We start from the raw sequence: 144179 nt of genomic DNA, 5'->3' as shown, positions 1-144179 counted from the left end.
GACTGTTAAAAAAAAAACTGTTTATTGACAACGCATGTCTCTCTATTTCTCTGCAACTCTGTAGAAACGAAGCATGCACAATTGACTGAGTGAAATTCTTATCTATTGTTTCTGCGACTCTAGAGATACATTTCTTATTATTGGGAAACAAAGTTTTCAAGTTTATGCAGTTGTCAGAAACTAATCCCTTCTTGTGAATTCGGGAAAGTTTCTGGTGACCTCTGAGCTAGCTGGCACTCACTATTAAGTTTAATATATTCGATAGAGACCTAGTCGACCTCAGTCATACGTCTAGGATATATTATTCCAATGCGCAGAGCCTATTGGGAATATAGAAACTACACTACAAAACTTCCCTCACATCTGATACTGATCCACGCAAAAGAGCACTGTTCAACTCATTTAACATTAGTGCTGGACTTTTTGCATAATACAATCTTTCGACTAACTTCCGCATTTGAGTATGATGTACTGCTAACATCCTGAAATGATGAAAAATAGTTTGACATACTTTCCTAGAAAGACAAGCCGGAGAATGACCTTGCAAACCAGTATTTTTTATCATTCTGCAAGGGTCTAGTCCTTGCAATATCTTAATCTTTTGTTTTACAGATTTTTTACTATATGCTCGTAAGAAATCGCGTAATTTTTCAATAGATTCTTGTCGTATACTACACATACTATTGCAATCCCAAGTGTACACTGGGGCTTTAGGACGTCTTCCTAGAACTTTATCAGCTGTCACTTCTTCTGCATTTCTGGGAACCATTTTCTCTTTCTAATTGGACAACCATTTCTAACATCATAAGCTCGACCACTGGTATCAATTGCATGCAACAAATCATTGGTCTGAAAATAACTCTCTTCATTAAAGAAAGGCTCAGAACTTGAACTGTGTTTCCATTCAACCAAAAAAAATCACAAACATTAGTTCTGTTAACTACTCTTTTACTCTTACTTTTAACCTTCATTAAATGGATTGGTTTATCCAGTGATCGAATTCTGTTTAAAACTAAAATAAATAGATTCCTTTTTACTTCAAAAGCCTTTTCAACAATAGCTTCAATATGCTTGTTCTCTTTATAAAATTGCGCTCTTCTTCTTTCAACAAATTAAGAACCACTCTATTGTAAAAAGATTGTGTACATATTTCTTTGTACTGATTTTGCCTTCTTTAACCATACTTCGAATCTTTTGCATGTAAATTTTATTTTTTTATTTTCCTGTTATGGATTTCCTTTTTTCTAGTCAACTCATTGTCATTACTTTGCACATTCTGCACACTAATTGTAGGCTTTGAACGTTTTTTAATGAATTCCTTGGTTGTCTTATCGGAAGATTTTAGCCACATGATGTTAGTCATCCAAAACTGTTTGTTGAGTTTTCTTCAGATAATTGTTGCTCAATGGTTAGAGTGGCAGACCCTGATGCAGAGGTCTAGCCCGGGACCAGGGTTCAATTCCCCGCCTCGCCGGGTCTTGGGCTCAAAAATTCCACGGACCTGATAATTCTCGGCTCGGTGCCTATTCCAATCATGGAGTCCCACTCTGCAACTCTGGGCAATAGCTTGCTTAATCTCCACAATGGCCCCCACAACGCTAAGGATGCCTGGCCTCCACCTTGAGGGTGCCCAGGAGAAAGCCAGGATGGGTTCCACAGCGGTATTCGTACAAGCGCCTTGAGACGCTTGCGGGTGAGTAGTGCGCTATACAAGTATCAATTTTACATTTATATTTTTCTTGATTTTTCAGGCACGATAACTTTAATTTAATGATGATAATCAATATCTGTAAAAAATAAACATAAACAAACATATTTTAATAAATTTATATATTACTATGAAAACACAGTCTATATAAAAACCATTAAACCACGTTCTTTTGTAATCACTAATTGAAATTGTAATTCAAGCTGTAAAGATAATTGTATAGGTGATTACACGTCTGCGTGTGTAATGGACAAGGGTTTGTACCAGTGGGAATGATTAGTACATGGTGCTCAAAGGGTTACTATGGGATTGCAAGAGTAGTGACAGGGTGTTTGCTGGAGTGTACGGATACTGACTGGGGAATTGTAAGCCTGAAAGATAAGTGTAAAGGTGGTTAGAACACTACATGCTTAGTGCATAGGACTTTAAAGCAGTCCATGTGCTAAGGCCTGGCTCTCTGCATGAGTACATGGATACTGGCTGAATGATTAGAGTAGTATAAGGAGAGACACTGGGTGAATTTATGATTGATTGAGTTTTACTGCAGTGAAAAGATTAATACATGGTGCACAAAGGGTCACTAGAGGAGTGCAAGGTCACTAACAGGGTATTTGAAATAGTGTATGTAAACTGACTGGGGTATTGTACGCCTGAAACACAAGTGTGTAAGTGGTTAGAGGAGTACATGCATTGTGCATAGGAGTTTGTACAAGCCCAAGTGGTAAGGCCCTGCATCACTGCATGAGTACTTACATACTGATTCAAATATTACAGTACTACAAGGAGAGACATTGGGTGAATTTATAATTGGTTCAGTTTTACTTTAGTGAATGGATTAGTACATGCTGCTGAAAGGGTCACTACAGGAGCACAAGGGCAGTAACAGGGTGTTTACAGCAGTGTATGGATACTGACTGGGGAATTGTAGGCCTGAAACAGAAATGCAAAGGTGGTTAGAGCACATGCTTAGTGCATAGGACTTTAAGGTCATCCATGTCCTAAGGCCTACCTCACTGCATGAGTACATGGATACTGACTGAATGATTAGAGTAATACAAGGAGACACTGGGTTATTTTATAATTGGTTCAGTTTTACTTCAATGAATGAATTAGTACATGGTGTGAAAGGGAAACTATGGGATTGCAAGAGCAGTGACAGGGTGTTTTCTGGAGTGTATGGATACTGACTGGGGAATTGTAGGCCTGAAATACAAGTGAAAAGATGGTTAGACGACTAAATGCATAGTGCATAGGAGTTTGAAGCAGTCCATGTCCTAAGGACTGGCTCGCATGAACTACCGAAATGATTCTGTCTCAATGGTTCCTAAATGCACACAGACTCACAGTGTGATTCTAGACAACAAACACTATCCCTTGGATTTTACCAAAACGCATTTACTAGTCTAGAAGAGGTAATGTGACTGCACACATTCCACAAAATGTACTACTGCACATTAGTGTAGAATGCTTCTCTCAGAATGATTCCTAAATGCACACAGACTCACAGTGTGATTCTAGACAACAAACACTATCCCTTGGATTTTACCAAAACACATTTAGTAGTCTGGAAGGGGTACTGCATTTTACTGTAGAAGCCTGACTCATTTTGCAAATACATAAGCAATGACTAGTTTCTAATTCTACCAGAATGTGAGAACAGGATAGGTTTTTAAGCAGTTATGTGTCTGCAAACACATGAAATACCAAACTGCTTCTCTCAGAATGATTCCTAAATGCACACAGACTCACAGTGTGATTCTAGACAGCAAACACTATCCCTTGGATTTTACCAAAACACATTTAGTAGTCTGGAAGGGGTACTGCATTTTAGTTTAGAAGTCTGACTCATTTTGAAAATACATAGCAATGACTGGTTTCTAATTCTACCAAAACATGAGAACAGCATAGGTTTTTAAGCAGTGATCTGTCTACAAACACATGAAATACACAAATGCTTATCTCAGAATGGTTCCTAAATGCAAACACACTCACAATAAGATTCTAGACCAAAAAACTACTACACGCATTTTAGCAGGAGAAACATGTTACTCTTATTAAAAACAAAATGCACCACATACATCCCCTCGCAAATTATTTATTATTTATTTAAAGCATTTGTAGAGCGCAGCTGTCACCATTGCAGGCATCCTGGCGCTAAATAGATCAAAGGAGTCGGAAGAGGTCACGGGGAGTGTGAGTTTTCAGGCGATAACCACGGGAAATAACCAGGTTTTAATCCTTTTTCATAATGGGAGGAGTTCAAAGATGTGCCTAATGTCCATGGGGAGAGTGTTCCAGAGTTTGGCAGCAGCCACCTCAAAGGTTCTGCCGCCGGATCTAACTTTCATGAATCTGGGTACAACAACCAGCTTGGCCTCAGATGATCGAAGCTGTCTGGTGGGAGTGTACCAGGCAAATTTCGATTGTAAAGGGGTCGGGCCAGTTCCATGGAGAGCCCTAAAGACTATGCAGAGGGCCTTGAATTGAATCCTCTGTCTTACCGGCAGCCAGTGCAATTTACCCACCGCGGACGGCCCATGAGATCTTCTCGGAAGTCCCAAGGCCAGCTTAGCGGCTGCGGATTGGACCCTTTGGAGCCTATCCAAAAGGAACCCAGGGGATCCTAGCAGGAGGGCATTGCAATAGTCCAACCTGCTAAGGATGGTACATCTTACCACTTGGGCACGGGCCTGAGATGGTAGGAGAGGCAGGACTTTTCTTAGAGAGCGAAGGATTGCAAAGCAGCAGGCAGACGTCTTTTGCACATGTGTCACCAAACTGAGCCTTTGATCCAGCATGACCCCAAGATTACGGACTGATTCCACCGGACAAACTGTGGTCCCTGTTTCCGGGGGCCAAATATTCTTTGGAAAAGGTCGGGGAATTTTAGTTCCGGCACTAAAGAGCACCTCCGTTTTTCCTGCATTGAACTGGAGGGAATTGTCCTTTGACCATCGAGACGTATCACGTAGACAGTTGTGGAGGACTTCCAAAGAAGTGGAGTCCTCACCTTCCAAGGAGAGGATCAACTGCGTGTCGTCAGCATAGTTGACAATCCTGATGTTAAAGCTTTGAATGAGCGAAACCAGGGGTCTAAGATAAAGATTGAAGAGGATAGGGCTGATTGCGGAGCCCTGAGGAACCCCATGAGATATCGAGGAGAAACCTGACTGAAAAGGTGGAAGGGACACTGCCTGCTGCCTGTCCTGCAAGAAAGATTGGAGCCACTGCAACGCTGTACCTCTCACACCTGCCTCAAACAGCCGCCTCAACAGAATCTTGTGATTCACCGTATCAAAGGCGGCAGACATATCAAGCAGGATCAAGAACACTGCCTGCCTTCTGTCTGCACGCCTTTGAAGCTCGTCCATAGCGGTGATTAGAGCTGTTTCTGTTCCATGGGCAGGCGGGAAGCCGAATTGAGCCCCATCCAATAGATGATGACGTTCCAGATGGTTGGAGAGAGTATTACTAACTAAGCGCTCCACAATCTTGGCAGGGAAAGGCAAAGGGAGATGGGCCTATAGTTTTTAGAGCAATCAGGGTCTAGGGAAGGTTTCTTTACCAGAGCCGATACCAGCGCCCGCTTCCATTGAGCTGGAACAGTGCCAGTCACTAGTGATTGGTTACATATTAGGTGGAGTGGGGGGAATAATTCATCCCCAAATTCCTTCCAAATTTTTGGCGGCACAGGGTCTAGAGGAGAACCAGAGGAGATCCCTTTGGCTAGCTTAGAAAAGGCCTCGTACGTAAGTGGTGGAAACTCAAGAAGCATTTCTTTCATAGCCAAGGCTGGGCCCGCCATCTGGCCCACAGCAGACCCAGGTCTCAGGTCAGAAGGAGGGACGAAATCCAAAGGATTTTCCAAGTCCCTAAGGATGAGTTCAATTTTTTCTTTGAAAAAAACAGCAAGGTTATCGCACAGGTCTTGGGAAGGGACGATAGCGTTCCTGGAACACTCAGGGTTGGAGACACTATTAAGGATGTTAAAAATGCTACTAGAGTTGTTGGTGGAATTACAAATCAAGGAGGAATAATATTCTGCCTTAGATTTTTTAACCAGGATCTTATAAACACGGACCTTATTTTTCCACTCCTCTCTAAAGGAGTCCCAGTAGTCACGTCTCCACCTTCTCTCGGCCTGTTTGCATCCCTGTTTAAGGTTTTTTAGATTGTCGTTGAACCAAATTAATTAATAACTCACCTTTCAAATTGTTTTGTAGATTAAGAAGTATGTCAGTAGAGGCAGAGCCAGACCGGTGACCAAGATGGTCGCCCGGGCTCCCGGCTCCGTCGACCTTCTTCCCCTGCCGCCGGATCCCGCAATCCTTCCTGCGCTGCTGCTAGGCTCCCGAACGTCGGAGAGTGCGCTGCCCCTCCGTGTGAGACTCCGGCTGATCTCCGAGCCCTGAGGACGAAGATATGCCCTCCCGTGCATTGCGGCCTGCATGAGTCCCGGAGCCGCGACCCTGCGTGATGCGGCTGCCGGCCGCGAATAGAACAACAGCGGCCACACAGACCCGGAAGGTGCCGGTCAACTGCTATGGAGGCCCACCCACCTCTGACTACACACCCAACACTCGTTCTGTCGAGCCTGGTGTATCTCCGCATTATGCCATCAATCTATGCCTGTTGTGCCCCCCCCCCCCTCCGATTGCTGCTTTGTGGAACAGGACGGCACGCCGCAGCTCTTTGTCTCCCTAACATGGCTTTGTGTGACCCGCGTGCAACTGATTGTATCCCGCACTCCAGGTGATCGGAGCCGGTTGATCCACAACAGTTTTGATGGCGCCTTTGAGATCCAGGGGGCGAGTATGTAACCTTTTGCGGGGAAATGGAGTTGAACGCCCACACGGTGTGCAGCATGGTGGCGTTGGTACTCAGCCCCCTTTTTTTGAGTCTCGGGATGGTTGCTCTGGTGTGCACCCCCGCGGCACTTATGCTGGGGGTCCCGGTTTGTGCGGTCGCCTTCACTGAGCCGTGCCTGTCCGTGGCGATGGTGGCACATGCTGAAGATTGGAGAGTGGGGATCGGATGCCCCCCGATGTGCTGGTGGTACATAATCTGGATTCGATAGCCACTGTGCTCAAACCCTGGTACGTCTGGAATGAAGGGAAAGTCCGTTGCCGGTATAATCTTTGGAGACTTTGTTTGTGTGATCCCCTCTGCAGGTATTGGTGGGGACACTGCTGTGGAGAGTTGCTGCGACTTTAATTGTGGCTAAGTAGCAGGAGTTCGTATTTGGGGGTCTCCATGCTTGTTCCAAGACGGATCGTCACATTGACACCTGGTTCCATGGGTACATGGAGTATCGGAGACTTCATCGGGTGTGCTTGTCTCGGAGTCTTACACCATGTTCTTTCTCCGGTGGCTGCTATCGTCATGCACTCCTGACTCAGCGAAATGACTAATCTTTTTGGACCGGACTCTGTTCTCCTGATTTGGAACCGCCGAGTGGGCTGTGGATGGCTTTCGAGTGTGTCGTGTCCTGGTGTACTGCAAGATTCCCTGCCTTCCTCCGGACTTACCTGCTTGCATTACTTTTGGTGTTTTGATTGTTTGACCCTCCACTAAACGGACTGAGATCTGTCTATATTATGGCTGGGTGGGTCTGGGTTGAATGATGGAGATCTGTTTCTTTCGGTTGCTGCTCGGGGGGGCTTTTGTTTTAGTTATGTAACTTGTGGAGCTGGAGTGGTGACTACTATCCTGTTTTAAATTGTTGCCTTTGACATTTTGGTAGCAGCGCTGGGGTATTTGAAATGCTGCGCGGCGGTGGGAGGAGGGGGGGGCGGGGGCCTGTACTGGGGACCCCTCAATGTTTTTCTTCTCTTTATATTTCTCCTCTCTTTTCTATTTCTTCTCTCTTCTATATTTTGGGTTTAGATACTGGGCGACAGGCACGCTGCTAGGGGGGGTAGGCCGTAGCCATCTACAGGTGTGCGGGGTGGGGGGTTGGGGGAGGGGTTTTATTGTTTTTCCTATTTTGTTTCTATGGCCCTTTTTTCTTCGCTCTTTTGGTTTTCCTTTCACTTTCTTCTTTTTCTGGGTTTGGGATCAGTCTGTTGGGTTATTCCCTGAGTTTTTATTGATTTGTCGTAATCTGTGCCTTAGCTGTTGCTGCATTATTGGTGTAAATGGGCGGGCGCCTAATTGGTGCTCGTAGTAATTGTAGGCATGTATATCCTGAATCTCTGATGCGGTGCCCATGTCTTATTTGTGATCGTCTTCATTATGCAGGACTTATTGTTTGGCTCGCCCATTGTATGACTATATCTTCCAAAGCCAAAGGTATGCAGAAAATCGAGGCATTGACAAAGACCTAGATTTGCCAAATGTAGACATTAAATGGATTGGACAGAGAGGGTTAAAATGGCACCAATTGATGCCATTGGTAAAATCCTTTTTGCATCTCCAACACCCTGACCTCATAATTGTGCACTGTGGTGGCAAAGAACTAGGCACTTTGACTGGGGTAGGTCTGGAAATACTTATGAAGGACACCTTTGGAAAATTTATGTCACTTTTCCCCCCAAACTGCCTTTGCCTATTCTACCATATGCCAAAGGCAGTAATGGTACTGGTCCAATCCAAGGCACCTGATACCCACATTTCTTTATGTTATATTGGAGCTTTTTACGTTCTTGATGTCATCCTGATTTAAAAGTAAAATTAAACCTCACCTATCCGGAAATATGATCGATGTGTGCCGTGATACTATGTCTTTAATGTGCTGCCGTGCCCCCGGGATGTTCGGCTAAATAGCGGTGTACACTTTTACGTAAATAAAGGTTTTCAAAAAAGGAAAAAAAAAGAAGTATGTCAGTCACACACCAGATTTTCTTATACAGAATATATCTATTGTACTCCTTTCAGGAAAACCAAAGAATGGCAAACTTTCCCTCTCATTCTGCACCCTTATACATGTAAATATCAAATCACATTGCTTCCCACATTAATTCAAAAGCAAACACACATTTCTATTGGTTACACATTTCAACCGTTTCCAATTGACATACCTTTGAACCCTACCCCCAATCTGCCTTCTGCCTGTTACCATAGAAACAGTTCATGGAACACTCAACTGAGCACACAGGTCTTAAGTTCAGCACACAATGTTGCTAATCAAAACAGCAAGGGTGCTTGACTTTTCAACATATCAGCTTATCCTATGTAATGTTCCTTTCAAACAGTTTTTGTTAAGCAATAAGAATCATGCTTTTAAAAAACAGAAACATGCACCATAGTTTTGAGTCTAGAATGTTGTCAAACAACCAATCATTTCTTTTCTTTTTTCAAAACTGCATCTTATCCATCATTTTAGAAAAATCTTACTTTTCAAACTGCCATTTCATTTAGAGAGACCATCTGAGTGCATTCAGACCTCCCTTCAAGATGCTTAGAGAGTGGATTGTGGGACACAGCTATATTTTCTGGAGCCAAAGGTATGCAGAAAATCGAGGCATTGACAAAGACCTAGATTTGCCAAATGTAGACATTAAATGGATTGGACAGAGAGGGTTAAGATGGCACCAATTGATGCCATTGGTAAAATCCTTTTTGCATCTCCAAACCCTGACTTCATAATTGTGCACTGTGGTGGCAAAGAACTAGGCACTTTGACTGGGGTAGGTCTGGAAATACTTATGAAGGACACCTTTGGAAAATTTATGTCACTTTTCCCCCCAAACTGCCTTTGCCTATTCTACCATATGCCAAAGGCAGTAATGGTACTGGTCCAATCAATTCTGTCCACACATTGAGAAAGCTAGAAAACATGTCAATAAATCTGTTTCTGCTTTTTTCCAAGATTATAGAATGGAGTCCATTTACCACAACAATCTGCGTTTCAAAATGGATGGCATCTATAGGAGAGATGGTGCACATTTCACAGATGAGGGTAACAGAGTCTTCCTCATGAACTTTAGACTCTGCATCTGTACTTACTTGTAGGTACCAAAATCTGTCAATAAGCACAACAGCTCTTTTTAGAGCTACCCAAGATCTAAACACATAAGCTTGATGTATATCTTAAAACATTTTTGGGGGTTTTTGCTTGGAGGTGCACTCCCAATGCATTAGGAGTCGCACACCCAACGCGAGAAATAGTGCAGCCAACGTGCTGGAGTCTCGCACCAAACACATTAGGAGTTGTGCACCCAAAGCGTGCACACCAGGGGATGCGCTGAGCGCCAAACTGGCTGCGCTACTCCTAATTTTACCGTAAAAAACAAAATAGCACCTATCACTAATTTGTATTCTCCCCGGGGACCCTGTCCCCCGGGGCTCATATATAACGTTGGGGACCGTGGGGGGAGACCCAATGCCCCCATGGTCCCAGCTGGTTCCCTGCGTCCTTCGAGAGCCGGCATTGCTTTTCCACACTGGGAGCTGCTAACATGCAGCTCCCCATGTGGAAAAGCAAAAAGGTTTGCATTTTGAAAGAGAGAGCAGGTTTCCCGATAAAATTTAAAACTTTTTCCCCGGGGATTTGCCCCCCCGGGGCTAATTATTAAAGCCCACTGTTCATTTTTTTTTACAACAGGATCTGCGCACCCTGCGTGCTTTTCGCCATTTAAAAAGAAATAAATAATTACAGCAGGGACCCGCTAAGCAGGTCTAGAGGGTCAGGGTATTTCTACCCTTCCCACTTTATAAGCTGTATGCACTAGTTCCACTGATTTCCTCAGTCTCGCTTCTACCAAGGCACTAAATGCCTGCCAACACTTCCTGGTATGGAGTGTTGACAGACAGTTGACAGCCAATTAGAATGCAGCTCGTGATCGGGAGGGTGCGCTCAGGATGCGCGGATCCAGCGCGGCCATAAATATATATGTGATTTTGATTTTGATTTTCTCAGGAACTACTGAACATATTTACACCATTTAAGCAAAAGGCACGACTCTGAAACAAGGTCTACCTTTCTGCTAAATTTGGTGTAATTCCGTTCAGCAGATCGGGCTGTAGCTATGACTAAAGGTCCCTATGAAAAATTGCATGGGGAAAACATGTTTTGGGAATCCCTTTTTTCTTGTCCCACACTTGACTAATCACCCCGAGACTTTCAGGATAGGAGCGGACCGGAGCGGGCCACGAGTTTTGAAAATTTTGCAAAGATGTGTCAACGGGCGCCAAAGTTATCCCAAATAGAATATTGTGGAATTCCTATGGATAATAGGTCCTAACTATAACTACCTACTGGCGACTGCCAGTAGGATATATTTATATATATATATGTTATTTGTTTTAAACTCTAAGGTTTTATTTCTTTAAGAGTTTTAGCATGAACCAATGCGTAATATTGCACAACAGTGGACTGATTTTTAAGCATTTATGCTGCTATATTTAAATTCTAGAATGTGATCAATTTTAGAGTTTTTTAAATATTGTAAAATGTTATGAAATTGTATTGCACATATTTATTATTTATTTAATATTTATGGCATGATTTTTGCACATTTATAAAATGATGCATGTCTAAACAGTGACTACCAAAAAATGGAACCGTTGAGACTATATATCGCCCTGGAGCTCGCCCTGACAAGGTAGCATTGCGCTACGCTGCTGTGCGCTTGGCGCTTTTTATCGCTGACTAGATAGCGTATTTTAAAACTTGCTGTTATTTCTTGTGTATTTTAGCTGGGATATCCTCCCCTTTTGTGTGCCCCCTTACCTGCACTATTATAGTTAAAGCACCGCCGCTTGTGCGGGTCCGGTTCTGGGGTGGGGTCCGTTTTAGGATTGGCCGCCATCTTTGAGTGGTGTGGGAGTGGAGTGGTCAGGGACTACTTCCGGCGAGCGCTCTAGTGCGCAGGAGCGACGGAGGGACAGTTACTTAAGGCGAGTCGCCCTGGAGCTCGCCCTGACAAGGTAGCATTGCGCTACGCTGCTGTGCGCTTGGCGCTTTTTATCGCTGACTAGATAGCGTATTTTAAAACTTGCTGTTATTTCTTGTGTATTTTAGCTGGGATATCCTCCCCTTTTGTGTGCCCCCTTACCTGCACTATTATAGTTAAAGCACCGCCGCTTGTGCGGGTCCGGTTCTGGGGTGGGGTCCGTTTTAGGATTGGCCGCCATCTTTGAGTGGTGTGGGAGTGGAGTGGTCAGGGACTACTTCCGGCGAGCGCTCTAGTGCGCAGGAGCGACGGAGGGACAGTTACTTAATGCTCCCCGCCTAGCGCAGTGGTAACGTGCAGCGGGCGCGTCCTCGCGTGGCCGGAGTCGTGCCAGAGTCCTGCCCGTCTGCGCCCGTCCGCGACAGGACGCGCTGGACGTGGCTGGGCTCTGACTCTGCTCTTGGCTGTCCATCATCATGCTCTGCTATTCTAGAGATGATCTTTTCGCCATCAATCAGTCACAGGGGGTCTGTGGCACGTCTCGGATTGATCCCTTATGCGGTCCTTTTTCGTGTGGGTGCGGAGGTTTCACACTCTCCGCCCCCTTACGTAGGGGCGGTAGGGATGACATCGCTGTGGCAGTCAGTCCTCAGCCTCCCATCAGCATTTGGAATTTAAATGTCAGGTCACTTGTCAAGCATCATCTAGACATTTCTGACCTGCTAGGCAATGATTCCCTAGACCTTTTTTGCCTGACCGAGACTTGGCTGCAGGACGCCGATACGGCTGTTGTCAACTTGGCCTTTCCGCCGGGATATTCGGTATTTACCCTTAACCGAGCTTCCAAAGGCGGAGGGATAGCTCTTGCAGTTAAGTCATGTTATACTTGCATCTGGCAGGCTCAAAGAATTTCTGGTTGCGAAGTGCAATGTTTAAAGTAGCCATCACGCCTAATTTTACCTTGTCGGGGCTACTGATTTATCGGCCCCCAGGGAGCGAAGTGGCTTTTAGAGCGGCGCTACCAGACGCCATTAGTGCACTGGCGGCAGGGTGCTCTAATTTCTCCATTATTGGGGACTTAAACATGCACTTCGATAATCTTGCTAGCACGACGGTGTCCAGTTTTTTGGCAGATCTTGAGGCGCTCCAGCTGACTCAGCTGGTGTCACAGCCTACCCATTCAGGGGGCCACATCCTCGATCCGCTTTTCACTAACCTTTCGGAAACCTGTATCTCCAGCTATACACCACTGGCATGGACGGATCATTATTTGATACAGATCCATTGCCCTACACCGGCTATACAACCTAAGTCGGTGACGTGTTCCATCCCGAGACGACGATGGAACAAGTTAAAGCTGGATGAGTTTTTTTATCTTTTATCAACTGACCCATTTGACATCACTGGGTCAGTTGATCAGGTCTATGATAGGTTCTGTAACTGGGTCACTAGGGCTTTAGATACCCTTATTCCAATTGTATGCTGTAAAGTGGGGGCGGGCAAGTCCAGCCCTTGGTATGATGACTCGCGGTGGGTATTGAAGGTCTCCTGTAGGCGTGCAGAGCGGGCCTGGCGCAAATCCTACAACAGCGGGAAGAAAATCTTGTACCTGTCTACGGTGAAATTGTACCACCGGGCAGTGAGCAGAACCCGTGCCGCCTTCTATGCCGCACAATTCAGGATGAGTTCTAACCCGTCTAAGGCTATCTTCAAGGTGCTGAAAGATCTTACGGCCAAAAGGGTAACGACGAACCACCAGAGCTCTGTCGAGCACTGTGAAAAACTAGCCGTTTTTTTCTTGGAAAAGGTTAATGCCATCTATCGGGCTTTTCCGTTGGCGACTCCCCTGGACATTTCACCTCCTAAGCCATTAACATCTGAGGAGTTGCACTCTTTTCCTATTTTAACATCAGAAAGTCTCGACACATTGGCCCACCAAGTGAAGTCGGGGTCCCCTGCGGATCCGCTTTGCTCAGCGGTGTTCAAAGACTTAGCGGTACATGACATCTCACCGCTATGTTCTTTGATTAATACATCGCTTACTTCTGGTGTAGTTCCACTTAAGTGGAAACAAGCAGTGGTTCGTCCTATCCTAAAAAAAACTAATTTGGATGGCAGTAAGCCTGAGAGTTACCGGCCAATCTCACTTTTACCATGGCTTGCCAAGGTGACTGAGGCGCATGTCAACGCGATCCTCTCGGAACATCTACGTCGTGCGGACATCCTCGACGTGACGCAGAATGGTTTTAGAGCCGGTCATAGCACGGAGACGGCTCTGCTGTATATGGTGGAACATCTTCGCTCCGTGCTTGATGCGGGTAAAACGGCGGCGCTGGTGCTATTAGATCTCAGCGCCGCCTTTGACACCGTATCGCACCCGATCCTTCTGCGTCGCTTAGAGGAAGTCGGTGTCACCGGCAGCGCACTCCAGTGGTTCCGGTCGTTTTTAGCCAATCGGGCCTTTAGCGTGACCGTCCCGCCGCACCAGTCCAAATACCATTCTTTGGATCTGGGGGTTCCTCAAGGCTGCTCGCTGAGCCCTACGTTCTTTAATATCTACGTAAGGCCGCTAGCTGAGGTTGTCAGGCAATGGGGGATGACAATGGTGTCATATGCCGATGACACCCAGCTTGCGGTCACGATCAGCGGGGATGCCGACGTTGATGCCCCCAGATTCCAACAAGGACTGCGGGCGGTCGCTGGCTGGATGACGTCCAACTGTCTCCAGTTGAACGCTAGTAAGACCGAGGTCATGATTTTTGGCAAACAACCGGAACGCTGGGGAGAGAGATGGTAGCCAGGGGATCTGGGTCCGATTCCCATCCCAGTTGCCGAGCTTAAAAACCTCGGGGTCTGGCTGGACCCGTCCCTTTCGTTCGCTTGTCATACCAAGCGCACGGCGGCCTGCTGCTTTGGTATCCTGCGCGGGCTTCGTCCAGTGCTCAAGTTTTTTGATGCCCCCACCAGGCAGCTCATGATCCAAGCTACTGTCATCTCCAGGCTGGATTATGCGAGCTCCCTGTTGGTAGGTCTGAACCAGGCTGAGATTGGACGCCTGCAACGGATCCAGAATGCCGCAGCAAGATCGGTGGTAGGACTACCTAGATCTTGCTCTACTTCCAGTACCCTGCGTTCATTGCTTGGCTCCCCGTGGCCCAGCGGATACAGTTTAAGGTCCTCTGTGTCGCCTATAAGATTCTGAAGGGGTCTCCGGCTGTAATTCTGTCAACTCTTCTGGCCCACTACATTCCAACCCGTGCTTTGAGATCTGCTGATTTAGAACTGGCAGTTGTCCCGCGTTTTAAGCGGAGCAGAGCGGGCGGGCGCTCCTTTAAAGTTCGGGCAGCGGTGCTCTGGAACTCCCTCCCCCCGGAGATTCGTGCCCTTGGGGACTTTTTTTTTTTTTTTTTTTTTAAAACCTTTATTGAAAGACACGTATAAGTACAAGCGCTGGCCTACAACCACAGGGGCCGGCCGCAAAGTCAGGAGAATCAAAAAAACAAAGCAATGTATACGATAGGGTGAATACAGGATGGATGCAAATAAAGTCCTTACATCGCCAGCGCCAGGATAAAAAAGGTTTCATTTTACATTATATAAAGGAGGCAGCAACCATATCTACCAGCGCGTCATGCAACATATACAGAAAAGAAGGGGGGGGGGGCGGGAGGGAAATAGCCCCCCACGCAAGCAGACAACCACAGTAGGGCAAAGCCCAACGACCTCACACGCCCATACCAGGTGCAAAATAGAGGAAGAATACCAGCAAACAAATAAAGTGGACGCCACACGTACAGCCCACCCGCCCCGAAAAAGGAGAAAGTGCAGACGCTTACGAAACAGAGGAGTAAACACCAAGGGACATAGCCCACCCCCTGGAAAAAGGCAAAAAAGGGACCATAGAATAAAACAAACTAAAATAACAAACACCCCCCCCACCCTACATCACTGTAATGGCTACGGCCTACCCCACTAAACAGCGTGCCTGTCGCCCAGAGTCACCCGAAATATAGAAAAAGAGAAAGGGAATTATAACGAAGAAAGAGAGGGGAATAAGAAAAGGGAGGAGAGGAAAAGGAAGAAAGAGAGAGGAGAGGAGCCAGCGACCGAGACATAAAATACTACCCCCCCGCAACAATAATTCACTAATCGAGGTCGAAAAGGAGAGTCAAGAAAAGCCTACACCGGGATGTAAACAGGAACCATCCAGAATAACGAGGCCCGGAGATGCCATGTAAAAAGGGTCCCACAGGCATCCGGGCACGATCACCCCTGTCCACTTTTATGAAGAGTCGAGCTTCCCAACCCCGCCACAGCCAAAAAACAGCAGAACACAGTGGGTCCATACCAGTCAGGAAAAGCCGGTGGGATCTCCGCAAAACACCGTCCCGGCCAACTAGAAGCAACCAGGAGAACTCGGCAACAGTCAGAATGCAAAAGTTCCTCAAAGATCCACGTGGCCAAGCACAGTATCTGGGCCGTCCAGCACGAAGCAAAGAAAACAGGATGTAGAAAACACTGCAGCATAGGCACCGGGTCCGCTAGATCCAATAGAATCGAGCACCCAGCCGGAGATCCCAGCACAGCCGCCGGCGAAGTTTCAGGCAGTACAATTCGGGGAGACGACACTTCGTCACAAAATGGCGGAGCCACCATGGCAGCAATCCGCAACTCCAAGACTCGACATTTCAAGGACAGGTCGATCCGCAGAGCAGACAGGGCAAACCAGATAGCACTCCGAGTAGGGGCCGCCCAAACCAAACGAGGGCTGGAGAAAGCAAATGCGGCAACTTCCCTGTCTCCAGGAGAAAGACACCCCGAGGGGCCATCCGCCATCTTAGGCACAGCACCCTCCGCCATCGCCGCAGGTTCTTCCAAGTCCATCAGGAGCACCGGCGGCCCCAGGGCTCACCGCCAAACCGCGGTGGAAGGCACTCGGCGGAGAAAGGAGAGTCACCAGAAGAACGGGCGTGCTCCCCACAGCACTCGGGGGGAGCCCAGCACCGGATCCCGGGCGGGACTAACAACAGGAGTGGGTGTCTCACTCGAGGGGTGCCGGACAGCGCGGCTTCTCTTCTTCGGGCCGGTAGGCAAACGGACATGCGGGGTGGCCCACCAGCGGGGGCGGGTCCGCCCCGGGGGTCCCGGCCCGCGGCTCTCAGGCTCCCACCATCGGGTCTCTCCACCGGTTCCGGACCGCCGGCACTCCGAACATCTCCGGGCAGGCACAGCACTCGAGGCCCCGGCGTCAGGGCCGGGAAGGCCAACAAGGTGACCAGGGCAGAACGCCGGAATCACTGCACGCCAGAGCCCCGGAAAAGGATGGTAAGTGACGGCTCTTCCTCAGTGACCAAATTCGGAACACCCCGAACAGGATGAAATACAGGATAGGTGGCGGGGAGGAAGAGATCACGGAGCGAGGCGGTTATGCGACCGTTCCGATCGCCATCTTGGCTCCTCCCCCTGCCCTTGGGGACTTGCTTGCCTTTCGCCGTGCGGTGAAAACCTTTTTATTCCCTTAGTTCATTTGGTCTGATTATTGTTTCGTTGTGTTGTGCAGCTACCTTGTCAGGCGCCAGGACGCTCCTTGGCTGGAGCATCTGTGCGCCTAATAAAAACGCATAACATAACATAACATAACATAACATATAAATAATGTGAATGTTATACGGCATACATAAGGAGAAAAGTGCATTGTCTTAAGTAGTATGTCTTCACTTTTCAGCACCACGTGGTGAGAATGGTTGAAAAAATAAGTATTTAATGTGGAAGGTTACTGCATGGTCGCCATGTGATCAAGGTTACTTGTTAACCGAAACGCGTCATGCCAGAGAAGAACCGTGGCAAGAGAGAATAAATCTTCCTGAAATATTTACCTGCTGCGTGGTGGTCCGTTATTCTGTGGTACGAAGTACGCTGAATGCAGAGTCTACAATTATATATATATATCCGGGAACGGAATGGATCCTTAATCTATTGGAATGATCAAAGCACTAGCACTTTTGCCGACTTGAGACAGCATTAACACACATAACATCATATGCAGGATCTAACATGGATCATTAGTGAGGCTGCTTTATTCAGCATTATGGAATACGCATTCTTGCAAGAAAACCATTCATGGTATTAATTAAGAGCGGTATTTGTACATTTAACCTGGCATGAATTTTGCACATGTAATATAATATTCATTTTATGACTTTTTACATGAGGTTGTATTTACAGAATTTTAGCTTATTTATATGTTATTTATTTAGTGCATATAACATGCTATTTAAAAATGATTCGTTCTGAGACAGCGAATCCATTATCACACAACTTCACGCATTTAAGCGGAAATAATGTATAGATGTTGCAAAATATAAACAATAATATGTTTATCATGTTTGTTACTAAGCTGGCGTGCTAGATACCCAGTTAACTTTCAGCACTTAACATTCATAGTATGTTTTCACTGTCCATCACTAGGTCACGTGGTGAAATCACAAATGAAAAAAGAGTGTGTGCATTATTTAAAGTGTCCACTACTGCATGTCCGCTATGTGATCAAGGGCAGTTCCTGCCCGAAACGCGTCGTGCCTATCCTGACCTGAGATGGATAATAAAATTCCTCTGTAAACACTCGATGAGCTGCGTGGTGGTCTGTGACTTTTCTGTGGTCAGAACCGTTTTCAGCAGAAATTGACCCATATATATATATATATATACATATATATATATATTCACTGAAAAAACCATAGGTTATAGACCATATATAGTTAGGAATTAGCATTTAAAAAACCTTATTTTACTCACACAAAACCATTGAAATTCCATATATAGTTAGTTGCACTAACTATATATTGCGCACCCGCAATCCACTGCTGATGATGTCACATATTACATCATTCATGACATGGTCAGTGACATCACTGATGACATCACTGATGACATCTCAAATGACATCACTGATGACATCACTGATGACAACATCCAGTGACTATGTTTCTGTAAAGTTAAAATATGTCTTACATATTGAAGAATGAGTGGATGTATAAGTGTCTGGACGAAGGATTTAGTAGGTGCATGACTGAATGTATGAGTGAGTGATTAAATGTGTCTCACTGAGTGCATGGGTTAGTGACTAAACTGTCTTAATTTGTGCATCATTATGTCTGTTGTTCTGTAAACTGCTGCATGTGTTGATCAGTAGCTATATGAGTAACTATATGGGTTATTGATTGATTGCCCAAGTATTTGCATGGGAGACTGAGTGTGTGTGTGGCTGGATGGGAGGTGTGTGACTCTGTACAGATCAATGTGTACTTGTATCAATGATTGTATAAGAGAGTAAGTATGTGTTAGTATATGGTTGAAAACGTAAGGTGCTCTATGTTTAACTGTATAGAGTAGAAAATGGAAGTGTGATTGATTCTTTACAGGACTGACTAGGTGTGTGAGTAACTCCATGGATGAGTGGCAGAGTGTGAGTGTCTGTATAGGTGTATGAGTGCATATGATTGTGTTGTAAACATGAGTGATTGTATGTATGAATGATTGTATGGGTGAATGAGTGAATGTGTGTGTAGACGTAGGAATCAGTGAGTACGTATGTAGTAACTAGTATTGGTGTGTCAATGGTTTCAAAAATTATACTCTGTTTTTAACACTGGGTGAAACAGAGGTTATATTAAAATGTGAGGAGATGCATTGTATTGTCACATGAATGATATCATCAGTGATGTGGTCATTGATGTCAAATGAGATGTCATCAGTGATGTCATCAGTGATGTCATTTGAGATGTCATCAGTGATGTCATCAGTGATGTCACTGACCATGTCATGAATGATGTAATATGTGACATCATCAGCAGTGGATTGCGGGTGCGCAATATATAGTTAGTGCAACTAACTATATATGGAATTTCAATGGTTTTGTGTGAGTAAAATAAGGTTTTTTAAATGCTAATTCCTAACTATATATGGTCTATAACCTATGGTTTTTTCAGTGAATTTTCAAGGTTTTGTAAATGCTAATTCCTAACTATATATGGTCTATAACCTATGGTTTTTTCAGTGAATTTCAATGGTTTTTTAATAGCAAATATCATAAGCTGTCGAATGTCAAGTACGTGGTAAGAATTTTTTTTTTCGTGTTTATGCACACTGATCTGCTTTGATTGCTGCCCCCCACCCCTCATTTCTATTAGGAGTACTCTCTCTTTGCAGATAGTGAAGGGTAGTTAACGCAGCCCTTTCCCCCTTTGTAATCCGTCGTGCCTGCTTCTCTCTCCATTTGATTGATTGTTCTCTTTGGTTCATTCTCTATTTACAAACAAGCACAGAGTCGCAATACTCTGTTTAGTCTTTGCAGATAGCGAAAAATCGTGTAAAAAAACAAAAGGAATCGAGCAAAATCAGTAGGCCACTAATGGGATCTCTTTTGACCTCGCTAAAATAGAAACATTAGGAACAACCTGTTGAAAATAGCAATGCGTATGTATATAAGCGGCGTTCATTTGTGTTCACAGTACCCCTTGTTGATTGTTTCAATCGAGCATTGAATTGTTCGAAGTTAATTCTCTTAACGATCTTCTCTACCTGCAAACGAGGAAGAATAGGAATATTCTATCTCCCTTTGCAGATAGTGAAGGGTAGGTAACGCAAGCCTTTAACACATCGTACCTATTTCATTCCTCATTGATTGATTGATTGTCCGAACATTGACTGTTTGGGAATTAGTTCTTTTTGGAGGTATTCCCTGTTTGCAAATAAACGTAGGAAAATCTTTGCAAGTAGTGAAAGGGTACGTAATGCGGACCGTTCTCCCCCGTTGTAATCTGTCATGCCTATCTACTCCCCACTGATTGATGCACCTTTTTCACCCGGACCATTTACTAGAGATACGTCATCTGGCCCGACCAGAGAGCACCCCTAGTGAAAAGGACATATGCAATAATAACGAAGTGATCACTGTATCCTGTTAACAGAAACTTTACCATGAAACAACCTGGAAAGAAAAAAATAGGAAAACGAAAATCAGTAGGCCACTGATGAACATGAACTTTTATTAAACAACGAACAAAGAAACGATAACATAACGTAATGATAAAACCTATTAATGTCCTAGAAACAAGAAAACGTTAAAATATGCCAGTGGTGAGAGACCAGAAAAACAGTAAGAGAAACCAAATCACCCCTCGCTGTCCCACCGCCTGCCACGCCAAAAAAATCGATAGACTAGAGAAAATGCAAGTCAGTAGAACATCCACCCCCACTCTGGAAACTTCCAAGGTGGGGCAGGGTTCCGGCTACGCCCAGCCGGGAGCAGCCCATATAAGGCAGGTTCTGCTGCCACGCCTCGGCCAGGAGATCCTAACGTAGGGTGTAGCCGGAGGAGAGGCCGAGACCAGCGGGACCCGGCCAGGGGATTGCCTTTACAACGCTGAACAGTTGCAGGGGGGGGAATGTCTCCTCGACCCTCCCCTCTCTCTCCCAGTCCGGCCGCGGTGGCCCTTGAGAGTTGCAGGTAGTCCCGCCACATGCTCTTCCGGTCCGACCATCAACGGTCGGGGGGCCGAGGCCGACGGGATCCGGCTGCAGCCGATAAACCAAGAAACCCGTTCATGGGGCCAGAGCCAGGGGCGTCCGGCCGACATCCACCGGAAGCCCGGCCCGAAGACGGACGGGACACTTCTTTCTTTTATAATGGCTGCGACAACACTGGAGGGGGATGTCTTGCACATGCCTCCGACCCCCCCCTCGTCCTCATCGCCTGGTCCGGCCATAACAAATCTCAAGCGAGACGCCGTGGGGTGCACTGGGAGGGAGAGACGGTGCAAACAGGCCTCTCCCGCCTCCCCAGGTGGAGGCTTCCCAGCTGCACCCTCAGCGCTCCAGGCGGTGGCATCCTAACAACTACAGTGCTGCACAGTTTCGGAACGACCTAGATAACGGTTCTTCCACTGTGGCCATGCTGCAACGTCTCGCCCGGCAGGGTGGAGCCCGTCCGCTCATGTGACCCCGCGATCGCCGGTAGCTGCCGAACTCTCAAAATGGCGGTCGACCTGGCAAGAGCGGGCCCAACATAAAGAAATGGCCCGGTCACTGGTTGACTCCACCACCGTAGTCCTCCACGACCTTGAAGATTCTAGAGGAGCCGCGGGAGTCTCCGACCCCCGATGGGGAATGACTGCCATGATCGCCCGTGGAGTGACGAAACTGTATCCGCGGGACGTCGGCGCTCCCATGCTGGCCCTTTTAACGGAACTTTGGACTGCCTCCCCCTCTTTTACATTTTCTAGAGAAAACAAAACATTAACCACTACATTAGCATAGCAGTTGACACCAGAACTGTTTTCAAATTGAAAACCAACAACATCTTCAACATCTTCAACAGAATCCTTTTTGTTTCTGCTGTGACCCTGCTACAGCACAGGCATTGTCCCCAGCAGTAATTCTGCAATGCCGGTAAGAATAGCTGTGGTGCCTACTGGACTCACTCACCCCCGCGGCGCCCCACGCCGTTTTTTGCTGGGCGGCAACTTACTAGACATCACTTTCGTGCCATCTAGATTTCAGCGCGTTCTGCTGCCTTGGAACTATTCGCACAACAGACCGCTACTGACAAGAATATTTCATTATTGGTGCTGTCAATTTCAATAAATCTATTGGATAATTAAAAAGAAATTGCCACGGTCTCTTCGTTGTTTAAATGTTTTTACTGTTTTTGTTTTGTTGTATATATTTATATGTTATTAAAGTTTTATATTCCTACTACTTTGTTGGAGTGCTATATATTTTTAATGTGACACATAATTGTAAAAACTTTGATGTACAAAGAGTCATTCCTGGAATCTTCCGCTTCAGGCTCGGTCCCCTCCCCAATCACAATACAGGATGGTTTTCAGATAGTAGGAACGCGTGTGCTGTGACGGATCACATCGGGTGTGGGCCTTGATCTACTATAACTCCTTTGAAGAGGGGTGATTCTTTACAGCTGGGGCCATAAACTACATCTGCAGGGCTAGCTGATAGCCTAGGACCGGCCTGGACATTCGGACACAGAGGAAGAGGAGTGTCAGAGGGTGCGGTAGTGAATAGGGCAAAAGGGAGGTGTCGGGCGGGCACAGAGTGTGATTCTCAGGGAAGAGCAGCGCAGATGGGGGAAGGTTTATTGCCCATGCATAAGACAGAGAGCGGTGGTGACCAGTGCCTGGGGGAGATGCTTACGAGGGTGAGGAGCCATGCTACGAATCGACAGCGTGCAGAGAGTGGGTCTGGTCAAGACATCTAAAATGGCTGCCGTGCACGACAAAAGTGTGGCATTTCAAAAAAGGCAAGATGGCGCAGACAATGTTTTTCAACACTTCCTCATTTCCTTCGAATCGAACGTTAACAGACGTTGGGGCATATTACCAAAGTTAAGCGATATTTATCGCTAACGATGCTTACCAACCAATTTTTTACCACTAAGCATCGTCAGAAATTATCGAAGATAAACCTTACTATTATCAAGGTTTATCGCAAATGCGATAATAAACGGCCGCAATGCATGAATATCGCTAAAAACTCAGCGATATTCATGCATTACCGAGCTAATACTCTTAGCCATGTTATCCACCTCCCATTGGATAACATGGCTAAGAACTGCTCAGGGCAGGTGTTACTTTTTGGAGATATTCGCGCTTAGCGCGAATATCTCCAAAAGTTGGTAATAGGAGATAGATATCTTGCATGTTGTAATGCAAGTTATTGTGGTATATGGAACTCATACCATAATCTCTCAGGAAAGCAGAAACTGATCCTTTTGGGACCGCCTAAAAAGGCCTAGGGGGTGAGGAGTACTCTACTTTGCCCCCTTTTCACGTTCCGAACTATTTTATTTTACTCTCTTCTGTAATTACACAAAATACCAGCGATAAGATGCATCGGAGACACACAGTGAGAGAAAGGAGGCCGGAGATGAAGAAGACATGTCAAATACACATTGGAGATAATATAGTGGCAGAAGGGAAGTAAATATGAGTAAACTTACCATGTAACATAAAAATGTTGCACTCTATACTATAAGTCTCATTTTATACTACAATCACTTCGCTACAACCTCATAAATTAAAAATAAAAATAAATAATGTCTCAAACAATTTTTGATTTCTAAATATAAATGTATTCTTCAGAATTTTCTAAATTTGAAACAACTAGTAACATGTCCTCATCAGTAATTTCCTCTTCAATCATCTCATCTGGAATCTCCTCATTAAAAGTCTGCAATGATGATTCTTGTAACTCTATGGTCTCCAAACACTCGATAAATTCGCCATCAAGAGATTGATCAAAAAAATCATTCAAGTCATCTCCTCCTTCTGACAATATTTCATTATTGGTGCTGTCAATTTCAATCAATGTAGTGGAATCATTCAAGTCATCTCCTCGTGACAATATTTCATTATTGGTGCTCTCAATTTCAATCAATGTAGTGGAATCATTCAAGTCATCTCCTCCTTGTGACAATATTTCATTATTGGTGCTGTCCATTTCAATCAATCTAATGGAATCATACAAGCCATCTCCTCCTTGTGACAATATTTCATTATTGGTGCTCTCAATTTCAATCAATGTAGTGGAATCATTCAAGTCATCTCCTTGTGACAATATTTCATTCTTGGTGCTGTCCATTTCAATCAATCTAATGGAATCATACAAGTCATGTCCTCCTTGTGACAATATTTCATTATTGGTGCTCTCAATTTCAATCAATGTAGTGGACAATTCAAAAGAAATTGCCACGGTCTCTTCATTGTGAGCCATTTTATTTTGAAATTGCTTGCTGTAAATTGCAGAAAAAAATAATCACTTTCATTTATCGTTTTTAGTAATACATAATATAAAACTAACTTCATCAAGTATTTAGTATAACAGAAGGACTGCAAATAAATAACAGAAAACATTTTTCAAATTATCTTCAAGTGTACAACATAGTTCCCCTTACAAATTAACAACTCACCTTTTTAAAAGTAGCAGAAGTGTTAGTACTGTGTAAATCAAACACCAGAAATTCACCACCAAAAATTCCTCACAAATGTACCTCAGACAGTAGTATCACAAAATGGCTGTGGTTTCCTCTCATTTGACATATATACATAACCAATTAACTTTCATCACACACAAATACAAAACCAAAGTAACATTTTAATTGGTTCTAAATTTCAACACTTTCAAATGTGTTTTCCCCATGCAATTTTCCATAGGACATTTACATACGTCTACAGCCTGAATGGCTGAACGGAATTACACCAAACTTGGCAAAATGGTACATCAAACCTAAGAGGTCAGGAAGGATCTACTATGCCCCCTTATGGTCATTTCCCCCTTCGCTTTGGCCTCCTCTTGTCTCTCAATCCTACCGAGGGACAAGATGGCGGCCGCTACGGACTGTTTGGAATGTTGACAGACGCCGGAGAACCAATCAGCTTCGCAAAGCTCCGTAACGCGAAAAGTACGCGAAGCGGAGCGCTGTTACAGATATATATCTTTTTTTCAACGTTAATTTCTCAAAATCCACTGGAGCACATATATTGAGACCTAGCAAAGGCACATCGGGCTACCAGTCCCTAATATTTTGCCAAGTTTCGTGCAAATCCATTCAGCCGTTCGATTATTATTATTTTGTTTTTTTTTTGCCCCGCGGGGCCCTTTTAAAACCTCCACATCAAACCTAGGGGGTCAGCGAGGATCTACTATGCCCCCTTATAGTTATTTCCCCCTTTGTTTTGACCTCCTCTTGTCTCTCGATCCTACCGAGAGACAAGATGGCGGCCGCTACGGACTGTTTGGAATGTTGACAGACGCCGGAGAACCAATCAGCTTCGCTTCACAAAGCTCCGTTGCGCGAAAAGTCCGCGAACCAGAGCGCTAACCGGTCCGCTGTTACAGATATATATCTTTTTTTAAACGTTAATTTCTCAAAATCCACTGGAGCACATATATTGAGACCTACAAAAGGCACATCGGGCTACCAGTCCCTACAATTTTGCCAAGTTTCGTGCAAATCCATTCAGCCGTTCGGGCTAAAAGTGAGGCCAACCGCCCTATGGAAAACTCAATGTTAAAAACACGTTTTGGGACCCCCCTTTTTTCTCGGCCCCCACTGGACGAACCCCCCCCAAATTTTCAAGGGCTGCTCAGAAACAAAATGTGCCATTTTCCTGAAAATTTCAGCCGATTCCGTCCACAAACGCCAAAGTTATTAGACATAGAATTTTCAAAAAACCCATAGAGAAAAAATCCTAACTATATATACCTACTGGCGACCGCCAGTAGGTAATATATATATATATTTCAAAAAATACTGGTTCTGCACCTCCAACTCTGGCGAACAGAAAACCACGGCGAGTCCCAAAGATTCAGGCAAAGATGTTTTTTATTTTATCACAGCACAATGGTCTGACGCGTTTCGGGCGGATGCCCTTGCTCACAGATATATATATATATTACCTACTGGCGGTCGCCAGTAGGTAGTTATAGTTAGGATTGTTTTCCATAGGAAATCCGCAACATTCTATTGAGAATAACTTTGGCGCCGAATGAGGGATATGCCTGTAATTTTCCTTAACTTTGCCTCGCTCCTTCCCTGAAAGTTTTGGGGGGATCCGTCAAGCGGGGGCCGAGATAAAAGGGGGGTCCCAAAACGTGTATTCCCCATGTTCATTTCCATAGGGCGGTTGGACTCACTTTTAGCCCGAACGGCTGAATGGATTTCCACCAAACTTGGCAAAATTTTAGGGACTGGTAGCCCGATGTGCCTTTGCTATGTCTCAAGATATATGCTCCAGTGGTTTTTACGAAAATTAACTTTGAAAAAATATATATTGGGCTACATTGGGCTATATATATGTTAGAGCCCAAATGTAGCCCAATGTAGCCCAATGTAGCCCAAAGATGGCCACCAGAGACAAAAAAAACAAATGTAGCCCAAATATCAGCCAGATGTAGCCCAACTATAGCCCGATGACAGAATGTCCCAGAGTGTTCTAAAGAACAACTAGAGCGCCAACAGTCTTACTTATAACAAAAGTATGGCACACCTGAAGTCATCTTGATTGGAATAAAGTGTTAACACTTAAAACATTTAATTTGCAAAGGAACAAAATAAGGGGGTTTATTTTGCCATAGAAATTATGATTAGTGCTGAAGAAAGAAAAATGAGGGCACATTTTGAGTGACTTCTCAAATCCTCTTATATTTCAACTAACTAGTACAACTAACTATATAGGAGCAATTTCAATGGTTTTGTATGAGTAAAATGTCCAGCTAACTACTTTACTCATACAAAACCATTGAAATTGCTCCTATATAGTTAGTTGTACTAACTATATTTCGCGCACCCGCAATCCACTGCAGATGATGTCACTTATTAGATCATTCATGACATGGTCAGTGACATCACTGATGACATCTCAAATGACATCACTGATGACATCACTGATGACATCATCCACGTGACAATCACATACACCTTTTTATACACTATTACAATTTTTCATCACTCTTTGTAAAATACAGAGTATCATATTTAAATCCATTGTCACAGCAATACAAGTATCTAAAAATCCACTCAGTGATTCATAGATGTATACACACATCTAATCATTTACCTATGGATTCACTCATACATGCTGTCAATGAACAATAGAACACTATCAAAAATACTTATACATCTATATCGACATTAAACAACAGGACGCATCCTATTCACATATGAAGTCATCCTACTCACTCATGCAAACAATAGATCATACTTACATATTTACTTAGCAAAACACTTATACAAACAGCACTTCTTCTATTCATTTAGATAGTAAGTCATACTTAGTGAATTATAAAATCATTATTACAAGTATACAGTTATCCATACAGTCACTCACACAATCATTGTGTCTTATGTATACTTATTTATATCCAACAACTGACACATACACTGCCTTTTATTTTTCTAGTTTGTTGGACCTGTACCATTGAGAAATATATTTGCTCATCACCACACCCATGAAGATATTCACTCACCCAAACAACTGTTAGAACATGTAGTTTTAACTTCATATATTTACTGAATCAACTATTCACACATCTTTGGACAGTCACACACCCCCCACCGAACCACACGCACTTTCACACTCCCATACAAATACTCAGTTAACTAATCAATAACTAATATAGACTTTCACATAGCTAGTAACCAACTGTAGAATCAGTTTACACAACAACTGACAAAGTGATACAGATATTCACACAGTTTAGTCACTATCCACTATATTTAGTGAGACATTATAAATTGGTCAAGTAAACAGTCAATTACACTGCTACTAAATCCTCCATCCAAATATTTATTTATATATATCCACTTATTCTTCAATGCAAATTGCTATATATATATAATGCATATTTAAATAACGAAGCAAACCAAATTCACTGGATGATGTCATCAGTGATGTCATCAGTGATGTCATTTGAGATGTCATCAGTGATGTCACTGACCATGTCATGAATGATCTAATATGTGACATCATCTGCAGTGGATTGCGGGTGCGCGAAATATAGTTAGTACAACTAACTATATAGGAGCAATTTCAATGGTTTTGTATGAGTAAAATGTCCAGCTAACTATAACACCACTAAAACTTATAGTTTTTTGAGTGAATTTCAAAGGTTTTTTAAAAGCTAATTCCTAACTATATAAGGCCTGGAACCTATGTTTTTTTCAGTGAATTTGCAAGGTTTTTTAAATGCTAATTCCTAACTATATAAGGCCTGAAACCTATGGTTTTTTCAGTGAATTTCAAAGGTTTTTTAAATGCTAATTCCTAACTATATAAGGCCTGGAACCTATGTTTTTTTCAGTGAATTTGCAAGGTTTTTTTAAATGCTAATTCCTAACTATATAAGGCCTGAAACCTATGGTTTTTTTCAGTGAATTTCAAAGGTTTTTTAAATGCTAATTCCTAACTATATAAGGCCTGAAACCTATGTTTTTTTCAGTGAATTTGCAAGGTTTTTTAAATGCTAATTCCTAACTATATAAGGCCTGAAACCTATGGTTTTTTCATTGAATTCGCAAGGTTTTTTAAATGCTAATTCCTAACTATATAAAGCCTGAAACCTATGTTTTTTTCATTGAATTCGCAAGGTTTTTTAAATGCTAATTCTATTAGCGGATAACGTTTTTATATATTAAAACGTTTTTTAAATTTCAAATGCCTGCTTTGCTAACAGAGTTTTTAAGCACAGGCTCTTTTGTCTCTGGTGGCCATCTTGGGAGACTGCATATCAGAATTTTTTTAATGAAATATAAGAGGATTTGAGAAGTCACTCAAAATATGCCCTAATTTTTCTTTCTTCAGCACTAATCATAATTTCTATGGCAAAATGAACCCCCTCATTTTGTTCCTTTGCAAATTAAATGTTTTAAGTGTTAACACTTTATTCCAATCAAGATGACTTCAGGTGTGCCATACTTTTGTCATAAGTAAGACTGTTAGCGCTCTAGTTGTTCTTTAGAACACTCTGGGACATTCTGTCATTGGGCTATAGTTGGGCTACATCTGGCTGATATTTGGGCTACATTTGTTTTTTTTTGTCTCTGGTGGCCATCTTTGGGCTACATTGGGCTACATTTGGGCTCCAACATATATATAGCCCAATGTAGCCCAATATATATTTTTTCAAAGTTAATTTTCGTAAAAACCACTGGAGCGCATATCTTGAGAGATAGCAAAGGCACATCGGGCTACCAGTCCCTACAATTTTGCCAAGTTTGGTGGAAAACCATTCAGCCGTTCGGGCTAAAAGTGAGTCCAACCGCCCTATGGAAATTAACATGGGGAAAACACGTTTTGGGACCCCCCTTTTATCTCGGCCCACGCTTGACGAATCCCCCCTGAACTTTCTGGGGAGGACAGGAGCGCCGCGAGGCAAAGTTAAGGAACATTTCAGGAAGATTCCTCAACGGGGGCTAAAGTTATTCCAAATAGAATGTTGCGATTTCCCTATGCAAAAGAATCCTAACTATATATACCTACTGGCTATCGCCAGTAGGTAATATATATATATATATGTATATATATATATATATATGTCCAGAACCCCTCACAAAAATGAAAGGCAGAGGCCGCAATAGGGGAGCAAGGTGGAGATTCTTTATTCCAAGATTCTGCAGCAGCGGGCGTATGCATTTCGGCCCAGTGGCCTCGTCAGCGCCCAGAGTGGAACAGGAAAGGGAGGTGAAATCTCATAGATGTGTCCCAGCTAAAATAGTGAAAGTTCGCTCCGCCCCTGTCGGTGATCTGTAACACCTGTAGCAGTTCCTGGAGTATCGAAATGACTGCAAGACCCAGAATGCAGTTGTGAGTCAGGATTGGGCGTCCCAGTGGTTGTGCGAGCTTCAGGATTCTATGAGACCCTCTGCCGATGTCCTGCGCTGTCTGCTGGAATATGTTATCTCCTCGGGCCCCCTGACTGCACAACCGTCTCATCCAGGGATCTGTTCGGCGGGGGCAAAAATGACAGTGCATCAAGCCCAGCGCGGAATACAATGATTCCGACACCGCTTCTTTTTCCGCCTGAATGAAGAGGTGGGTTTTGGTCTTTTCAATCTCTTGAAGTAGGAAGTATTTCTAACGAAATATCAGCGCCAGTTTAGACCAATCCTTCTTGTGTGCAGGGACCTCTGCAAACGCCGCTGGCCGGCGTTGTGTAAATGTCCAGAACCCCTCACAAAAATGAAAGGCAGAGGCCGCAATAGGGGAGCAAGGTGGAGATTCTTTATTCCAAGATTCTGCAGCAGCGGGCGTATGCATTTCGGCCCAGTGGCCTCGTCAGCGCCCAGAGTGGAACAGGAAAGGGAGGTGAAATCTCATAGATGTGTCCCAGCTAAAATAGTGAAAGTTCGCTCCGCCCCTGTCGGTGATCTGTATCACCTGTAGCAGTTCCTGGAGTATCGAAATGACTGCAAGACCCAGAATGCAGTTGTGAGTCAGGATTGGGCGTCCCAGTGGTTGTGCGAGCTTCAGGATTTCATTACAAGACCGGAGGCTACATTATGCATTATCCTTTAATAGCAACTCACAGCAGCCGCACTACATCATAAAGGATAAAGTTCTAGAGTTAACAACACTGAACAAAGGATGTATCCAGGAGATGATCTGCCTCTTTTAAAAGCGGCTCGCCAGCAGATAAGTCACTACTTCTTATTTCTCCTTACTTTTGACAATTTTGGGCTACATTTCGTGTATAATGATAATTTCTAAACGTTTTAATGCCAATATGATGCTTTACTGCGCCTTCATGCTTCTTTCTTCGTCCTTTGACGCTTTAACTCTGCCCTTTTAGCCGTTTTCTGACTACCTTTCGTTACTATTCCTGACCTGTGCCTCATTGGCTTGATTCCCTACTCGTGGGTGGCGCTGGTTTCTCGAATCCACTCCAACCCCCCTCCCATGGACTTCCAATTTTCGGTTGTCCCTCACCTTTGTAATGACCTTCCCTTTCCCCCAGCGCGATCGCGCAGCAACTTTGCCGATGTCCGCCGCGTTTCTGCCCTTGTTCCCCGCTGCTATCTCATTTTTTAACACTTTGCCCTGAAATACGCTTTGCTTTAAAGGAAAGGGCATTAGCAACACCGGCGTTGCGTGCCTCCTTTCCGAAGCGACTTTCCTCTTCTCCGGCGGCTGAGCTCGAGCACTCCTCGATATTTTGTCAGTTGCTCTGCTTCAGCCGCCGGAGACACTCTGCCCATTACGATTTCACCGATACCTTTCTAATAACAATACAAACACATTTATTACCTTCAAAATACACTATTTAACCAATAATATTAACAAGGATTTAACCAATAATATTAACAAGGATTTTTGAATAAGAATATTAGTTCCCTAATAGATACTGATAATAATACTCCAACTTCCCTTACCCATTAATGCTAATAAGAATATTATTCCCCTACCCACCCTTACCTTTAAAAAAAAAAAAGGGGTAGTTTTTAGATTGAGCTTAATTTTAAAAAAAAAGAGGAGAAAGAGAGAAGTCTTTATTACTTTACCTTTATTAATATCATTCTTTCATTTCCCTTTCAAATTTCTTAATTCCCTCTGAGATCTTACTACACCATGTCTGACATGGATTCTGATGACGCCACTGCAAGTTCACCTGCCCCTATCGGCAATTCACTTAAAAAATTCCTTCAAGAGACCCAAAAAGACTAAACATTGTGAAAGCACTACAGGCCCTAGCGCCTTTCATAGTACGGGAGGTCCTAGCTCCTCACTTTGGATGGGAGGCCACTGTGCCCCACTTGAACCTGATGTCCCTCGGGACACTCCCTTGACCGGTGCCCATGGCGGCACAAATATGTACGGTGTCCCTCGCGGCACACTTTGGAATAGTGCTAACCAAAAAAAAGAATATTGGTTTTGACTCCTCTTCCTCCTCCTTTGATGACAACTCCTCCAAAGACCCCTCAGACGAATTCGTCTTTGACCTAGATGAGGTCCAACATGACCTTAATTCTCAACCCGATCCGGAACCGACCTCAAAAAATACTATTTTGAACCCTATCGGAGAAGAGATGTTTTCTCCCCTAAACATCTCTCACCCTAATAGTTCGAAGTGGTTCCCACAGGATCATGTTTCCCAGTTTGTCACACGTTGGTTGAGAAACCTTTTAGATAGAAATACTAGAAACACAATGAGATCTGAATCCCCCAGACCTACCATTGAAGAGAGGGTCTGTCAAACTAGATCCAGACCTTATCAAATTCCTATTTAAGTTAGGGCGAGACCCTAGAAAAGGACTGGAGAGAGCTCTTAAAAGCTGCCTAGACCGTCTTTTAGATGTCTTAGGACCCCTTGTTAGAATCCTGGACATGGCCGAACAATCCCACCTCTCCTCTACCCCCTTGAATGTTGATCTCATTCGAGGATGGAGCCAAAGAGCCGTCGTTCTCCTTGGCAACGCTAATTCAAGTTTAAACGTTGAAAGGAGGAGGTCCATTCTAAACAAAATTAATCCAAAATTAGGAGACATGGCGGAGAAGGAACCCTCCCAGAACCCTAAAGGCCTTCTTTTCGGGGAGGATATAATCAAGGAGATTGGTAAATATGTCTCTACCTTCACTGCTCTTGACAGGGCTCAAAACAACCTAAGACGAGTGTTTAACACCAACCTTTTTGGTCAGGCCGGGAGAAGGGGTCGCTCTTCCGGCCGAGGCAACCAACGACCCTACTCGTCATTCAGAGGAACTGGAAGAGGCTTCTTTCCCTCTAGACAACCCTTCTTTCCCTCCCATAGTAGGGGGCAGACTAAAACAGTTCTATCATGTTTGGGATGATTCAATCACCCAGGACCCATGGGTTTTAGAAACCGTTATGGGCTTCAAGATAGACTTTTTACAGGTCCCCTTCCAAACCTTTTTTCCCCAACCCTTTATCCTTTCAGAGGATCAAGAAAAGATCGTGGAGGAAGAAGTTATTTCTATGCTCAAAAAGAAAGCTATAATAGAGGTCCCCTGGTCCGATGCAAGATTCATAAGCACACTGTTTCTTGTTCAGAAAAAGGACAAGGGGTGGAGACCCGTAATAAACCTTTGAGAAGTCAACACATTTTTGGTTTATCGTCATTTCAAAATGGAGGGTATCCACCTTCTGAGGGATCTCCTCCTCGAAGGAGATTGGATGGTCAAGTTAGACCTGAAGGACGCCTACTTCAACATCCCTATGTACAAGGATCATCAACCTTTCCTTCAATTTGCTTGGAAAGAACGTCTTTACCAGTTTCAAGCTCTTCCCTTCGGCCTCTCTTCTGCCCCTTGGTGTTTCACCAAGATCATGAAATGTATCGTTACAATTCTAAGAGAAAGGGGTATCCGCCTCATCATCTACCTGGACGATATTCTTATCATGTCCCAACCCCATTCAGACCTCCTAAGAGATCTAAAAACTTCCATGAACTTAATAGAGAGTCTAGGATTCATCATCAACAGAGAGAATTCCATTCTCTCTCCCTGCAGAATCATAGAATTCCTTGGTTTCACTCTAGACACCATGAAATGTCTTCTCCTTCTTCCTGCCAAGAACATTGCCAAGATCCGGAAGGAGATCAGGTCCGTCTTGAAACAAGAGTCCTTAACTCTCCGCGAACTAGCCAGACTCTTTGGTATGGGGATCTTGTCTGGACCCAGATGCCAAAGCAGAGCTCTTTTGGTGGCTGGAGAACTTAGACGCCTGGAACGGCAAAGCTATCTTCGGCTCATCCCTGGATTTTGTCCTGGAATCAGATGCCAGCCTTCATGGCTGGGGTGCACATTTGGAAGACCAGAATACCGGTGGAGTTTGGACCCTGTCGGAATCTTCTCAACACAAACTTTCTGGAATTGACAGCTGGTTTATACATTTCCGCTGTGGCCTATATCAATCGTCTTGGAGGAACGAGATCTGCAGATCTCTCCAATCTTGTCAGGAAACTTTGGATGTTCTGTCTGGAACACAAAATTTCCCTCCGGGCGGAATACCTTCCCGGGAAATCGAACATTTCTGCAGATTGGAATTCAAGATTCCTCTAGACTTCTCAGACTGGAAACTCGATGTGAACGTCTTCAATACCCTCTTCCACTTTTGGGGTCCCATAGACGTGGACCTATTTGCCAGCAGGCTTACCTTCCAACTTCCCAACTACTTCAGTTGGATGCCAGACCCGGGCGCTCTTGCTGTGAACGCCTTTCTCCAACCATGGTCTCTCTTCCTGGGTTATGCCTTCCCTCCTTTCGCCATGATTCAGAGGGTCCTTCAAAAAAGTCAGATCGGAGCAATGCCTTCTGATCCTAATAACTCCTTTTTGGCCATCCCAAGCTTGGTTCCCGACAGCCCTGAAACTAGCATGCGACATTCCATTTCTGATCCCAGCGTCTCTAGGCCTGGTCTCAAACGCAGACGGGGAAGATCATCAACTTATTCTCGAGGGGAATTTGAACCTTCTTGCCTGGAAAGTGTCAGGCAATCTAACGAGTTGTCTGGACTTTCGTCGACAGCTCTCTCTCTCCTCGGAGAATCTTGGGCACCCGGAACACACCTTAGGTATAACAACATTTGGAGAAAATGGTTTCATTGGTGCCTGGAAAGGAGTCTGGATCCCGTGGAGGCTCCTGTCTTCAATATCGTAAATTTTCTGGTCGAACAGTTTGACAGAGGCCTATCCTATCGTTCTATTAATTGCTTTAGATCTACAATCTCCGCGGGCCATTCCCCTATCAACGGTAAATCGGTAGGTAAAAATCCTATCATTTGTCGAGTCCTCAAGAGTATAAGACTAAGAAGACCCCCTAGACCTAAGTATCAGACCCTTTGGGATGTCAAATGTATTTTAGACCTTTTTTGTTCTTGGCCAGATAACTCTTCCCTTAATAGAAAGTTTCTCTGCTTCAAGCTCGCCACTCTCTTGTGTTTAGTCTCCTGTAGGAGAGTTTCTGACATCAGAAGCTTAGATATTTCAAATAGATGTTATGATATTTTTGGTGTCAAGTTTGAATTACTAAGAAGAACTAAAACCAGGTCAGATTTCATCTTTTATCCTCGTTTTGACGGTTTCCATAAACTTTGTGTGGTTGCTTGTATGAAAGAGTATGACGCTAGGATGTCTCTCCTACGCCCTAATGATGCAAATCAACTATTAGTTTCTTTTGTGAAACCTTTTAAACCCGTTTCATCCACCTCTATAGCTAGGTGGGTTAAGTCTACCATGAGCCTTGCCGGTATCGACCTCTCTAAGTTTCAAGCACATTCTATCAGAGGAGCTATGGCCAGTAAATCCTTCTGGTCTGGTGGTAAGTTGGATGATATCCTAAAAGCTGCTGACTGGTCAAATGCTAACACTTTATCTCGTCATTATTGCAAGCCTATCGAGCATATGTCTGATGTTGTCCTTTGGGGCTACGAACATGCATAATGTAGCCTCCGGTCTTGTAATGAAATTGCGATTCTCCTATTAACATGACCAGAGAATCTGGATTTCATTAAAGACACGGAGGCTGTCATTATCCCTCCCTCCTCCCTTTTACAACTTTGATATGTCTTTTATTAACTTATTACATCTTTTGATATGTCTTTTATGAACTTATCGATTGCTTCAATTGTTTTTAATCTATGATTTATGCCTATGCTTCTGTTATCTTCTAATTGTGATGAGATCTTTAGCTCTATAGGTTCTTGGTTCTTAATCATTTCTTTCTTTCAGGCAATTCCGTTTAACCGTCTGGCCTTTGACTTGCTGAAGTTTTCAAGCTCTACCTGGATCTCTCAGTTTATGAAGTTCTTTCCTGCTGCGATTCTTTTAAAAGAGGCAGATCATCTCCTGGATACATCCTTTGTTCAGTGTTGTTAACTCTAGAACTTTATCCTTTATGATGTAGTGCGGCTGCTGTGAGTTGCTATTAAAGGATAATGCATAATGACAGCCTCCGTGTCTTTAATGAAATCCAGATTCTCTGGTCATGTTAATAGGAGAATCGCAATTCTATGAGACCCTCTGCCGATGTCCTGCGCTGTCTGCTGGAATATGTTATCTCCTCGGGCCCCCTGACTGCACAACCGTCTCATCCAGGGATCTGTTCGGCGGGGGCAAAAATGACAGTGCATCAAGCCCAGCGCGGAATACAATGATTCCGACACCGCTTCTTTTTCCGCCTGAATGAAGAGGTGGGTTTTGGTCTTTTCAATCTCTTGAAGTAGGAAGTATTTCTAACGAAATATCAGCGCCAGTTTAGACCAATCCTTCTTGTGTGCAGGGACCTCTGCAAACGCCGCTGGCCGGCGTTGTGTAAATGTCCAGAACCCCTCACAAAAATGAAAGGCAGAGGCCGCAATAGGGGAGCAAGGTGGAGATTCTTTATTCCAAGATTCTGCAGCAGCGGGCGTATGCATTTCGGCCCAGTGGCCTCGTCAGCGCCCAGAGTGGAACAGGAAAGGGAGGTGAAATCTCATAGATGTGTCCCAGCTAAAATAGTGAAAGTTCGCTCCGCCCCTGTCGGTGATCTGTATCACCTGTAGCAGTTCCTGGAGTATCGAAATGACTGCAAGACCCAGAATGCAGTTGTGAGTCAGGATTGGGCGTCCCAGTGGTTGTGCGAGCTTCAGGATTCTATGAGACCCTCTGCCGATGTCCTGCGCTGTCTGCTGGAATATGTTATCTCCTCGGGCCCCCTGACTGCACAACCGTCTCATCCAGGGATCTGTTCGGCGGGGGCAAAAATGACAGTGCATCAAGCCCAGCGCGGAATACAATGATTCCGACACCGCTTCTTTTTCCGCCTGAATGAAGAGGTGGGTTTTGGTCTTTTCAATCTCTTGAAGTAGGAAGTATTTCTAACGAAATATCAGCGCCAGTTTAGACCAATCCTTCTTGTGTGCAGGGACCTCTGCAAACGCCGCTGGCCGGCGTTGTGTAAATGTCCAGAACCCCTCACAAAAATGAAAGGCAGAGGCCGCAATAGGGGAGCAAGGTGGAGATTCTTTATTCCAAGATTCTGCAGCAGCGGGCGTATGCATTTCGTCCCAGTGGCCTCGTCAGCGCCCAGAGAGGAACAGGAAAGGGAGGTGAAATCTCATAGATGTGTCCCAGCTAAAATAGTGAAAGTTCGCTCCGCCCCTGTCGGTGATCTGTATCACCTGTAGCAGTTCCTGGAGTATCGAAATGACTGCAAGACCCAGAATGCAGTTGTGAGTCAGGATTGGGCGTCCCAGTGGTTGTGCGAGCTTCAGGATTCTATGAGACCCTCTGCCGATGTCCTGCGCTGTCTGCTGGAATATGTTATCTCCTCGGGCCCCCTGACTGCACAACCGTCTCATCCAGGGATCTGTTCGGCGGGGGCAAAAATGACAGTGCATCAAGCCCAGCGCGGAATACAATGATTCCGACACCGCTTCTTTTTCTGCCTGAATGAAGAGGTGGGTTTTGGTCTTTTCAATCTCTTGAAGTGGGAAGTATTTCTAACGAAATATCAGCGCCAGTTTAGACCAATCCTTCTTGTGTGCAGGGACCTCTGCAAACGCCGCTGGCCGGCGTTGTGTAAATGTCCAGAACCCCTCACAAAAATGAAAGGCAGAGGCCGCAATAGGGGAGCAAGGTGGAGATTCTTTATTCCAAGATTCTGCAGCAGCGGGCGTATGCATTTCGGCCCAGTGGCCTCGTCAGCGCCCAGAGTGGAACAGGAAAGGGAGGTGAAATCTCATAGATGTGTCCCAGCTAAAATAGTGAAAGTTCGCTCCGCCCCTGTCGGTGATCTGTATCACCTGTAGCAGTTCCTGGAGTATCGAAATGACTGCAAGACCCAGAATGCAGTTGTGAGTCAGGATTGGGCGTCCCAGTGGTTGTGCGAGCTTCAGGATTCTATGAGACCCTCTGCCGATGTCCTGTGCTGTCTGCTGGAATATGTTATCTCCTCGGGCCCCCGTCAAATGAGATGTCATCAGTGATGTCATCAGTGATGTCATTTGAGATGTCATCAGTGATGTCATCAGTGATGTCACTGACCATGTCATGAATGATGTAATATGTGACATCATCAGCAGTGGATTGCGGGTGCGCGATATATAGTTAGTGCAACTAACTATATATGGAATTTCATTGGTTTTATGTCAATAAAATGTCCAGCTAACTATATATGGTCTCTAACCTATGGTTTTTGCAGTGAATTTTCAAGGTTTTGTAAATGCTAATTCCTAACTATATATGGTCTATAACCTATGGTTTTTGCAGTGAATTTTCAAGGTTTTGTAAATGCTAATTCCTAACTATATATGGTCTATAACCTATGTTTTTTTCAGTGAATTTCAATGGTTTTTTAATAGCAAATATCATAAGCTGTCGAATGTCAAGTACGTGGTAAGTAAAAACATTTTCGTGTTTATGCACACTGATCTGCTTTGAATGCTGCCCCCCACCCCTCATTTCTATTAGGAGTACTCTCTCTTTGCAGATAGTGAAGGGTAGTTAACGCAGCCCTTTGCCCCCTTTGTAATCCGTCGTGCCTGCTTCTCTCTCCATTTGATTGATTGTTCCCTTTGGTTCATTCTCTATTTACAAACAAGCACAGAGTCAAAATACTCTGTTTAGTCTTTGCAGATAGCGAAAAACCGTGTAAAAAAACAAAAGGAATCGAGCAAAATCAGTAGGCCACTAATGGGATCTCTTTTTGACCTCGCTAAAATAGAAACATTAGGAACAACCTGTTGAAAATAGCAATGCGTATGTACATAAGCGGCGTTCATTTGTGTTCACAGTACCCCTTGTTGATTGTTTGAATCGAGCATTGAATTGTTCGAAGTTGGTTCTCTTAAGGATCTTCTCTGCCTGCAAACGAGGAAGAATAGGAATATTCTCTCTCCCTTTGCAGATAGTGAAGGGTAGGTAACGCAAGCCTTTAACACGTCGTACCTATTTCATTCCTCATTGATTGATTGATTGTCCGAACATTGACTGTTTGGGAATTAGTTCTTTTTGGAGGTATTCCCTATTTGCAAATAAACGTAGGAAAATCTTTGCAAGTAGTGAAAGGGTACGTAATGCGGACCTTTCTCCCCCGTTGTAATCTGTCATGCCTATCTACTCCCCACTGATTGATGCACCTGTTTCACCCGGACCATTTACTAGACATACGTCATCTGGCCCGACCAGAGAGCACCCCTAGTGAAAAGGACATATGCAATAATAACGAAGTGATCACTGTATCCTGTTAACAGAAACTTTAGCATGAAACAACCTGGAAAGAAAAGAATAGGAAAACGAAAATCAGTAGGCCACTGATGAACATGAACTTTTATTAAACAACGAACAAAGAAACGATAACATAACGTAATGATAAAACCTATTAATGTCCTAGAAACAAGAAAACGTTAAAATATGCCAGTGGTGAGAGACCAGAAAAACAGTAAGAGAAACCAAATCACCCCTCGCTGTCCCACCGCCTGCCACGCCAAAAAAATCGATAGACTAGGGAAAATGCAAGTCAGTAGAACATCCGCCCTCACTCTGGAAACTTCCAAGGTGGGGCAGGGTTCCGGCTACGCCCAGCCGGGAGCAGCCCATATAAGGCAGGTCCTGCTGCCACGCCTCGGCCAGGAGATCCTAACGTAGGGTGTAGCCGGAGGAGAGGCCGAGACCAGCGGGACCCGGCCAGGGGATTGCCTTTACAACGCTGAACAGTTGCAGGGGGGGGAATGTCTCCTCGACCCTCCCCTCTCTCTCCCAGTCCGGCCGCGGTGGCCCTTGAGAGTTGCAGGTAGTCCCGCCACATGCTCTTCCGGTCCGGCCACCAACGGTCGGGGGGCCGAGGCCGACGGGATCCGGCTGCAGCCGATAAACCAAGAAACCCGTTCATGGGGCCAGAGCCAGGGGCGTCCGGCCGACATCTACCGGAAGCCCGGCCCGAAGACGGACGGGACACTTCTTCTTTCTTGTATAATTGCTGCAACAACCCTGGGGGGGATGTCTTGCACATGCCTTCGACCCCCCCCCCCTCGTCCTCATCGCCTGGTCCGGCCATAACAAATCTCAAGCGAGACGCCGTGGGGTGCACTGGGAGGGAGAGACGGTGCGAACAGGCCTCTCCCGCCTCCCCAGTGGAGGCTTCCCAGCTGCACCCTCAGCGCTCCAGGCGCCCGGAAAAGAGTTCTTCCACTGTGGCCATGCTGCAACGTCTCGCCCGGCAGGGTGGAGCCCGTCCGCTCATTTGACCCCGCGATCGCCAGTAGCTACCGAACTCTCAAAATGGCGGTCGACCTGGCAAGAGCGGGCCCAGCATAAAGAAATGGCCCGGTCACTGGTTGACTCCACCACCGTAGTCCTCCACGACCTTGAAGATTCTAGAGGAGCCGCGGGAGTCTCCGACCCCCGATGGGGAATGACTGCCATGATCACCCGTGGAGTGACGAAACTGTATCCGCGGGACGTCGGCGCCAGCCTCACTTTGAATTACTAGAATCCTGCAGACCTCACTTCCGGTGAAAGCACAGTGTGACCCGGTAGGAAAAATTGTTGCACCCCCTCCCCTTTTTGACTGATAGTTCAAACCACCGATCCTTTCCTTTGCCCTTTTAACGGAACTTTGGACTGCCTCCCCCTCTTTTACATTTTCTAGAGAAAACAAAACATTAACCACTACATTAGCATAGCAGTTGACACCAGAACTGTTTTCAAATTGAAAACCAACAACATCTTCAACAGAATCCTTTTTGTTTCTGCTGTGACCCTGCTACAGCACAGGCATTGTCCCTAGCAGTAATTCTGCAATGCCGGTAAGAATAGCTGTGGTGCCTACTGGACTCACTCACCCCCGCGGCGCCCCACGCCGTTATTTGCTGGGCGGCAACTTGCTAGACATCACTTTCGTGCCATCTAGATTTCAGCGCGTTCTGCTGCCTTGGAACTATTCGCACAACAGACCGCTACTGACAAGAATATTTCATTATTGGTGCTGTTAATTTCAATAAATCTATTGGATAATTCAAAAGAAATTGCCACGGTCTCTTCGTTGTTTAAATGTTTTTACTGTTTTTGTTTTGTTGTATATATTTATATGTTATTAAAGTTTTATATTCCTACTACTTTGTTGGAGTGCTATATATTTTTAATGTGACACATAATTGTAAAAACTTTGATGTACAAAGAGTCATTCCTGGAATCTTCCGCTTCAGGCTCGGTCCCCTCCCCAATCACAATACAGGATAGTTTTCAGATAGTAGGAACACGTGTGGTGTGACGGATCTCATCGGGTGTGGGCCTTGATCTACTATAACTCCTTTGAAGAGGGGTGATTCTTTACAGCTGGGGCCATAAACTACATCTGCAGGGCTAGCTGATAGCCTGGACAATCGGACACAGAGGAAGAGGAGTGTCAGAGGGTGCGGTAGTGAATAGGGCGAAAGGGAGGTGTCGGGCGGGCACAGTGTGATTCTCAGAGAAGAGCAGCGCAGATGGGGGAGGTTTATTGCCCATGCATAAGACAGAGAGCGGGGGTGACCAGTGCCTGGGGAAGATGCTTGCGAGGGTGAGGAGCCATGCTACGAATCGACAGCGTGCAGAGAGTGGGTCTGGTCAAGACATCTAAAATGGCTGCCGTGCACGACAAAAGTGTGGCATTTCAAAAAAGGCAAGATGGCGCAGACAATGTTTTTCAACACTTCCTCATTTCCTTCGAATCGAACGTTAACAGACGTTGGGGCATATTACCAAAGTTAAGCGATATTTATCGCTAACGATGCTTACCAACTAATTTTTTACCACTAAGCATCGTCAGAAATTATCGAAGATAAACCTTGCTATTATCAAGGTTTATCACAAATGCGATAATAAACGGCCGCAATGCATGAATATCGCTAAAAACTCAGCGATATTCATACATTACCGAGCTAATGCTCTTAGCCATGTTATCCACCTCCCATTGGATAACATGGCTAAGAACTGCTCAGGGCAGGTGTTACTTTTTGGAGATATTCGCGCTTAGCGCGAATATCTCCAAAAGTTGGTAATAGGAGATAGATATCTTGCATGTTGTAATGCAAGTTATTGTGGTATATGGAACTCATACCATAATCTCTCAGGAAAGCAGAAACTGATCCTTTTGGGACCGCCTAAAAAGGCCTAGGGGGTGAGGAGTACTCTACTTTGCCCCCTTTTCACGTTCCGAACTATTTTATTTTACTCTCTTCTGTAATTACACAAAATAGCAGCGATAAGATGCATCGGAGACACACAGTGAGAGAAAGGAGGCCGGAGATGAAGAAGAGATGTCAAATACACATTGGAGATAATATAGTGGCAGAAGGGAAGTAAATATGAGTAAACTTACCATGTAACATAAAAATGTTGCACTCTATACTATAAGTCTCATTTTATACTACAATCACTTCGCTACAACCTCATAAATTAAAAATAAAAATGAATAATGTCTCAAACAATTTTTGATTTCTAAATATAAATTTATTCTTCAGAATTTTCTAAATTTGAAAGAACTAGTAACATGTCCTCATCAGCAATGTCCTCATGAAAAGTCTGCAATAATGATTCTTGTAACTCTATGGTCTCCAAACACTCGATAAATTCGCCATCAAGAGATTGATCAAAAAAATCATTCAAGTCATCTCCTCCTTCTGACAATATTTCATTATTGGTGCTGTCAATTTCAATCAATGTAGTGGAATCATTCAAGTCATCTCCTCGTGACAATATTTCATTATTGGTGCTCTCAATTTCAATCAATGTAGTGGAATCATTCAAGTCATCTCCTCCTTGTGACAATATTTCATTATTGGTGCTGTCCATTTCAATCAATCTAATGGAATCATACAAGTCTTCTCCTCCTTGTGACAATATTTCATTATTGCTGCTCTCAATTTCAATCAACGTAGTGGAATCATTCAAGTCATCTCCTTGTGACAATATTTCATTCTTGGTGCTGTCCATTTCAATCAATCTAATGGAATCATACAAGTCATGTCCTCCTTGTGACAATATTTCATTATTGGTGCTCTCAATTTCAATCAATGTAGTGGACAATTCAAAAGAAATTGCCACGGTCTCTTCATTGTGAGCCATTTTATTTTGAAACTGCTTGCTGTAAATTGCAGAAAAAAATAATCACTTTCATTTATCGTTTTTAGTAATACATAATATAAAACTAACTTTATCAAGTATTTAGTATAACAGAAGGACTGCAAATAAATAACAGAAAACATTTTTCAAATTATCTTCAAGTGTACAACATAGTTCCCCTTACAAATTAACAACTCACCTTTTTAAAAGTAGGAAAAGTGTTAGTACTGTGTAAATCAAACACCAGAAATTCACCACCAAAAATTCCTCACAAATGTACCTCAGACAGTAGTATCACAAAATGGCTGTGGTTTCCTCTCATTTGACATATATACATAACCAATTAACTTTCATCACACACAAATACAAAACCAAAGTAACATTTTAATTGGTTCTAAATTTCAACACTTTCAAATGTGTTTTCCCCATGCAATTTTCCATAGGACATTTACATACGTCTACAGCCTGAATGGCTGAACGGAATTACACCAAACTTGGCAAAATGGTACATCAAACCTAAGAGGTCAGGAAGGATCTACTATGCCCCCTTATGGTCATTTCCCCCTTCGCTTTGGCCTCCTCTTGTCTCTCAATCCTACCGAGAGACAAGATGGCGGCCGCTACGGACTGTTTGGAATGTTGACAGACGCCGGAGAACCAATCAGCTTCGCAAAGCTCCGTAACGCGAAAAGTACGCGAAGCGGAGCGCTGTTACAGATATATATCTTTTTTTGAACGTTAATTTCTCAAAATCCACTGGAGCACATATATTGAGACCTAGCAAAGGCACATCGGGCTACCAGTCCCTAATATTTTACCAAGTTTCGTGCAAATCCATTCAGCCGTTCGATTATTATTATTTTTTTTTTTTTTTGCCCCGCGGGGCCCTTTTAAAACCTCCACATCAAATCTAGGGGGTCAGCGAGGATCTACTATTCCCCCTTATGGTCATTTGCCCCTTCGCTTTCGCCTCCTCTTGTCTCTCGATCCTACCGAGAGACAAGATGGCGGCCGCTACGGACTGTTTGGAATGTTGACAGACGCCGGAGAACCAATCAGCTTCGCTTCACAAATCTCCGTTGCGCGAAAAGTACGCGTCCTGGGACGCTGCCCGGTCCGCTGTTACAGATATATATCTTTTTTTAAACGTTAATTTCTCAAAATCCACTGGAGCACATATATTGAGACCTACAAAAGGCACATCGGGCTACCAGTCCCTACAATTTTGCCAAGTTTCGTGCAAATCCATTCAGCCGTTCGGGCTAAAAGTGAGGCCAACCGCCCTATGGAAAACTCAATGTTAAAAACACGTTTTGGGACCCCCCTTTTTTCTCGACCCCCCCTGGACGAAACCCCCCCAATTTTCAGGGCCTGCTCAGAAACAAAATTTGCCATTTTCCTGAAAATTTCAGCCAATTCCGTCCACAAACGCCAAAGTTATTAGACATAGAATTTTCAAAAATCCCATAGAGAAAAAATCCTAACTATATATACCTACTGGCGACCGCCAGTAGGTAATATATATATATATATATATATATATATATATATATATATATATATATATATATATTCACTGAAAAAACCATAGGTTTCACACCAGTTATAGTTAGGAATTAGCATTTAAAAAACCTATTAAATTCACTGAAAAAAACATAGGTTTCACACCAGTTATAGTTAGGTGGAAATTTTACTCGCATAACACCATTGAAATTCCCACGTTATAGTTAGTTGGACTCACTATAACTTGCGCCTGCAATGCACTGCTGATGACGTCACATATTACATCACTCATGACATGGTCAGTGACATCACTCATGACATCACTGATGGCATCTAAAATGACATCACTGATGACATCATCCAGTGAATGTGTATCTTTCTGAAAATTTTATATTTTTTATATATGTATATCTAAAGGTTGATGGAAGAATAAATGGGTAAATAAATGTCTAAATGGGTGTTTTTTTGTGTAAAATTGATTGGTTAACTGACTTATTAAATGTATCTTAGTGAATACATATATTAGCGAGTAATGTTTAAATATTTAAATATCTGTATCTGTGTCTCAGTTTGTGTATAAGTGGCTGCATGGGTTGGTGAGTAGCTACATGAGTGTGTATATGGGTTATTAGTTGTTTTTTTGAGTATCAGTATCAGTGTCTGTATGGTTCGTGGGGGATATTACTTAGAGCACAGATGCATGAATGAGTGACTCACTATTTTTATGTATTTTGAAGACAGCATTTGTGCAAGACTGTATGGGCGGATGATTGTGTGTATGGGTGGGTTAGTGAGTATGTGTTTTTATAATTGATTGTTTAAGAGAGTAAATATGTTTCCGTTTCTGTAGAAGTATGTGTAGTGGTGTGTATATAGCAGTATAATCTAGTAAATGGTTTTTTGATAGTTTATTTGCATGTGTGAATTTGTGTGTGAGTAACTATATGGATGAGTATTAGTGTGTAACAGGATGTATAGGTGTATGAGTACATATGATGAGTAAGTACATGCATGAGTGACTATACAGAACTGTTGGTGAATGAGTGGATGTGTATGTAGATGTTGGACTTACCTAATAAGTTGTTGTAATTGGTATTGGTTTCTCCTTTTTTAAGAAAATGTTAGTTTCTATTTTTGAATGTGTGTGTCAAAGGTTATTTTATGCTGATAGGAGGTCTGCCACTTTGTCACAAGGATGTTGTCATCAGTGATGTCATTTGAGATGTCATCAGTGATGTCATGAGTGATGTCACTGACCATGTCATGAGTGATGTAATATGTGACGTCATCAGCAGTGCATTGCACGCGCAAGTTATAGTGAGTCCAACTAACTATAACGTGGGAATTTCAATGGTTTTATGCGAGTAAAATTTCCACCTAACTATGACTGGTGTGAAACCTATGGTTTTTTCAGTGAACATATATATATATGTTATGTTATGTTATGTTATGTTAGGTGGGATTTGTAAAGCGCGCTGACACCATGGGTTTCCTGGCGCTGAAGGACAGAGATGAGGCTGGGGACGGGAGAAGCGGAGGATTCAGCAAGGTGGGGGAAACAGGAAGGTTTTAAGTAGTTTCCTGAAGTGAAAGAGGGAGCTGCTGGATCTGATAGTTATGGGGAGGAGGTTCCAAAGTTTAGGAGCCAGGAGAGCAAAGCGACGACCACCAAATTTGTTGGTTTTAGATTTGGGAACAGCAAGCAGATGGAGGTGAGCTGAGTGGAAGTTACGAGTGGGGCGGTATTGGTGGATGAGGGAGGTCAGGAAAGCGGGACTGGTGCAATGAAGGGTTTTGAACGTAAGGCATCCTAGCTTGAAGGCCGCCCTTTGTTCAATGGGCAACCAATGCAGCTTATGCAGTAGGGGTTTAGCCGACTGCCATTTGGGAGTTTTGTGAATGAGACGGGCTGCTTGGTTCTGCACAACCTGAAGACGGTGTAGTAGTGATTTTGGAAGTCCGTGATACAGGGAGTTGGAAAAATCCAAACGGGATAGTACCAGGGCGATGATTACCTGAATCAGGGCCGTTGGTGTGAGTAAGTGACTGATTTTGCGGATTTTCCGGTGCTGAAACGTGCAGGCTGAAATGACGGAGCCAACTTGGGGTCTGAGGGAGAGTTCGGCATCAATGGTCACACCGAGACTCTTTTCAGATTTCGCAGGGGTAGGGGGAGGGCCTAGTTTGTTAGGCCAAAACTGCGGGCCCCAGTGAGAAAGGCTAGATCAGGGAAGGAGGAGCTCGGTTTTTCCCGGATTTAGTTTTAGTTGGTTGCAGTTCATCCACTCCTGAATGTGTGTCATGGTAGAATGAAAGTTGGCCACAGCATTCAGGGAGTGGAGGGGGAAGATGATCTGCAGATCGTCAGCGTAGTTGTACACTGTGATGTCCCATTTTTGGAGTGAGTGGATCAGGGGTCGGAGATAGAGGTTGAACAGTAGGGGTGACAGGGAGGAGCCCTGAGGGACTCCACAGGTGGTAGGGGTTTTGGAAGCTGTGTAAGGACCCAGGCGGACGGCTTGCGTTCTGCCAGTCAAGAAGGATTGAATCCATTTGAGGGCAGAGCCCTGGATGCCAGCCTGCTTGACACGGTGAAGAAGGATGTTGTGATCAACCGTGTCGAACGCGGCCGACAGATCCAGGAGTACGAGGGCCTGGGGGTTCCAGTATCAGCATTCCTCCTGAGCGTATCAAAGACTGCCAGGATGACGGCCTTGGTGGAATGGGCTGGCCTGAAACCGGCCTGGTTAAGTTCCAGGTGGCAGGAGGTCTCGATAAAGTTGGACAGGCACCGGGTGACATGTGCCTCCATTACTTTAGAAAAGTAAGGTAGGAGAGAGATGGGGCGGTAGTTTGTAAGTTCCGCTGGGTCGGCGCCTGGTTTCTTCAGGAGGGGCACTAGAATGGCCTCCTTGAAGGGGTTGGGGACAATGCCCATGCTGAGGGAGCCATTCAGTAGAGGTAGGATGCAGTCGGGCAGGTTAAGGCAAATGGACCATAGGACCGATGGGGGACAGCAGTCATTTGGAGAGCCTGATTTTACCCGGTTCGCGGGTGCGACTAGTGAGTTAGGTTCAAGGGTGGGGAAGTGGGAAAAAATCGGTGAGTTAGGCAGAGGAGTGTCTAGGGAAGGTGTCTGGGGAAGATGGGGGATGGAGTCCTTGATTTTTTTGATTTTCTCGACAAAGAAGAGGTTGAGTGCATCGCAAGTCTCTTGAGAGGGGGTCTGACCTGGAAGGGTTCTATCGTCTGAGGTGAGTTCGTTCATAATTTTGAAGACCTCTTTTGATTTGTTGTCCGCGGACGAGATTCTTTTAGAGAAGTGTTCTGCTTTAGCTAGGGAGATTGCCTTTTTATATTCCCTACGAGCTGTGATGTATTGTAGTCTGTTAGATACGGAGTAATCGTGTCTCCATGTCCGTTCCAACTGGCGTACCTTCAGTTTGTGTTGCTTGAGGTCGTCCGAGAACCATCTGTGGGAGTTGGGGTGTCGGGTAGGGGGAAATTTGGTAAGGGAAGCGAATTGGTCGCTGGCGGATTTGAGCCAGATGCCGATGTCGCTTTCCAGCCTGTCGATGTTAGTTACCGGAGTGATGGTTGGTCGGGTGTCCGATAGGGTCGAAAGGAAGCCTTGGGAGTCGTAGGAGCTCCATTTACGTGAGAGGCCGCCGGCCATTAAAGGGCCAGGGGTACGGCCAGTGACAGTGATGGAGGTGTTGACTAAATGATGGTCTGACCAAACGCAGGTGAGTGACAGATGGCTGGGAAAGTGTTATATTATGGGTCCAGATATGATCCAGGATGTGGCCCTTGGTGTGAGTGGGCAAGGAGATTTGTTGAGTCATATTGAGACTGTTAAGGGCTTCAAAGAGTTCTGTGGCGTGGGGCCCGGCATTAGCATCGTTGTACCAATAGTTGAGGTCACCAAAAAGAGCTAGTCTCGGATGTGATGTAAGTAGGTCAGATAGCTGTTCAAGCAGGGTGACAGTGAAGGCTTGCATAGGGTGAGGGGGCCGGTATAGGAGAAGGAGGGTTAGAGCTCCTACATCCGTTTTCAGACTAAGAATTAAATTGTCTACCTCCGGAAGGACAAGGGAGGGGATGGAGGTAGAATTGAGGTGTTTTGATATTATGGCGGCCACCCCACCCCCAGAACGATCTCCAGGACGATCGGTGTGGAGGATATAGTAGTCTGGGGGGAGGGCCGCCAGGATGTCAGGGAGAGAATCTATGGTCAGCCAGGTTTCTGTGAGCAGCAAGATATCAGGCTTCTCGGTGGACAGGAGAGTATAGATATCGGCTTGGTGTTTTACAAGGGAGCGGGTGTTCAAATACAGCACCCGGATGATAGTATTACTTCTGGCCGGTGTGCCGGGGGGGGGGTTGTTCTGACAGGGGTGACATAGGTCAGAACGTGCAAGACCAGCTGTAGTAATACGTCTGGAGGCGGTGGGGAAGGGTAAGAGGTGAGGGATTTGTAAATCTCTGAGCAAGTCAGCTAAATATGAGATGGGACAGCCAGCGTGAATGGCCCCTGGGCCCGGTCTGGCGCGGACGGGTGCAGACGGGCTTACCTTTGGCGCGCCTTCAGCGCGATGACGGCGCGCCCGCTGCGCTCGCCCGCTGCACTCGCCCGCTGCGCGTCCAGGGAATACACATCGATATAGGATGTGAGGGGCGTGGCCTCACAAGAGTGGGTGTGGCCAATGGCTTGGCGCGAAATGGCAGCGATGGCTTCCTCAACCCGCGGCAGCGCTAAGATCCACAGCGCGGGGGATTTTTAGGAGGAATACAGAGGGAAAGTGCCCAGAAGTAAGTGGCGATACAAGTAAAATATCAAACAGATACAGTGGTTTTAAAATCAATTATTATCGATTCTCCCGGCTGTGCCTCAGGAGTGTCAGTGTCCTAAAGCGCGGCTAGTTGTCAGTGCGGCTTTATGAAGGCTGGGGCGGAGTGGGCGTGGCCTCACGAGAGTGGGCGTGGCCAATGGCTTGGCGCGAAATGGCGGTGATGGCTTCCTCAACCCGCGGCAGCGTTAAGATCCGCAGCGCGGCGGATTTTTAGGAGGAATACAGAGGGAAAGTGCCCAGAAGTAAGTGGCGATACAAGTAAAATATCAAACAGATACAGTGGTTTTAAAATCAATTACTAGCGATTCTCCCGGCTGTGCCTCAGGAGTGTCAGTGTCCTAAAGCGCGGCTAGTTGTCAGCGCGGCTTTATGAAGGCTGGGGCGGAGTGGGCGTGGCCAATGGCTTGGCGCGAAATGGCGGCGATGGCTTCCTCAACCCGTGGCAGCGCTAGGATCTGCAGCGCGGGGGATTTTTAGGAGGAATACAAAGGGAAAGTGCCCAGAAGTAAGTGGCGATACAAGTAAAATATCAAACAGATACAGTGGTTTTAAAATCAATTACTAGCGATTCTCCCGGCTGTGCCTCAGGAGTGTCAGTGTCCTAAAGCGCGGCTAGTTGTCAGCGCGGCTTTATGAAGGCTGGGGCGGAGTGGGCGTGGCCTCACGAGAGTGGGCGTGGCCAATGGCTTGGCGCGAAATGGCGGCGATGGCTTCCTCAACCCGCGGCAGCGCTAAGATCCGCAGAGCGGGGGATTTTTAGGAGGAATACAGAGGGAAAGTGCCCAGAAGTAAGTGGCGATACAAGTAAAATATCAAACAGATACAGTGGTTTTAAAATCAATTACTAGCGATTCTCTCGGCTGTGCCTCAGGAGTGTCTGTGTCCTAAAGCGCGGCTAGTTGTCAGCGCGGCTTTATTAAGGCTGGGGCGGAGTGGGCGTGGCCTCACGAGAGTGGGCGTGGCCAATGGCTTGGCGCGAAATGGCGGAGATGGCTTCCTCAACCCGCGGCAGCGCTAAGATCCGCAACGCGGGGGATTTTTCGGAGGAATACAGAGGGAAAGTGCCCAGAAGTAAGTGGCGATACAAGTAAAATATCAAACAGATACAGTGGTTTTAAAATCAATTACTAGCGATTCTCCCGGCTGTGCCTCAGGAGTGTCAGTGTCCTAAAGCGATATATTACCTACTGGCGGTCGCCAGTAGGTATATATAGTTAGGATTTTTTCTCTATGGGATTTTTGAAAATTCTATGTCTAATAACTTTGGCGTTTGTGGACGGAATTGGATGAAATTTTCTGGAAAATGGAACATTTTATTTCTGAGCAGCCCCTGAAAATTTGGGGGGTGTTCGTCCAGGGGGGGCCGAGAAAAAAGGGGGGTCCCAAAACGTGTTTTTAACATTGAGTTTTCCATAGGGCGGTTGGCCTCACTTTTAGCCCGAACGGCTGAATGGATTTGCACGAAACTTGGCAAAATTGTAGGGACTGGTAGCCCGATGTGCCTTTTGTAGGTCTTAATATATGTGCTCCAGTGGATTTTGAGAAATTAACGTTTAAAAAAAGATATATATCTGTAACAGCGGACCGGGCAGCTCCCCGGTTCGCGGACCGGGGCGCGTACCAGAACTTCGCGTAGCGAAGCTGATTGGCTCTCCGGCGTCTGTCAACATTCTAAACAGTCCGGAGCGGCCGCCATCTTGTCTCTCGGTAGGATCGAGAGACAAGAGGAGGCCAAAACAAAGGGGGAAATAACCATAAGGGGGCATAGTAGATCCTCCCTGACCCCCTAGGTTTAATGTGGAGGCTTTAAAAGGGCCCCGTGGGGCAAAAAAAAAAAAAAAACATTTTTGTTTTTTTTCGTGGGTAGCGCCCGGTCCGCGAACCGGGAAGCGTTCTGGGCAGCGTACTGCAATGAAAAATGAATGAGAGACTTTTCAAATGCAGTATGTTAATTGATTGTTGGTTTTGTTGATTATTTTTTATTTTATTTTTATTTTTTAAGCAATTATTTATTATTGTGATTGTGTTTGAAAATGTAATAACATTTCTAACATTTAACTAGTTTATGAATTACATATAAAAATGATTAAAGACTCAAACAATTTTTTAATATTACATACAATTTTATTTTTCAGATTGTTTTTCAAAATTTAATAGAACGTCTAGCATTTGACTGTCCGGTATGTCCTCTTGTTGAGTGAACATAAGTTCCCACATTTGACCGTCATCATAATGAAGTAAATGATCCACAGATTCTACACATTGAACTAATTCATGGTCCCGTGATTCATCCATGAAATCTGAGTCATCATTGTCCTCAATATCTTTTTCAGTGTTGTTCTCCAGAACAATTTCGAAGGAAACATTCTGCTCACCTTCCATTTTATTGCTGTAATTTGCATAAAAAATAAATATATCAGTAGAGATAGGGCACTGTTGGGTTTAAGTTCAGACAGGTACTTGTGAGTTTATAACAGAGAAGTAATCTATGGGCACTGTATGGTTTCAGGCGTGAAGTAGTACTATTAAAAAGTGCCTGTGAAGAAGCCTAAGTAAATTCATAATTATACCACAGAAACCTAAATCAATCCATAATTAAAATAAAGAAGCCTTTCTCAATGTCTAACTCTTACAGAGGGATAGTATATAACTATCTGAAAATGTTTTCAAATTTATAAAATAATATCTCACCTTCTAAAAACAAGTTTAAGTTGTGAGTGAAAATGATCTTGCAATGTAGTTCAGGAAGTAGTAGTCAAAATGGCTGTGTTTCTCTCTCTTCCTTTATATATATTCAGGTACATAACCAATCAAATGTCAGGTAAAAAAAGTAGAAAATGAAAGTAACATTTTCATTGGTTGTCAATTCCAACACTTCAGATGTGTTTTGTGAAGTAATTTACCTCAGGGTATTTAGAGAGGTCTACAGGCTAAATGACTAAATGGAATTCCAATCAAATTTGTGAAAATGGTAGGGATTGGTATGTAGTATGAGCTAATCTATATTTGGTGAAATTGTCTCCAGTGGCTTTTCTGTGAACTACTTTCCCACTTTTTTTGATGGTGCGCTTCCCAGGGAGCGACCCGGTACGCGAACCGTTGAGCGCCTCGGTTCGCGGACCTTAAGCGTTCCGGGAGTCCACCATTTTGTTTTTCGGTCGAATTAAGATACAAGATGGAGGGCAAATAATGTTCAGAATGGGTAGAAGGGGGCACGGTAGAGTTATCTTGACCCCCTAGGTTTTGTGAGGGTGGCTGAGGAGGCTTATATGTGCGAAAAAGAAACATTTTTTTTAAAAATTTCGTGAGGTTAGCTCCCGGTTCGCGTACCGGGTAGCGCCCCAGGGAGCGTACTTTGTTGAAAATTAGTGAAAAATGTTAGAGTAAAATAATAATTGTGAGTGCTTAGATGTAGGGTAGCTCTGAGAAGAGCTTTTGGGTTTATGGTACATTTAGGTACTTATAAGTAGGTACCAATGCACATTCTTAAATTCAGAGTGAAAATTCTGTTGCCCTCATCTGAGAAGTGAACTCCATCTCCTCTGTAGATATCTTGCATGTAGTAGTTATTGTTGTACAGGGAGCCCATTCCATGGTCTCTCATGTAAGCTGAAACAGATTTGTTTACATGCTTCCTCGACTTCTCAATTTGTGGACAAAATTGGTTTGACCACCTCCATTTCTGTCTTTGGCATATATTTGAATATACCAAGGCAGTCTGAGGAAAAAGTGCCATTAATTGCTCAAAGGTGTCCTTTAAAAGCATTTCCAGACCTACACCAGTCAAAGTGCCCAAGTCATTACCTCCACAGTGCACAATTAACAGGTCAGGTTTGGGCAAATGCATAAAGGTTTTCACCAATGGTATCAATTGGTGACATTTTAATCCTCTGTGGCCAAACCACTTAATTTCCACATCTTGTAAATTGAGGTTAGATAAATTCCTGTTTTCAACGTACCTTTGAGCCCAGTGAATATAACTATGTCCAACAATCCAGACAGAAAACATGGTGAGAGAAGGTTCTCCTGCAGTCAGATGAAGTGTGGCAATGAAATGGCAGTTGAAAAAATGAGAGTGTAAAATGAAAAAAAACTGTGGAGTTTCTGTGTTCATGAAGCAGTAACAGTGATTGGTGGATTTTGATTGCTGAAAACAGAAAGTTAGGGTGCACAGATGTGTTCTTTGAAAGATGTATTTTGAGTGGTCAATAAAAAATCATTAAATGAAAGAATGCACTGGATATGCAGGTGCACTGAGAGTTCAGAGTTCAATTGCAACATTGTTGTGTGAACTTGCAAACAACAGAGGTCTTCCAAGAGGTGGTTGCCATGCAGATAAGGCAGAAATGGCAGAGGGGGGATGGGTTTTCATTTGAAAAAAAGTGAGGGAAGACTTTTGATTGGGTGACATGAGAGATATGTGTGAAGAATTACAGCATTTCTGTGCTTTTGATAGCTGCAGACTCTGGAGTGCATACCTTTTGCTCTGCTGAAGACAAATTGGTGTGTTTCTGAGACTGTTTTCAAACTCAAAGTATTTGCTAAGGTGAGAAAATATTTCTTTAATTTAGATAGAGAATAGTGTGCTTTAAGGAGAAAATTATGAATTATGTGGCGCAAATTGCTTGTAAATATGCTCCCACCTGTGCATGGAAAATTTAGATTTTGAATGTTTGTGTTACATAGCCATGTTAAAAGTGATACAAACATGCTGCAAAGGCAATCAAAAAACGCTTTCATGTGTCTTAAGGACATTTTAAGTCATTTTCTCATGTGCAGTGTTTTGAAATTATGATTTGAAAATCGTTTTTGGGGAAAAGGAATTGTTTTTAAATTTATGACAAGGACATAATGGTGTATGCTTCTTTATAAGGCAATTGACTGTCCCTGATGTTATTTTTCCCATTTTAATGTAAGACCTTTCTCTGTGGCGCAAATTGCTTGTAAATATGCTCCCACCTGTGCATGGTAAATTTAGATTTTAAATGTTTGTGTTACATAGCCATGTTAAAAGTGACCCAACCATGCTGGAAAGGTAATCAAAAAACGCTTTCATGTGTCTTAAGGACATTTTAAGTCATTTTCCCATGTGCAGTGTTTTGAAATTATGATTTGAAAATCGTTTTTGGGGAAAATTAATTGTTTTTAAATTTATGAGAAGGACATAATGGTGTATGCTTCTTTATAAGGCAATTGACTGTCCCTGATGTTATTTTTCCCATTTTAATGTAAGACCTTTCTCTGTGGCGCAAATTGCTTGTAAATATGCTCCCACCTGTGCATGGTAAATTTAGATTTTAAATGTTTGTGTTACATAGCCATGTTAAAAGTGACCCAACCATGCTGGAAAGGTAATCAAAAAACGCTTTTATGTGTCTTAAGGACATTTTAAGTAATTTTCCCATGTGCAGTGTTTTGAAATTATGATTTGAAAATCGTTTTTGAGGTAAAGGAATGTTGTTAAAATTTATGTGCGCCATATGCCCCCAAATTTCTTTTTCAGCGGTGCAGCAGGGTGTTATTGAGACACCCCTGCACCTTTGGAAAAATTCCTATTTTGTGATGAGCTAATTGCTAATCGCAAATTGCAACCTTCATTCCTATGAGCGTCCTAGCCCATGGAAATGAATGGGTAATTTGCAATTAGCAATTTGCTCATCGCAAAATTGGAATGGTAAAGAATCGCTATTTATTCCTTAAAATTCGCTATTTTGGAAATGCAAAATAGTTATATGATACATATGGCGGTTGATGTCTAACAAGATAAGAAGCTTAGGGATACATTTATGATGACTGGCGCAATGAAGTGGACATCACTTACTTCATTGGTAGAGCTTTACATGTATTATCTCCTCTGTATTCTTCATCAAGCGTAACTTTAATCTGCAATCCTGAGTAGGCCTCACCTTAAACAAACCTCTGGATAGGCCACATCTTATTGTCATCCTGAATTAATCATTTAAAATGCTAGGGACAGATTTATGATAGGTGTATGCCTCTTTTGCGCCACTTAGAAAACACTGTCCATGGGGAAATGACTTAAAATGTCCTTAAGACACATGAATGAGTTTTTTTAAAACGTTTGCAATTTTTTTGGGTCACTTTTAACATGGCTATGTGACTCAAACAGTCAAAATCTAAATTCGCCATGCACAGGTGGGAGCATATTTACAAGGAATGTGCTCCATGGGGAAAGGTCTTATAATGTAATATGGGAAAAATGACATCAGAGACACTGAAATGCCTTATAGAGAAGCATACACCATTATGTCCTTGTCATAAATTTGCAAACCATTACTTTTCCCCAAAAACGATTTTCAAATCATAATTTGAAAACACTGCACATGTGGAAATGACTTAAAATGTCCTTAATTCAAAATTTGTTATTCCTTATTTTGCAATTGCACTGAAGGATTTGCAAATTTTGCGATTCCTTAAATGCAATGTATCAAACAAAAAATATGTAAAAAATGATATTAAGGATTTGGAAACTACCACCAACTTCTAGTTTGTGGTAATTTGCGAATTCTTTTCAAAAAGCATTTTTTTCTAAAAAACAAAAGGTCCCATATGACGCCCATACATGCCCTTAGGGCATGTATGTGTGCCATATGCCCCCAAATTTCTTTTTCAGGGGTGCAGCAGGGTGTTCTTGAGATACCCCTGCACGCTTGAAAAAATTCCTATTTTGTGATGAGCTAATTGCTAATCGCAAATTGCAACCTTCATTCCTATGAGCCTCCTAGGCCATGGAAATGAATGGGTAATTTGCAATTAGCAATTTGCTCATTGCAAATTAGGAATGGTAAAGAATTGCTATTTATTCCTTAAAATTTGCTATTTAGGAAATGAAAAATAGTTTGATGGTACATATGGTGGTTCATCTGTAACAAGATAAGAAGCTTAGGGATACATTTATGATGACTGGCGCAATAAAGTGGACATTACTTACTTCATTGGTAGGCCTTTACATGTATTATCTCCTCTGTATTCTTCATCAAGCGTAACTTTAATCTGCAATCCTGAGTAGGCCTCACCTTAAACAAACCTCTGGATAGGCCACACCTTATCGTCATCCTGGATTAATCATTTAAAATGCTAGGGACAGATTTATGATAGGTGTATGCCTCTTTTGTGCCACTGTGCGTCACTTTTATGATGCAGCGGCGGTGCAAAAGATTTGCTATGAGGCGACAAAATTACAAATTGATGCATTTAGGCAGATGTGTCATGGTGTAAAAAAAACGTACCACATGAAACCAATGCAGCAGTGATGCAAAAGATGCACCATGTCGCAAGACAGGCCTCACTTGGGGCCATATGTATCAAGCTAATTAGCATTCGCAAAGATCAAAATTCTACGAATTTCGTCCTTTGCAAATGTAAATTAGACAAATGGTATGTATCAAACAAGTTTGATGCAAAATAAGGAGTAGCAAAATTTGCTATTCCTTATTTTGCAATTGCACTGAAGGATTTGCAAATTTTGTGACTACTTAAATGCAATGTATCAAACAAAAAATATGTAAAAATAACATTAAGGATTTGGAAACTATTGTGGTAAATTGGTGGTAATTTGTGAATTCTTTTCAAAAAGCTTTTTTTAAAAAAAACAAAAGGTCCCATATGACGCCAACACATGCCCTTAGGGCATGTATGTGTGCCATATGCCCCCAAATTTCTTTTTCAGGGGTGCAGCAGGGTGTTCTTGAGACACCCCTGCACCCTTGGAAAAATTCCTAATTTGTGATGAGCAAATTTCTAATCGCAAATTAAACCTTCATTCCTATGAGCCTCCTAGCCCATGGAAATGAATGGGTAACTTGCAATTAGCAATTTGCTCATCGCAAATTAGGAATGGTAAAGAATCGCTATTTATTCCTTAAAATTCGCTATTTAGGAAATGCTAAATATTTTGAAGATCACTGTTATTGTTTTACTGTTTGGTAATAATGGTTAATAACATTTTTTAATATATTTTACCACAGATTCAACTGCAGATTATTTCAAGATTTCACCATGCCTACAATAGAAAGACAGAGAAAGGCTGCAAAACGTCAAAGACAGCAGGTGAAAAAAAATAGGCAGCAGTCCTCTAACAAAAAGATTTGTCAAGTCACGAAGAAAGCACCGGGTAAGAGCACAAAACAATTCATAAGAAATATGTGTAGTAAAAAAAATATTACTACAGAAAATGTTTCAGTCCATAAAACGAGAAGGAAATCAAATGGAAAGGAAAGACCAATGAAAAATGTTACTGCTAGAGCAAGAGATAACTCTGTGCATGATAGTAGAAGGAAACAACAGTTTAGGGAGATTCGTAAACGAATGTTCCGCAACAGGATAATTGGCAATTTGTTAAAAAATATTAAGAAACGTCAACAGAAACTGGTTTTTTATAAGAGAAAAAAAAAAGTTGAGAAAGTTATTGATCAGGCATTTGAAATTAAACGTAAGTTATTTATTTTGATAATCAATAGAATTAGGAAGCTAAACAAGGCAATTTATGATTTCAAAAGAAATAGTAGATGGAAGAGAATAGTTAATCGTAGTAATTTTTGTGAAGTTTTTTCTGGAGAATGGATGCATAGTTCAAGCTGTGAGGCATTTTTTAATGAGGAGAGTTATTTCCAGGATAATGATTTGGTGCATGCAGTTGACACCAGTGGTCGTGCTTATGAAGTGAAAGATGGTTGTCCAGTTGAAAAAGAAAAACTTGTGACAACAGAGGCAGAAGAGGTGTTAGGTAATGAGGTTTTAGGAAGACGTGCTAAGGGTCCTGTGTACACCTGGAAGTGTAGTAGTATTTGCAGTGTGCGACAGGATTCCATCAATTTGCTTTGTGATTTTGTACGGTCATTTAATAAGAAAAGTTTGAAGCAGAAAATAAGGTTGTTGCAAGAATTAGATCCTTGCAGAGTGAGAGAAGTGACAGGTTTGCATGGTCATTCACTGGCTTGTCTTTCCAGGAGAGTATGCCAAAGTGTTTTTCATCATTTCAGGATGCTAGCAGTGCATCATAATAAAGTGAGGAAATTAGTTAGAATGTTGTATTATGCTAAGAGTCCAGCAATTATGCTTAAAAAATTATGTGCTGCTCTTTTGCATGGTTCTGAAATAGATGTGAAGAATATATGTGAAGAAATTGAGTTTTGTTACTTTGGAAGTAAAGAGGAGAATGTTGAAATTGAGCAAGAAGAAGAGGGTCATGTGGAAGATAGTGTACAGGTTTCCAGTACAGATAATTTCCAGAGGGAAATTGCGACATTTGAGGTGAAATCAGGTGAGAGGCCTAATTTCACTTGTGTGTGTTGTCGACGCACTTATTATAAGAATCAGACTAAGTTAGTGGATTTATATGCAAAAAGTGAAAGGGAAAATAATAGTGAATGGAAGGATTTTGCAACATACTTGATGGTAGAAAATTGTTTTGATTTGGGATTGGATCAACGTGTGTGTACTTATTGTTGTTGCAAATTAAATCAAAACCAGATGCCTGCTAGAGCAGTTCATAATAATCTGGAATTGGTTGAGATTCCTTCTGAATTGAAGGATTTAAATACTTATGAATCTATTTTGATTCAAAGTATCCATCCCTTTCAGGCTATTGTAAGAATGGAGCCAAAGACAGGGAAATTGCCTCCATCAGATTTACAGAGAGGATTAAAGGGAAGAGTTGTTTATTTGCCTCTAGATTTGAAGAAAAACATTAACACAATTGGAGTAGAAAAAGTGGAAGAGGAACCTCTGGTTATCTTAGTTAATGGGGTTCCGACAAAGAATAAGAAAATATGGCAAGATTTAGTAGATGTTAAGAAAGTTAAAAAGGCAACATTGTATTTGAAAAAAAATAATAAATACTATAAGAATGTATATGTTGCAGAAGAGGAAGTAAGTGAGGAAGAGGATAGCGATTTGTGTGCTGGTCAAATTGAGAAAGTAGAACCCTCTACTAGTGAAGAAATATATGAACATTATAGTGTTCATCCTTTGCATTCCAAGGAAGTCATGGGGAATGCTATTGAGTTGTTTCAAATGAAACAAGCCAAAGGGAGTCCCATTAGTGTTTGGGAGGAAAGTTTGGAAGCTCGGTGTTTCCCACAGCTTTTTCCAACAGGTCAGGGAGGAAGATATGATGAGCGTCCTCATCAAATTCCTGCTTCTGAATACCGGACTTTGCGATTGTATGCAGGAGATGCTAGGTTTCGACAATGCATTCCTTATTTGTTTCATCTCCTGTTTGAAAGCGATCTGTCTGGACTGTCATATGCAGTGAACCACATCTTGAAAAGTGGTATACACATGCAAAACATCTCGGCAAGTGACTTTATGGATAAAGTCAATGTCCAAGACAGTATTTTGGATTCTCACCTAATTAATCTCATGGCGTGTCAGCGTGGTACTAATGAGTACTGGTACCGTCGTCATGGTGATTTAAAATGTATGCTGAGGAACTTAGGTACTCCCACATGGTTCCTCACTCTGAGCTGTGCCGAGTTTGGCTGGGAAGACTTACTTGAATTTCTACGAGAGGCAAATGCTAACGTAGATAACATCGAATTCAAGACACCCGGAGAACTGTGCTCTTTGGATCCAGTCAATGTATGTAGGTACTTCAATCATAGATTTGAAGCTATGATATCTTTCATCATGAATAAGAAGAATCCACCTCTTGGAGAGGTGTTGGATTTCTTCTGGAGAAAGGAGTACCAAGCAAGAGGTGCTCCTCATATACATATGTTGCTGTGGATCAAGGATGCACCTAAATTTGGAACGGATCCAGAAGACTCAGTGATGAGTTTCATCCAACAGTATTCTACGTGTGCTGTTCCAAACGCAAAGGAGAAGAAAAGCCTAAGAGAAAAAGTTCTGCGTTTCCAAAGCCATCGATGTGGAAAGTACTGCCGTCGTAAATTCCGAAACAAGGACAAGTTCTACACTAAATGTCGTTTCGGCTTTCCACGACCGGTGATTTCTAAAGGAAGAGTAAACAGTTTGATGTCTTCGCTGCGACACAATGTCATGAAGAAATCACCTAAAAACACTTACAATTTGAAGAGGAACGAAGAGTCCAAGTACATCAACGACTACAACCCGGTGATTTTGTCCATGTGGAATGCTAACATGGATATACAGTTTGTGGCTGATAACTGTATGGCTGTGGCTCGGTATGTGACGTCTTACATCACCAAAAAAGAGAAGACAGAATTGAAGGATATGTGGGAGGACATTTCCCATGAAAAGAGCCTCAGCAAGAAGTTGTACAGTTTCAGTCTGAAGATGTTGTCGCATCGAGAAATCGGAGCGTACAAATGTTCTGACCGGTTGTCTTCAGCAAGTCTCTATGCCAAGTCCAGGAGTATTATTTGGGCGAGTCTTGGTCTTGCAGCAACGCGTAATCGAGTTCTCAAACCTGTGCGGGAAATTGAGTATTTGGCGGAAAAGGAGCCAAACAGTACCGACATTTTGAAGACAAACATGTTGGATACATATTATCCAAATCGAAGCAGTCACCTCGAGAATGTTTGTCTGTATGAGGTTCTGCAAAATTACATATTCAAGAGGAACATCAAAGAAGATACTGAGAAAGGAGTGTATGCTGTAATAGGAAGTGAGGGATGTCTGGTCAAGCAAAGAAAATGCCACTTGGTAAACCATCGAAAATTGAGTGGCGAATCTCCTGAAAAAAAGGAGTTTTTCTATTTAGCACTTTTGCAACTTTTCAAGCCTTGGCGTGCAGAAGAGGAACTGCTTGGAGATTTCCTCTGTTACGAAGACTCTTTCAATGCCGCCAAGGAGACCATAGAATGTCCTGCTTTTCCCAAATATGTAGAAATGTTGAATGCGGAAATTGAGCAGGAAGCAACGATTGCAGCCGAGATTGCCAGAGACAGTTCTCAGGACAGTCAGAGTTCTGCTTCATTGAGTCAGGATCCACTAGGAGGACCTGTTATCGAAAATGAAGCTGCCACTGCTATGAATGAAGTGGAAAGAGCCATGGCACATGCTCAAGAGGATGCGGTTAACTTAGAAGAGTTGGAAAGACAACTCAACGTTGAGCAGAGGAAAATATATGACGAAGTTACCATGCAAATTGATCATGTATTAAGTCATGATAAGAAAGAGTGCTCATGTACGTCGTTGAAGCCTGTCCGACTGTACGTGAGTGGAGAAGCGGGAACTGGAAAAAGTTTCCTCATTAAAGCAATTTCATGCTATTTGCAGGAAAGGACAGAGTCATTGCTGTCTTGTGTTGTCACTGCTCCAACTGGACTGGCAGCACATAATATTAAAGGGATTACTTTACATCGTTTACTGATGCTGCCAGTGGAGCATGACAACAAATTACAATATCACAAGCTATCTGGAGATGCTTGTTTTGAAGTTTCAAGAATCTTGAGGAAAATGAAACTTCTTATCATTGACGAAGTAAGCATGGTTTCCAATGTCATGCTTGCCTTTGTGCATTTGAGGATGCAAGAAGTTCTCAAAACAGAGTATGATGTGTTATTTGGTGGCAAACACATCATTGTTTTCGGAGATCTTCTGCAGCTGACACCAGTGAAAGGGCAACCTGTGTTCAAAATGCTCACGCATGAAGATACCAGGAAGTGCCTAGGCAGCATTGGCAACGTCAATATATGGTTAAACTTCAATTATGCTGAACTGCATGAAAATATGCGTCAGGCGAAGGATGAAGTTTACAAGACTATTCTACAAGATGTTAGAATTGGAAAAGTGACCGAGCATGGGAAAGAAGCTTTACATGCACGATTACTGTCAAATTTATATCCAGAACAAGATGTTGTGCCTGAGAATATTTTCCAGAAAATTACTGAGAAGAAATCTGGAATATGTTTGATGCCAACTCTTGCAGAATGTGCCAAATTTAACAACAAAATGTTGCATTTAAAAAAGCAAGAGATTGTGAAACTGGAAGCTATTGATAGAGTAGAGCATATGGGATCAACAATTATTTTGTCTGAGAATCTGAAAACAAAATTGGATTCATTAGAGAAGAGTATATCTAAAACTGCAGGTTTTGAAAAGACTCTGAATGTGTGCTTGAACTGCCGTATAATTTTAAGAAGGAATTTACATGTTGAAAGAGGTCTGGTAAATGGATCAATGGGTAATGTTGTTGATTTTGTGAAATACAGAAATAGAGATGGAATTGAATTTTTAAAAATTAAATTTGATGGCATTGAGGAAGTACAGCTAATTGCTCGTTGTTCTGCTAGATTTTTGCTTGTAAAAGACTTATATGTTCGCCGTAAGCAGTTTCCTGTTTGCTTGGCATATGCGGTGACAATCCATAAATCGCAAGGTTTAAGTGTAGACAGTGCATTGGTGAATATTGGCAGTTCTGTGTTCAAGGAGGGTATGGCATATGTGGCATTGTCACGAGTTAGAACTTTATCGGGATTGTACTTGATTGAGTGTGATGTCACAAACATTTGTGCGGATCTAGATTGTGTTAAGGAATACAATAGGTTAAGAAGAGAGTATGTGCCACATTTGCCTCAGTATCCTTTGTTTGAGAAACGTGTGGTAGGCCTGAAACGAAGAAATGAGAACAATACTGGGGAGGTTGTAGCAAAAAGACAAAAAGTCAATGAACCTAAAATTACAAGCAGAAACAAAAAGGATTCTGTTGAAGATGTTGTTGGTTTTCAGTTTGAAAACAGTTCTGGTGTCAACTGCTATGCTAATGTAGTGGTTAATGTTTTGTTTTCTCTAAAAAATTTAAAAGAAGAGATTGTGGTCAATTCTGATCAAAGATTTTGCAGTTTGTTAAATTCTGTGTTAGAGAAATGTAGCACTGATAGAAGAAACATAGAAAGTGTGTCTGAAATTCGACATCTGTTAGACAGATGTTCAGGCCAAACACAATTCTCTCAAAATATTCAGCAAGATTGTCAGGAGTTTTTAATGTATATGCTTGATGTATTGCATGCTGAAGGTGTAGATGTAGATCAGCTGTTTGGGCTTTCTTATCAATGGCAGCATGACTGCGAGAACTGTATGGTATCAAGTACTACTAGTGTAGACTCAGAAAGATTTATATATTTAACTTTGCCAGACAGTAAATCAGTCTCCTTTAATAAGCTAGTAAAAGCAGCTGATCACAACATGGAGTGTAGCCAATGTAAATCTGAAATGATGTCCACATTATTTATACGAACATATGGCCAGTATGTCATTTTAATGTTCCAACGATGTAGGCCTGATGGAACAAAATTGACAACTTTAATTAAAAATTTTGTAGCTTCGCAGTTGTCAATATCAGGAAGGACTTTTGTAACTGCAGCAATTATATATCATGACGGCCCTTCAATAACATCAGGACATTACACAGCTTATTTAAAGTCTAGAAATGGCTGGTCATTCTGCAATGATTCTGTTTTAATTTTCAAAAAAAAATTGCCGTATGACCTTAAAAACTCTTACCTGGTGTTTTTAAAACCAAAATTTTAGGGAAATAAGCTTGGGATGTGCTCTGTGGAATTTCAAGAAGTTCTAATGGCTCCTACACAATTTGGCCTTGAGGATAAGTGTAGTTCAGAGACATAACTTCTAACCATAGGACTGGACGTCATGGAGAAATACATGCACTTTCAATGAGTTCAGAAAAACTGTTTCTTTTTATAAGCTAATTGAAGCAGCCAATCAAAACATGGAGTAGAGGGAATGTAAGTCTGCAATGCTGTCTACTGTTTTACATTGCTTTGTGATTAAAAGTGATGTAGAGAATTAAATAATTGTAGTAGTCATAGAGGTAGTGTAAGTCTGCTTCATAGTAAGCAGTATCAGTGTCATAGGAAATGTAGAACATGACTGAGCAAGAAGGGGAAGATATTACTATTCCAGGATTGTGAAAATGATCTTCAACATTTTAATTCTGAAAGTTGCGGAAATGCCAAATGACGGGATTGGCTTACAAGAAATCCAAGAGTTATAAATGGCTCTGACCAGATTTGGCCTTGTGGAAAATTGTGGTAGAGAGCAAGAAGTCATTTATTGCATGTAATGTGTTTTTAAAAACGATGGAGATTTTCTTTCAGAAAGTGTCGGGCTGAAAGTAATAACAGCACAAAAGAGTGTAAGCTGTTCATAGGACATCCTTGGACGTCATGAAAAGTAAGTTAACTTTAACGAGTTCTGAATTTTGATTTCTGATGTTGTATGGGTTTTTTAAACACAATCATTTTGATTGTGGTTTTTTTTCCCCGCTGTTACATGATGAATACCTTCAAGTCACTGTTTTTAGTGAAATTTGATACATTCTGAGAACAGCAAAAATAAACCATTTAACATGTATAATTAATTCTGTACTGTTTGCATTTATGATGTATATGTAGAACTGTGTAGGAGGCATGGAGAAGGTGAGGCTTCTGTAAGTGTCAAAGTTGTTGCATGCAGTGCTGCACTTCTGCGTATTCTTTCATATGCTAGACTACATCTGCACAATGAGATACCTAAGCAAAGGAAACACAAGTGATGTGATTGTGAAATGAGCAAAATAAATTGCACGTATTTCAATTACATCACCTGTGTTTCCTATCATTATGAATCACATTGTGCAGATCAAGTTTAGGTCTGTCCAGGGAAACATAGGAGATTTGGACTTTGTTGAAGAGTGCAGTGGACATGACTCACTTCATTGGTAGACCTTCACATGTATTATCTCCTCTGTACTCTTCAACAAGTGTAAATCTCATCTGCAACCCTGAGTAGGCCTCACCTGAAACAAACCTCTGGATAGTAGACATCTTATTGGCATCCTGAAGCAATTATTTAAAATTTTAGTGTCTTGCGACACTTTTCTGAAACAACAGCAATGCAAAAGATGCACCATGTTTTAAGATAGGCCTCACTTCATCTGCATCAAGATACTGTTAGTTTAAAATGTATATCTTTAGGACTGTGTAGGGGGCCTGGAGAAGCAGAAGCTTCTGTAAGTGTCAAAGTTGTTGAAAAACTGTTTGACCTTCAATCTTTTCCCTTGTCTTTTCTAATTTTTAAATACATTTTTTAATATTTTTCAAATGTTTGTTCTCTCTTTCACAGATTGAAAGTATAAAAACAAAAAGTGAGTAATTTAACGACAATTATAAGGTAAATATTTTGTACTGTTTTCGTTACATTTCTATCACATTTAACTACTATTAGTTCCACTGCTTCATTTCTTTAACCCTCAGTTTCCTGCCTTTGCTACTTCCCTCATTCCTTTCTCTATTACCTACTTACTCAACTCCTTCCACTCTTTTTCTCAGTCCCTCTCTTCTCATAGTTCCTCACTCTTGTTCACTCACTGCGTCTCTATTACTCTTAGTGTCTTTGACTGATCACTCTATCACTACTTGTTCATAATGCTTTCTCTGTGTAGTTGAAGCACAGTAAGGGTAATATTATGAACACAGCCAATAAAATTATTGCTCTTTTTATTGGCAGAAAACTGGTGCAAAAGTGGTTTTAGTGGCAGTTTTCTGCCACAAAAGCAGCTTTAGCGACACATTTCTGTCAATAAAAGCTGCAAAACTTTTATTGCCTATGTTGACGATATGGCTCTATGTTAATTACATTTCTTTGCTGTTTCAATTAATCTTTTTCTGTTATTTTTTGTTTTCTGTTTTCTATTTTTTCTCTCTGTTATTCCTCATGTTTTAATCTTATTTTGAACATTCACTCACATTCTCCAAGAAACTCTTCTTTGTTAATGTTATACTCTCTTTTTTTTTCTTTCACTTCGTTATCTATTTTGTTTTTCACAATTATACCCTCTTCTGTCTTTTCTTCGGTAAATAGATCTATTAAACAGTATCTCTTCTTTACTCCCTATAGCTGTCTTTCTTTTAACATCACTCTCTGTTTCCTTTCCTTATGCTTACACTTTTTTTTTTTTTTTTTTTTTTTTGGTTAGCTCCCGGTCCGCGTACCGGGAAGCTAACCCGAAAGCGAACCAAAAGAAATAGAGCTTGCCAGAGTGCTAAACATTCTAGCAATTTTTTTGGAAAGGGAAGGTAGTTCTGAAAAGAACTTTTTTTTTAATATTTTTGTTGTTTTATATTTTCTTTTTATTTTTTGAACATTTTTTGTTTTTTTTGTATTTTTTGAACGATTTTATATTTTTTTTGGTTTTTTTGGGGGGGGGGAAACAACAAAAAACAGGCGTTGAAAAGGGCTCAACAGGAGCAAAAAAAATTACTGGGGGCGGTTAGGGCAATCATGGTGTTCATACGCCAGGTTCAGTGCATTGATGCTCATGTTGCCACAAGCTAATAATGCACGACAGTGCATACATAAGTGGATCATGTGCCCAAAATTTTGTTGAATATTTGGCACAGTTTCCCGTGCCTCTTCTGGTGATAGAGAAACCGGTATTGTTGGTCTGGCCACAGGAGTTGGTCTGGGATTGTCGTGCATATCCCTTAATTCCGCCCGGCTGTAATTTAGGGGATGTTTCCTCGTCATGTGCCTGTGCATAGTGTGATTGCCAAAGCTATATTTTTTGTCCGTCCCTCTGGACAATTGTTCCTTGCATATCAGGCAGGTGACATACCTCGCGTTGACTTTTTTTTGCCCACGAGGTATTGAAAAAAACTGCCAGATGAAACTGGCTTTCTTTCTGGAAACCCGGGGCAACTCTTCTAAAAATTGTGGTTCTTCTCCCTCCTCATCCATTTCTTCCTCTTCCTCCTCAGTGTTGGTAAGGACCTGGGGAGGTGGTCCTTTCTTCCCATGAGGAGGTGGTAGTGGTGGTGGGGGTCCACCAGCTGAAGCTACCAATTAAGCCATTTTCCAAGAAGCAAAATAGGTCTTCCTCTCACAATGATGAAAGTCAGAGTGAGGAAAGAAGGAGGGGTTTTCATCATTTGGGAAAAACCAATACTTCTCAACCAATGAAAAGTGTTATTTTTAAGTCACCTGACCTAGCCTTCCATCATTATGAAACCAAAAGTGAAATGAACCAATGAAAAGTTTTATTAACAAGTCACATGACCTCTCACGCTCATGTTACGCGCTGCGGAACGCTCCCCGGTTAGCTTCCGGGTCGCTCCGCTTCGCGCCTCGGTATGCGCCCCGGGACACTTCCGGGTGCGCTAACGCGATACGTCACAAGACGCATTTCGCGGCAACGCGATACGTCGCGCTTTCGCGCCGCGGATCGCTTCCGGGGAGCTGCGTTTCGCGCCTCGGTCCGCGCCCCGGGGCACTTCCGGGTGCGCTAACGCAGTACGTCATAAGACGCATTACGCGGCAACGCGATACCGTCACTATGTTGATTTCTTACCGGTTCGCGGACCAGGTCGCGGAATCAAAGTGAGCTAACGGGAAGCTTCCCGGTTCGCGGACCGGGAGCGAAACAAAAAAAATATTTAAAAAAAATTATTAATAAACATATAAAATATATTTTTGGATTTAAAGAAGAATAAATTTTACAGCTATAGATATTAGCTTTTAAAAAACCAATGAAATTCACTGAAAAAACCATAGGTTATAGACCATATATAGTTAGGAATTAGCATTTACAAAACCTTGAAAATTCACTGAAAAAACCATAGGTTATAGACCATATATAGTTAGGAATTAGCATTTAAAAAACCTTACTTTACTCACACAAAACCATTGAAATTCCATATATAGTTAGTTGTACTAACTATATATCGCGCACCCGCAATCCACTGCTGATCATGTCACATATTACATCATTCATGACATGGTCAGTGACATCACTGATGACATCACTGATGACATCTCAAATGACATCACTGATGACATCACTGATGACATCTCAAATGACATCACTGATGACATCACTGATGACATCTCAAATGACATCACTGATGACATCACTGATAACATCTCAAATGACATCACTGATGACATCTCATTTGACATCAATGGTCACATCACTGATGATATCATTCATGTGACAATACAATGCATCTCCTCACACTTTAATATAACCTCTGTTACACCCAGTGTTAAATACAGAACATATTTTTTTAAACAATTGACACACCAATACTAGTTACTACATACGCACTCACTGATTCCTACGTCTACACACACATTCACTCATTCACCCATACAATCATTCATACATACAATCACTCATCTTTACAACACTATCATATGCACTCATACACCCTATACAGACACTCACACTCTGCCACTCATCCTTGGAGTTACTCACACACCTAGTCAGTCCTGTAAAGAATCAATCACACTTCCATTTTCTAATCTATACAGTTAAACATAGAGTACCTTACATTTTCAAACATATTCTAACACATACTTACTCTCTTATAAATCATTGATACAAGAATACATTGATCTGCACAGAGTCACACATCTCCCAGCCAGCCACACACACACTCAGTCTCCCATACAAATACTTGGACAATCAATCAATAACCCATATAGTTACTCATATAGCTACTGATCAACACATGCCGCAGTTTACAGAATACCAGACATAATGATGCACAAATTAAGACAGTTTAGTCACTAACCTATGCATTCAGTGAGACACATTTAATCACTCACTCATACAGTCAGTCACGCACCTACTAAAACCTTCATTCAGACACTTATACATCCACTCATTTAGTTGTGATGTGATGTCATCAGTGATGTCATTTGAGATGTCATCAGTGATGTCATCAGTGATGTCATTTGAGATGTCATCAGTGATGTCATCAGTGATGTCACTGACCATGTCATGAATGATGTAATATGTGACATGATCAGCAGTGGATTGCGGGTGCGCGATATATAGTTAGTACAACTAACTATATATGGAATTTCAATGGTTTTGTGTGAGTAAAATAAGGTTTTTTAAATGCTAATTCCTAACTATATATGGTCTATAACCTATGGTTTTTTCAGTGAATATATAGATAGATAGATAGATAGATAGATAGATAGATAGATAGATAGATAGATAGATAGATAGATAGATAGATAGATAGATATAGATAATTATAGATATATATATAGATATAGATAGATAGATATTCACAAAAAAAAAACACAGGTTACAGGGACGTTAAAGTTAGGCTCAGATTTCACTACAAAACCATAGAAATTCAGCAGTTATACTTACCTGAGCTAACTATAATATACACCCCCACACAATGCACTGCTCATGACCACACATATTACATCACTCATGACATGGACAGTGACATCATTGGCAACATCATCTTGCGAGTATGAGTATTTTTTAAGAATTTATGAAATTAGTATACCAGGTGCACTACTACTGAGTGATACTACTTCTAACATATATTATTCGAGTGGCTGTGTGACTGTATGTATGCTTGTGTGTATGGGTGTGTGAGTTGCTGGATGGGTGTATGAGTGGGTGTGTGATTAGCTGTGTGGCTGAGTTAGTTGCTGTGTGAGTGGCTCTATGAGTGGGTAAGTGGGTGTGTAGTGACTATGGGTGGGTATCTGGCTATATGAGTGAGTGGCTGTGTGAGTAAGTGGCTGTATGGGTGAATGAGTGGCTGTTTGAGTGGGTGTTTGGTTAAGTGATTTGGTGTGTGAGTGGCTTTATTGGAGAGTGAGTGTCTGTGTGAATGACTGTATGGTGGAGTGAGCGGATATGTGAGTGCTGTGTGAATGGGTATGTAAGTGGTTGTGTGGGTGAGTGAGTGAGTGTGTGAGTACTTGTATGGGTAAGTGGCTGTGTTCAGAGTCTATATGAGGAAGTGAGTGGGTGTGTGAGTAACAGTGTAGGTAAATAAGTGGGTGTGATCACATACATTTTGGGACCCCCTCTATTGTTGCTTTAATGACCAGGGAAAAGAGAGGACAATACTAGTGAAGAATTATAATAATATTCCCCCGTGGTCAATTCATAATTTCTTATGTGGCAAGGCTCACAACATTAAACAAGGAACCTTCAAATTAGTACAGGTACAACAATATCTTTTCTCTCATATTACGTATTTTATTTCTTTTTTATGTATTTTATCAAAAACATTTAAAATACTTTTTCTTTTTTAATCTTTTCTTGTGTATACATCATTTCATAAACACAGATAATGATCCAATCAATATTTAAAAATACAGTGAAAAAATACAATGTGTTAAAAACACCTAGTGCTCTCCAATGAAAAACTAGCACCCTGCCTGACACACACTAATCCACATACATACTAACTCATTCATACCGCTCTACAAATTTACAAATTCAAAAACTATTTCTACGGTTGAGGTAACACAGATATTATTTGTGTGGTTTCCACTCCAGGTCTACGCGCGTTTCGGTGGGTTCAGACCACCTTCCTCAGGACCAGACCAGAAAAAGTTTCACTCTATCATCTTCATTTGTGTGCAGGGTGCCTGAAATTACAAACAAAATGTAATGTACCTGTAACTGAACCTAATGTGAAGGACACTTAACTTAGTCTCTAATGTTTCATCTATCAATTTCTTTATACATTGGTTATGAGACATCACGTTACACCAGAAAATGAGTATCGCCACAAAGACGAAGGGCACCGTTCATGGGGGGGTGAGAGCAAGCTTTGGCTATAATAACTTCAAAGTGAACCTAAGATCATTGACAAATTGTAGGAATAGCAATGTCATTTATATAATCCTATGCCCGTGCGGCCTTGCCTACATTGGGGAAACTGGTAGGGAATTCCGCACTAGATTCAGTGAACACAAGTCGGCAGTGAGGATGAAGAAAATATCAGCACCCTTAGTGCAACACTGTATAGACCAGAATCACAATGAAACGGAGCTACAGTGGTGCATCCTAGAGAAGGTACAACATAAAATAGGTCAACCAATGGAGTATACCCGGAAAAAACGGGAGAGTTTCTGGATTTTTCAATTTGATAGTGTCCGCAGGGGATTAAATGAAAATATAGCTTGGTTTGTTACCAAACATACATAAATTGGTAAAAACCTCCCCTGTACCCTTCGAATATATACGTAGAGAGGATTGAATATTCATGGCAAAGGCCTTACTTGACACCGGGATACTAAGCATATACCTAGCAGCCAGTTTGATCTGTATTGTCCAAAAACTGGGTGATATGAGTAGATGATGTCCATCACCCCAGAAAGGTATCACTCAATAAGACTAAGTAATGTTTTACAGCTTTCCCATGCTTTCAGGAATCAAATAGCCAATTTTAAAAAGACTCTCTTAATATCTAGACTATAAATCAGACCTCTCTTGATAATATCTCAGTATTCAGATAATAACACCTCATCTATGTGATTTAATACTTAAAACACAGTTCCAAGATGGCACCCGTGTTCACAAACCGGAACTAAATACATCAGTTCCCGGGTTGCCAAACTCGAAAAATGTAAACCTCGCGAATTGGCAGAACCTGGTCCCAAATAATAAGTTTGCACAAACATTGAGGCATATACATCATGCCTTACTTATATTAGTTTAGCATCCTGATAAAAATACCTAACAAACATCATCTTGTACTTATAAAACTATCCTGTCCCAATATGGCGCCCATATTCATAGACCGGAACCAGATTCATCGGTTTCCGGGTCAGGAAACGCCGAAAATGTCAACTACGCGAATCTGTTAAAGGTATTTAAAGCGTTAAATCCGATGACTCTTAGTAACGTAGGTCGGAATAGGAGAGACGAGGCAGGAGATCCATATACAACGGTCACAACATCGAAATAAGGTATGTCCACGATGCCGCAAAATCCTTGCGAGAGACGCTAATCCTCTATTGGCACATAGCTAACATTCCTTTTAAATTGCTTGCTTAACAGCTGTCATTTATTTAGAAATATCAGTCAATAGTAACAAACTGAAAATGTAGATGACCAATATAGGTCAGGCTTGATATGGGTTAATAACACGCATACTGATAACATTGGGGTTGTGAGGCACTCTAGATTGTGTGCATTTATAAATATGGTGGAAATGGCTGAAGCCCCTGGGTATACCATATACAGTGGACCTATGTCTCAGACTATGACCCCGGATTAATATAGTAAATACATATAAATATATTATGAGTTACACTATACATGCAAATCTTTAATTGTAGACTCCGTCATTTCTGAAAGTGAAGAATCCCAAGAGGTTCATCATGGCCAGCATATGAACAACAGTACAACCCAATACCATATCCCCTTCTGAACCAATAAAGGTTAGTTAAAATACATAATCTTAACCTATGTAAGTAATAGAGGATCTTGTCAAATAAATAATACAATCTCGGTCTATCTTGTTTAAGGTGATCAAAAATGATAGTTACAGAAATTTAACTGCCTCGTCCTGCTCTACATATTGAGAAAAAGAATCGGCCTGAAAGCGAAGTATTTATGATAATTTTGGGTAAGAGCCTTTTTTAGCTTGTCATGAATAATATAGCAATATGAAGGACAAGTGATACATTCTACGTTTATTATGTTTAGAGTTATCAAGAATGAAAGCCTCAACAATATAATCGTCATATCCTGTTGCACAAACTAAGACAAAGATTAGTCCCCAAAACGACGCATCTACGATAAATCCGGGGTAAGAATTGTTCCTCTTGCTATCATTATGGCAACCTATATGCACAAAAATAGGTGTTGATTATTTTAAAATATATATATTTTTCCTTTAGGCAAAAACTACTTTTTTCATACATTTCTAAAGAAAAGTCGATACAGACACACAAAAGACATTGGACACGGTTGGGCATCTTCGAGCTGAAGGTGAGACTAGAACGAGGAAAACTGTTCATTCTAGAAACAAGAGTAGGAAATGTAAAAAAAAGTGCCCTTACTCAGTCTGAACGGCCCTAGTGTGCCCTAAAGGAATGGTCATCGAACCCCTTCAAGACAATTCGATGTTAGGGTTGTAATGTACTTGAGTCTTACGAGCCAAACCTTGCTCTCACCCCCCCATGAACGGTGCCCTTCGTCTTTGTGGCGATACTCATTTTCTGGTGTAACGTGATGTCTCATAACCAATGTATAAAGAAATTGATAGATGAAACATTAGAGACTAAGTTAAGTGTCCTTCACATTAGGTTCAGTTACAGGTACATTACATTTTGTTTGTAATTTCAGGCACCCTGCACACAAATGAAGATGATAGAGTGAAACTTTTTCTGGTCTGGTCCTGAGGAAGGTGGTCTGAACCCACCGAAACGCGCGTAGACCTGGCGTGGAAACCACACAAATAATATCTGTGTTACCTCAACCGTAGAAATAGTTTTTGAATTTGTAAATTTGTAGAGTGGTATGAATGAGTTAGTATGTATGTGGATAAGTGTGTGTCAGACAGGGTGCTAGTTTTTCATTGGAGAGCACTAGGTGTTTTTAACACATTGTATTTTTTCACTGTATTTTTAAATATTGATTGGATCATTATCTGTGTTTATGAAATGATGTATACACAAGAAAAGATTAAAAAAGAAAAAGTATTTTAAATGTTTTTGCTAAAATACATAAAAAAGAAATAAAATACGTAATATGAGAGAAAAGATATTGTTGTACCTGTACTAATTTGAAGGTTCCTTGTTTAATGTTGTGAGCCTTGCCACATAAGAAATTATGAATTGACCACGGGGGAATATTATTATAATTCTTCACTAGTATTGTCCTCTCTTTTCCCTGGTCATTAAAGCAACAATAGAGGGGGCCTCAAAATTTATGTGATTACATTCACGGTTATTTAACTGTGGGATATCGTTCTGAAATCAAGAGTGGAATTAGTTTTCCTTCCAAGTTAGAATTACATTGCTGTGAGATATCGTTTCACCAGATTATGAGTGCTAAGTAAATGTGGCCTCTTGATTAATTGACTCAGTGTTATCTACCTAAAAAAGAAATTTTTCCGTACGTAGCATTTAAATAAATCCTGACCACTACGGATAAATTGGAGACGTTTGGGTTCTCGGATGAGGACTTTACCTCCCTACTAGGATTAGTAACTGATGGGAGTAATAGTGTTCCCACTACATTAGGTGATAATAGTGAATGGCAAAATCTTTTAAATCTAAAGAAGAAAATGAAACGCATAGAATCACATGCACATTACATGCTTGCATATCTTAAAGAGGGAGTAATTCCATCTGGTCTAAGGGTCCGTAATGCTCCCGCTTTGTTTATTGAAATCCGCAAGTTTCTGGAGCGGTGGTCACTGATTTCAAACCGCTGCTCCAGAGACTGGATGATGTTAATCATCGAAACTGCCAGAGACCTCCTGATAGCCCTCAGCAAAGAAATTCAGGATCTGGAAGATAAGTTACAGACTTCCAGTGCAGTAGATGATGCAAAAAACAAACTTGAGAAGATTCAATCAGAGATGAAAGATTTTGATACCTATTTGACCAACAAAAAAACTGAAAAACTAAAGAAAGATGTACGTTGGTTCACGAAAGAAAAGATCTATCCCTATCTGAACCCAAACTATTATCAAGGGGGGAACCAGGCTAGCTACAATCCGAACTATGACAACACTTACAAGAGAAATTTCACTAACTTTTCAGATACTGGCTCCTCAGATTCCGATATGGATAATTACCAAGATCCGGGGAGGGGACGTTACAACTCTAGACCTCCCTTTAGAGGTAGACAAGGATACCAAAACACCCATACTCTGGGTTTTTTATCAAGAGGCCCCTACAGGGGGAAAAATGTGCACTGGCAGCAAGACAGGGGAGGACATGAAATGATGAGCCCTCAACCTCAGCAACAATATGTGAAGACGCGAAATCAGCAATACTGGTGGTAGACTTAAATGAGAACAAAAGTGCAGATAACTCAAAGGACATAATGCCGATCTACAACCTATCGTCTTCCAGTCTAAATAGTGACGAAACAACACTTTTGAGTCGGGGCTTATCATTTGTTCCCTGTACCCAGTTGAATAAATTTAAACTCCACGAGGACCTCTTTGCATTTTTTAGAAAAGTCAGGTTAAGAAAATTTTTTGACGGCAGAATAAGAGAGGAAGAAAACCTTAATTTATCTGGCTGTAAACCACCTTCTAGCTTTACACCAACATTAGATGTCGTGGGGCCCGAGGTTCAAATTTTCGAACGGAGGGTACTACAAGACATCACACGTCTCTTAACAGGAACTAACAGACCCAACTACAATCTATCAAAACAAGAAAATCTAGCCCTGAAAAACATCGAGCGAAACACCAACCTGATAATAAAACCATGTGATAAGGGTGGGGGCATCACTATTTTTGATAAAAGTGAGTACAACAAAAAGATGCTAGAGATGCTGAGTGTTGAGGAACACTATAGGCCAGCACACCCAAGGGAATTACAACGCCTTAATGCAACTATAAGGGAAATAACAAATACTGCATTTGAAGAAGGATTCATCTGTGAAGATGAACTCATCTTCTTGAACAAGTCCTGTCCAGTAGTTCCAGCATTGTATGGTCTGCCAAAGACACACAAGAATGAGACCAGCCCCCCCATGCGACCAATCATTTCCACGATTGGGTCGAGTACAGAGCCTCTATCAAAGTACGTGGACAAATTCTTGTGCCCATTGACACAGAAATATGAATCATTTGTCCGCGACACGGGAGATATGATCACCAAAACAGAAGGAACTGCATTTGACGCAGCCTCTGACATACTAGTGACGCTTGACATTGAGGCGTTGTACACCAACATTCCTCAGTGTCAGGCGTTACAGGCTGTGTCATCCTTGCTACACAGGTACCCTGAAAATCGACCAGATAGATTCATTCTGCAATGTCTGGAGGTTGTTCTATTGAACAACTTATTCGACTATGATGGTGCCCTTTACAAACAAGTGAAGGGCACCAGCATGGGAGCTTCAGTGCGCCAAGTGTGGCGAATGCCTACATGGGCGAATGGGAACTGAGACATGTGTACAACGAGGTTGCACCTTTTTTTGAAAATGTTTTTTTGTGGCGTCGATTTATCGATGATATCTTTTTTGTTTGGCGCGGAACGGAGGTCCAATTGAAGGACTATATATTTTGGCTAAACTCAAGCGACCCCAATCTAAGGTTTACCTCCCATTACCATACAGATAAGGTAGAGTTTCTGGATATTGAGATAAATGGTAGCAGTGGAGCCTTAGAAGTGAGCCTTTATAGGAAACCAACTGCAAAAAATACTATTCTCCAGTTTGGGAGTTTTCACCCACATTGTCAAAAGGACTCTATCCCGTTTGGCGAATTCCTCAGGATACGCCGTAACTGCACGAACCTGACGGAATATCAACGCCACGGAGAAGCACTGAAAACAAGACTACTTACAAGAGGCTACCCCCATCGATTGATTAGGCAAGCTTTTAAAAGAGCAAAGTACTATGACCGGGACTCATTGTTGAGGGGCACCAGAAGGAAACCCATAGATAGAATCACCTGTGTCATAAACCACTCACCACTGAACTACAAAATCCAAAACATAATTAACAGAAACTGGAGTATATTAAAAACAGAGGAGAGTGAGATGTTTGCATCTAAACCCCTAGTGGCATACCGCAGGAACAAAAACTTAAAAGATCGTTTAGTCCACACTAGAAACAAACAGAAGATGGGAAGTATTCAAACATCTATAACAGGACAAAATCCAATACTTGGAAACCATAGATGTGGATCCTGTCATGCCTGCGATGCCGCAATTGTAACTGACTTAATAAGTTATAATAACTTCAAAGTGAACCTAAGATCATTGACAAATTGTAGGAGTAGCAATGTCATTTATATAATCCTATGCCCGTGCGGCCTTGCCTACATTGGGGAAACTGGTAGGGAATTCCGCACTAGATTCAGTGAACACAAGTCGGCAGTGAGGATGAAGAAAATATCAGCACCCTTAGTGCAACACTGTATAGACCAGAATCACAATGAAACAGAGCTACAGTGGTGCATCCTAGAGAAGGTACAACATAAAATAGTTCACAAAACCATCAGGCCCCCACCTGGACGCCCAATAATATCAGGCATTGGATCATTGTTGGAACCTCTGTCCTCGTTTGTGGATGTCTTTCTGGCACCACTTGTGAAAACCATGCCTACCTATCTCCAGGATACCAAAGATGTCTTACGACTGTTACCTGAGACAATTTTCAACACTGACCTAGACATGCTTGTCAGTTTTGATGTAGAGTCGCTGTATACTTGTATACCGCAAGCGGAAACCCTACAAACTGTACAGCAACTCCTTGAGAACACCATGCATGACAGTATAACACCTATCCAATTCGTAATGGATCTAGCCAGAATTGCCATGACCGAAAACTTCTTTAGTTTCGAAGATTCCCTATACCTACAAACATCTGGGACATCTATGGGCAGCAAATTTGCTCCGAGTCTGGCTAATCTCTACGTCCATCATTTCGAAACTAATCATGTCCTCAACCACAACAATCCATACTACCACCAGGTGGTGTTGTGGAAGAGGTACATCGATGATATCATAGTCATATGGCGTGGAGACAGTGAGTCCGTACTATCTTTTCAAACCTGGTTAAATGACCAGAATCCCTTTCTGAGATTCACAGTGGACTATAGCAGAACAGAACTTGCTTTTTTGGATCTGCTGATTTTTCCAGCTGAGGGACACCTTGCGAGCAGCCTATACAGTAAACCCATGTCACGCAATTCCCTCTTGAGGTTTGACAGCCATCACCCCAGATCCCTCCGTGAGAATCTTCCGTTTGGGCAGTTTTTGAGGGTTCGAAGGAACTGCTCAGCCACATCTGATTTTCGCACTCAGTCGGCGGGTCTGACAGAGAGATTGAAACAACGTCTGTATCCTAGCAGGCTGATTAAGAATTCGTGTAAGAGAGCTCTTAACAACCACCGAGATGGACTCCTTGCACCAGCCATTACGAAACCTCCACTGAACAGACTTGTCTGTGTTACTACTTTCAGTACTGTCTCATCCAAAATACAAAACATCATCAGACATAAGTGGCGTATTCTGAACACCACAGGAGACAACATCCCTCTGCCACTTTTCTCATTCAAGAGAAGCACGAATCTAAAAGATGAGTTAGTCCACACCAGACCAAGAACCATCATGTGTGACACCACCACGAGATTGTGGAATTTGCCACCGGTACAGGGCCATTACCCCTGTGGCAGCTGCTCGGTGTGTCCCCAGACAAAGAAGACTCTATCAGTAGATATTGGGACAGCTCGTCCTTGGGTTTTGAAGAACCATACCAATTGCAACAGCGAAAGGGTTATATATCAGATCACTTGCCCTTGTTCCCTACGCTACATAGGGATGACAACGAGAAAAGTAAAACTAAGGATACAGGAACATAAAAGCACGATTCGATGTAACAGACAAGCCACACGTCTGACTTCCCATTTCCTCAGCAAGAAACATTCAGCTGATGATCTGGAATGGGTCATTTTGGAACAGCCATACATACCCCCCCATGTCAAAGACATCTCACATTTCCTTCTTAGGAAAGAACAGCATTGGGTTTTTAAACTTAAATGTCATACACGAGGGCTGAACGATGATATCCCGTGGTTACAGCTCTAGAAAACCACCTCCTATGATTCGAAACTGATGAGATTATGTCCTTTTCACGACAGCACCTCTCTGTGTTAAAATAGCTTATTTCTGGTCCTCACTATTTGGTCCGTAGCTCTATTGGCAACAACATTCCATCATGAAAAAAGAAAAGAATTGAATGGTGCTGCAGGCACTTACAGCGACACACAGTTTTCCAGTATGCGGAGATACACTCAATAAACCCTTATTAATGGTTACTAAGATCTAGGTAACACATGATCCATGGTAGACTTTATACTTCCACTCTACCTGATTTCAAGTAATAGGCTACATTGTTATAAAAAACTGTGTTGGTTCTCCGTGTCTACCTGGCACTGGAACTTCATCGCCCTGTATTTTACTTTCTGAGTCCTTTTAGGGATCTGGGCAAACAACACCAACCCCTTTTCTCATTTAACAACATAAAGGAACCGATGAGGCATTAAAACTGACACTCGCCTCCCAAATATAGTAGAATGATCACAATACCAATATATATATATATTTTTTAGTGAAGATCGTTTTCACGATTTATTACGCGTTTCCGCGTCAAATGCGAGCATTCACCATGTCGGCGGTACCGCACGGCCATTGGTAGTTGCTTCTAACCAATCGGTGAGTTCCAACATCATGACTGACTCGGGCCGAGACCATTTATTTCCGCATCCGGCCAGGTCTACCTATCAAGGCAGCGCTGACATTTTCTGAAACGGCAAACCTGCAAGGCACACAGTCCTCGCGTTGCCGTTTTTCTATTGGTAAAAGGTTTTTCTGCTTTGTCCAATCAGAATGCAGCACCTCGGCAGATAGCTGCCATTCAGGTCCGCCTTAGTCTCTTTTCACACGCACGCACAGGCAGCCTCACCACCTTCCCCTCGGCTCAGTTACACGACCGAGGTAACGACGGACAGGTGGGTGAGCGCTGCGAGTGTGCTTCATTGCTTTTATGTTAACATCAGTAGCTTGGTAATAATGGTTTCTTTTTAATATCCTATAGCTTTGAAAAATAGACAAGTTTTTTCTAAATAACATTACCAGCTGTGTAGAAATAGACTTGTCTGGATTCCTAAAGATAGATGCCTGGAGCAACTCTGCGCTCCTCCACTCTTTCAGTGTTTTGTGTTGTCTCAATGAATTTGTTTAATTGGCACCTGGTTTTTCCAGTATAATAATGCACATCTTTCACTGTAAAGTCCTGCTCCTTTGTACTAGTCCCTTGCTTTACAAGGACTTCAAATATATAGAATCTGGCTACAGGGTTTGTCATTTTTCATAAGGGTTCAGTGAGGAGTCACTTCTCATTTCCCTATGTGCAGCTTTTCCCGGCCATGTCTGCTGGTAGTTTCTGGCTGTCAGCTCCACACAAAAAGGTATATATCGCATTTAAATATGGCGAATTGCAAAATGTTTTTCTTGTTTATTCAGAGCGTGGCCTCTTTCTTCCTGAGCGAGTGCCAGGAGAGGTGAGGCTGTTCCTCCCTACATTTATGGGTGAGTAACCAATGCATGATTCCAATCCAATATTGACAGTGATTGTTAAATCAGCCTGTTCATACTGAGATTCCGTATATAATCTAAGAGAACACTGGGTACAAACTGTCTTGTATTTTTGTTTTCTCTTTTCCATGTTTTCTGATTACACAGGAGAGCGCTGGGATTGAAGTGACCATACCATTGGTAGGTCTCCTTTCATTTTTTCACATAATTGCAGTAGTGAACTCCATAGGTCCTGACGAAAGCCCGTAAGGGCTGAAACATGTTGACCACTTTACATTCTTGATGGTTAGTAATATTCTTTTCAAAATACTATACCCACTCTGCTTTTAAACATACCGTCCTGATGGTCACCCCTAATAAAATTGCTCTTTAGTCATCACGACAGGTATTTTTAACTTTTTCACATTATTTTTTGGGCACTGCAATTTTTTCCTATCAGCTCTTTATAACACCCATCATCTGTGTGATGGTTTATGTCTTTTGCGTCTGATGATCCAAACTTTACAACCCTCATTGAATTAATTGAGGTGTTGTTTTATGGACACCATTCGCGGTTACAAAACCCAGATGATGAGGCCCCACCAATTGGTGTGCTGATGGGTTTCTTTACTCACGATCTGTGACTGTTTAGATAGCTCTCTTGTGTTCCTCATAGATAATCATTTGGTATCTACTACTCTGAATTTTCCATAATAAGGTTTTCCTATTATGACAGTGTATTAGACCTACCGTATCTTCCGTGTTTTTTGATAATTGAGTTGGGGGACAAGATACAAGTAGGTCTTTAATATTTCTCCCCTAGGACCCTCCTCACTTTTCTGTTTGTTTTTTACAACATAAAATAGGTCAACCAATGGAGTATACCCGGAAAAAACGGGAGAGTTTCTGGATTTTTCAATTTGATAGTGTCCGCAGGGGATTAAATGAAAATATAGCTTGGTTTGTTACCAAACATACATAAATTGTTAAAAACCTCCCCTGTACCCTTCGAATATATACGTAGAGAGGATTGAATATTCATGGCAAAGGCCTTACTTGACACCGGGATACTAAGCATATACCTAGCAGCCAGTTTGATCTGTATTGTCCAAAAACTGGGTGATATGAGTAGATGATGTCCATCACCCCAGAAAGGTATCACTCAATAAGACTAAGTAATGTTTTACAGCTTTCCCATGCTTTCAGGAATCAAATAGCCAATTTCAAAAAGACTCTCTTAATATCTAGACTATAAATCAGACCTCTCTTGATAATATCTCAGTATTCAGATAATAACACCTCATCTATGTGATTTATTACTTAAAACACAGTTCCAAGATGGCGCCCGTGTTCACAAACCGGAACTAAATACATCAGTTCCCGGGTTGCCAAACTCGAAAAATGTAAACCTCGCGAATTGGCAGAACCTGGTCCCAAATAATAAGTTTGCACAAATATTGAGGCATATACATCATGCCTTACTTATATTAGTTTAGCATCCTGATAAAAATACCTAACAAACATCATCTTGTACTTATAAAACTATCCTGTCCCAATATGGCGCCCGTATTCATAGACCGGAACCAGATTCATCGGTTTCCGGGTCAGGAAACGCCGAAAATGTCAACTACGCGAATCTGTTAAAGGTATTTAAAGCGTTAAATCCGATGACTCTTAGTAACGTAGGTCGGAATAGGAGAGACGAGGCAGGAGATCCATATACAACGGTCACAACATCGAAATAAGGTATGTCCACGATGCCGCAAAATCCTTGCGGGAGACGCTAATCCTCTATTGGCACATAGCTAACATTCCTTTTAAATTGCTTGCTTAACAGCTGTAATTTATTTAGAAATATCAGTCAATAGTAACAAACTGAAAATAAAGATGACCAATATAGGTCAGGCTTGATATGGGTTAATAACACGCATACTGATAACATTGGGGTTGTGAGGCACTCTAGATTGTGTGCATTTATAAATATGGTGAAAATGGCTGAAGCCCCTGTGTATACCATATACAGTGGACCTATGTCTCAGACTATGACCCCGGATTAATATAGTAAATAACATATAAATATATTATGAGTTACACTATACATGCAAATCTTTAATTGTAGATTCCGTCATTTCTGAAAGTGAAGAATCCCAAGAGGTTCATCATGGCCAGCATATGAACAACAGTACAACCCAAGACCATATCCCCTTCTGAACCAATAAAAGTTAGTTAAAATACATAATCTTAACCTATGTAAGTAATAGAGGATCTTGTCAAATAAATAATACAATCTCGGTCTATCTTGTTTAAGGTGATCAAAAATGATAGTTACAGAATTTTAACTGCCTCGTCCTGCTCTACATATTGAGAAAAAGAATCGGCCTGAAAGCGAAGTATTTATGATAATTTTGGGTAAGAGCCTTTTTTAGCTTGTCATGAATAATATAGCAATATGAAGGACAAGTGATACATTCTACGTTTATTATGTTTAGAGTTATCAAGAATGAAAGCCTCAACAATATAATCGTCATATCCTGTTGCACAAACTAAGACAAAGATTAGTCCCCAAAACGACGCATCTACGATAAATCCGGGGTAAGAATTGTTCCTCTTGCTATCATTATGGCAACCTATATGCACGAAAATAGGTGTTGATTATTTTAAAAAATATATATTTTTCCTTTAGGCAAAAACTACTTTTCTAATACATTTCTAAAGAAAAGTCGATACAGACACACAAAAGACATTGGACACGGTTGGGCATCTTCGAGCTGAAGGTGAGACTAGAACGAGGAAAACTGTTCATTCTAGAAACAAGAGTAGGAAATGTAAAAAAAAGTGCCCTTACTCAGTCTGAACGGCCCTAGTGTGCCCTAAAGGAATGGTCATCGAACCCCTTCAAGACAATTCGATGTTAGGGTTGTAATGTACTTGAGTCTTACGAGCCAAACCTTGCTCTCACCCCCCCATGAACGGTGCCCTTCGTCTTTGTGGCGATACTCATTTTCTGGTGTAACGTGATGTCTCATAACCAATGTATAAAGAAATTGATAGATGAAACATTAGAGTTAAGTGTCCTTCACATTAGGTTCAGTTACAGGTACATTACATTTTGTTTGTAATTTCAGGCACCCTGCACACAAATAAAGATGATAGAGTGAAACTTTTTCTGGTCTGGTCCTTAGGAAGGTGGTCTGAACCCACCGAAACGCGCGTAGACCTGGCGTGGAAACCACACAAATAATATCTGTGTTACCTCAAACGTAGAAATAGTTTTTGAATTTGTAAATTTGTAGAGTGGTATGAATGAGTTAGTATGTATGTGGATTAGTGTGTGTCAGACAGGGTGCTAGTTTTTCATTGGAGAGCACTAGGTGTTTTTAACACATTGTATTTTTTCACTGTATTTTTAAATATTGATTGGATCATTATCTGTGTTTATGAAATGATGTATACACAAGAAAAGATTAAAAAAGAAAAAGTATTTTAAATGTTTTTGCTAAAATACATAAAAAAGAAATAAAATACGTAATATTAGAGAAAAGATATTGTTGTACCTGTACTAATTTGAAGGTTCCTTGTTTAATGTTGTGAGCCTTGCCACATAAGAAATTATGAATTGACCACGGGGGAATATTATTATAATTCTTCACAAATAAGTGGGTGTGTAAGTAGCTATATGGGTGAGTGTGTTGCTATGTGACTGGCTGTATGGGTGAGTACCTGGTTGTGAGTGGCTATATGGGTGCATAAATGGTTGTGTGGGCGGCTGTACAAGTAAGTGAGGGGGTGTGTGAGTAACTCTATGGCAGAGAGCGAGTGGGTGTGCCAGTGCTGATATGGGTATGTGAGTGGTCGTTTGGGTGTGTGAGGGGTATATAAGAGGTTGTATGGGGTGAGTAGGTATGTGAGTGGGTCTATGGATTATGTCATTAGTGATGTCACTGACCATGTCATAAGCAATCTAATATGTGAGGTTACAAGCATTATATTGCAGGGCGCAAGTTATATTTAGCTCAAGTAAATATAACTGCTGAATTTCTATGGTTTTGTATGAGTGAAATCTGAGCCTAACTATAACATACCTGTAGCCTTTGTTTTTTGCGGTGAATTTCTACGTTTTTTTTTAATTCTTTTTCCTAACTATGATGTCCTTCTAACCTTTGTTTTCTTCAGTCTATTTCGAAGGTTTTTTCAAATTATATTCCCTAACTATAACATTCTTGTAACCTTTGTTTTTATCTGTGAATTTCTATGGTTTTTTAACTAGTAGTCATGTTTGCATGTGGTGGAGAAAGGGGGGAAGGCTTCCGACCAGCTCTCAGGAATCCCATTGTGTCACACTTACTGGAGGTAACAGGAGTGCTTCTTGGCTCCCAAGGACCCTCAGCATCCAAGAGGACTTCTTTTTCCCAACCAATAGTGTGCCAAAAGGCACATTCACAGAGTGGTGGATAAAGGGGGTGAAGCCTCTGAACAGCTCCCAGGAATTGAGGTGCATGGGACTTACTGGATGTAACAGGAGGGGCACTTGGCTCCCGAAGACCCTCAAAAGGGGGCTTATCACCCAACTAATAGTGTGCCAGGAGGCCCCTTTGCAGAGTAGTTGAGAAAGGGGACCTCCAATGACATCTCAGAAATCTGGCTTTGAGTGAATTAGTCATTAAAACAATTTGGATTCTTGGCCATCAATGACCATCACCAGCCGAGCGGAGTTCAACCCCCAAGTAGTAACCTAAGAGGCCCCTGTGCAGAGTGGTTGAGAAAGGGGCCAGGGCCTCCTACGAGGTCTCAGCAAACTAATTTCTGACCTTTATTCTGCCTCTTTCTGCTCATTTCTGACCTTTATTCATCCTCTTTCTGCTAATTCCTGATCTTTATTCTGCCTCTTGCTGCTCTTTTCTGACCTCTATTTTGTGTCTTTCTGCTCGTTTCTGACCTTTATTCAACATTTTCCTGCTCGTTTCTGACTATGCCTCCAGCTGCTCATTTATTTCCTTTAGTTTTTCCTCTTTCTGCTCATTTTTCACTTTTATTTTGTGTCTTTCTACTCAATGTTTACCTTTTTTACCTCTTTCTGCTAGTTTCTGATCTCTATTTCGCATCTTTCTGCTCAATGCTGGCCTTTTTTCTGCCTCTTGCTGCTCATTTCTGTCCTCTGTTCAGACTCTTTCTGCTCATTTCTAACCTTTTTTCTGCCACTTTCTGCTCATTTCTGACCATTATTCTGCATCTTGCTGCTCTTTTCCGACCTCTATTTTGCATCTTTTGCTCGTTTCTGACCTTTATTTAACCTTTTCCTGCTTAATACTAACCTTGCCTCCTGCTGCTCAATTATTTCCTTTATTTTCCCTATTTCCGCAAATTTCTAACCTTTATTTTGTGTCTTGCTGCTCGTTTTTTACCTTTATTTTGCCTTTTTCTGATTGTTTCTAATCTCTATTTTGCATATTTCTGCTCGTTGCTGGCCTTTATTCTGCCTCTTGAGGCTCATTTCAGACCTTTATTCTTCCTCTTACTGCTCGTTTCGAACCTCCCTTCTGACTCTGCTCATTTCTGACTTCTATTCTGACCCTTGCTGCTCATTTGTGGCCTTTATTCTGCCTCTTTCTGATAGTTTCTGACCTTTATTCTGTCTCTTTCCACTCTTTTCCCACCAATATTCTGCCTCTTGCTGCTCATTTCTGACCTCTATCCTGTCGCTTCCTGCTCATTTCTGACTTCTGTTCTGCATCTTGTGTCTCATTTCTGAACTTTATTCTACCTTTTTTCTACACGTTTCTTACTTTGATTCTGCCTCTTGCTGCTCATTTCTGACCTCTATTCTGCCTCTTTCTGCTCGTTTCTGACATCTATTCTGCCTCTTGCTGCTAGTTTCTTACCTTTATTTAGCCTCTTTCTACTCATTGCTGACGTTTATTCTCCCTCTTTCTGCTCATTTCTAACCTTTATTCTCCCTCTTTTTGCTTGTTTATCACCTTTAATCTGCCTCTTTCTGTTTGTGTCTGAACTTCATTCTGCCTCTTTCTGCAGATCACCAGTACCATGAGGGGAGCCTGTGTGCAGATTCTGTGTTAGTCTGTAATTTGAATTATATTTGGTTCATGCTTCTTACCTGCTTTGGAAGTAACCTTATGTCAATACTCTTGCATTATTTTGATTTCCTATTGAGAGATTTGTTGCTAATTCTCTCACTACCTACTTTTTGCCTCGTGCAATCATTTTAATTTTGATTAAACCTTTATAGTTTTGACTTAGAATATTCTCTTACGTTTGATTATGCTTGGACTTAGTTTTATGCCGGCTCAGACAGCCCCAATCCTACATCTAGACTCTTCTAATTATTTTAATTAAAGCCTTGATAGGTGGAAGAGGTGATGTTTGTAAGAGTGCATCACTCACTGTTGGGTCTGAAGTATAAGGTTAGTGATTTCTGACAGATTGACAATATAGTCCCAGTACTTTGCATTTGATCTTTCACATTATGACTGGTCATGTACGAAGGGGAATATTTTGCTTTCAGAAGGTTAAACAGATAATGGCTTTTTATGGAATATTCTTTCCTGATGATAATATACTATACAGAGAACTCATTGCCCAAATTCTTGGAAGTAGATTTTGGGTAGCCTTAAATACCATAAGACTGTCTAAACATATTATTCATACAGTATTTCACCTGAGTGAAGAAAGCCCTTCTGTTTTGCCAAGAGTGTATATATGGATTTATAAGAAAGATATCTTACTGAAGTTCATAGAATCAAAGTGGTCAACAGGCCTAAGTGAATCTTTCCAGAAGTGCCTAAACTTAGTCTTATGCCGGCTCAGACAGCTCCAATCCTACATCTAGACCCTTCTAATTATTTTAATTTGAGATTGATAGGCGGAAGAGGTGAGGTATGAAAGAGTGCATCACTCACTGTTGGGTCTGAAGTATGAGGTTAGTGATTTCTGACAGATTGACAATATAGTTCATACAGTATTTCACCTGAGTGAAGAAAGTCCTTCTGTTTTTCCAAGAGCGTATACATGGATTTATAAGAACAATATCTTACTGAAGTTCATAGAATCAAAGTGGTCAACAGGCCTAAGTGAATCTTTCCAGAAGTGCCTAAACCATGCTAAGGTAATTCAAAAGTCAGATTTTTATTCACGCTTGGAACTATAACCTGTTCTACAGAACTCAGCTGCAAAGGGAGAAATACAGTAGAGAGGTGAGCAAATGTGTTTTGCCAAGAGCGTATACATGGATTTATAAGAACAATATCTTACTGAAGTTCATAGAATCAAAGTGCCAATGTTGTCTGACTTGAGGTGTGGGTATTTAATATACTCAGATTTGTTTTTATGTTATCTGTAATTTTGATGCACATTACAAAAGCTGAATTACATGTACAAGAAAGATTCAATAGGAATGGTCAACCTATTTCTCCCTATCATAACTCTAGTTGGGATTTTTTTAAGGAAAGTGCCTCTTTTTACATGGTAAGCCCCCACTTTTTGCCTGATGTTGGATGTGATTTCAAACTAAGTGCACTGAGTCCCTGGTTATCAGGATCCAAGTGCCGGATCTCCTTCCCTAAAAAAGTATCACAATTGGCACACCCTCTGTAAGTCTCATTAAATGGTACCCACAGGACCCAAGGCATGAGGACAGAAGGAGGTTACCTATGCACCCCTCACCTGGATTCATAGGTGTCCCTGTCACAGGTCACGTGTCCAGGTGCAGAACAAACTGAAGAGCTGACATGGCTAACAGCCCTGTGTGTCATGCCAACCCAGCACTGCATAAGATATAGGCAAGCCACCCCTTTTGCAGAGCTTTAGCCCTAAAGGTGGGTGCACTATATCCTATGTGTGGGCCCCTACAATATCCAGTCCATTCTGGAAGTCATAATTGAACAGTAAAGCCATAAAGAGTACATGGGCTGGATACTCATCAACAAGAGTTTCCTAGCTCCATGATGGCTTTACTGATTTCTAAGATATTTTGTACCAAACATCTTGTCTTAATAAATCCGTACTGATGCTAGCATTGGATTTATTAATAAATTCACACAGGGAACCCCACTAGAGGGACCCTTGAAACCAACAACCACTGGTGTTGTCCCTGTCTAGTTTTAGACAGCTTGCCATCGCCAGACGTGTTTCTGGACGTCTGGGTAGAAAGACATAGATCTCCGGATCCAGAAGAAAGGCCTGGTCTGTGCAGAGTAGGTGATCACACATTCCTCCCTGCAGGATCTGCTTGGCAGAAGGGGAACTTCAAAGGACATTCTGCCTTTGAAAACTGCCCCAGCCTCTGCTGTTAGAAGCAGATGGTGACCCCCCAGTCCTACTTCATTTTTGGCAGGAGAACTGGCAGGAAAATTTGGTAAAATAGAAGGTGAGTATATCTTCACCCTGCACCATCCCTCAGGTGGGGCAGATGAGGTAGACCCCACTTTTCACTATACACCATCTTGAGGATGGAGATAGCAGCCAATTAGAAGTCAGGGTATGCCCACCTGCCTCATGGGATGAGCATAAAGAGGATGTGGATACCCTACAGGTAGATAACCTATTGGCTACTACCAGGCTTCTCCTAAAAATGCCCCTAACTTCAGTATTTTGGTGGCTCCCCAAGAACCTGGTAAAGAAACCACCATGGTTGAGGACTAGCACACTCTGTGTCGACCCAACTTACCACTAAAAAGAAACATTGCCACTCCCCAGAACTGTTGGTTCACCAGAGCAGTGCAGCCGACCCCTGCACGCCTCCATCACCTTGAGGGATGCTCTCCAAACAGCGACTTTGATGGTGGACCTAAGCAACGTTGGCATGACCGCCTTCTCTGTGACGGTCTGCTCTGCATTACACCTGTTGCCTTCCCGGTGCCGGAGAACTCTGAATCACCTTGGCAAAATCAGGCATCCAGTGACTGCAATGACATCTGAGATGACAATCCTCCGCTAGCCAATTTTACACCTTCTTCCATGCACCACAATCACGACTGCTGAGGTGGTGGCATTCATCATCCATTTACCTACAGAGACCTGCTCCCAGCAACTGCAACAGTAATTGTGATGGCCGTCCCCTAAACTCCATTCCAACTATACACTTCTATTGCTTTCACTGATGTAGGCAATGGTAAATATCTGACGGTATTGACCGCTGTGTGCTTAGATATCGAAAGTTCTACATACTTGAACCGAACTGGATTTTCTCTTGTTGCTTGAAAATCTACAAAGTCTTTATTAGCAAATCAAACTATATAAAGTATATTCCAGATTTGAATGTCTTGCTGCTCAAAATATATATGTATATAAAAATAAGTGTTCTTTTTATACAAAATGTGTCTCAGATTTATTCTTGAGTGTGTGTCTCATTTATTGACTGTGTGAGTACAACAACTAGTTTACACTGTCCTCTGATAACCCTAACTGCTCGTCCACACTACCACAAACAAATAATTAGTGTTATCTATTTGTTGCCTCTTTCTTCCTCTGGGGATTACTCACACTCTCAACATAGCGTACTTTATTTCAGTACACTGTACAGAGAGGCAGTATTTTACAAGTTTCGTCTAATTTAAAGGAGACATGTACCAATCCCAGTAAGAAAGTGCTGTGGGCCTAGTGCCTTGCTGCAGCGTCCTGCATAAACACTGCATGTAACAGATTCTAGTCGCTTCAAGAAAGTCTTATAGGTCAAGACACCTGATCCATTGACATATGTATCACTGATTGCAGTCACTGTAGCACTGTACATCGACCCCCAGAATGTCGTGATACAAAAATATCGAGGACAGAATATCATGGAACAAAATATTGAAAGGTAAGTGCATATAGGGAATCATAGGTTTATTATTCCTAACTCCAAATCTATATATACATATATGAACAATAAGGTATAAAAAATGTAGACTTGTCTGTCAATATTATTTTTTTTACACTTTGTCCTTGATATTCTGTCCTAGCAGTATTCTGATGTTGATATTCAGGGTGCACACCATTTCAACTGAATTAAGATAACTCAACGAGTGTAGAGAATGTGTGTTTGCGTGTGTCTGTTTGTGCCTGTAACCAAGCAGTCATACTTTGCATTCTTATAAAGACAGGTCAGTTGATTAATACATCAGACAAACATGTTTGGGTAGGTTGGGAGTCACTGAGTCTACTCTAGGTATTAGTGACCATACTTTGTGGTAAATAAATAAATAATACCCTATTTTTGGATGAATAAATGAATAACAGATAGCTCAATAAATAAGAGTCAAGATTCGAGGTAGTAGGAGTTTTTGCAGGTTTAATACAGCAAATACAGGAATAGGATGGCAAGGCCCAGCAGCGCTGCCGGGGTCAGGATCGGGACAAGGGAATAACTTTTTAATAACAGTGCATGAGCATATATACATAACGCAAACACATAGCATTACATTGCAATAGGCGTAGCAGTGGGTGGAGCAAAAGGCGTGGCGCGTAGCAGTCGCGAAAGATAAGGGTGAAAAGAGGTGTAACAGGGCGTATACATAGACATGTGATGCAAACGTAACAGAATATGTCATGAATGGGGCGGAAACCATGGAGGGGGCTACCTGAGGAGCCGGGACCTCTAACCTGATGGTGCGCGCAAACTAGCAATGACGTGTTACTAGGAGAAGCTGGGGGCTATGAACTCTGTGCTAGGAGCAGAGACTGAAGTCTGGAGAGTCAGGGCGACATGTACCTAAACAGTATCTAGTATCTGATGTTTAGAGAACATGTTGATATAAACTAGAAGTCAAGAGGGGAAAGGCTAACTTGATTCTAAGACTGGACCATGCATTATTCTACATGTAGTGCGTGATGAAGAATATTAAATGACCATTAAATGCAGTATTTCTCTAACGTGGAGACGTGAAGGCTAGACAATGACGGAAACTATCGATGCGATTCAGTAGCTTTAGGAATGCAGAGAAGGAGGACTGAACTGATAACTGGAATCATAACATATTCTTGGCAGACTCAGAGGCAGAGCCAGGGTGAGCCGGGCGCTGCGAGGCAGGAAGTAAGTGAAGGGTCGAGGATACAGGTGGGGGCTGTATCGCTCCTCAGCGAGGCTTCAGGAGACAGGAGCTGAATCTGGTGTTCGGGCCCTTTTGAGGCCTAGAAACGGGGACTTTACAATGGAATAACGTGCACACTGAGAAACGTGGCAACGTAGCTTTACATAGGCCTGATATTCGTAGTATTCACGAGAACTGGAAACTGGCATACTAGAAGTGGACACAACTGTAATTGCGTCATTAATCGAACATAGGGAATGCATATGCATATTTAATCATGCACACATAACATATGATGGATGACACGTAGGGACACAGAACATGGCAAAATTTACTTTTCCACATTCCCTCCTTGTCACTACGTTTCCATCAGGAAACATCAATATTCATGATACCATCTATCATTTCATACAGTATCATTTGCTCGTCTCGAATTATCCTGGAACGGGATTTAGAACGGGGCTTGGGACTAGGAATACAAGAGGTAGCACAGATGCCGCAAATCGCAGGGCCACATTGTATACAGAGGCAGCAGCTGAATATGATCGCTACTGCAATACCTAGAAAGGACAAGACTTTCCATCCCCAGGCGGAAATTATATTCCAGAACCAACCGGACCATGTCCAGGTGCCTGGATCTTGGTGTAACAGATGGGCAATTTTATGGAGTCTGGTTATAGCTGAATAAACAGACGGCGCGTTATTTGGAATGAAAATGCAGCAACTAGATCCGATGACTCTACAGGCCCCGCCCCTATCGGCCAGTATGACGTCAAGGACGAGACGATTCTGTAAAACGACAAATCTCATAGCAGATTGCTCTTCAGTTAAGTTACCTAGAGCAGAGGCAGTCTCATTTACTACAGCTTCGAGGGTTCTGGTTAACCTACGGATTAGCTTACTATTCTGGATAGGTCCTATAAAGAAAAAGAAACCTCTATTGAAATCTGTATACTGTTCTAGAGCAGTTTCAGTATAATCGACAATGGGGGACTCCCTTCTATGTCTAATGTGTACTAGATGTGTGTTTCTATGATAATCAGGTGGGGCTAGAAAAACTGGTGGCAGTAGGAAGGCAATGTAACAGGTTCCCTCCCAATCGAGGGGCAGACGAACATATGCAGTTTGACCACAAATAAAATAAGAATGACGTGAAGCTTTGAAAATAGATTTCCCACTGTCACTATACTTGACAATAGTAGTACAATCACTATGTCCTACATGTACGGAACCAATATTTCGGACACATAATTCGCCTTTAACTGGTAGTACTGAAATAGCAGGTAAGTCTGGAGTAGTATCAGACTGAACATTCAGGACCATGAAATTCGAAGAATAGTTACCTAAATTATACACTTCATTTTCTAGATCTAACCCGGTTCTGTGGGGAAGACCTTGCTTGTCTGGGAAACATGTACTGTTAAGAAAAGACATATCTGTTGAGGATGACGTTAACGTGGACCATGCTCCACACGAACCATTATGTGAAAAAGGATAAGGAAAAAGTGGCAGAACTCCCTTCGGTATCTGGAAAGGGGGGAGTCGACCACACACCCAACAATTAGTGGCATTGCTGGTCTGATGTGAGTAATGTAACATGCGGATGAAAGAATTATTTTTCATAGCGAGGCGGTAAGAGAGTTCATGAGGAGGCAGATCACTAAACGTGTGCTCTACTGTAGCATTAGCAGACTTATTTACATGAAGAACTGGGAAATACAAGAAAAATGCATAACTGGTGCAGGAAATCATAATGCTGAGAAATAATATGAAACATAGAAAAACGATACATCGAATTGAGTTTTGACTAACTCTCTCACTATGGGGGTCTATTTTATACATGTCAGAAACAGTCTAACTGTTTCACCTAGGGGAGGACTTAGACAATCAAACTGGCTGACTTATTTTACTAGACCGGAGTTTCAACTTATACTCCTGTTGCGGAGTTTTCTCTAACAGGGGAGGGTTTGTAGCAATGTCTTTTGCGGGACAGTCCTTGAGAACAATATTTTGGCAATCCTTCAAATCCTGGGAAATGTTCTTTGAGACGGGTTTCAGTCCATAAAACTTCTTTATATGTGAAAGGTGCACCCAGCCTTTGCGACCCTCCAACTTCACGGCTGTACGGGTGGCGAGGAGGACCTGTCGGGGCTCTTTCCAGCGTGGCTCCAGCGGACTTGAGCGGTCAAAATTGCGGACCAAGACCATGGATCCTGGAACGATTTCATGCGGTGCCACCTCGGTATTGTCTGGAAATGCGGCGGCAACCTGTGAACGACAAGAGTTGAGGGCAGACATCAAGGAAGCTAGGTAATCTGTCAGCATATTACTTGAAACATCGGTAATACTTCGGGGTCTAGGAGTACCCCACATATTAGGGGGGCGGCCGAAAACGACCTCATACGGGGACAGACCTGATCTGGAATGTGCGACCATGCGCATATAAAATAAAGCGACTGGCAGAGCTACTAGCCAGTCCACACCTTTCTCTTTACATACTTTTGCAATACGGATTTTCAGAGTCTGGTTATGTCTCTCTACGAGACCGGCTGCTTCAGGATGGCGTACACAATGAAACTTCCACTGGTATCCCAACAAAAGGGAAACATGCTTCATTAACTCAGATGAGAATGGCTGGCCGTTGTCAGAATATACGACTCTAGGGAGTCCATAACGGGGGAAGAACTCACGAACCAACTGCTTGGCAGTGGTCGCGGCTGTGTAATCTGGGACTGGATATGCTTCTGTCCATCTGGACAAAGCGCATACAACTACAAGGACATACTTGAAACCTCGACATCGTTCCATCTGAATATAATCCATCTGGAGGACTTCAAAAGGGTGGTCAGGGGGCTGGAATCCACCTTGTTCCACCGGGACACTTTTACCTGGATTAAACTGACAACATATCATACAGGTACGGACTTTCTGCTTGGCTGCAGCTCGTAAATGCTTGTTGAACCAGATGTTCTGGATACTGTCTAACATAGCTTTTTCTCCTAAATGTGCTGGACTATGTGCGGTATTAATAATGACTTGAACCATAGAGTCGGGGAGAAACCATGTGGCTCTACCCTTCGTTAACCATCCTTGATCTGTCTGGACCCCTCCTTGTTCGGACCATTTCTTGATTTCTTCAGGAGTAGCATGTAACTGTATGTCTATGACATCTTGTGTAGGGTCTTTAACTGTCATACATGTAATCGGATCTGGAGTGTGTGTCATGTTAACTGGAATGTCTAGAGTCTGTGCTGTAAGCTTGGCTGTGCGATCTGCTAAATCGTTACCTTGAGAAATAATGTCAGTAACTTTCGTATGTGCTTTGCACTTCATGATGGCGATAGATGTCGGTAAATGTATGGCATCTAACAGAGCTTGAATAAGGAGACCATGCTGAATCTTGGTTCCATGAGAAGTCATGAAACCTCTCTCCTGCCAGAGCACTCCGAAGTCGTGTACAACTCCAAATGCGTAGCGTGAATCTGTGTAAACATTAACTTTCAAGTTCTTGGCGTGTATGCAGGCTTGTGTCAGAGCAACTAGCTCTGCTGCTTGAGCGGACAGGGTGTCAATACGGTGTGTTTCAATAACTTCGGTGTCAGTAGTCACTGCATACGCGGCGACTAGTTCTCCTGTACTTGTTCTCATACATGAACCATCCACATAAAGTGTCAGGTCGGGGTCTGGTAACGGAATATCTGTCAGATCTTGTCTTGGCTTTGTCGTAATGTTAACTACTTCCACGCAGTCATGTGTGGCAGAATTCGGAGTAACTGATGGTAACAGTGTAGCAGGGTTCAGGATGTTGCAGCGTCTGATTTCTATGTGTGGCTGGAACAGTGTCAATTCATAACCTGTTAAACGTGCAATTGTCAAGTGCTGAGTTTGTGTTCGGTTTAAAAGAACTTCCACGGAATGTGGAACTTGTACTGACAAGGAGTGTCCTAAGACTATGGAATCACTTTGTCTGATAGCTAGGGCTGTGGCTGCAACTGACTTGAGGCACGCAGGCAGAGCCTGGGCTACAGGATCTAATGTGCTCGAAAAATAAGCACAGGGCTTGTATTGTCCTGCTTGATCTTGTGTGAGAACAGATAATGCTGTACCTTCGCGTTCAGTGACGAAAAGGGTAAAAGGCTTACTGTAGTTCGGTGTCGCTAGAACTGGAGCTTGGCATAGGGCTTTCTTTAACTCATTGAAACTAAGTGTATGTTCAGATGTCCATGGGAGGACAGTGGATACGGCTGCCTCCTGTGTCGTTAACTGTATCAGTGGCTTGGCTAGAAATGCATACTGAGGAATCCATTGTCTGCAGTAAGAAGTAAGGCCGATAAAAGCACGTACCTCCTTCTGGGTCTTGGGCTGAGGAAGACTCGCTATTAACTGGATACGGTCTGGTGTCAACTGCCTACCCCTCTTGGACAGTAAGTGTCCTAAGTAGACCACTTGCTGGACACAGAATTGAAGATTAGAAGGGGACACCTTGTGCCCCATCTCGGCTAGGAAATACAAGGCTGTAAGAGATGCTCGCTCGCAAGCACGTTCAGAACGGGCTGTGATCAGGAGATCATCGACATACTGGAGCAGGGCAGTGTCAGTTGGCATGTGAATGTTGTCTAGTTGTCTTTTAAGTGCTTGACTGTAAATGCTAGGGCTTTCTGTGAAACCTTGAGGAGCGCGTGTGAACATATAGCTCCTTCCATTTAAACAAAATCCGAAAAGGAACTGGCTGTCTGGATGAATAGGGACACTGAAAAACGCGTTCTTGAGGTCGATTACAGTAAAGAACGTGGCTTCGGAATCAATGGCTGTCAATAGGGAAGAGATATCTGGAACAACTGGGTACTGAGGAATAATACATTTATTAAGTTCTCGTAGGTCAATCACTAATCGATATACTGGGGGTGCATTTGGATCAGTACGTTTCATGACTGGAATGATCGGGGAATTGCATACATTGGAGTCAGTTTCTACAACCACTCCTTGAGCCATGAGCTCGTCAATAATTTTGGATAAGGCTGCTACAGCCTCAGGTGGCAATCTGTACTGTCTGATTCGTGGTAACACTACACCTGGCTTGAGAGTCACACGATAGGGTGTGATTTGCATATAACCAACATCAGTTGGACCTTGCGCCCATAGATGCTGCGGAACATTAGACAATCTGGGATCAAAATCTCGTAATACATAGTGACCCTTAAAGTCACGTAGGAACAATCGTATTCCTTCTGGGGAACAGCATATAACTGCACCTAACTCTTTCAGTGTTTTAATGCCTAATAGGTTTTCTGGACATGACTTAGTAAGTAACAAATCAGTAGTGCGGGACAATGGACCTACTTCTAGAGTAACTGGCTTTGATATTTCATTTACAATGGGTTTTCCTGAAAATCCAAGGGAAACATTTCTTGAGCCTGAGAGCGGAGCCCCTGGAACTTCGGCGTGACTAATTGTGGTCCTACTTGCCCCTGTATCAATCAAAAACTTTCTGTCTTTCCCTAATACTTGACTGTGAACATAGGGACCTTCTTGATCTACAGGTATCTCGATGAGAGGCAAGCCTACCTCCCTCTCTAGGCTGTTTCATGAATACTGCTGGTACTCTGGATACTCAGACTGTGCATACTGGTACATCTGCTGTGTAACGTGCTGTGTTGCAGCAATAGGCTGCGGTACAGTAACTGTCTGTTGTCCATTCTGTGACTGAGGAATCTGTGAAACTTGTTCTTGTCTAGGCGGACGTGGTCTTTCTTTAGTCTTACCAGTAGCTATGTTGTGTTTCAGAACTGCACACTCGTTTATAAAATGACCTGGCTGTTTACAATAATTGCAGTTCCCTTTAACGGGAGCTGCAGGATGACTGGCTTGATTCGGACCCCTCTTCTGACTGTCTTGAGGAACAGATTGTGCAACTAGTACTTTCATTTTCGTGTCTTTCATACGTTTTCTCTCGTGTTCTTGTTCTTCCCTGATCCTATTCTGGTGGTATTGGAGCATCTGCAGCATCTGGGACGGGGTATTAGCTTGCCAGGTACTTTCGACTTTCAAAACTCGATTTTTAATTTGTGGACTTGAATTCTCGACTAATTTAGTAACAAAAAGGTGAGGGTATGACTCACTACTTGTCTTGAGGCCACTGTTGATGCTAAAACATTTCTCAAATCTAGAATAAAAATCACTAATATCTTCGTCTTGTTTCTGTTTACAGGCTGAGATTGCATCCCAGTCTTCTTTTCTAGTTGTCAATAATCTAGGTAAAACTTGTATTAATAATTCTGGTAATTCTTTACATTTCGCTCCAAGACCGGTACCTGGTACTCGTGCCTTGTCTTCAGCTTCTAGAACTGCCCAATCGATCTTTTTCTCTCCCACCTCCCATTCTTTTTCCTTGAGCTTTTCATACACCCCTGCGGGCAGCAGAACCTTTAACATTTTAATTATATCTGGATACGTGTATTCTCCCATACGGAGCATGTCTTTTAATTCTCTATGGAACCCTGCTGGATCTTTATCATGACAGGGAATTAATTTCTTCATCTCTAGGAGTTCCATCTTTGTAATCGGAGTGTAAACAAACACTCGTTCTAGTTCGCCACCCGTTCCTCTAACTGGGTGGACTTCTCGTAACGGATTCTGTCTCTCTATGTAAAATGGTTTACTTTCTGGGGGTGAGACATGAACAAAATGCGGATTCAAAAACGTTCTATATTTGTGACGCTGTTCTAGAATGACACTAATTAAATCGGTACCTAAACCTTTCCATCTATACTGGAGTAGCTCGTTCAGGACATCGTGTAACGGGCCTGGATCAGAGTGCTGACCCTCATACAATGTAATGAGGTGCTGAATCATATACATACCCGCCAGTCGTTGCTCGGCTGGGGGCATTTTCAGAAACATTTGTGCCACTATTTCGTCTGGAAAAGTGGTAGAATCAGTAATCCATCGGACTGCTGATCGGGCTAGTTCTTGTTCATGCATGGTACTCAACTCACTGTAACCGATTCGTGATTTCAGAATGTGATCGGTAGCTTGAAACACTTGTTCTAGAGAACCTTGTTCTGGTGCTGGATGATGAAAAATAGACTTGTGTTCTAGGCGTAAATGGCGATCTGGAAATCTAGATTTTCCTACATACGCTATTCTGTCGGGATTCTCGTCGTCTAACTCTTCAGGATCAGAGTTACTTTCTTTCTCGCTTACTTGTGCTGCTTTACGCTGTTCGTGTAACTTTATTATTTCTTTACGGATTTTCTTGTACATACTCTCCATAGCACCGACGGTCTTGTGCTTACCCTCGGCTATATTATCACTCCACCTTGTCAGGGTTTTCATTTCAGCCGGATCTTTAGACGGGTAATCTTGTTCTCTTATTAGACAATTGATCAGAAACTTTAATATCATGAGCTGGGTCTCAGCTTTCCTTTGAGACATGGCCTCGCCAATGCTTTCTGGATCATCCCCTGTACGGATGAAACGATATATTCTGTCTAGATCTTCTTTCATATTCGGTAAGGTGACTAGATACTCGGTCACCTTTCTTACGCGGAATGAATATAAAACCATATTATCCTCGCCTGGGACTGGATCATAGCCGCATTCGGCAAGGGATTTTCTTATTTCTGCTACAGTCTGATGTCTGGGCGTACGCTGTGATGCTTGCATATGTAATTCGGCTGTCGTTAAACGCTTGTGTGGCGGCGGGGTTTGAGGAGTACCTCCCCCTGCGGCCCCTAAACTAGAGTCGTCTACTGAGGCTCTTCGTCCTGGCAGAGTGGGAAATGGAAATGTAGGCTGGACTTGTATGGCGGGCTGGACCGGGGGTACCGTAACAGGTACTCCGGTGTCTGGAGGAGCGGGAAGTGCCTGATTTACAGGGACTGGCGGAGCGCGAACAGGATTTGCATATTCTGGGACTGTGTCGTCCAAATAGGACGAAATAAAAATATCAGCTGCGGTCGGTTTGTGACGTAGCTTGGTCGGAACTAATGGTGGCGGGAAATTACTGGATGCCTCTGGGGTCGCTTTTGGCAAGCCCTCGGCAAGGAGAGGATACATACCCTTAATAAGGGCATGCCTCTGTCTGTCTGACTGTTCGGCTTTAACTTGTTCACCTATCTCGATTAATTCTTTTTCATGGGCTCGTTCCAAGGATTCTCTACTTAATTCTGACTTTCTGATTTCTTTTTCGGTTCTTTTATGAGCTTCTTTGCGCCATAACTCGATGGCATCTTTCTGTGACTGTCTGGCTTTCTTTTTCCATAATGCCTCTTCTACTCGCATGATGCACTCGGCATCCCATGTACCCGATACGGGCCATCTATACTTTTCTTCTAACTGTTTGGTATAATCTACCCATAAGTCTAGATACAAAATGGCGCTTATGCCATGCTTCTGATACATAAAATGACCTGGACTGTCCCTAGGCGGAACTGGAACTGCTGCTTCCAGCAGACCCTTTCTAGTTTTTAACTGACGTAACTTAGAAAACAAGGGCATGACTGGACTGTAATCTAGACACAATACAATACACAATGAACACGATACTTATTCCCCATTCATACCACGACATTAAAATACATGAAGAACATTTAAAAATAACAGTTCGAACAGAATACTACCTGGAATACGGAACACAGAATACATGAATTTCCTCGAGAACAGAACTGACTGGAACAGAAACTAGATGCACTGCTGAAACAGTACGAAACTTACCGGTCTCATAAAGAGACACGTCAGGACCCGCATCCACCGAAGTGGACACTTCGTTTGTGGGTCTGTGTACCACCAACCCACGGACCAGAGTCAATTAAATTGACCCTGTCTAGATACTACCCCAGTAACGGTACTCACCGGGCAGCAAGAACGGAAGGCCTCAGACTGGACGGGACTGCTTGGACGCCGGACGGACGAACTTCGGACTTCTGTTACAGGTGGGCCTCCGGATACCTCGGACCTTGGACTCTCGGCTTGGGCTCTGGTCGGGACTCGCCGCGTTCCTCCACCGTCTCGTCTGGATGCTGGACCGCCTCCTCCGTCTCCTCCGTGGGCCTGAGGGATACTTGAAGCAGAAATATCTGCCGGTGCGCAGAAGAGTTCCGTCACGACTGCAGAGGGTCAGGGGGTCGGCGTGGCTTCACCGACGCGTGGGGAAAGGGCAAGTCCCTATTCAGGCGCCATTATGTGGTAAATAAATAAATAATACCCTATTTTTGGATGAATAAATGAATAACAGATAGCTCAATAAATAAGAGTCAAGATTCGAGGTAGTAGGAGTTTTTGCAGGTTTAATACAGCAAATACAGGAATAGGATGGCAAGGCCCAGCAGCGCTGCCGGGGTCAGGATCGGGACAAGGGAATAACTTTTTAATAACAGTGCATGAGCATATATACATAACGCAAACACATAGCATTACATTGCAATAGGCGTAGCAGTGGGTGGAGCAAAAGGCGTGGCGCGTAGCAGTCGCGAAAGATAAGGGTGAAAAGAGGTGTAACAGGGCGTATACATAGACATGTGATGCAAACGTAACAGAATATGTCATGAATGGGGCGGAAACCATGGAGGGGGCTACCTGAGGAGCCGGGACCTCTAACCTGATGGTGCGCGCAAACTAGCAATGACGTGTTACTAGGAGAAGCTGGGGGCTATGAACTCTGTGCTAGGAGCAGAGACTGAAGTCTGGAGAGTCAGGGCGACATGTACCTAAACAGTATCTAGTATCTGATGTTTAGAGAACATGTTGATATAAACTAGAAGTCAAGAGGGGAAAGGCTAACTTGATTCTAAGACTGGACCATGCATTATTCTACATGTAGTGCGTGATGAAGAATATTAAATGACCATTAAATGCAGTATTTCTCTAACGTGGAGACGTGAAGGCTAGACAATGACGGAAACTATCGATGCGATTCAGTAGCTTTAGGAATGCAGAGAAGGAGGACTGAACTGATAACTGGAATCATAACATATTCTTGGCAGACTCAGAGGCAGAGCCAGGGTGAGCCGGGCGCTGCGAGGCAGGAAGTAAGTGAAGGGTCGAGGATACAGGTGGGGGCTGTATCGCTCCTCAGCGAGGCTTCAGGAGACAGGAGCTGAATCTGGTGTTCGGGCCCTTTTGAGGCCTAGAAACGGGGACTTTACAATGGAATAACGTGCACACTGAGAAACGTGGCAACGTAGCTTTACATAGGCCTGATATTCGTAGTATTCACGAGAACTGGAAACTGGCATACTAGAGGTGGACACAACTGTAATTGCGTCATTAATCGAACATAGGGAATGCATGTGCATATTTAATCATGCACACATAACATATGATGGATGACACGTAGGGACACAGAACATGGCAAAATTTACTTTTCCACAACTTTCATCCATGAGTAACTCTCTCATGTGGACCAATGGAAAATCCGGTTTTCCAACAACATTTGAAAGATGTGAATAGCCACTTCAGTGGACTTCCTTATGTCTCGAAAAATGTATCTTGCATTATCCCTTTCTGACTTTGGATGGTGGAAAATGTTTTTTTTTAATTGACCCAGGCAGGAACAATGGTCACATTTCGACCTGTTGTCAGTCATGATGGGGAACATCCAATACAACGCAAGTGGTTACCACGACTTGCACTGGAGGGCGCTCTAGGCTAAGGAATAGTAGATGTACTATTCCAACACCTTCCCTACTGTACGTAGGCTGGTGTTGGAATAGTACATTTTACTATTCCTAATTCCAGCACCCTACAGCGCAAGTCGTGGTAACGACTTACATTGAAAAGCCTGCGTTGTAATGGTAGTGCGGTGTAACAACCGCATTGTATTGACATACAACCGTCATGAAACAATTGCCATACACTTCCTAAACCGAAATTCTTAAACCTTCCGTCAGCTCTTCAAACTGAGAATGACAGGGACATTCATAGAGTGGTCCGAGTTACTTTCAACAATCATTGCCTTCTTGACCAAAAATGAGTTCATAATATTGTCTACACCTGAAATGATGGGAAGCCTTCACATTAAATTGATCTAACAGTGATATTTGAAAAATATCTATTGCTTAATTAATGAGCTGAGCCACGAAGAGTACAAATGCACCTTGATATTGTCTCTGCACAACCCCCAAGGATCACATTTCAAGAGGATCATACCTTTGAGATTCTCACACAGATTATTTATTCTCCATACACCAAGAGACTCTTTCAGATGGTGATCTGAATGTAGCCACCTAAGGAACCCTAAGGAAAATATTACTTTTTGTTTCTTTACTTTTATTTAATAGAGATTTGGCAGACACTTCGTGGAATTTGCCTGACCTGTCTGTTATGGCCTGTGTGCCTCTACTAAGCTCTTCAAATTAAGAACAGCACACAACTGTCTTCCATAAAACAGCAATCAACAGGCAACGCCTTCCTGTGCACCGTCATAGTAGCATTTCTAGGTAGGTTTATGAAAATACACCTTTGCATTTGTAAGAGCAGGGTACATGCTTATCTGATGCGTTTCGTTGGAAATATTTTATTGAGTTGGAAATCTGAGCAAAATGCATTTTTAATCAGTTTGGTGTGTTCAGGAACTTATGTGCAAAAGCATGGCATAATCTACAGTCCCACACCTGCCCTGCGATCCCACGACCAAATGTTTCAGTCACCCCTTCTGGCTTACAATGCACAACTTGGTTAGTCAAGTGCGACTGATAAATATGCTTGAAACCAAAAGATATTCTCTGCTTTACATTCAATAAATTAGTGTTCACAAAGTATATTCTTCCACAATAGAGGCACCAATGTCTTTGGATTTTTAAAATGCTAGGAGTATTGCTTATGCCCTGCATACAGTCTTTCTAAGCTGCTTTGAATCACAAAACCCCCCGAAAGTAAAAATGATTTTTATTTTTACGTTTTAGTATTGGTGGAGATTTTGCTTTTTTGTATCCATCCTGTGCTATAGCCATTACTCCTACTGATACATTTATTAAATATCTTTTTTCTGAAACATTATTTTTGTATTACTTGGAGTTGTTCATAAAATGTGTCCTTCTCCCCAAATGATTTTCAAAATATTTATTGAAAACGTCGGGGAAAGCGTCCCTCATCATATCAACCATATGTGTGTTGGAAAATCACGGTTTGTATTTCTTGTCCTCAAGCGACGCTGTATTTCTTTCCAGACACCAGTGCATCTACCGCCCTTACCATGTACTTGCTCATTTGCATGTTGAGGGAGGGGGCACAATATTGGGCCAGTGCAGGTCTCCTATCTATTCTGATCAAACGTTTGGAGGGTCCTTACTGAATGTTGATGACTGTCCTTGTTAAAACCCTAGCATCGACGCAAATGAAAGAGGGTGTACTTTGCATCCTTCCCTTTAATAATGGAATGTACTAATGCAACACAGAACTACAACAGCACAGAAAACACCACAGAACATCACCACCACTGCAAAATGCAAATAAATAAATATGCCCAAATGATCTTGTCATACATGACCACATGCAATAATCAGCTTTAATATTATGGTGGCAAAAGTGTTTGTGCCAAGCACAGCTTTTCAGCTAAGGACATATAATAGCGCCAGTATAAAATGCTTTATAATTCAGTCTAGAGAGTCTTACCCATTGCTTGTTTGCTCTCCTCTGTTTAAATGTCCAGAAGTTAGTTGGAGTGTTCCCTTCTTCTTCATCTCTGTTTCAAACATTCCCCAAAGGACTACTGACTTATGGGTGAAATATATAAGGTCTGGGTTTCCAGTCCGCCATATTGTACTCTGAATAGTCCCAACGCAAACACCCCTATACAAACAAGCGCCTATGTGTGCAAAAATAGATTCCACCGTTTTTTGTTTTTTTTAACAGAGTTTTATATAGCGTGAACTTGACCCGAAGGTGTCGGGTATCAGAGCACTTTACATAGCATCAGTTGCGTTACATAAGGACACATTCAATTTTGTTAGGCACAGGGAGATTAGGTGATTTGCCCAGAATCACAGGATGTTCAGCGCCTTTGCCGAGACTCGAATCCCATTTCCCAGATTCAAAGTTAACCGCCTAGCCATTAGGCCAACTCCTCTCCCCTACAGTTAATAATTATTCATATTAGAACATTGGAATGTTGAGAGCTGCATTGAAACAATGGAGTGCTCCAGGCTTCTAATGGGTGGTGGAAGCCTGGAGCTCCAGCATTTCAATGTTATGGTTCACAGCTGTTGCTTTGAACAAAGGCCTCACAGAGCCTGAGGGAATATCATGGGGCTCCATGAGGCCTTTGTTTTATTTGTTAGAACATTATGCCCTTTATTGGTGGAATAGTCCAATAGCCTTATAGCCCTCTGTAGCTGGGCTATACCAGCACTAAATTCCCACTCACTCCCTTCTTAAAGGAACTCAGTGGAGCGAGCCTTTAATGGCCAGTATAGCCCACGTCAGCGGGGCTGTAAGGCTATATTAATTAACACTAAAGAGTCGCAAATGCAATGGTTCAACTGAATTTTATAAAAAAAAGAAGCTTGAATTGGCAGGAGTGAGTCTTAAGGCCTACTTGTGTTTTCAGTTAGCTCATTTTTTTTAAGTTCAAAAAGATTTTATTTGATAAAGACAAAAGAAAAACCAGGTGTCAAAACACAGTACATTGGAATATTAACTTAAAGACTATAATTTATTATTATAATAAAGATTATAACTTAAGAACTTAATGTTTGGTTTCTACCACTTGACAAAGCTGACACTGGATCATTTTCTCCCTTCATGACAGCACATCCTGAGCTTCAATGTTGACCTCGACTGCTTGGTAAATACCAGATTCAGTTTGTTCAATGGTCTTGCATGTGCTTTAACATTTATAAAAAGTAATGTTTTTCGTTTCTGGACATGACAAAGTTCAGTTCTGTATACAAGTTGAAGGCCATTTCCTTACTCTGTGAGGCATTGTACAGCTATTAGATTTAGAGCAAAGGTTATTATACCATGTGATGCGTTTTTGTTTCCTATTGCTTGTTTTAGGTTACTTTCTGTGTCGGGGGAAAATTACTGCACATCTTCTTTTGTCTAAAAAGTTATGCAAGCCATCATTTTGGGAAAGAGTTAGGTCTTATTACGGCCCCTTTAGGGAGCAGACTTCATGCTGGTCAGCTTGTCACTTTTGACTTGGAAGAATTCCTTGGTCCTCTCCAGTTTACTGAGCAGTCCATATTACTAATGCTCCATGATCCTCAATAAACTTATTCTAAACCATTTTTGGCGCTGGTTATCTGCTAGATTGTGGTTTAGATTCCAATGCCAAGTATATTATCCATACATCGTGCATTTTGAGCATTTATGTTTGAATTGACTAACCAATGCCTGTTGTTTCTGAATGTATACATACATTTTAATGAACCTTCATAGTTCGTACTTTGAATCCTGTCGTGTGAGTGTTTCGTCAGAGGATTTGCTTTATAGTCTGGGTAATAAATGCAGGGCTCTGGGTTGGATTAGATTCACACATTTCCCCAATCAATCAGCCCTTTAAATGCCACAAAGAACCAACAAGTGTAACTTTTGTGAAGTCTAATGCCCATATCGCCAGTTCTTCACCCCCACACAGCAGGGCTTAGGCTTAGTACTCTGTGACTTTGCAGTGTAAAGTAAGTCTAATTCTGAGGTATACATTTCTGTTACAGCTGCTCCTGACCAACCAAAATTGGTAGAATCTTGGGCGTCTCAACTAGGTGGCGTTCATGCAGGGTACAGCTCTGCACCTGTTTTTATGTGCTTGCACTTTCAAAGGTGAACACATTTAACAGAAAATGTATCTGAATTAGTCTATGCACTGCAGACAACACTACTCAGAAACAGAGAGAGGCAATTACTGCTTCTGTTTTATCAGCAGTGCATGCACTAACTTTTGAGGTAAACGTGTGCGCTTTAGGAAGTGCAGTTTTAAAAAAAACGTGCGCAATTGTGTCGCGCACAAAAGCAAATCGGCATGATACTTCCCTTAGCCTTGTGGCACTATTGGCACAATTGTTCTATGCACAATTATTCTATGTGCATTTTATGTGCATATGTCTGACAGTTCAAAATAAGGCAAATGTTCTGCGATCTTCAAAATGGAATCCTGTTCACAGAGACTCTCTTGAATAGGTTGTCAATTTTTTTTATACAGCTTTATTTAACATCTGTCGAAGTCAAATAGTTGTTGCTGTTTAGATAAATAGATCCCCCTTTGTAGATTTGGATGGATCACTGAAGCTTCAGAAATAATAATAATAATAATTATATATATATATATATATATATATATATATATATAGAGAGAGAGAGAGAGAGAGAGAGAGAGAGAGAGAGAGAGAGAGAGAGAGAGACAGACAGACAGACAGACAGACAGATAGATAGATAGATAGATAGATAGATAGACCATGGTTTGAAAGGGGGAATTATGAGAAATATTATGAGATTGACCACAAGGCACTGATGGGAATGCCTGAATTCATCAGCACTCCAGAGTTTACTTTTCTACATCATCATTTTTTTCGGCTGTCTGCGTCATCACAAGAGGGCTTAACAAATCAGTCTTGGTTGTCCTTCACCAGTGGTTCAGATTAACTGCGACATTTTATCGATATGATTATTTGTTTGAGATTTTGTATAGTGTAGCATAACAAATAGTTTGAGATGGATCACTCTTACATTGGACAGGATATTATAAGTACTAGGACATGAAAATGGGAGAAATGTATGTCTATAGGGGCATATTTACAAGCCCTTTGCGCCACCGGTGCGTCACTTCTAACAAGGGGGAAAAGTGACGTACCGTGCAGGAAGTGCAGGAAGCTTTGCAGCTGGGAAGGTAACACCTTTGCCTGAGTCTCTGACACGCAACACGACTTTTGTAGTTTCTCTCCAACAAGTAATGTGTTTTAATCAAAGGAGTCAATGTCGATTTCTTATAAATTGCAGGCATTGCACCAGTTGACAGCCAGCAAGTTACAATCTTTGTGACACACGATGCTCAAGTTGATGTACAAAGCCCTTTTGTGCTCACAAAGATTCAGAAACTCATAACGTGTTCGACCACAAGATGACGTATTGTTATGTACAAGTCTTATTTCTTTGACCTCCAGCATTATTGTAGAAGATGACTTGATATCCTAGGTAAGTCTAAGCGCGCTTTATAAATGCCCTCAATTAAACTAAATCAAACTATTGGATTCACATGTCACAGTGGGAAGGGGGTAATTGTCACCAGGACGCTCAGAGAACAAAAGCCGGCCATCGGCACCTGCCTGCAATCCACGGCAGGCAGTGCTTAATTTGTAAGAAAATAAAAAATAAGAGCCAGGACTCTTGTCAAGAGACCACCGCAGTTGGCACCACACATGGTCACTGCCCTTACACAACTACTAACCAGCACAGTTACAGTTATAAGTGTGACCATTCAGACTGTTCGAGGCCGCCAAAGCTTTAAGAATGGCTAAATACTGAACTAACAAACAACTGTTTGTCCGCTAATCTTTAAATTGCACAAACGGCGCCACCATGTGGCACCAATGTAAGTTCTGGCAATTGAGCGCAGGTGCCGAGCACCGGAGACCATTGAATCAAATGAAGCATTGCACGAGCGTTTTAAAATGACAGACGGGTATGTGGCGTAATATTAGCTCCATCCCCCGGGGCGGGGAGGCCCCGACCTCCGGGGGTGGGGCGCCCTTGGCATTTCGATCGGGGCAGTGGGTCCATGCAATGAGAACTCCTAATTGGGTGTAGATGGTGTGGGTCCCCCTCCTTTGCTTCGCAGGGGCCACCCTCACGTTTCGTGAGGCCACCGAGACGGGCTGCTGCTCGAGGCAGTGCAAACTCAAACACAGATTGGGTCTGGGCAGCACTCTGGGAAGACCCAGCAGCCGAATACTTTCAATTGCTCTCTATTATAGGCTCGGAAAACGCACGCCAACGAATTCACTTTTGACCCCGTGTAGTTGGGGAGGTGTCTGGCGCTGTTTCTATAACATGCCTGAGCTGTCTACTGTGGCTTCGAGCCCTCAGGGAGGTAAAAAGCAAATTCTTTGACTGGGGCACTATCATGATGCCTTTTTCTGGCCTGTGCTGGCGCAGAAGCGTATTTAACGTATACATTAACTTGAAAAATCTCCGAGTTAGTGCATATTAGTTGATAACAGCGGAGCTTCAGCTTGGAAACACAGGGCAGTAATTGGCTCTTTGTGGCTCCGAGCTCTTATGTCACCAAACGTGCATTAACTCCGAGGGGCAGATCTACAAGAAAGTGCCGCAGCGTGGCACCGCAAGCCCTTTGACTGCGCCATACTGCGGCACTTTCAGAGCACAGGAATGCAACATATTTACGAGAATATGTTGCATTCCTGTGCTCTCCCCTGCGCTGGCGCACAAACGGGTGCCAAGCGCCGGCGCAGGCACCCTTGCACCATGGTGCAAGGATGCCTGCGCCATGGGGAGATTGATTTTGTGCAGGAAGGGGCACTTTCCTGCACAAAAACAATCACTAAAGCCTTTTCCTCTTTCAATGCCTGCCGTAGAATGCAGCACGCATTGAAAGAGGAAAATACGAGGAGAAATGAAAACATTTCTCCTTGTTGTTCCTCCCTATGCCACCTCTAGGGTGGCGTAGCATTCAGACGCATCTCCAGATTTACGAAGTTTCTCGTAAATCTGGAGATGTGTCTTGTTCCATGGTTGTAGCGTGGGAACACCCACAGCAACACCCATGGAACGCCCCTTTAACGCAAACTGCTGCGTGTGAAGAGGCCGTATTTACAAGGAGAGGAAAAGTGACGGAGGGTGGCTTTTCCCGTCCTTGTTGTAAATATGGAGGAGCCCCCTGCGCCACCAGTACGTCACGAAAAGTGAGGTACTGGAGGCGCAGGGGGCTTGTAAATCTGCCCCTGAGTTTTTTCAAGGTAATTTATGCGCTTAAGAAGCCAAAAAGGAGCACACCGACCCCGGCCGCAGACTGCATGATGATGCTTCTGTGTGTCCTGGGTCATGTTATAACATTTTAGTTTACCTCAGTGGTGTACAGAAAGAAACCGTTTTCCTTTAAAGTATATTTTTGCTTTTGTTATGGCTATTGCACTGTTTGTCATTTTTTTATTTGTAACCCCAGCTATGTGTTTGTTTTTTGTCACAAAATGCACCAAAACTACAGGCAACTCCAGTAAGGCCTGGTGTGCCTTACAGGGGTCCTAAACATAGGAGCTGTTGGATGTGATGGGGAGTTTCCTATCATTTTGGTTGAAACTTTTGATTCTTTCTCGAAGTGTGCATTCTCAATAAGCGCCATCCTGATTGTGAACTTGAATTTCGTTACTACATGCTGTTTGTTCTTACACTGAACATATAATGTAAATCTGTGTTCCTTTCCTATATACTCTGTATGCTGAACACTGTTTTCAATAAAAAAAGAGTTGGAAAAAAAAAGAAATTAAAATGTTTTGTGAGCGCATACAAGTCAGTTGCAGATTCATCCAATAATTAGGAGATTAGGTTACATGAAAGGGTGGAGATTGTGTGTCTTTTATTTGTGGCGCTGTATTTTTTGCGACCTCATTCAGGGTGCTATCAATCCATATTTCAAGACCACCATTCTCTCCCATAAATCCCGGCTCTTACTGCAATGTGTAACCAGTCTTGTCTTGCCACAGACTCTTAGCGACATATTTAAGACCTTAGTGGCGCAAGGCGGCAAAGGAAGTCACCTTGCTGTGTTGTCCTGTGTTAGACCTATCAGCCCTAGGGGGGTCTTTCCCTATTTTTTTTCGCCCTTGCCTCATTTTTCCCAACTACTTTTTGTTGGCCCTTAGGTCTCCGGGCACCTTCCCATTGCCAATCAATGCTAAGGTGCAGGTGCTCTCTACTCCAAACATGGCTGCCACTGGCCCCTGCTACTGCAGCGTGGTCTTTTTCTAGTAGCACCCTAGTTGCCAGGAGATGGCTGGGACCCCAAACATTGTTGCAATGCCAGCCTTCCATCGCCTGCCCATAGAAAGAGTGGGGAAGCTCCTGGAACCTTCCAGAAGAGAGGCGGAGCTTATTTTTGCCGCCTTAGAGAGTGGTCACCTGACCTGGGCATATTTAAGGAAGGGAGGGAAACTTTTTAGTCAGTTGGGGCATCACTGACCTGGGGGACCCACGCAGAAGATTTAGGTGGTAGGGCCTAGTCAGGGACCTATGCCACTGGGAGTGACAGGGCTTAGGTGCTGCCTTCCAAGTAGAGTGAGGTATCCGAGGCTAGCCCACTGATCTGGCCCGGCGAGAGGGGAACCCAGGCACCATCTTCAGTGACCTTCTGAGGAAACTTGCCAAGCCTCCAACTCAACCCCCCCCCTCCAAGAAACCACCTCCTAAGGGTGCAGGAACAATCAAGCGCCGAGAAGCCTACTTGCTTGTGTTACCAGGGCTGCTGGGGGATCAACCAGGTACTGTGTTGTGCCACTTCTGCGCCCCTCCGCCTTAATCTGGGCCTGCACTGTCCTGCCTTGCCCCCCTGCCTAACTGCCTAGACTGCCTGCCAAGCGCTCCCTCTATCTAGCACTGGAACACCGACCTGTCTGAAGTGCTGTGCAAATGCTAATTGCCCCCTGTGAGCAGCGCTGTATCTGCCCCAATTGCCACAGTCGAGTGAACTGCCCCCGAGGCGCCAAACCCTCCAAGCGCCATCCTGCTTGAAGCGCGCTGTATGCCCCTGTGATGAGCTGACTGAAACTGCCCCCAAAGCGCTGTGTGGAACGAGCGCGCTGCTGAACTCACCGCCGCAGCCCGGATGCCCATGCAGGTAGGCTGCCCTGTCAGGCGTGGTAATTTCCCTTGGGCGGCCCTCGGTGCCAGGAGAGGGCCATCGCGATCACCTGAGCCTCCTGCTCCTTGAGTGATCCGTTGCGGTGGCCCCCGGTGTCAGGAGAGGGCCGCCGTAATTCCTGTCAGGCCGCGCGGGCCTGACGCGTCCTGAGGCCTTCCACTGCTGTCACGTGGTGGGGGACCCGGCGTCCCTGGACACGCCCCCTTGGGCGCCACGCAGCGATTGGCTGAAGCTGCCGCGGCCGCCGACTGACTGGTTCCCGGGCCGCTCTCATCATCGCGAGCCCGGGACCAGGGAATCCTTGTGCCGGGGAGGGCTCCGTGAGCGCTGAGAGCCCTCCCTCCCCCTCGCCAAGCAAGCGGAACTGCCCCGGGGCCGGAGGGAGGCCCCAGAAGAGCGTGGGTAAGGTTAACCCTGCATGAGCTGTGTGAACTGTTTACCACTTCCTTCCTGGACGTTAGGCCCCAAAGTTTATACGTATTTAGGGGAAGGTTAATCCCTGGTTGAGGAGAGTATTGAAAGGCCTGTCCCCACTGAAAGTGATCCTTGAAATGATTATTCTTGCCTGATTTTTAATGGCCTGTCTATACTTGAGGGGTGAAATGTTGGTTTATGCGTAAATAAATGGTTATTCTTCTCCAGGGAAATGTTGGTGCAGTGCCTTCCAGTATATAATGAAATGCTAAACCTTCAAGGAAATGGTTATCCTGGGTGAAATGATTTAATGAAATGATTTGCCTTTGATTAATACAATGTTTATCTTTGATGCACTGCTCTAGATAAAAATGATTTGATTTTTACTCCAGCTCACTGTTGTGGTCTCCATCATTGCGTGTGCACTTATTGTTTCAGTGGGTGTGTGTGCTGTGTAGTCACTTAACACCTGAGCTTTCAGGTGCCTACCTGCTTGTGCCAGGTTACCCCCGGGGAACTGGTGACCCCAGTTCCTACATCCTGCATCACAGGGAAAGGCCAGGACTGCACCGTATTTCTCCAGTAAGGCAAATTCATGTATTTTTTACTTGCACTGGCGCTGGTTTGGCAGCCTAGCGACAACGCAGGCAACCTTCCACCGTGGTGCAGAGGTGCATGTGTTAGAAGCAGCATTGTTTTAGTGCAGGAAAGGTCACCTTCCTACACAAAAAAACATACTGAAAGGCTTTTTCCTTTATCTATGTGTGCTGCAGAATGTAGCATATATAGAAAGTGGAAAAAATAAGGAGAAAGAACATTTTTTTCATTTCTCTTTGGCGCATTCCCAGGTTTACAAGATCTTGTAAATCTGTGAATGTGTCAAAAGCCATCGAAGGTGCGTGGAAACACCCATGCAACACCCAGTGCAGAGTAAAGCAATGCAACGATTGATTTGCTCTGCATTGCTTTACTCCATATTTTTGGTGCCACGCAAAGTTGCTTTGTGTGGATTAAAAAATATGGCAACATTTGCATCGCTATTTCACCCTGTTGCGTGGTGCAAGAGCGACACAAACTCGGTCCTAAATATAGCGCTTAGGTCACCTAACTACTGGATTATTTTGTCTAACTTCTTTTCCTAGGAGCCTGATGGCTGCGGCCCTTCATCCAAGTCATGCCACAGAAGGAGGCAAAAGGCTTGTCCCTTCATTCTGGGACTGTGTTTGGTGGTCCAGTCCTCTCCCCCCATCTTCATGCATTCCAGTCTGTCTCCTTTGAATCCTGACATGTTAGATATGGAGCAAGATTGCAGCAACACTTCCGGGGAGCAGGATTCTTGGCCATACTGACTAGCAAGTAGTTTTGTTTTTCCTCAAGTGCATCATGGTTGAAGGGAGTTCACCCAATGATACTATGCTTGCTCTTTCTATTTTCGTTACTATAATGATTCTAGCAGGGGCGGATTCTCCATTAGGGCTCTGGGGCTGCGGCCCTCTGACATTCCTAAACATTCCTGTACAAACATGAAATAGATAGATTTATTCAGAGAGAACATCGTATCTCTAAACAATTCAATGTATTTCAATGTGGACTGTGCATCCCAGGCTGCCTGCCCTGCCTTGCTCTGAAGCAGGAGACAGAAGCCAGGCAGTCAATCAACTTTCTGAACTGCACACACAACGCAGGGCTTACTGTTCTAAAGCCCTTCATAATGAATTGTTGCCATTGTATTCTACGGCAGTATCCGCTGTAGGCCAGTGATGCTTTCAACGTCATGGTTTCCGGCATTGTAGTCTCCATCCCTGCGTGAGAGCAGAAGTTCCTCATTCACAGGCATAGATTCCACCCTTTCCCATTCGTCACACGTAGGAGTGGAATGAAGCAGGTGTGATCTGGAGCTTTATTCTCTGTAACGGTAAGTGTGAAAATGCTAATCTTGTGTTATGTATATTGTTCTGAAACCCCTAGCCACCCTAACCTTCCCTACTGTGGTACCCCATGCTCTGGCTGAACATCACTGGCCCGTAAGAAGTGGAGCTGCTGCATGTGTTGCCACGCAAAATGAATCCGAAAGGCAAGCAAGCCAGGGTTCTTTTTCCCTTGAGAAGTTGTTGCAAATATCTGAGTCAAGGGCAAAGTGAGAGAATGTGCTTAAAGTACACAGTTATCTTCTATATGACATTAAAACTGGCCCTGAGTACTGAGTCCCGGAGAGAAGCATCTGCTGTGCGACTTAAAATCTCTCCAGTCCAGCTGAGCTATGTTGGCTCATTATATATAAATGCACTGTAGTTCTAATGCAGTCTGTCGACAGAGTGTCTTTAAATCAGCTGCATGCCTCGCTGCAAGTACTACTTTCCTGCAGGTGCATGCCCATGCTACCTAATCTCCAGAAGGAGAACATGCAATGCAGACTTCAACAAAAACATTGTATTAATGGTGTAGTTTTATGTTCCCAAGGTTTGATGAAATAATACTCTGAAAAGAAAAACATTGTGTATAGTTTTTTTAATTTGATTTACAAGATAAAGATGGACATTAGTGATCATAATAGTTCGAACAGCACCACAGTACCACAGTCTTGCATGCCGCTGACATGCCCTTAACAACATTAATGCCAAAAACATGGATTGATTTACGAACAATAAGTGTTAATAATGTTAAGGGAATGCATGTCAGCTATTTAGTTCTTCTGTTATTTCAAGTTTTATTTAATCTTGCCTTCCTCAAGAGTTAGCCATGTAATCATGTGTTTCATTCAGTATTTTTTTCGTACATACTTTGAGCTATGCAGGTGTTTATGAGGGGCTGTGTTTGCGAGCGCTGAAGCCAAAGCAAAGTGCCTATCAGTGGATTGGCCTCTCTGCAGAGCACTATGAACAATGGTCATCATGTATTCCTGTTGTAATTGCAATTGTGTGAAAGGGGTGCACAGATGGCAAAATATTTACAAGGCAAAAGTAAATAAATTGCTTAAATGTGAGTGAGTGCAGTATATGTTTGGAAGTGCATTAAGGGAACAGTGTAAGTAAGTAATATTTATTGTACAGTTAATAAAAACCATTACAAAAAACCAGCAGCAATAAAAACAATAAAAAATGGAAGATATCTGTGGCAACCTAAATGTTAGTTCTTGTGAGTAGTTAAAAACTCTAATAAAAGGAAGATAGCTTCGCTTAAACAGTACTGAGAATTAAAGTTTAAAAGAAAAGGAAGGAAAGGTTTTTTTGGGGTGAATGATTGTCCGTCACTAAGGCATTGCTGCAGTTCCTCTGGGGCGATTTCTTGTGGTTAACCTAGCCTCTTTTCCATTTCGTAGAGCGTTGCGGACCTCATTCCATTTTCGAAGGAATACTGTTCTTTGTCCCCATATGCTCGAGCCTTTTGGGAGCTCTATCCGTGTTTATGCCAGTTAGTCAACTGTGCCTCTATGTGGATCGAGTGTTTTATGTTCCAGGGGTATGGAAGATACGGTTTCTTTGTCCATTTGTTCTTACTTTATATTGATTCTGGCTTCTACGGCTTTGATATATTTTACCAGTCGAGAGGCCATTTGGACTTCATCACCTGAAAAGCAAGCCAGAACTGCTTGCCTGCAGGACCTGATCCCTTTTTTGTTGAACAGTGGTCTCAGCAGGTTCCTGCGCTCTGTCTGCAGCGCCTTGCAGATTGTAATGAGATGTATGATGTTTTCCTCATCGGTACCGCACAGGCGGCATATTGCTGGTTTTGGAGGTCGCAGCCAAGGGGCCATGTGGTCTGCGGAGGGCAGTACTCCTAGTCGGTGTTTTAGGAATGCCTCTTTTGTTTTTTTGGTGAAGCTGGTCAAAAGATACTGTTGTGGTGCAAGCTTTTTGTAAGTATGTACAGTTAGCCAGCCGTGTGCTCGCTCCGTCAGTGAGGCTTTATCCTGTAAGAGAGATTCTTTTCTGACAACATTGTTTACTGTTTTTTTAAAGCCTGCCAAGGTCCCTTGAAGATCCCACAGTTGTCGCCCCCCCAATTGCTTTATCGAGTCCTCCAAAAAAAGCCTTGCTGGGCTATTGTCTTTGCTTTGAAGTTCTTTCCAGAGTAGTGCGTTAAGGGTATTTGCCTCTCCCCTACTGATTTTGTACCAGCTTTTGAGGTAAGCTCCCTTGCGCGACAGCTCTTCTTTTACCAACCCGAATTCGAGTCGAATTTGCGCCGGTGAGGTATATCGCGGAAGTCCAAGAATCATGCGCATCGCTCTTGTTATTGTTCCGTTTACTGTTTCAGCGTCCCTGCCTCTCATTGCTTCACTTCCATAGGTGATGGATGGGATCAGTTTGGCTTGGATCAGCTTTATTAGTGGGGAGAGGTTTGGCCCAGCAATTTTGTTTTTCAACTTTCTTAAAGATACAGCTGTCATTAGGCCTCTCTTTTTTAGTTCCTCTCGTTGTGGTGTGAAACTTCCCCTGTTGTCTATGATTACTCCTAAATAGCGATATTTGTTTGTGATTTCCAATTTCTTTTCGTCCATAAACCAACTGTGTGTTGATTTCTTTTTGCAATGGTTAAGGCACATGACTTTTGTTTTGTCATAGTTGATGCTAAGTTTGTTTAGTTTGGAGTATTGCGCGGTGATGTCGAGGAGCCGCTGTAGGCCTATTGGGGTCCGGCTAATTAGCACTAGGTCGTCCGCATAAAATAGGTTGGACAGCTGGAAACCTCCTAGTTTAGGTGCGTGAGAGTTGTTTTCATTTAGTGTGGTTGATAATTCAGCCATAAAGAGATTGAATAGAGTTGGCGCTAACACGCATCCTTGCTTTACTCATGTACTAGTTGGGATTTTCTTGGTTAGGAAGTCCCCTGCTCCTAATTTGACCTGAACCCAAGTATCACTGTGCAGAAGATTTAGTTGGTTGAGCAGTGTTGTAGGAATTTGCATTCTCTTTAGTTTTTTCCACAGGAGATTTCTATTTATGTGGTCGAAGGCGGAGCTGTAGTCGATAAAGCACAGATATAAAGATTGTTTTGCCTCTAGCGTTGTATCGATGAGAAGTGAAAGGGCTAATATGTTGGTGGTCGTCCCCATGTTTCTCCTAAAGCCTGTTTGATTGAGTGGTATTGCTGAATTTTCATCCGCCCATGATGTTAGCTCTTGAAGTAAGAGGCCAGCCTAGTATTTTGCCTCATTGTCGAGTAGAGCTATGAGGCGGTAGCTTCTTGGGGCATTTCGGTCTCCTTTTTTGAATATTGGAGAGATAATTGGATTCTTGGGGCGAGGGCTTCTGTTCTTTACAGCTAGATTTTGTGATACAAGATTTTTTCCGCGGTTCCTGGGGGTCATTGAAGTGTGAACTGAGGTAAGATGTCCAAGCCTCTTCCGTCACGTGGGATTCGATCTCCTGGCTTCGTTCACTAATCAGGCTGTTGATATTTTGCCAGAACTGTGCGCTGTTATTTGTTTTCACATCGTATAGGAGTTTTCCCCAAAAGGCCTCTTCTGCGTCTTTTTTTAGTTGCCATAATAGTTTCCTACGGCTGCCTTTTAGCTGTGTCAGTGCTTGGCGAGCGGTGGGATCTGTTTTTACTCTCCGCAAAGTATTGTTAATCTGCGTCTTCAACCTTTTTAGCCGTGTATCATTTCTGAAGTTGTAGATGCTCTTGTGTTTCGCGGCATAGCCCTTTCCGTCTGGCTTTATGTTTCTAGTTTTTTTTCCGGCTGTGTCTCTCAGATTTTTTGTAAAAGCCTCCCAGCATGTAATTACGTTTGGAGATGCGGATTGTGCCTCTTCTAGCACTTGTTTCGCTTGTAATAGGAGGTTTTTTGGGTCTTTGGTTTTACACTTTATCCGTCTTTCATTTGTTGTGAAGTCCGTGCCTAGTGTGCTGCCGCCTGGAGGACTTGGTATTGCTGCTGCATCTATTGTAGTTTCCTGGGGGAGGTGATCGCTGAGGTCCGTTGTGCGAATGTGGAAATCTCTTACCCTTTCGTACAGACTGCGAGAGAAGAATGTGAAGTCAATTGTGGAGCTTGCCGTTGTGCTGTGAAATGTTGCAGATTGTGGGCGATCTCCGGGAAATCTGCCATTAAGTGCCCTGAAGCCCAGCTCTTCAAGTTTGACCAGCAGACTCCTGGCGGTTTTCGTACTTCTGCCTCCCGAAGTGCGATCTTGATGATTCTGCTCCCAGGCAAACGGATCCTCCTCATCGGTGCTTTCAGAAACCGAGATGCCGAGCATATTTAGGTTAAATTCCCCTGTGATGATTATGCTGTTCGTGTTCTCAGATTTTATTATTTTTGCAACTTCTTCCTTCAGCTGTTGTGCTCCCTTGATTTTCTCCCTCGGATGCAAGTAGAGGTTTATTAAGATTATGTCTTCTTTTTTATTCTGGGAACAGTGAAAATAGGTTGCTGAAGAGGAAAGAGATGTGGTTGAAGATGTGCAGATGGACGAGATGTGCAGAGAAAAAGGACATATATATCTAAGATGAAGCACACATAACTGAAGGCCAAAACTCCTTCCACAGGTCTCAATACTATTGAAATATCAGAATTCAACCATTTTGAAGGTTATTTATTTATAGCAATTCCTTGTTGCTACTCATTTATGTCAAACAGCAAACAACCATTGACAAAGCCAATCGTTCTCTCTGGTTTTAGGTGTAGGTCAGTTGTTGCATTATATATCTGGATGCAATTACATCTCTGAGAAAAACCAGAATACCGTTCGCAGGCCAGCAGTTTGCATAGAGTACGCAACCGTCTTTTGCATTTGTGGTGTGATACAGGCCTGCTGAAAAGGTACACACACCTTACTGGCACTTTGTAGTGTGGAAGCAGCCTCCTGTCTATGGTTGCACATTTTTCAGAGTTCAAAGTTGATACCTATCTTTTAGTGACGCTGATTGCTCTGCTATTCCTAACCGCCTTTTTAGTTCTGGCTTTTGACTTGAGACAGCTTTAGCAGTAGGTTGTCTCCCCAGACTACTGTTTCCAAAGAATTCATATATGATTTACACAGAAAGGCTATTTATCAGTAGTCGTCATCCATCGATCTGATGACTTGTCATTCACATGTTGTTTCAGCACAACGCACAATAAAACATGGGGCAGTTGGTCAGCCTACTTTAGCCATAGGTCCCTTTCACTTTGAGTGACTGCATAAAGCCTGTCCACATTGTTCACATCTGCCTAAAAATATTTCCTTTTTCTACAGCAAAACTTCTGGTTCAAAGTGTGTTTTATTTTGTTTATTTTTATGTTAACTTTCAACACAAGCTATTTATTTAGCCTGCATTTCAAGTGTCTTGTTAGATAGTGACCTATTTTCTGGCTACTTTTAAAGTTTACTATCATAAAGTGTGTTAACAACAATGTAACATTGTAGATGCCTGTAATTTGACAATTTGATTGGACAGTGATTTATTCTTGCCTCCTTTCCAAATAATGATAATAAAATGCATGGCCTAACTGAAAAGGTTTTTATTAAATAAATATCACTAGTTGCTTCAGTGAATTCTTTTGATTTAAAACTTTTTGTTGGGATCATATAGCAGTCACGTGTAGATGGCCGGATGTTTTCTAACTTTTGTGGCATGTGGTTTCAATAAACAATAAAGAATTGGATATAACCACTGCACAACCTTCTGAAGGCCGGATCTTTTAGCTTTGTCAATCCTGTTACTTTGCCTTATTAGGCTTGAAAATGGTAGAGTAAGAAACAAATAGTCCACCAACAGACCCTCCATGCACTCTCTCACTATAGTAGCACATGTGAAAACCCGTCTACCAGACTTGTAGGGCTTTAGAAGAAAAATAGCAAGAAACAAAGCAAGAGGAATACCATATTCCTATAGCTTCAAGATTCATCATCACCAACTGCCTACATACTGGGGGTAAATAACCAGTCACTCACTGGCTGCTTGACTCCTAAGGTGTAAAAGCAAGGTTGTAATCCAGCTTCTTACCCGTCAGTGCTATGCTGCCCAGTGCTATGCTCCCCACTGCACTGTAGAACGGGACCGAGTCCCTTGTAATCATCTACATCTCAATGGTACCTAAAATTGGATGAAGGCAGAAGCATCAACAGGAAGATGACAGGAGCATAAAAGGGCCATGGAATAAAATGCCAAGGAGGTGCTTGGACACCACCTGTGTTAAGGGCAAAGTGCGATGCTGCACATTTTTGTGCACTCTAGAAGCATGGATGTGAGAATGGATTTTGCTGATGGCACCTTCCCATGCGCAAGTTTCTTGGTCAGTGGCCTGTGAGGCAGAGGTCCCCCTGTATAAGACAGCACAGTGGAGGGTATGAATAGAACAAACCCAGCGTGGAGCAAAAAGGTAAAACACAAAGGGCCTGATTTATATCTCCGCAGACGGGATACTCAGCCACAATGGTGAGAGATATCCAATCAGCCAAAATATGAATCCCACAAGACATAATGGGATTTATATTTCCGCGGGCCGCATATCCATCACCATTTGTTAGACCTGGCACCTTGGCGTCGGCCTCCCTTCCATTTTTTCTGTTGCCTCATGTGTTTTTGCTGGTGTTAGATGCTTTGGGCACTGTGCCACTGCTGTCCAGTGCCACAGTGCAAGTGCCCCCTATTGTAAAATTAATGTATAAATTAGTGATTCCATGATTGGCTGGTTTGGTTTACTTGTCAGACCCTAGTACAGTGCACTTAGTGTTCCCATGGCTTGTAAACCAAATGCTGCTGGTGGGCTTGCATCCTGTAAAAGTGTGTCTCAGGTCTGCCATTGCAGAGCCTGTGTTCAGTCTAGTACTGACAAGCTGACTGGGCAAGTGCACCCACTTGCCAGTCCCTAAACATTCCATTTTCTTAATATCAGACACCCCTATGGTAGGCCCAAGGGCAGGGTGCATTGTAAGTATAAGGTAGGACAAGCCCTGATGTGTGTGGCATGTCCTAATAGTGAATTACAGCCATTTTCGTTTTTCACTATTGCAAGGCTACCTATTCCCCATAGGCCAGAATGGGCAGTTGATTATTACATCTTATGATGTGTGTGGCATGTCCTAATAGTGAATCACTGCCATTTTCGTTTTTTCACTATTGCAAGGCTACCTATTCCCCATAGGCCAGAATGGGCAGTTTGATTATTACATCTTATAATCCTAACTGACTCAGGGAACTAGGTGGAAATTCGAGTTTAGTATGCCTGAACTCAGAATGATAAAATGCATATTTTAGCGAAGTTAGTTTTAACATTCTGTGTTTGAAAATACCACTTTTAGAAAGTAGGTATTTTCTTGTCTAACTATCCAAGTCTGCCTCTGCTAGGTTGTGTATTCCTTGTCTGGAGTTTGAGTGACAGGGGATGGGGGAGTCCAGGAGACAGGGTGAGTCATCCCAGTGCTGAATAGAGAGATCTGCATCTAGATGGGAGGGAGGAGTTGCATCTGGGACCTGAATAGGGCTGTGCCCTCCCTCCACAATGCTGGCTCCACCTCCTGTGGTGCGTCTGATGTCTCTGCCCTTCACTGTGAAAGGAAAGAAGGAGTCATGTAAACCAGGTGCTCCAGGACTGGCCAGAACTGGTTTGGACTAGGCAAAGGCCTCACTGCCTTCAGAGAACAAATAGAAACTTTGTATAAAAGAGGGGACCCAAACCCCAGAACTTTATATCACTTTTGGACAAACAAGAAGAGACCTTTGCTGAGGAGAGGAACCAGAGAGACTGAGGAGAGACTATCCCTAAGCTGAAGTACCGCTTGGCGGATTGGCCTGAAGTGGTTGCCTGACTGCCAAAGGAAGGAGAAAGGAACTTTGTGTACCTTATTTCAACTTTTGAAGGATCTCCAAGGGCTTGGAACAGAGCTTGCCTCCTGCCGAAATCTCAGTGACAACAGACTTCACCCACCAGCTCCCCAAAAGTTCTCTGGAAGTGCCTGCAGCTGTGCTGGACTTTTGGAGGACTTGCGTGTTACAAGGAGCTGGAAGCGCGACTCAAGAACTGGAAGCGTGTCCCCAAACTGCCGCTGCCGCTTCACAACACGAAGCGCCTTGCATCGCCGGAGAAGAGGATCGACGTCACCGCATCACCGGGAAGCGTGTCGCAGGAGAAGAGGATCGACATCGCATCAGATGCCGCCGCATCTCCGAGAAGCGTGTCGCAGGGCCTGTCGCGGCTCATCGTCGGAGAAGAGGATCGATGTCACAGCAGACGCCACCGCATTACCGGGAAGAGTGCCGCAGGGCCTGTCGGGGCTCGCATCATTGTAGAAGCTACTCGCATCGCCTGGGGAGAGGATTGACGTCGCAGCAGAGGCCGCCGCATCACTGGGAAGCATGTTGCAGGGCCTGTTGCGGCTCGCATCGTGTAAAGCATCTCGTATCGCCAGAGAAGAGGATCGACGTCGCAGCAGATGCCGCCGCATCACCGGGATGGGTGTTGCATCAAGGAGAAAGCGCTATCTTTATTTCTTTGCACCAGATCTTCAACGCACCACCGTCCTTGCGTGTAAGGGACTACCACATCACCTTTCCTGCAACACTTTCGATGCCCTGCATGTCGCATCTTAAGGTACATTGACTCAAAGAGTCGCATTTTAAGATCTAAAGAGAACTAAGCTAATTCTACCATTTTAAGTACAGTATTTCTCATTTATGGTCTTTTGATAAGTCTATATAAAGAATACTTATTTTTTATATAAACCTGTGTGCTGTTCATCGGTAGTGTTGATATTTAATTTCTGTATATGTTCATAAATGCTTTATACACTGCCTCTGAGATAAGCCTGTCTGCTTATGCCAAGCTACCAAGGGGGAGAGAAGGAGTGCTTTTAGGAGTGTACCCCCTTACCCTGACTAGAGGCAAGGGTCCTTTTTCATCACAAATACCTACCTGTGCCAACTAGAGACCCCCAAATCTAACATTGGTGGGCAGCAGTGAAGGATTTTGGACTTGCATTTGTGACTCATGTACAGTGATTGGTGAACACTACTAGTGAGTGCGGACCAAAACGCGACTACATACTTTTGGTAGATTGTTTTTTCTGGGACTTTCCATTTTTGCCAAGTTTAACTACGATGGATAAAGCAGCATCCATTGCATCAGTTGATAATAATTGAAAAGAGGAGAAATTGGAATGCTACACTGTTAACCAGCTTAAGCACCTCTGTAGGAGGTTCAAAGCTTCTGTGACCGGTATCTCCAGAAAGGAGGATTTCCAAAAGGCGCTGAGGGCCTGTATGGAATCTAGGAATACCCCTGAAAATGAGGAAGGGGATGAGAATGCAGATAGGCAGCTGGGAGAGCCATTGGGTAGTAACCCATCAGCCGAGATCTAAATTCGGCCATAGCCATTAGAAAATGTAACTAAGAAAGTGGCAAATTTTGAAGGAAAATATTACAGGCGAGAATCGTTCAGTTTTACTCTTAATTCAGCCTTCAGTGTTGTTTGTGCAAATATATATAAATATATGTATATATATATATATATGCATACTCCTTCACACTCCAACAGCGAAGAAGGCACGTACTCGAAGAAGTTAGGTATGGCTTTCTTTAATAAATCAGGTCTCACATGACCCCATGGCTAGAGAGAAGCGTTTCGGCTTCGCAGAAGCCTTTTTCAATCAATCAATATATATACATATATATATTTTTTTTTTTTTGCGCACACTTCCCCAACGAGAAATAAATTAGGTCGCACTCCGTTTTTCTTTCTGTCGTTCTGATGTTTATTTAAACAGAATTTCTTTAAGCAAACAAATATATATATTCACTGAAAAAAACGAAGGTTTCACGCAGGTTATAGTTAGGAATTATCATTTAAAAAACCTTAGAAATTCACTGAAAAAACCATAGGTTTCAGGAGTGTTATAGTTAGCTGGACATTTCACTCATACAAAACCATTGAAATTCCTCCGTTATAGTTAGTTGTACTAACTGTAACTCTCGCGCCCGCAATCCACTGGTGATGATGTCACATATTACATCATTCATGAATTGGTCAGTGACATCACTGATGACATCTCAAATGACATCACTGATAACATCACTTATGACATCATCCACGTGACAATCAGATACTCCTCTTCATACACTCGTTTAACCTAGTATAACCTTTCATCACTCACTGTAAAATACAGTGTATCATATTTGAATCCATTGACACAGCAATACAAGTATCTAACAACCCACTCAGTGATTCCTAGATCTACATACACATCTAATCACTTACCTATAGATTAATTCATACATGCTGTCAATGATCAATAGAATACTATCAAATACAATTATACACCTATATCGACATTATATACCAGCACACATCCTATTCACTTATGAAGTCATCCTACTCACTTATGCAAACAGTGGATCATACTTACATTTACTCAGCTACACACTTATACAAACACCATTTCATTTATTCATATAGATAGTAACTCATACTTAGTGTGTTATAAAATCACTATTACAAGTATACAGTTATACATACAGTCACTCATGCAGTCACTGACTCTTATGTATACTTATTTATATACAACAAATGTCACATACACTGCCTTATATTATTCTAGTTTGTTGGAAATGTACCATTGAGAGATATATTTGCTCATCACCACACCCATAAAGATATTCACTCACCCAAACAAGTATCATAACATGTAGTCTTAACGTCATATACTTACTGAATCAACTATTCACACATCTTTGGGCAGTCACACCCACCCCACCGAACCACACACACATTCACTCTCCCATACACATACTCAGCTAACTAATCAAAAACGAATATAGACTTTCACGTAGCTAGTAACCAACTGGTGCAGCAGTTTACACAACAACTGACAAAGTAATACAGATATTCACACAGTTTAGTCACTATCCAATATATTTAGTGAAACACTATAAATTAGTCAAGTACACAGTCAATCACACTGCTACTAAATCCTCCATCCAGATATTTATATATTCACTGATTCTTCAATACAGATTAGTGTATATATATAATACATATTTCAATAAAACTCATGTATCTACTCACCAACCCATGCAGCCACTTATACACAAAGTGAGAGAATTATTCAGATATGTACATATTTAAATATTACTCACTAACCCATGTATTCACTAGGATACACTTAATCAGTCAGTTATACAATACATTTTACAAAAAAATCATACATTTAGACACTTATATACCAATTTATTCTTCCATCGACATTTAGATGTACAAATATAAAACTTATTTAATTTTCCGAAAAACACACATTCACTGGATGATGTCATCAGTGATGTCATTTAAGATGTCATCAGTGATGTCACTGACCATGTCATGAATGATGTAATATGTGACATCATCACTAATGGATTGCGGGCGCGAGAGTTAGAGTTAGTACAACTAACTATAACGGAGGAATTTCAATGGTTTTGTATGAGTGAAATGTCCAGCTAAATATAACACTCATGAAACCTATGTTTATTTCAGTGAATTTCTAAGGTTCTTTAAGTGATAATTCCTAACTATAACCTGCGTGAAACCTATGGTTTTTTCAGTGAATTTCAAAGGTTTTTTAAATGATAATTCCTAACTATAACCTGCTTGAAGCCTATGGTTTTTTCAGTGAATTTCTAAGGTTTTTTAAATTATAATTCCTAACTATAACCTGCCTGAAACCTATGTTTTTTTCATTGAATTTCGAAGGTTTTTTAAAAGATAATTCCAAAGTATAACAAGTCTGAAACCCAAGGTTTTTTTCAGTGATTTTGAAAGATTTATTCAATAACAATTTTAAAATGTATTAATTGTTATATTTATTTCTTTGACACTGATTTACATTTTTTTTAAATATATTTATTTTTAGATATCTTATTTTTTAGATTACATTACACATTTTTATATATATTTTAAAAAAAATGTAATATATATAACTTATTTATATATTTTAAAATATTTTTATAATATTTAGTGCTTTCTTTTTTTTTACAATTTTTTGAGCAGTCCCGCACCCAAAGTGCACCTCTCTCAATTGCTGCGCAGAATGTAGCAGCCATTTTACAATTGTTCTGTAGGATCCGCGTAGGGTGTGCGATGGGTGCGTATTTTCATGCGTGATTGCTCTGCGACCCGTACATGACTTCAAGCGCATACGCAACATATACATATCATGCCACACCACGCGCGCGCGTTTCCGCGTGACGTCATCTACGTGTTCAACGCGGTGTGCACACGACTTTCTTGACATTTTTCGAAATTAAAAAATATATAAATATATATGTATTTAATATAAATATTAAGGGGAGAAAAATAAGATTCTTTTAGTTTTAATAAACTTATATTACTTTTAAATGCAATTTGGAGAAGTCGCACTAGATGCGTGCTGCGTGTACGCACCCAACGCCGATCCCATGTGACCAAAAAAAAAGATTTAATTGGTTTATAACACTTACTGTTCTAACTATTGAAGAACCCCACCCATTTCATTTACTCTTCTTAGACCTTCCTTAGGAGAAGACCTATCTTGAAAAGATCGTCACTTTTTGTTCATTGGAAACCTGAACTTCTTTTTTGGAGTAAAAAATGGCTACACCACTGCAAGAATCATCTGATTCTGATGATTTTGTTACTGAACAATTTCTACCAGAACCTCACCCTCCCAAAAGATACACATCTATCGTATGGAAATGTTTTACTTTTCCGGAGGGGCAAAAGAAATGTAATGCCACCAAAGTAACATGCAAGATTTACCAGGCAGTACTGTCCTGTCGTGTGGAGTTTGTTTTTGTGCAGGAAGACACACCTTCCTGTACAAAACAATCAGTGAAGGCATTTTTCTCTTACAATGTATGCTGTGCATTGTTGCATATATTGGAAGAAAAAAATGAGGAGAAATTAAAACAATTCTGCAGCAGATTTACAAGCTCTCTGCGCCACCAGTACATCACTTTTTGTGACGTACTAGTTGTGCAGGTGGCTCCTCCATATTTACAAGAAGAGAAAAAGTTACCCTGCGTGTCTTTTCCTTTCCTTCTAAATACGGCCCCTTCATACACAGCTCTTTACGTATATATATTACATCATTCATGACATGGTTAGTGACATCACTGATCAGATCACTGATAACATCTCATATGACATCACTTATGACATCACTGATGACAGTATCCAGTGAATGTGGTTTGGTTTGTTATTTAAATATGTATTATATATATAGCAATCTTCATTGAAGAATGAGTGGATATAAAAAAATCTGGATAAAGGATTTAGTAGCAGTGTGATTGATTGTTTACTTGAGTAATTTACAGTGTCTCATTAAATATATTGGATAGTGACTAAACTGTAAATATTAACCCTGGGCAAAGCACTACGCTACGCTCGCGTAGTTTGCAAAGTTTGCACAACTTCTCACTACGCAAACTGCATGTAGCACAGTGCAAACATGCATAGCGTAGCGTAGTGCAGCGGGTATTTTTTGCTTGCGCGCAGTCCTCAACGTCAAGTTGGCGTCCGCGAGCAAGCAAAATGACATCCTCGCAAGACTTTTTCCTCAATCGCGATCAGCAACATCAAGTTGCCGATCGCGAGCGTGGAAAATAAACCTCCTGGCGAGATTCTCAACGCAGGAGGTCAGGTTTCTCATTGTGAGTGGTCGCGCATGCTCGCGACCACTCGCGATGAGAAACTATCAGTCCACGTTGAGAAAGCTGCAGCTCGAGTAAAAATCTACTAGAGCGGCAGAAAAGTACAGCTCGCACTGTGCAAGATGCCGTTTTCAATGATTACACAGTGCCGGATGCTTGTCCACACTGTGCAATCATTGAAAACGGCATCTTGCACAGTGCGAACGTGCTACTACGCAGTTCGTGTAGTGCTACGCGTAGCTCGTGTAGTGCGAAGTGCCCTTTGCGTAGCTATGCGTAGTGCTACTTCGCGAAGTACGCCCACCCTTAGCGAATATCTGTATTACTTTCTCAGTTGTTCTGTAAACTGCTGCACCAGTTGGTTACTAGCTACGTGAAAGTCTATATTACTTATTGATTAGTTAACTGAGTATTTGTATGGGAGAGTGAATGTGTGTGTGGTTCAGTGGGGGGTGTCTGACTGCCCAAAGATGTGTGAATAGTTGATTCAGTAGGTATATGACGTTAAGACTACATGTTATAACAATTGTTTGGGTGAGTTAATATCTTTAAAGGTGTGGTGATGAGCAAATATATCTCTCAATGGTACATGTGCAACAAAGTACAAAAATAAAAGGCACTGTATGTGACATTTGTTGTATATAAAGAAGTATACATATGACTCAGTGATTGCATGAGTAACTGTATGGATAACTGTATACTTGTAATAGTTATTGTATAACACTAACTATGAGTTACTATCAATATGAATAAATGAAGTGCTGTTTGTATAAGTGTTGGGGTAGTGTTTTAGGGTTTAGGGTAGTGTAGTGGTGTTTGTGTAATGAACGGGTTGTGCTGGGGATAGATTTAAGGTTTAAGGTACTGCATTGGTCTTTGTGTAGAGTAGGGGGGGGTGTTGGTGGTAGATTTAGGGTTTAGGGCAGTACAGTGGTGTTTGTGTAGTATAGGGGGTCGTGCTCAGGGTAGTGTTTTAGGGTTTAGGCTAGTGCAGTGGTGTTCGTCTACTGTAGGGGGAGTGTCTTAGAGTTTAGAGTAGTGCAGTGGTGTTTATGTACTGTAGAGGTTCGTGCTGGGGGTAGTGCTTTAGGGTTTAGGGTAGTGTAGTGGTGTTTGTGAAGTGTATGGATTATGCTGGAGGTATGTATTAACATTACACTATGACCATCCTAAGCACAATTATCAGTAGTAACCACCCAAACATTCCAGGTGAAGTTATCAGCAGAATGCTAGAACAACGTTTATCAATATTAAATGCTTCTAATCAAGTAAAATTCTAATCATCACATGTAGTCTGTCACAAATGGTATTACAAACAGCAGTAAGTCTCCCCAACTTAGATTTAAAGTGGATAAACATGTTTCATGTGACAGACCGATAGGCCAATGCTGCAGCTTCCACATGCTTCCATGCCCTCCACATACTCAGCAAGACCTTCAAATAGACCCACCCCCCGAATCAAGGAAGACCATCACCCATGCACTCATCACCAGCAGGCTGGACTACGGGAACACCCTCTATGCCGGAATCAACAAATCTCTACTCCACAAACTTCAGACTGTCCAGAACACCACAGCCAGACTCATCCTCAGCATCCCACAACAAGACCACATTACCCAGCATAAACAAACACTCCACTTGCTCCCCGTCGAAAAAGCAGTGACCTTCAAGCTGCTCACACACACCCATAAAGCTCTCCACAACACTGGACTCCAATACCTCAATCTCCTTCTACACCCCAAAAAGAAACCTCCACTTCACTGACCAGGCCTTGGCCAAAATCCTCTATATCCACAGAACCAGACAGGAGGCCCACCCTTCTCATACATCATGGCCAAGACCTGGAATTAATTCCCCCTCAACATCAGATGAAGCCCCACACTGAAAGTATTCAGGAAGAGCCATAAGACCTGGCATTTTGAATGACCAAAGCTGCACAAATCCCCCCACATACTCCCCCAGCGCCTGGAAACCCTCACAGGTGGATAGTGCGCTCTGTACATCCCTAATTGATTAATTGATACGCCACCTCAGTGTGTGTTTGAGTGTTATCAACAGGCCCTGCCATTGGTTTGGCTGTATGTAACTCTTAAGGGTTGTGAAATGAGCAATACTACCTTCTTTAATATACACAGAATCTCTGAGATTGGCTTGGTTTGGCTTCACCTCTAAGAACTACTTTCAGGGTGCTGGTGAGCTACCAGTAGCTCCCGAGATACTGGTTGGAGACCCCTGGTATGTATAGTGAGTGGGGAATTGTAGTCCTGAAGCACAAATGTGAACGGTATTACACCACTACATGCATAATACATAGCACTTTGAATCACTCACTCCCTAAACCCTGGCTCACTGCATGAGTACATGCTTACTGACTGAATGATTACATTAATATAAGTAAAGACACTTGGTGAATTCATAATTGGTTGCCTTTTAGTTTAGTGAATGAATTACTACATGGTACTGAAAGAGTCATTTTGAAATAGCAACAGCAGTCACACTGTGTTTGCTGGAGTATATGGATAGTGACTGGAGAATTGTAGGCCTGAAGCACAAATGTGAAGGTGGTTACACCACTACAAGTATAATGCATATGAGCTTGAAGCACTGCATACCCTAAAGCCTGGCTTACTGCAAGAGTATATGTACTTATGTAACTGCAAACACACCAACCAAGCAAATCATTCTCTATCAATTTTGCCAAATGGACACTGATTCATAGTGTGATTCTAGACAAATAACAGTATCCCTTGCAGTGTATAAAGAAAGATTAAAAATACTAGATAAATAAATGTATTAAAACTCGTAGTAAGGGAATTAAATAAATTAATACTCGGATATAAATTAGAATACTCGAAGTTTAAGAGAGAGTATCTCTGACACGGGATGCAGGGAAAATAGGGGTTTAGGGTAATGAAGAATAATAAAAAAAGTTTTACAAAAAAAGGGAGTTACTAGAATAATAAGTCGGAAAAAAAGGGAAATGAATGTTAATACTCGTATTAAAAAAAGTAACCTATAGAAATGCTTTAATAAGAAAAACGAGTTTAAATAAAGCTTTTAGAAATTATACGAAAGTTAAAAAGTATGGAAAGAGGCACGTTTACATAAACACGCGACGCACTAAAACAGTGGAAATGAGAACACCTGTCAACTGAAAAACGTGACTTAAAAGTGGGAGGAGCAATAAATTGATCCCATAGAGTGTTAAGTAACCAAAAAGTATATAAACCACACCCGTCAGATGATTAGTTTTGTTTCAGAGAATCAATACGGGCGAAGAAACTACGAGCAAGGTAATGATTGGGGGCTGCGGAAGCATCTTGAGAATATCTTTCATTTCCTCAGAGGGAACATACTGTTAATGTATATTTAAAAATACATTAAACATTATCTTCCTTCCAGAGGAGTTGGATGAATTTCGATGGAGGAAGGAAAGAATATCGAAGAGAGGTAAATTATCTGAATGAGTATATGTTTGATATTTTTAAAAAAGAAAGCAAAAATATTTAAATGATCATAGAATGTGGTATGATTAAGTTTCAATGGAATATAATACCGTGTTGATGAAAGAACCATTATAAGAAATCTAGGTTAATTAAGGAATTACTACGTGCGAAGTAATAATTAGGAGCGATGCCATCATCTTGAGTTTATCTTTCATTTCCACAGAGGGATCATATTTTTAATGTATATTTTAATTTATATATAACTATATGATCCTTCAACTGGAGTTCGATGACTTTCGACAGAGGATTTTAAACAATTAATAAATAATATTTTTTTTAGTATGCAAGTATTTCTTAATGATTGAAAAAAGTAGTATAAATAAACTATCAACGAAAAAAGGCAATACTTTGGATTAAAGGAGAATACTCTTTACCTTCTTGAATGAAAATGGGCTAAAAGTATTTATATTGAGTAGTGCTTTTACCAATTTTCACTCATGAAGAACAGGAGGATTATCTTCGCAAACACTTTTTTGGAAAAAAATAACATAATTGTGTCTTCAAATGTTAATGTTAATGCTTTCAATTTTTAAAAATGATTGTAAAATGTATTAATGACATGAAATGTACCTAAAAAATGAAAGATGAAGTAGTGAGGGAGTATTTGTCGAAGCACTTCTATTCTACTTTATCTGAAAGTAAAAAAACCCCTAACATTAAAATAACGATGATGGGGCAACACTTATATAATGTAAACTTAAGGAATGAGTGCTTATGATAAAATAAAAAAAAATTGGTCCAACGCGTGATACCAATGAAAGAAAAAAAGATTTTGCATTTCACCCATGTGATGAATATACAAGACTCAAATTAAAATATTTTGAAAACGTGCATTTTTCTTTCAAGGATTCTTTGAAGAATTATACATTTAATGTAAAGACAAAGTACTCCACGCTAAAAGAGAAAAGTCAGCACAATTATGATACAATAGAAAATAGAATAATATTTTTAAATATCTTTACAATCAACAAACTCGTAAACATAGTACACAGTTTAAGTTAAAAAGTTTTGAAACCTATTGTAAAAAAAAGTGCGTCACAAAATGTGCTACGTACATGGTGAGGGTATCGTAACGTCACATAGAAAAAACAAGCCAATCAACATTAGGATCAGGAACGTAGAGTTAACCACACAACAGCAAATCAAATGTTTTTCGAAATCTGCTCAAGGAAAGGGATTAGTCAGTAATACGTCTTCTTATAATGCTTCACAACCAATGAAAAACAGGTGTAGAAAGTTTCTGTTTTTAACATACAAGCAAATCAGATGACCTTGCAAGTACACGCAGCGAGAGGCAATTGTTACTCATACACTATCCAGCACATACCCTACAGATACACCACCTTGGGTTGGAATATTTCTTTTTACTGATACACTATCCAGCACATACCGTACAGATGCACCACCCTGGAGTTCGACTAGTAATTGTTACCCCTACACTAACCTGCACTTACCCTACAGATGCACCCTGCTCTCTCTTATAAAATCCAAACCAGATTTACAACACTCTTGCACCACTTTCGCGTCACTTTTCCCATCTTAAAAGTGATGCATTAGTAATGCAATGAACTTGTAAATCTGCCCCTATGCACAATACGAGCAAAACAAGTACACAACTCATTCAATTCTTTATCGATCACAATTAGAGAGTGTTGCTTCACGATTCACAATGAACTTCAATAAATAATTTGTGCCTATTTAAATGGAAGATGAGATTGTCAACATTACAAAACTTAGTGGCATATTTACAAAGACAGAGTTAAAATTGTCGTCGCTTTAACGCCTGCAAAGTACAACAAAAACACCGAAAATGGACTTCGAAATCCATTGTTATCTTACCGGAATATTTTCTCAACATTGCTGTTTCCTATACAAGACTGAGAGCCACCCCCCGGGGCTCTAAAATAAATGGTTGTGGGGGTCTCCAAGGCCCCCCGTGCAAAATTAGAAGTGTGGGGACCTCAACAACCCCCCTCAAGCCCCAGAAACCACCACCCCCGGGGATTTGTGTATTGTGGGAGGCAGACTGCATATCCCTCCGCCTGGAGCCCTCGAAGACCCTGGGGACCACCATGCCCCAGGGCCTGCTCCTGCAGTGTCCCGGGGTGCCTACCCCCAGGACACTGCTGTTTGCTATGAGAGGGCGGGAGTCTCGTGACTCCCACCCTCCAATAGCAAGCTTGGTTTGGATTTTGAAAGACAGAGCAGTGAAATCTATTCTCACTTTCAAAATACAAACCAGATTGCTTTTCTACAGGCAAGTTAGCATCTCCCCATGTGGAAAAGAAATGCCGGCTCCCGAAGGATGCGGGAAGCCGGCGGGAACGCGGGGGCATTGTGGCTCCCCCCCGCGGTCCCCAACATTTCTTATAAGACCCGGCGGATAGGAACCCCTGGGATATTAGAAATTACTGATTGGGGCTATTTTTTACGGTAAAATTATAAGTTGCGCACCCAGCGCAGTGCTCATTGCGGCCCCCTGGTGTGCACGCGCTGGATGCACGACTCATAATCTGTAGGGTGCACGACTCCCATGCCTTTGGTGCACAACATCTACGTGTTTGGGAGCCAACATTGCTTTTCCACATGGGGAGCTACTAACATACAGCTTCCCTTGTGGAAAAGCAATCTGATTTACATTTTGAAAGAAAGAACACATTTCCTTACTATGGGAGGGCGGGATGGACACCCCGGGACACTGAAGGAGCCGGCCCTCCCACAATACATAAAGCCCCGGGGAGTAGTGGACCCCGAGGCTTTGGGGACCTTGCAGCCCCCCCAACCATTTTTTTTTTTTAGCCCGGGGGGGGGTAACGGGGCCCTCGAGTGCTCCAGGAGGGGAGCCACACAGTCCCCCTCCCACAATACATAAAGCCCCGGGGGGGGGTGGTGATCTACGAGGCTTTGGGGACCATGGGAGTGACTATCCCCGGGGCTGGGAGGCTCCTCTGGGCCCCCCATAAAATGTAATGATTTTGCCCCCGGTATTTAGTCCCCCTGGGGGTTAATTATAAAAAAAGCTCTGTTTTATTGTATTTATTTTACGGCAGAGTCCGCGCACCCTACACACACCTGCCGGGTCCTTTTAGAAAAAAAATTGTGGGCCCTGGGGGTCCTTCTGGGACCCCCTAAAGAGAACTAGAGGGTAAAATTATTTCTACCCTGCCCCTTTTCTACGTTTTCAACACATATTCCACTGACTTCCTCAGCCTCGCTTCTACCGAGGCACAAAATGGCTGCCAACAGTTCCTGGTTTCAAATATTGACAACCACTTGACAGTCAATAAGCATTCAGCCCATGATCAGGAGGGTGCACTAATGGTACGATGCCAATCCGCACAGCATCCGTGGATCCAATGCACTTTAACTGTAATTTTCTCAGTAACTACTGAACAGATTGACACCATTTAAGCAAAAGGCACAAATCTGAACTGAGGACTACCTCTCTGCCAAATTTGGCATAATTCCATTCAGCAGTTAAGGCTGTAGCTGTGGCTAAAAGTCCTATGGGAAATTACATGGGGAAAACAAGTTTTGGGACCCCCTTTTTTCTCGGCCCCTGCTTGACAAATCACCCCGAAACTTTCAAGAAAGGAGCAGAACTGAGCTGGCCAAAAGTTTGAAAAATTTTGCAAAGATTCTTCAATCGGCGGCAAAGTTATTGGCAATAGAATGTTGCGGATTTCCTATGAATAATGAGTCCTAACTATAACTACCTACTGGCGACCGTCAGAAAGTAATATATATTTATACATATATATATATATATATATATATATATATTCACTGAAAAAACCATAGGTTATAGACCATATATAGTTAGGAATTAGCATTTACAAAACCTTGAAAATTCACTGAAAAAACCATAGGTTATAGACCATATATAGTTAGGAATTAGCATTTACAAAACCTTGAAAATTCACTGAAAAAACCATAGGTTATAGACCATATATCGTTAGGAATTGGCATTTAAAAACCTTATTTTACTCACACAAAACCATTGAAATGCCATATATAGTTAGTTGCACTAACTATATATCGCGCACCCGCAATCCACTGCTGATGATGTCACATATTACATCATTCATGACATGGTCAGTGACATCACTGATGACATCACTGATGACATCTCAAATGACATCACTGATGACATCACTGATGACAACATCCAGTGACTGTATGTTTCTGTAAAGTTAAAATGTGTCTTACATATTGAAGAATGAGTGGAAGTATAAGTGTCTGGACAAAGGATTTAGTAGGTGCATGACTGAATGTATGAGTGAGTGATTAAATGTGTCTCACTGAGTGCATGGGTTAGTGACTAAAGTGTCCTAATTTGTGCATCATTATGTCTGTTGTTCTGTAAACTGCTGCATGTGTTGATCAGTAGCTATATGATTAACTATATGGGTTACTGATTGATTGTCCAAGTATTTGTATGGGAGACTGAGTGTGTGTGTGGCTGGCTGGGAGGTGTGTGACTCTGTGCAGATCAATGTGTACTTGTATCAATGATTGTATAACAAGGTAAGTATGTGTTAGTATATGTTTGAAAATGTAAGGTGCTCTATGTTTAACTGTATAGACAAGAAAATGCAAGTGTCATTGATTCTTTACAGGACTGACTAGGTGTGTGAGTAACTCCATGGATGAGTGGCAGACTGTGAGTGTCTGTATAGGTGTATGAGTGCATATGATAGTGTTGTAAAGATGAGTGATTGTATGTATGAATGATTGTATGGGTGAATGAGTGAAGGTGTGTGTAGACGTAGGAATCAGTGAGTGCGTATGTAGTAACTAGTATTGGTGTGTCAATGGTTTCAAAAATTATATTCTGTATTTAACACTGGGTGAAACAGAGGTTATATTAAAATGTGAGGAGATGCATTGTATTGTCACATGAATGATATCATCAGTGATGTGGTCATTGATGTCAAATGAGATGTCATCAGTGATGTCATTTGAGATGTCATCAGTGATGTCATCAGTGATGTCACTAACTATGTCATGAATGATGTAATATGTGACATCATCAGCTGTGGATTGCGGGTGCGCGATATATAGTTAGTGCAACTAACTATATATGGAATTTCAATGGTTTTGTGTGAGTAAAATAAGGTTTTTTAAATGCTAATTCCAAACGATATATGGTCTATAACCTATGGTTTTTTCAGTGAATTTTCAAGGTTTTGTAAATGCTAATTCCTGACTATATATGGTCTATAACCTATGGTTTTTTCAGTGAATTTTCAAGGTTTTGTAAATGCTAATTCCTAACTATATATGGTCTATAACCTATGGTTTTTTCAGTGAATTTCAATGTTTTTTTAATAGCAAATATCATAAGCTGTCGAATGTCAAGTACGTGGTAAGTAAAAACATTTTCGTGTTTATGCACACTGATCTGCTTTGAATGCTGCCCCCCACCCCTCATTTCTATTAGGAGTACTCTCTCTTTGCAGATAGTGAAGGGTAGTTAACGCAGGCCTTTGCCCCCGTTGTAATCCGTCGTGCCTGCTTCTCTCTCCATTTGATTGATTGTTCTCTTTGGTTCATTCTCTATTTACAAACAAGCACAGAGTCGCAATACTCTGTTTAGTCTTTGCAGATAGCGAAAAATCGTGTAAAAAAACAAAAGGAATCGAGCAAAATCAGTAGGCCACTAATGGGATCTCTTTTTGACCTCGCTAAAATAGAAACATTAGGAACAACCTGTTGAAAATAGCAATGTGTATGTACATAAGCGGCGTTCATTTGTGTTCACAGTACCCCTTGTTGATTGTTTGAATCGAGCATTGAATTGTTCGAAGTTGGTTCTCTTAAGGATCTTCTCTGCCTGCAAACGAGGAAGAATAGGAATATTCTCTCTCCCTTTGCAGATAGTGAAGGGTAGGTAACGCAAGCCTTTAACACGTCGTACCTATTTCATTCCTCATTGATTGATTGATTGTCCGAACATTGACTGTTTGGGAATTAGTTCTTTTTGGAGGTATTCCCTGTTTGCAAATAAACGTAGGAAAATCTTTGCAAGTAGTGAAAGGGTACGTAATGCGGACCTTTCTCCCCCGTTGTAATCTGTCATGCCTATCTACTCCCCACTGATTGATGCACCTGTTTCACCCGGACCATTTACTAGAGATAGGTCATCTGGCCCAACAAGAGAGCACCCCTAGTGAAAAGGACATATGCAATAATAACGAAGTGATCACTGTATCCTGTTAACAGAAACTTTAGCATGAAACAACCTGGAAAGAAAAGAATAGGAAAACGAAAATCAGTAGGCCACTGATGAACTTTTTTATTAAATAACAAACAAAGAAACGATAACAATACGTAATGATAAAACCTATTATTGTCCTAGAAACAAGAAACGTTAGAAGTAAGCCCGTAATAAGAAACCTGAAAACATCGCCCCTCACTGCCCCAAAACGTGTCTGTCCCACCGCCTGCCACGGCCAAATAACGGCAAACTGGGAAAGATAGAAGTCAGCAGACATCCGCCCCATTCTAGAAACTTCCAAAGGGCAACAGATTTTCGGCTACGCCCAGCCGGAAGCAACACATATAAGGCGGGTCCTGCTGCCACGCCTCGGCCAGGAGATCATCACGTAGGGTGTACCCGGAGGAGAGGCCGAGGCCAGCGGGACCCGGCCAGGGGGATTGACAACACTGGAGAGTTTTAGGGGGGGGAATGTCCGTGTCCTCGACCCTCCCCTCTCTCTCCCAGTCCGGCCGCGGTGGCCCTTGAGAGTTGCAGGTTGTCCCTCCACACTCTCTCCCGGTCCGGCCACCAACGGCCGGGGGCTGGGGCCGACGGGATCCGGCTGCAGCCGATGAGCCAAGGAACCCGTTCATGGGGCCAGAGCAAAGGGCGTCCGGCCGCCATCCACCGGAGGTCCGGCCCAAAGACGGACGGGACATTTCTTCTTTCTTGAATAATTGCTGCAACAACCCTGGGGGGGGGATGCCTTGCACATGCCTCCGCCCCCCCCCCTCTCGTCCTCATCGCCTGGTCCGGCCATAACAAATCTCAAGCGAGACTCCGTGGGGTGCACTGGGAGGGAGAGACGGTGCGAACAGGCCTCTCCCGCCTCCCCAGGTGGAGGCTTCCCACCTGCACCCTCAGCGCTCCAGGCGCCCGGAAAAGGGTTCTTCCACTGTGGCGATGCTGCAACGTCTCGCCCGGCAGGGTGGAGCCCATCCGCTCATTTGACCCCGCGATCGCCAGTAGCTACCGAACTCTCAAAATGGCGGTCGACCTGGCAAGAGCGGGCCCAGCATAAAGAAATGGCCCGGTCACTGGTTGACTCCACCACCGTAGTCCTCCACGACCGTGAAGATTCTAGAGGAGCCGCGGGAGTCCCCGACCCCCACAGACACCCCCGATGGGGAATGACTGCCATGATCGCCCGTGGAGTGACGAAACTGTAGCCGCGGGACGTCGGCGCTCCCATGCTGGCGCCAGCCTCAGTTTGAATGACTAGAATCCTGCAGACCTCAGTTCCGGTGAAAGCACAGTGTGACCCGGTAGGAAAAATTGTTGCACCCCCTCCCCTTTTTGACTGATGTTTCAAACCACCAATTCTTTCCTTTGCCCTTTTAACGGAACTTTGGACTGCCTCCCCCCGACACCCCACGCCGTTATTTGCTGGGCGGCAACTTACTAGACATCACCTTCGTGACATCCAGATTTCAGCGCGTTCTGTGCTGCCTTGGAACTATTCGCACAACAGACCGCTACTGACAACCCACCCCCCGGGACGCCCCACGCCGGATACCCAAATCAGTGCGGCACCCAGGCAACATCTTCTGAATTTTCATAATTTGAAAGAACTAGTAACATGTCCTCATCAGGAATTTCCTCTTCAATCATCTCATCAGGAATTTCCTCATGAAAAGTCTGCAATGATGATTCTTGTAACTCTATGGTCTCCAATCATTCGATAAATTCGCCATCAAGACATTGATCAAAAAAATCATTCAAGTCATCTCCTCCTTGTGAGAATATTTCCTTATTGGTGCTGTCAATTTCAATAAATGTAGTGGATAATTCAAAAGAAATTGCCACGGTCTCTTCGTTGTTTAAATGTTTTTACTGTTTTTGTTTTGTTGTATATATTTATAAGTTATTAAAGTTTTATATTCCTACTACTTTGTTGGAGTGCTATATATTTTTAATGTGACACATAATTGTAAAAACTTTGATGTACAAAGAGTCATCCCTGGAATCTTCCGCTTCAGGCTCGGTCCCCTCCCCAATCACAATACAGGATGGTTTTCAGATAGTATGAACACGTGTGGTGTGACGGATCTCATCGGGTGTGGGCCTTGATCTACTATAACTCCTTTGAAGAGGGGTGATTCTTTACAGCTGGGGCCATAAACTACATCTGCAGGGCTAGCTGATAGCCTAGGACCGGCCTGGACAATCGGACACAGAAGAAGAGGAGTGTCAGAGGGTGCGGTAGTGAATAGGGCGAAAGGGAGGTGTCGGGCGGGCACAGAGTGTGATTCTCAGGGAAGAGCAGTGCAGATGGGGGGAGGTTTATTGCCCATGCATAAGACAGAGAGCGGGGGTGAGCAGTGCCTGGGGAAGATGCTTGCGAGGGTGGGGAGCCATGCTACGAATCGACAGCGTGCAGAGAGTGGGTCTGGTCAAGGCATCTAAAATGGCTGCCGTGCACAACAAAAGTGTGGCATTTCAAAAAAGGCAAGATGGCGCAGACAATGTTTTTCAACACTTCCTCATTTCCTTCGAATCGAACGTTAACAGACGTTGGTGCATATTGCCAAAGTTAAGCGATATTTATCGCTAACGATGCTTAGCAACGATTTTTTTTACCGCTAAGCATCGTCAGAAATTATCGAAGATAAACCTTGCTATTATCAAGGTTTATCGCAAATGCGATAAAAAACGGCCGCAATGCATGAATATCGCTAAAAAGTCAGCGATATTCATGCATTACCGAGCTAATGCTCTTAGCCATGTTATCCACCTCCCATTGGATAACATGGCTAAGAACTGCTCAGGGCAGGTGTTAGTTTTTGGAGATATTCGCGCTTAGCGCGAATATCTCCAAAAGTTGGTAATAGGAGATAGATATCTTGCATGTTGTAATGCAAGTTATTGTGGTATATGGAACTCATACCATAATCTCTCAGGAAAGCAGAAACTGATCCTTTTTGGACCGCCTGAGAAGGCCTAGGTGGTGAGGGGTACTCTACTTTGCCCCCTTTTCACGTTCCGAACTATTTTATTTTACTCTCTTCTGTAATTACACAAAATGGCAGGGATAAGATGCATCAGAGACAGACAGTGAGAGAAAGGAGGCCGGAGATGAAGAAGAGATGTCAAATACACATTGGAGATAATATAGTGGAAGAAGGGAAGTAAATATGAGTAAACTTACCATGTAACATAAAAATGTTCCACTCTATACTATAAGTTTCATTTTATACTACAATCACTTCGCTACAACCTCATAAATTAAAAATGAAGAATGTCTCAAACAATTTTTGTATTTCTAAATATAAATGTATTCTTCTGAATTTTCAAAATTTGAAAGAACTAGTAACATGTCCTCATCAGGAATTTCCTCTTCAATCATCTCATCTGGAATCTCCTCATGAAAAGTCTGCAATGATGATTCTTGTAACTCTATGGTCTCCAAACATTCGATAAATTCGCCATCAAGAGATTGATCAAAAAAATCATTCAAGTCATCTCCTCCTTGTGAGAATATTTCATTATTGGTGCTATCAATTTCAATAAATGTAGTGGATAATTCAAAAGAAATTGCCACGGTCTCTTCATTGTGAGCCATTTTATTTTGAAATTGCTTGCTGTAAATTGCAGAAAAAAATAATCACTTTCATTTATCGTTTTTAGTAATACATAATATAAAACTAACTTTATCAAGTATTTAGTATAACAGAAGGACTGTAAATAAATAACAGAAAACATTTTTCAAATTATCTTAAAGTGTACAACATAGTTCCCCTTACAAATTAACAACTCACCTTTTTAAAAGTAGGAGAAGTGTTAGTACTGTGTAAACCAAACACCAGAAATTGAGCACCAAAAATTCCTCACAAATGTACCTCAGACAGTAGTATCACAAAATGGCTGTGGTTTCCTCTCATTTTAGATATATACATAAACAATTAACTTTCATCACACACAAATACAAAACCAAAGTAACATTTTAATTGGTTCTAAATTTCAACACTTTCAAATGTGTTTTCCCCATGCAATTTTCCATAGGACATTTAGATACGTCTACAGCCTGAATGGCTGAACGGAATTACACCAAACTTGGCAAAATGGTACATCAAACCTAAGAGGTCAGGGAGGATCTACTATGCCCCCTTATGGTCATTTGCCCCTTCGCTTTGGCCTCCTCTTGTCTCTCGATCCTACCGAGAGACAAGATGGCGGCCGCTACGGACTGTTTGCAATGTTTACAGACGCCGGAGAACCAATCAGCTTCGCAAAGCTCCGTTACGCGAAAAGTACGCGAAGCGGAGCGCTGTTACAGATATATATCTTTTTTTGAACGTTAATTTCTCAAAATCCACTGGAGCACATATATTGAGACCTAGCAAAGGCACATCGGGCTACCAGTCCCTACAATTTTGCCAAGTTTCGTGCAAATCCATTCAGCCGTTCGATTATTATTATTATTTATTTTTTTTGCCCCGCGGGGCCCTTTTAAAACCTCCACATCAAACCTAGAGGGTCAGGGAGGATCTACTATGCCCCCTTATGGTCATTTGCCCCTTCGCTTTGGCCTCCTCTTGTCTCTCGATCCTACCGAGAGACAAGATGGCGGCCGCTACGGACTGTTTGGAATGTTTACAGACGCCGGAGAACCAATCAGCTTCGCTTCACAAAGCTCCGTAACGCGAAAAGTACGCGAACTGGAGCGCTGCCTGGTCCGCTGTTACAGATATATATCTTTTTTTGAACGTTATTTTCTCAAAATCCACTGGAGCACATATATTGAGACCTAGCAAAGGCACATCGGGCTACCAGTCCCTACAATTTTGCCAAGTTTCGTGCAAATCCATTCAGCCGTTCGGGCTAAAAGTGAGGCCAACCGCCCTATGGAAAACTCAATGTTAAAAACACGTTTTGGGACCCCCTTTTTCTTGGCCCCCCCTTGACGAAACCCCCCCAAATTTTCAGGGGCTGCTCAGAAACAAAATGTTCCATTTTCCTGAAACTTTCAGCCAATTCCGTCCACAAACGCCAAAGTTATTAGACATAGAATTTTCAAAAATCCCATTGAGAAAAAATCCTAACTATATATACCTACTGGCGACCGCCAGTAGGTAATATATATATATATATATATATTCACTGAAAAAACCATAGGTTATAGACCATATATAGTTAGGAATTAGCATTTACAAAACCTTGAAAATTCACTGAAAAAACCATAGGTTATACACCATATATAGTTAGGAATTAGCATTTAAAAAACCTTTTTTTACTCACACAAAACCATTGAAATTCCATATATAGTTAGTTGCACTAACTATATATCGCGCACCCGCAATCCACTGCTGATCATGTCACATATTACATCATTCATGACATGGTCAGTGACATCACTGATGACATCACTGATGACATCTCAAATGACATCACTGATGACATCTCAAATGACATCACTGATGACATCACTGATGACATCTCAAATGACATCACTGATGAGATCACTGATGACATCATCCAGTGACTGTGTGTTTCTGTAAAGTTTAAATATGTTTTACATATTGAAGAATGAGTAGATGTATAAGTGTCTGGACGAAGGATTTAGTAGGTGCATGACTGAATGTATGAGTGAGTGATTAAATGTGTCTCACTGAGTGCATGGGTTAGTGAGTAAACTGTCTTAATTTGTGCATCATTATGTCTGTTGTTCTGTAAACTGCTGCATGTGTTGATCAGTAGCTATATGATTAACTATATGGGTTATTGATTGATTGTCCAAGTATTTGTATAGGAGACTGAGTGTGTGTGTGGCTGGCTGGGAGGTGTGTGACTCTGTGCAGATCAATGTGTACTTGTATCAATGATTGTATAAGAAAGTAAGTATGTGTTAGTATATGTTTGAAAATGTAAGGTGCTCTATGTTTAACTGTATAGACAAGAAAATGGAAGTGTGATTGATTCTTTACAGGACTGACTAGGTGTGTGAGTAACTCCATGGATGAGTGGCAGAGTGTAAGTGTCTGTATAGGTGTATGAGTGCATATGATAGTGTTGTAAAGATGAGTGTTTGTATGTATGAATGATTGTATGGGTGAATGAGTGAATGTGTGTGTAGACGTAGGAATCAGTGAGTACGTATGTAGTAACTAGTATTGGTGTGTCAATGGTTTCAAAAATTATACTCTGTATTTAACACTGGGTGAAACAGAGGTTATATTAAAACGTGAGGAGATGCATTGTATTGTCACATGAATGATATCATCAGTGATGTGGTCATTGATGTCAAATGAGATGTCATCAGTGATCTCATCAGTGATGTCATTTGAGATGTCATCAGTGATGTCATCAGTGATGTCACTGACCATGTCATGAATGATGTAATATGTGACATGATCAGCAGTGGATTGCGGGTGCGCGATATATAGTTAGTGCAACTAACTATATATGGAATTTCAATGGTTTTGTGTGAGTAAAATAAGGTTTTTTAAATGCTAATTCCTAACTATATATGGTGTATAACCTATGGTTTTTTCAGTGAATTTTCAAGGTTTTGTAAATGCTAATTCCTAACTATATATGGTCTATAACCTATGTTTTTTTCAGTGAATTTCAATGGTTTTTTAATAGCAAATATCATAAGCTGTCGAATGTCAAGTACGTGGTAAGTGAAAACATTTTCGTGTTTATGCACACTGATCTGCTTTGAATGGCGCCCCCCCCCCTCATTTCTATTAGGAGTACTCTCTCTTTGCAGATAGTGAAAGGTAGTTAACGCAGGCCTTTGCCCCCGTTGTAATCCGTCGTGCCTGCTTCTCTCTCCATTTGATTGATTGTTATCCAAGTATTTACTGTTTTAGAATTGGTTCTCTTTGGTTCATTCTCTATTTACAAACAAACACAGAGTCGCAATACTCTGTTTAGTCTTTGCAGATAACGAAAAATCGTGTAAAAAAAGAAAGAAAAGGAATCGAGCAAAATCAGTAGGCCACTAATGGGATCTCTTTTTGACCTCACTAAAATAGAAACATTAGGAACAACCCCTCATGACAAATACAAAACTAGTGAGATGAACTGAACTCCACACAATGATGGCTGCAAAACAGCTCGGCTCCGCCAC

Source organism: Lissotriton helveticus, chromosome 11, assembly GCF_964261635.1.
Source record: "Lissotriton helveticus chromosome 11, aLisHel1.1, whole genome shotgun sequence".
Taxonomy (NCBI): Eukaryota; Metazoa; Chordata; class Amphibia; order Caudata; family Salamandridae; genus Lissotriton; species Lissotriton helveticus.
The sequence above is the reverse complement of the archived record's forward strand: the minus strand, read 5'-3'. Positions refer to the sequence as shown.